General features: G+C 36.2%; 1 non-coding gene across 1 annotated transcript; it reads right to left on the bottom strand.

Annotated features, from left to right (window-relative positions):
• Positions 1–107,118: 107,118 nt before the first annotated feature.
• Positions 107,119–107,195, bottom strand: TRNAA-UGC (transfer RNA alanine (anticodon UGC)). Its single transcript has one exon. It is a non-coding gene; the product is annotated as a tRNA-Ala (tRNA).
• Between the last annotated feature and the right edge of the window lie 36,984 nt (positions 107,196–144,179).

Here is a 144,179-nt window from a genome sequence, read left to right as displayed (position 1 = left end):
AAACTGATAAAAGATAATCCATTAATAAAAACTCAGGTCAGTACAAAAAAATTTTAACCAAACTATTTTTACTATCTGTTTTATCATTTCATTCTTTAAAATTCAAGAAAGTGTACTTTTTTTCTGTTTTCAAATTCTTATCTTTGTATTCTAAGAAGTTTTTCCTTATATTTCCATCCTTTATGTTTTGATTTAAGATCATAATATTTCTATTCAGAACCATAAAGAATGGTCTTCAAGTGAAAAATAAATTTAAACTATGTGTTTGTCAAATAAATAGTACCTATCTACCTAAAAACAGGAAAAACTGTGGTTTTGGTTGGAAATTTTTTTTCAATGAAATATCTTGTGGTTGAATTACAGAGTACCCATGGTGGGGAAAATGCATTAATATTAACAAGAAGCCCAGACTGCATTTTGTTCATGAGATTTAGGTTTGAACTGATTAAAGAGCACTTAATTAATCCACTTGAACAAAGTATGGCACTTGGGGGAGATTTGGAATAGGACTATAATTGTGAATAGTTCACAAGATGCCAATTCATACCAGCGATTATAATAAAAGTAGCCAGAAGTAACAGGACTGGGACGGTGATTCAGGTAAATTTTCCAAGGTAAAACAACACTAAAGCTGTGTTATACACAAAATATTTTCTTTCATGATTCACAGCAACAGAGAGTTACAACAGACTAAGAACCTATAACTCAATGGATGATCGTGTGTTTGCTACTGAAAAACAAAGGAAGTAAGAAACTGAAGCTGGGAGGCTTGCAATCAACTAGATAGGACTGAAGAGCTGTGTGCTTTCATATTCACCAAACAAAATAAAAAGTTTAGACTGTGGGAGGAGACCTCAGAGCTACAGAAAGAGCTATCCTTTTTCCACTTCACTTGCTGGATTATGTAGAACAGAACAGCCTTCTCCTTAAATGATTTGCTGCACATTCATCTATTTTAGGGCAGAATGTGAATATGCTAAATTGAATAAACCCATCCTGTCTCAATAGTATGTCTGATGTAATATTGATAACCTATTATATTAAATATAATTTCTGTATCTGTTGTCCACAATGTACAAGTGTTAGAAAAACCCTGAAACCAAGAGTCTCTTAATTCTCCCATTGGAGTGTTTCTCTATATGTAGAAACCACCTGGGATCCTGTTAAAAATGAAGATTCCCATTCTCCACACTCCCCTATTTGATTCAGTAGATTTGAAGTACCAGAAGTGGCTCCAGAAACCAGTGTTCCACAAGATAAAGCTGTATCCAAGACAATTCAACCTTTTTTGCCCATCCATTTTCTAAAGAGAACAATGAGAAATGCATTTGGAACTTCACTGTTCCTTTTTCCTCCTATTCCCAATCATTCCATTATATAATAAATTAAAAAGAAGACTTATTGGTCAATGCTAAAACAGGTGGCTAAAAGGTAGATAAGGAACAGTGTATTTTCATAATCTGAAAGTACCTCTCCAAGAAATATATATTAATAATGGTACATATTTAATAAGTAAAAAATGATTTAAATTGACCTTGGAGTAACACAATCTGGCAGAGGTCATTTTAGCTCATTGATAAAAGTGAACATCAACAGTTGTGGGACAAATGAACTTCATGTTAAATAGCATATCAAGTTTTTGATATTTCTGCCAAAATTTCATAACCTGAACTGAATCATGAGGGAATATTTCACAAATACGTAATTAAATTAACTGGGCTTTACACTTTAAAAATATTAAGTTGTGAATGCCAAGGAAGTACTGATAAATTGTTCCAAAGCGAAAGAGCTTCAGGAGAGACTTGACAACTCAATCCCATACATGATCCCAGATGGAATGCTGAATCAGAAAAGAAAGAGAAAAAAGGGAGCAGGTCTTGTATGTCTGTTTGATTTTTGATATAAATAACATCGCTAGGATAGCAGAAGAAAATGTGAATGAAGTTTGAGAGTAAGGTGGTTGCGTTGTACCCATGTTAATGTCCTGATTTTGGTGAGTTTACTGTGATTATGTAGGAGAGGATCCTTGTTTTAGAAAAGTATGCATTCAACAATTTAAAGATAATATGGAGTATCGCATCTGAGACTTGTTTTTAAATAGTATAGAAAATATAGGGAAAGCCTGACTAGGTGGTGGTGCAGTGGATAGAGAATTGGACTGGGATGCAGAGATCCCAGGTTCAAAACCCCGAGGTAGACGGCTTGAGCGTGGTCTCATCTGGTTTGAGCACAGCTCACCAACTTGAACCTGAAGTCACTGGCTCCAGCAAGGGGTCACTTGGTCTGCTGTAGCCCCCCTAACCCCCCCCCCCCCCGGTCAAGGCACATATGAGAAAGCAATCAATGAACAACTAAGGTGCTGCAACGAAGAATTGATGCTTCTCATCTCTCTCCCTTCCTGTTTGTCCCTATCTGTCCCTCTCTCTGTCTCTGTCACACACACACACAAAAAAAAAATTTAGGGAAAGCTAGACAGACAAACAGAAACAGAAAGAATGCTAAAGCAAATGGTGGTCAAATGCTACAAGAGTGGAATCTGAGTGAAGGGATGCAGGTGTTGTACTATTCTTGCAAATTTTCTGTGATTTTAAAATGACTTCAAAATAAAAAGTAAAAAGAGAGAGAGCAGTATCAAGTCATCATCATAAAATGGCAACATAAATTCCTCGCATAAGCAATAAACCCCCGGTTTTATATTTATCCTGCCATATGCCATTTACTAGGAATGAATCTAATATATAAAGTCACAGCAATGTTAAAGTCAAAGATATGTCTGGCAAATACTAACCAAAACAAAACTAGGGTAGGTACATTAATAAGAAAGAAAGGAAGTGTTAAATAAAAACCGTTACAAAAAATGAAGGGTGTAATAAAATGTTTGAGTTATCAGTTCAAAATTTATACCTATATACAGTACCTAATTACATAGCACCAAAACATAAGACGTAAAGCAAAACTGATAAAACAGTAAGCAGAAATAGACAATTTCACACTGAAACGAGAGATTTTAACATATCACTGTAAAACCAATAGATCAAGCAGACTAGAGTCAGTAAGCATAGGGAAACTTGTATAACATCAGCAAGCTTGATGTATAAGCTTACATAGAATACTGTACTTTAAACCTGCAGAATACACATGGTTTTAAAGCAAATATGGAATACTTACAAAAATTTCCCAAATATTGCACGACACATATAGAAAATCTCATTACACTCCAGAGAACCGGTGTCTTACAGACTACATTCTCTAACCAAATGTTGAATAACCAAGAAATTAACAACTAAAGATAATAAGATAAATTATATATGCCTGGCACCCCCTGTATATGGGAATTCCAGATCTCTTTTAATAGTTCCCTATTGAGTCAGAACTGAGGCCAAAATGAAGTGGCTATTCATCATTATGCCACTAGTTCTGCTTGTTTGTAAACAGTTTTTCTGGATAACCATGTCACTAAAACAGGACAAGAAGAGACAAGCCAATGGAAATATTTAAAAAAAAATGTGTATATGCAGTGTTCATTATGCAAAGAAAGTGTCAGGAGAGTTTGACTTAATACACTATTACAGTACAAACCATAAGAAGAGATATGATCAGGATACAGAAAAGATGAGTAATGAAGAATTAAGGAACATTAAATAAAGGACTAAAATTTCTAAACTTTTTTAAAGTAAATAAAATAAATATTGCTACAGTGCAATGCCATTATGTATGTAAAACTCTTTTTAATTGATTGATTTTAGAGAGAGAGAGAAAGAGGCAGAGAGAAACAGAGATAGGAACATAGATTTGTTCCTGTATGTTCCCTGATGAGGGATTGAACCGGTAATCTCTGCATTTTGGGAGGATGCTGTAACCCACAGAGCTATCCAGACAAGGCCAAGTTGAAATAATGAATTGCAAAAATATTGTCGTTCAATATATTGTAGACTTATAGGACACAATGCATGAAAAAGTTAAATCTTTTGTGGCACATTTCATTGCAGCTGATGAAAACACAGCTATAAATATCAGCACACAGTTAGCTATATTTATTCATGCTGTCAAAGGGAATTTTGATGTGACCAACAGACTTTCGGGCAGAATGCCCATGATAGGAATAACATCAGGAAATGACTTTTTGTTTATGTTAGGAAAATGTTCATGTTGGATAAGTTCAAAATCAGTACTGTAGTCAGGATGACAGAGAGTAGTGCTATCACAAATTTAATTCAAGTAGTAAGGTGTTCCTAGGTCACAGAACATTGAACCATTTACCAGGAAGATATTCATACTAAAAGTTGAAAATAAAACTCATTGTCAAAGTAGCCATTACCACACAGACTGTTTGAATCTCAGACAATTTAGTACTTGGCTTGAATTAAATACTATATTTCTTGAAAGTGTCTGGTGGGAAGTGATTTGACTTTGGGTGATGGGCACACAACACAATCAACAGTTCAAATGCTATAGAAATGTTTACCTGAAATCTATATATTCTTATTGATCAATTTCACCCCATTACATTTAATCTAAGTAAAATTTAAATAAAAGTATCTGGTTTAGTGATGATATGAAGCTGAGGACACTTTCAAAACATTTCAAAAAAATCTACTTGCTTATTTCATCCAAAAAAAAATTCCCAGGCTAGTTTACCAGTCAGAACTGTATCAGATTTGATCTTTGGGGTTGACATTTCAGTCAATTTAAACTCTATCTCTTTGAATGGGTATTTATATGTATTTACACAAAAAATAGGTCATTCCAATCATGTATTCCTGGAAAAATTGTGGTCTGGTAAGCTCTTGGGCAAGCTCTTGGGTGGGATAATAGCCAGCCCACCCCCCACTCTGAAATTTGTTTCTGGAAATGAAAATATTGCCTCAACTACATTTTCAAAATTGTGGAGTTGAAAACTGAATTCCAAAGAAATATTATTTGACTTTACATTTTATAAAAACAACCTAACATCTTGTAATTTGCCATCCACTGTAAATGAGGAAACAAAAAGAAGGTACAAGAAAAAACTGAAAACTAAATATAACATAAATACATTAGAATTCCACAAGTATCTCAAATAGAATTATGCTAAATAAAAAACAACTGTACTAATTTACTATCCATATTCAGAATTACCTATATTAGTTGCTTTCTAATTATAAAAATGAATAAAACTGAACATTGCCCCTCACTCAAAGGATTATGCTTGAATGTTTATTGTATGTTGAAATTCAGAAAGCAAGACTAACAATAATTATATCTTCATCTTATTTTAAAAAGCAATATGATTTTGGAATACAATCAATGAAATAATAAATTATGGAAGATAATAATTATAATGTATTTTCAATTTAAAAATTCCTCTATACATACATTTTTATGTTTTGAGTTTTCACCCTTTAATCTTATTTATGTTATCTACCAACCCGTTTCACTTTATATGTAGTCTCAGTCTACATTTTTCACTGCTTACTAGCCATCAGTGTTTCTAGGTATCTATGAAACATCAAACTCAACTAAACTTAAAAGACTTAGCTCAAAATTCAGATTCATTAGACAACACCTTTAACCAGCCATTCATAGTAATTTTCAATTTGTGTGTCACCTAAACTATCTCCTTCTCCATTACCCAATGCAGCCAATTTTTTTCATAATAGCGTTCATATCTATCTTCTCTTTTTTGGCCACATTACCTTGGTTTAATTTTTAGTCACTTTCAAGTTGAGTGTTTTCAGGGTTCTCTTTGAAAGAATTCCTGCTTTCAATTTCTCCAACCTCAGTCCATCCTTTATAATATGTCAGAGTAAATACTTTTAATACATTATTAATCAGATTCTCCTTCTGCTCACACACTGTTAATGACCTTGCACTGCTTTTGACCACTCACAGTATAAAGGTTGTGCTCATTAGTCTGGCAAAGAGTTCCTGTGGTCTGCTCCCACATCGATTCTCACTGTTCTCATGCCCATGACTCCCCATCATGCAAATTATCAAGTATTAAATATATGCTATGATTATGTAATTCACTACAATGGTACTTACCTCTCTCCTACATTCATATCTTAGCTCATGATGAGACCGCCCTTCTGCCTCATTTCCAGTAGTTAAAATGTTTGCCTCCATCAAGCTCCACCTCAAAAGCCCTCCTCTGTGAAGCCTACATTGAACTTATCAATGGAAATAGCTACCTTTCTCTTATGGAATCCTATTATAACTTACAACTAGAAAGCCCAGCGGTCATACGAAATGACTGCTGTTCTAGATATTATAAATTGTAATTAAAATGATTTGTGCAAAGGTGTCTGCTAATTACCCAGGGCAGGCGGTGAGGACGCCCCTTTGCTTAGTGCCCCACAGGGTTTCCCCCTTCTACTTGCTTAATTGCTTAAAGTAGAGTGCAATGAAGGAAACCACTGGTGGTACATTTCTTAAGAGCCACTGCTAGCTCAATAAATAAAGGTGATTTAAATATGTTTTAATCTTTTTTGCGTTTCGGTCAGCATTACTCTGTTGTTTTTTTTGCATTTCTCTCCTGCCTTTGTTCAAGGGACTCATTTTGTCAAGACAGGCTTTTTTGTCTTGCATCTGAGGCAAGCCTTGTTTCTCTATGCTCATCAGTCTCATTTTGCCAAGAAAGACGCATTTGCTCTGCGACTGAAGCAAGCCTTGTCTTTCTCTGCTCAGTGGTTCCTTTTTGTCGAGAAAGCCGTTTTTGTGCAGCTTTAGCTCCTTTTCTCTCCTCTTCAGTGCTGTATTTTCTAGGAGGCATTCTTAAAAGAAATTACGTTAAGACGTAGTTTTTATGTAAAACAGATGATTGCCAATGCAAACAAATGTTCACCTTACCCCTGACCCGCTCAATTTGTGTTCAACCGTGGCAACTTCACCCCATTGGCTAGTACAGTTACGCAAGCGACCAATAAGCTATCGGCGACAAACAGACACTTAAGCCGCATATAATAAAGATAACTTTAATGATTACTATCCGCTTAATTATAGTAAATTGTACAAATTTCCTCTTGCCCCTACCAGACCAGATTTTCCTTAGTGGCAGCAACTGTGCCTGACTTGACATTAAATCCTAGTGATTCACCCTTCACAGGTATTTAGTAACTTAGCCCAACTAAGGTTTTATACTAAAAGAGGAGAAAATGGACCTTTAAAAGATCCATAGGCAGTTTTTGGTCTATAAACGCCTGCAAAGGTTTCCGAAATTCTATTGGCACTTTGGCTGTGTAAATAGAGATGGCATTGTCATTATTTGGCTACTCTGCTCCTTCCCCTTCCTACTGGCACCTTAATTCTGCTTGTGGGGATCACCCTCCCCCAATATGTGCAATCTTCATAGGAGGATAATTCAAGATTTTGGCTTCTTTGCTCCTTCTGGCAGTTTCTTAGCAAGAGCAAATGGCTGATACTGCTTCCCACAGTGTCTGTAACAGTCTGCATTCCCACCAACAGTACATGAGGGTTCTCTTTTCTCCACATCCTCACCAACATTTGTTTTTATTGATTTATTGATGATAGTCATTCTGACAAATGTGGTTTTAATTTGCATTAAAATATCTCACTGTGGTTTTAATTTGCATTTCTCTGATGATTAGTGGCATTGAAAATCTTGTCATATGTTTATAGACCATCTGTATATTCTCTTTGGAGAACAAAGTAATATGTTCACCCCATGTTGATTGTAGCATTGTGTTTACAATAGCTTAGATTTGGAAGCAGCCCAAGTGTCCATCAGTAGATGAGTAGATAAAAAACTGTGGTACATTTACATAATAGAATACTACTCTACTAAAAAGAAAGAAATACTAAAAAGAAAGAAATCTTATTTTCTGTGGTGGCATTGATGGACTTGAAGAGCATTATGCTAAGGGAAATAAGTCATCCAGAGAGAGACAAATACCATATGATTTCACTTATATGTGGGATCTAATAAATAAAATGACTAACAAATAGAAACAGATTCATAAATACAGAGAATAGACTGACAGCTGTCAAAAGGGAGTGGAGTTGTGGGGCTAGGTGAAAAAAGAGAAGGGATTAAACAACAACAAAAAACTTATAGACACAGACAACAGTATGGTTATTACCAGAGGGAAAGGAGGATGAGGAAAGGTAGAAGAGGGTGGATAAATAGTGATGAAAGGGGACCTGACTTTGATGGTGAACACACAATACAATATACAGATGATGTATTATAGAATTGTACACTTAAAACCTATATAATTTTATTGACCAATGTCACCCAAATAAATTCAATTAAAGTTAAAAAAATTTACATTTAAAATAAAATTAAAAAGGAACAAATGACCTAATAATAGCCAATTGAACATTTCCTCCTGGGACTTAAATCTTTGATCCAGTGGTGAAAGGGTAGAGAGTCAATTTGAAAGTTTTTCATTTCAGCACTAGCAGCTGAAGCAATAAAGCAGTGTTGGTAATACTGGCATCTTGGCAAGAGCGGATAGCCCCAAAGCTGTTGCTATGCTTTTAACATCCTTCCTGGCTCTCCAGGATCCCCTACTTTCATGTCTGCCTTTTTAACATGCTCATCACTTTCATAATCTTGCCAATATCCTGCCAACAATTCCTTTTTTCTTATTAGTTAAGGTTGATGTCTAAAACTTACAGCTGAGTCTTTTTTAATACACCAGGTATATTTATTTTCTGGAGAGGGTTTTGTAGATATTAATCAGACCCTCAAAAGGATATAGCAGTTCCTCAAATGCATTGTTTCATTCAAGGTCATTTCTTTTCTTTTTCTTTTTCTTTTTTTCTTTTTTTTTTTTTTTTTACAGAGAGAGAGAGTCAGAGAGAGGGATAGATAGGGACAGACAGACAGGAATGGAGAGATGAGAAGCATCGATCTTTAGTTTTTCATTGCAACACCTTAGTTGTTCATTGATTGCTTTCTCATATGTACCTTGATGGGTTGGGGGACTACAGCAGACAGAGTAACCCCTTGCTCAAGCCAGCGACCTTGGGTCCAAGCTGGTGAGCTTTGCTCAAAGCAGATGAGCCTGCGCTTAAGCTGGCGACCTCGGGGTCTCAAATCTGGGTCCTCTGCATCCCAGTCTGATGCTCTATCCACTGCACCACCTCCTGGTCAGGCCAAGGTCATTTCTTTATGATGTTGGTGAGATGCTAGGATCTTAACTCTTGTTTATATCAATTAGCCATGGTAAAATTGGTTTCCTTATTCATATTTTCACTAATAGTTGCAGAACTTATCAAATGACATTGAGGACTCACCTGTATATAATTCCTTTCAAATATTAAGAACTTTTATGTTAAACCTTCAGGCTGTAGAAGAAAAGTTTCTGATGATGTTGTGATTTCATGCACATTACCACTATTCAGTAATTAAAATTTTATCATACCTTAAGTATTCATTAAAGAAGCTTTATGGAAATCTGTCATAACATCCAAGAAAATGAAGAACTTAAATAAAATAATCTTAATTCTTTTATGAACTAATTCTTCCTTTACAAATTAAATAGGAATTGCTGCTAAGTCTATCCAGTGACTGGCACAGCAAAAAATATAAAACCACCAATATCTTTCCCCAATCTGTCCCTTTTTCCTTTGCTGATGGCCATGGAAAGAAAGGGAAGAAATAAGTTTTATAACACAATTTTTTTGTTTTTTCTTTTTCATTTCTATCACTCCCTTCTTATCATATATCATGTCATGTTATACATTGCTTCTTGCTCAAAGAAGTCTAAATTGTTAAGGAGTTAAATTAAAGGTGAATTCTGCAAGGTCTCTATAAACTTAAAGTCCCATTATTTTTAATATATTTTTTATTTAAGGTTTAGAAAATATTACACATGACTCATTTAGGGTTTTTTCATAGAACTTTTTGGCAAGAGAAAAAAATGGTTTTAAAAACAATTTTATGCACAGTTACAAAACATGTTTGACAGATTCTATAAATTTGATTTCTTTTAGGGTTTTGGAGATTTTTTTTTTTTTTTTTGTATTTTTCTGAAGCTGGAAACGGGGAGAGACAGTCAGACAGACTCCCGCATGCGCCCGACTGGGATCCACCCGGCACGCCCACCAGGGGCGACGCTCTGCCCACCAGGGGGCGATGCTCTTCCCCTCCGGGGCGTCGCTCTGCCGCGACCAGAGCCACTCTAGCGCCTGGAGCAGAGGCCAAGGAGCCATTCCCAGCGCCCAGGCCATCTTTGCTCCAATGGAGCCTTGGCTGCGGGAGGGGAAGAGAGAGACAGAGAGGAAGGAGAGGGGGAGGGGTGGAGAAACAAATGGGCACTTCTCCTATGTGCCCTGGCCGGGAATCGAACCCGGGTCCCCCACACGCCAGGCCGATGCTCTACCGCTGAGCCAACTGGCCAGGGCCTTATCACAATGGATATAAAATTTTCATTAACTGTTTTGTCTTTTAGCCCTTCAATATAGAGTCTAATGTTTTTTCCAAAATGTAACACAAGGTGGACACTTATATATAATCAATGCATGATTGACTGATTAATTGATTTATTAACATCTTAATTGTGATATGAAGGTTTTGTGTCTTTGGCTTGAAGAAAGCCTTTTAAAAGACCTGAATGTTTGCTCACAACTATATAAAATGAAAGAGTGTACTTATGAAAGAGTTTTATCTTCCATATTTTCAACCAGGTAAATTTTATGCCCTCTCTTGTATCTAAAACAAGGGATGAAAACCTTTAGGTCTTGGGTAAAACTGGCCTGTCATCTGTTTTTCTGAATACAGTTTTATTGGAACACAACCACACTCACTCACTCATGTATTGTTTATTACTGCTTTTGCACAAAAATGGCAGAGTTGAGTAGTGACAAAGACCATGTGATCCACAATGCCAAAAATATGTATTATTTGGTCCTTCACAGAAAAGCTTTTCTGTACTTTGTCCTGCAACATTGTCTCTCCATCGAAAATTATATATACGAAGGAATATTACTCAGCTTTTAAAAAGAAGGAAATCTTGCCATTTGAGATAACATAGATGATTCCAAAAGATATTATGTTAGGTGAAATATACCAGATACAGCAAGACATACTGCATGATCTCACTTACATATAAAATATAAGAAAATTGAACTCATAGTAACAGAGAGTAGGATGGTGGTAACTAGGGGCTAGGGAGATAGGAAAAATGGAGAAATACTGATCAAAGGCCATAAACTTTTAGTTTTACAATAAGTTCTGGAGATTTAATGTACAGGATATGACTAAAGTAAGTTTACAGTTGTTTGTATGAAAAATAATACAATAATTAATAATAATACGATAAACTCTGTTTTATGTAATAACAACTATAAACCTACTTTTGCCCCACTCTGTACAACATGGTGACTATAGTTAGTAAAAATGTATTATACACTTTGAATTTGCTAAGGTAGTAAATCTTAAGTAGTAATCTCTACACACAAAAAAGGTAACTATGTGGGGTGATGAGTAATGTTAATAAGCTTGATTGTGGTAATTATTTCACAATATCAAACATCACATTACACACCTTAAATATACGACATTTTTATTTTTTAAAAACCAACCAACTAACCAACCAACCAACTAACCAACCAAACAACCAATCAACCAACCAACCAACCAACCAATCAACCAACCAACAAACAAACAATAAGTTCCTCATCATTAGAATACAAACAGGAGATGAATTTTTGTGCCAGTTTTGTTCATTGGTGTATATGCAATATCATGACTATAATAGCCCTCTCAATATTTGTTCAATAATTGAAAAAACCCAACAGAATGATATACAGAATACTTCATAAGCTAGCAAAATGCTTCCTGATAAAAGGGAAAAGACCAATCACTTACTGAACAAACATTAATTGGGTTTCAGAGATGATTCAGGGGCTGTCTTAGGCACTGAGTATATATGGTGGGAAAACAAAAATGCTGACATGATCTTTATCCTCATAGAGTGTATAATCCACTGTGGAATCACTGAACAAACAACCAAATTAAAATTATGTGCGCATGGAGGCAGTGGTCAGCAAGAAGCTGTTCAGTGCACACAGGCATTCCAAGGTAATATCCACAGGCAGCTGACCTTTGTTGGTTTGCAGTGAGTCTCACCATGCTGCCCTGAAGGTGAAAGGGTAAAGAAGGGTGGGACAGACCCAGCCAGCACCAGTTCTGCTTTCGTCTGAATTAAGGTAGTGGGTTGGCAGCAGCTAAGAGACATAGTAAAACAGTTTCCTGGAGAATGGTAGAGTTTAGGTTTGGGCACTAGCAGGAAGGCAGTTTTTCTAAAGCAGTCCCATGGCCGCTTTCAGTTTGGTCCTCATTAGCCTTGATGTAGGTTTCCTTTGATGGTGCCCTTCACCCTGACTTGGAGTGACTGCAGCTTTTAAAGAAGCAGTTCAGTCTCCACTGTGGCTCAGTCCTTGTCCTAATTTAGGTAGTACAATAATTCTCTCCAACTGTGAGAATGATGAGATGATTTTTTTTGTGATTTCTTGTTTGAGAATTGCTGACCAAAGTCTACAAGAATATCACCCAGCCCATGAGTCTTTTGGACTCTGCTGTAGCTAAGCTGATGTCCTGTTGATATAACAGGCTCGTAACAGAGCTAGTCTAGAGTCAAAAAGTTCCAGTCACTCTCATAACTACCTGTTTCAGATAATCACAGACTGTAGAATTTGAAAGTTTTGATAGATTATTGGACTGAATCCAAGCACTTAATTTAGAAAACTGAGACCCTAAAAATTTAAATGGTTCTTATTTGATAATTAGGGGATAATAATACTTGGGATCTCAATGTAACCTAATTCATTAATGGGTAAAACTTGTTTAAAAGTTCAGGATCTTTCTTACTTAAAGTGGGATATATTAAGGTTGGCAGAAGAATACCTCCTGAGATGTGTGTACTCTTTCCTGAATTTAATTCCATGAGTATTATGACAATGCACACCACCTCACAAACATCTTTTTACCCAAAAAAAGAGTTCTTTACACATGGCCCTGGCCCCCTGTTAAGGTTATCTCATTAAAAGGACACAATTGCAAAAACCTTTCCCTACTGAACACCATGAGGAACCAACATTGAAAAAAATTTATCCTGGTATCAACTCTATACTGCCACCTTAACAATGGCACCACTGAAAGCTAACACAGCCAAAATGTTACTTGGTTATTGAACTTTAAAAATGCCTTTTAAAAAGTAATATAATGACAATAGTGTATAATCATTGTTATTTGTTCCTCAACAAATGTTCACAGAAAAAAAATAATGAAAAATAAAGTTTCTGTCATTCAGTCACTGACAGAAATAAAAATTCTTGTATAACATGTTTGTCACTTCTGGCCAATCAGTTTTAAGAGCAGAAATCACACAAGACAGATAGATGATAAATAGATGATAGATGATAGATTGATAGATAGGTAGATAAAAAAAGAGAGAGGGAGAGAAGGAAGGAGGAGATGGCAAACATTTCAGATTTGTTTAGAAATCTTCAATTTGAGAGATATAAATATATCTTATTTAAACTTAAAGAGTCAGCCAATTTTACTCACTATTCTAGATCTCTTTTCTGTTATTCAAAAGACATCTTGGATTTGTTGGTGTCCAAATTTGTTATTAGGGGTAGGTCATGTACAAATAGCTAACTTTAGTGTCCAATACTTATAGAGGTCAAGCAGATACTCTGGCCTAAGGTTTCCACTATATATCAAATTATTAGCGTAGACTCTCTGGCACAGCTTATGGCCGCTGGTAAATAAAGACACTCTTATCAGGCAGGATATTTCAAGGTCTTACGGCTTACTTCTAAGGAGCTGGGGGGAAAAGCCAAATCTTTCTCTGGGTAAGATTAATATTGTACTGCGCAAAATCTCAGCTGTAATGTTCAGATCTAGGAAAATTTCATGTGAAGTCCCACTACACATAGAATTCTTACTATTAGACTTTGGGGAAATGTGAGGGCTTTCAATTTCAGAATGCTTCTTAGCACATTAGGGTAAAAGAGTATTTTGTAGCTACCAAATAATTCTAACTCATATATAAACACTGGTGCAAAAAAAAAAAAATCTTAGAGGAGTTAAAATTCTGATTGGGAGAGAGTAAAGAGTAGAACACAGATGTCCTAATACCAAACTGATGCTTACACTGCTACAGAAAATTTTTATGCTTACTATGTGCCTAACTTTGAACTAGCTGATAAATAGATACAAATGGCAAAAAGAAGTTTTATGCCCTTGGAGTTAATAAACACTAAAAGGATAATGCAAATAGAAAAATATACATTTTAAACAAATATTCAAAAAGAAATTAGGAAAAGGAAATGCCACTAAAGGCAGTGGTTCCTCAGAGAAAGTAACACTTTTATCTGTTCTTTTTTTTTAATTGACCTTATTGGGGTGACAATAGTTCACAAAACCATACAAGTTTCAAGTGTACAAGTTAATAAAACATCATCTGCACACTGCACTGTGCACCCATCACTCCAAGCAAAGTGTCTTTCCATCCCCATTCTTTGCTCACCTCCAGTTACCTATCATCTCCTTTTCTCTCTGCTTATCACTACACTGTTTTCTGTGTCTATGTGTTACATGTTTGTGTGTGTGTGGGGGGGTTGTTTGTTTGTTTGCTTAATCCCTTCACTATTCTTGTTCTTTACATCCTCTGAAAAGGAGAATAACCACAAACTTTTTTTCTCTCCCATTCAAAACTGAAAAAAGCACATAACCTTCAGATGACTAATCTTTTTTCTATTGATTATTTCAATTACACTTACTTCCACAGCATCTCTTTGAAACCTTTTTCTATTATTTTTCTGATCTCACATCTTTTGTGTGTTTCTTATAATTTTATGATATTATTACTAATTACTAACTTTCAATTTTATTTTCTTCAGCTAATATTCCTCATGAAATTCTTTATGAACTTCACTTAGCTCATTTTGTACCCTTTACCTTCTCAACAATATAATTATTTCATCATTCTTATTTAGAAGACTTAACTTGGAACCTCAGCATTCTAAATTAAACAGTTGAGATATAGAGAGAACTTTATAACATATGTTAAGCAACATACCAGGCTGTCAAACAGGAAACAGTATTATTTATCATCAATGATCCATAATCTCTCTGCGGCAAGTTAATATTCATATACTCAATAATATTTACTAAAGGCTCATTAGATTTAAGGCATTACTCTGAATACCAGATATATGGCAAAGCCATCCATGACTAAGGCAGATAATCTTAGCTTTCCTAGAGCTTAGATTTTTCTTTAAAGCAGTCAGAAAATAAACATGCAAAGAAGTAAAGAGGATAATTTCAGATAATAAGTCCTAATAAAGACCATAGACTAATGACTGAGAAATAGGAGAGCTAATAAACATCCGACTTTCAAAGGAACATCTCACTTAGGAGGTGCCATTGAACTTAGCCCTGAATAATGAGAACACAGGCATGCGGAAATCAAATCTGGAACAGAGCAGTTAATGGAAAAGAAGGAGGAGATGCCAGGCCTGTAATGAAAAAGAGTCAGTGAGTCTGAGGAACAAAAAAGGGCCAGTGTGTCTAGAGTGTGTTGAGCACAAAAGAGAAAGTAGGCAATGATCAGCTCACCCAGTACTTTGTAGGCAATGCATGGGAATTTGCATTTTTTCCCAAGTGCACAAGAAAGTCACTGGAAAGTTCTGTTGTTAGATTTCCATTTTAAAATAAAACTGAATCCTCTATGGTGAATATGTTGAGTGAAGAAAAAGTGGAAGCAGATGGTTACTTGAAAGTCTGTAGCATTAATCTAGGTGGCCTAAGCTAGAGTGCTAACAATGAAGATGCAGAAAGGGATTACAAATAATTATTAGGGGCCCTGGCTGGTTGGCTCAATGGTAGAGCACCATCTTGGGGTGTGGATGTCCCAGTTCAATTTCTGCTCTGGACACAAAAGAGAAGGGACCATCTGCTTCTCCATTCCTCCCTCTTCTCTCTTTTTTTTCCCTCTCTTCCCCTATTGCAGCCATGGCGCTATTGGTTCAAACACATCTGTCCTGGTCACTGAGGATGGCTCAGTGGAGCCTCCTTCTCAGGCACTAAAAATAGCTTGGTTGTGAGCATATCCCAAGTTGGGCAGAGCATCAGCCCCAGACATGGGTTGCTGAGTGGATCTCAGTTGTGGCACATTGCGGGAGTCTGCCTCTCTATCTTCCTTCTTCTCTCTTGGAAAAGAAGGAATAAAAAAGAATAATTATTATGGTAGGACAACTAAACTTGGTGATGGATGGCTTTGAGGGGTGAGAGTAAGAGAAGAATTGAGAATGCCTTTTAGATTTAGAGCTTGAACAACTGAGAAGATAGTGATGGCCTTAACTAAGGAAGAGAAGACTTGAGGAATAAATAGTTTGGGCTGGAAGTAAAAGTAGCAGGGTTGTCTTTTGTTTTGATCATTTAATTTGTTTTGATTTGTTGGTCATTATAAATGTGAAATGCTAAAAAGATACCAAATAAAGATATCAACATATATATGAATGAAAATTGGAATCAAGGAAAAGACAAAGATTAGAACATAATCAACATGGAAATTGTACTTAATTCCATAAAATTGATAAAGTTCACTAACCTGTTAATAAACAGAGTAAATTCTATTGAGTAAAACTGTAAGTTGCCTTTATATTAGTTGCAGTGGATTTTGCAACCATATATTCTTACCCTGTTAAGTGTTTATTGAGATAATTGGTTAACAATCGTAAGTTAATTCTCTAGGGTTAAAAGTGTAACTGAGGCCATTTACCAGAACAAAGTGATTGGTGAATATTCCCATCGAACCTGGGATTTCGGTTCCATTAACATTGCCCTCTAGCCAGCTGGCAATGCTAAACTCAGACAAATTATTTGAGAGAAATATTTGTCCTCTTTAGCTTTTTAATATTCAAAACCCAGCAGAAGAACAATTGTAATTACATAGAATTTTCAAATAAGTAGACACAAAAATGTATTGATTTCTGAATTTAAAAAAGGGCTCTGATTTTTAGTAGAGTGACATGGTTTTCAAGAAAGAACCAATAATTTTCAAACCTTGATCATTAAGATCTAGAATAGCTTTTCTCTATTTTAAATCTTGGCTCACTGCTTTAAATTATAGATGACATTTCAGTGAGAAAAAGCAGCAGAACTGGATCCCTGCAGACAAAGCTGAACTAAAAAAGTCTACAAATTTACATTAGTTAAAAATAAAATGTTTTTATTAGTATAACTGCCACATTATGACTCTGACTGCCTTGAATCTGGTCAATGAGGCTTTACTCATTAAAGCAATGTTTGTGTTTCAGAGCAAAATTAAGCTGTGAATTTGTCTTGAGGTTTGAGAGGAACTGTAATAACAGTTTTTTTTTAAAATCTCAAAATTTATAACCAACTGAGAGATAGAAACAAGAATGCGTAGAGAGGTCGGGTGTGTTGTTCTAGAAATTCTATCATATTTAAACATGAGACAAATAGAATGATACTTGCTTTTCTAAATATAAGAAAAGAGTAGCAAATATAGAAATTGTTATAAAAAGAATACAGATAGTCAAGTATGTCTTGAAAAGACCAAAATAGCATTTAGGATTGAAGGCTATGATGTGAAGAAGTACTTATAACATGTGTAGAAAACATAAAAATATGATATAGAGAGTGACCATAACTGGCCAACAAGATGGTGGATTGTGTCCTGTGTACTCCAAGGAGTATAATTCACAAAAAATAGGATGTCAGTGGCACACTTGGAGTTATGAATGTGAATATAGATATAGATATTTCATAACAGTATTCTAATGATATGACACCTTCAAAGAAGGAGTGCCTAATTCTTTCTAGAGGAGTTAAATAAATCTTTATAAAGGAGAAAAAATTCACCGTGATTCTCGAGGACAGATAGTTGTTTTCTAGATTAGAAAAAAAGAAAGAAAGAACAGGCTGAGAGCTCTCAAGAAGAAGGCATGGCATGAACAAAGTGGAGGAGGCATGAGACCACATTAAGTTTAAAGGCAATAAACCATAGATTTCAAAGTAAGAGTTTGGGTGGGTCTAATATATGAATAAAATAAAATAGATTGTAGTTAGAAAGTGAGATTCTAGTTTACAAGGGATCTTGTGTTTGATATACCAAAAATACAAACTTTATCTTGTAGCAGCAAGGAGTCATGGGGAAAGGATTTTTAAATCATGTGAACTGAAGAAATCCACAGTAGGATACCTTAGTTTAAAGTAACCTATTAAACAAAAGAGAAAAAAAATATTTTTAAACATTTAAGCTTGTCTTGGGGCTAAGCCTGCATCACCACAATGCTAAAAAGAACCAAAATCATAGGGTTCATAGAGCCTTTATGTCATCAAGATCAATCCACTCCAACCCCATGCTGAAAATCAAAGCACAGCACACTTGTACTGACTTATATACACAAATGAAAAAAATTAACATGATTTATTTTGAGTTAATTAAGGTTCTTGTTTTTTTTTCCACCTAATTTTCACTTATCTTGGATACATAATTGGACATATGGGAAAGATAGTTGCTAGGCATAAATATGTGCATTTGGTTGTGAGAAAATTCTTTCAACCAACCTGCTCAGTGCAGGCTTCCTGTATGAGCTAGAATTTGTGAAAATTTGTGAATGAGAACAAAAAGGTGGTTTGGACGATTGAGGAATGGAAATAATCCTAGGCCTATCACTTACTGTAGAAAAAAAAATGGAGTAAAAATGCCTTTCTTTAGCACTTTAATGTTTCCAACAGTGATTTGACCTAATAATTTTATTTGACCCTTAAGTTAATTTTATGTAAGTCTTTTCTTTATTCATTATTCAATTCATTCTTTAATGACTATTAATAGAGTGACCAATATGCTCAGAAAATGAGCCAGGCACGCGGAAGGGCACAGCAAGAAGAAAAATATGTTCCTGCCTCAGAGAACATAGATACTGGAGGGAAAGGGGTGTCCAAAATAGATTAAGGGGCCAAGAAATAATTATAGAACAAGCATAGGAACTCCCATGAAAAAAAAAAGAAACTGTTTAGATAGAGAAGAGGACAACAATATGTCAATTAAATTCTGTAATATGGAAGCTGTAAATTAAATGATTGATAGAGAAAAAAAGGAACAATTTTGCTTTTAAGAGGAGAAAAAGGCAAATAGAAGATATAAATAAATGTAGGAAGGTTTGTAGGGTTCCTGGTAGGAAAATACGAACTTGTTTCTTAGGACTACTTTCTTCATAAAATTTGAGGCAAGCTCTTCAGCTGACTATGAGAGTAAGAAATAGGTTTTAAAGTTGTAAACAGATAGATAGACCTTGTGGAGCAGAAAACTGAACCTACTGGAAAAACATAGTTGCATTTGGGGGCTATATTAGGTATCAAAATGAGATGATTAATTAATTTTTTAAAATTGATTTTAGAGAGAGAGGAAGGGAGAGAGAGAGAGAAAGAGAGAGAGATCAATTTGTTGTTCCACTTACTTGTGCACTCATTAGTTGATTCTTGTATATGCCCTGGCTGGGACCGAACCCTCAACTTTGAAATATTGGGAAGAAGCTCTAAACAACTGAGCTACCTAGCCAAGGCTGAGATGATTGATTTATACTGAAATATAATTTAATTATTAGTTATAAAATTATGATTTTATATATGTTATAATATTAAGTACAAAATTAATTTATAGTGAAAATCATGCGATTTCCCCAAGCAATGTTCAACTTGCCCAGGTGTATACATGAAGAAGATACATAATAATGTTCATCCAAGGTGTGAGTTTTTCCTCAAAAAATAAAACAGAAGGGAAAAGACACAAGAGAATTATAATTATCTGCAGGGAAAAGATTCTAATGGCACAGTGGCATTTGATTTGAGCAAGGAGAAACATAAATCCAAAGGAGTATGGGTAGATGGTAAGAAATGGTGTGATCAGAGGATTGGGGAGCTTGCAGATTACAGTGGCAATGGAAGAGGTGATTTGGGAATACAGAGCGGTGAGCATGGGGGAGGTAAAGAATAGCAAGGTGATGAGGGTCAGAATGATAGATTACAGAGGAGTTCTGGGCCTTGGTAGTGACTAACTGGGTAAGCACAGATATGACACTTGACAAGGTTAGTCCTCATTTCTCTTTAAGGAACCCCATAATCACAGATGTCATCAGAGATGGAATGCTTCTTTAGTGATGTAGCAGATAATAAACAACAACTCCCCAAAGCCTGGTGAAGGCCAATAAGACACAAAGACAAATGAGAAAATAAGTCTTGAAGCAGCCCCACGAGTAAGCCAAGATTGTGTGACCAAGTAAATGATAAAACCAGGAGTAATCTGAAAGTTATCTAATCCTCATCTGCTGTTCTTCCCACAATCTTAAACCTTACTGAGTGAAGTGCAGCCAGCCTCAGATAGGAAAGGGAGATAAAGGACGTAAAACGTGTAGGTTTTCTCAATAAGAAAAACAATTCATTTAGACCTTAAGTGGGGAAGAGCCTGTTCACTTTAATGTATCATTTTTTTTTTGAAACTTAATTGTGAACAATTTATTTTGCCAAAAGGGAAACCGAGGCACAGAACATAAAATAATTTGCTCTCCATTGTTCGGCAATTTAATTTTAGAAGCAAGACTAATGATTACTTCTTAGCCCTACATCATAAGTACTTATTCCCAAGTCAAGTGGGCTAAATAAAAGGCAAGGAAAATTAGTTTTGCTCTCTGTACCCTTGCCTGGTAATGAAATATTCAATTAAAAGAAATTATGAGCCTTTAAGAATGATTGCTCTTGCACAAAGTGAACTGGAATGGAAATTCATAACTACGATTCCATATCCATCATATAAGACTATTAATTGGAACAATTTTCATAAAAGCTTAGGTTGAACAATCTCATTAAGAAGGCATACCTTGTGAAGCAATACTCAGCTTTGTGTCCAGACAGTGTTCCAGGGCTTCTGGCCCTTTGAGCCAGAGACCCGAAATTGCTTTAGAGGTGTCATTTTAGCAGTGTTTATGGCTGTGTGCTGTTGAGAGCTTGCCCAGGCCTTGTTAGGTAATATTCCCCTGGTTTTGCCTGATAAACACAACATTTTAAAAAGGTTTCAAAGATGAAAATTAGAAGATGTTTGTGTACTTTATGTGCATATATATTATTTTTCATTAGAACATTATATTTATATATAAGCACCTTATTAGAGAGTCAATAGAAGTCCATGCCTAATTATCTAAATTTTAAGTAAATTTTGAACTTCTGACTCAGAATGACTTCTTAATAGTATATCCATAAAATGTTTTTGAATTAAAGTTTGATAACATAAATGTATGCAGAAATATGTCATAAAATTTTATTCATCACCTCTACTATTTTCTTTTTTTTTAAATTTAGTGAGAGGAGGGGAGACAGAGACAGACTCCTGCATGTGCCCTGACTGGGGTCCACTTGGCTAGCTTACTAGGGGACAATGCTCTGTCCATCTGGAGCCCTTGCCCCTTTGCAACCAGAGCCATTTATTAGCACGTGAGGTAGAGGCCATGGAGCCATCCTCAGTTCCTGGGGCCAAATTGCTCTAATGGAGCCATGGCTGCAGGAGAAGAAGAAGAAGGAGAAGGAGAAGGAGGAGGAGAAGAAGAAGAAAGAGAGAGAGAGAGAGAGAGAGAGAGAGAGAAGTGAGAGGGGGAGGGGTAGATAAGCAGATGGGAGCTTCTGTGTGCCCTAAATGGGAATCAAATCCAGGACATCCACACACTTGGCGGATGCTGTACCCCTGAGACAACCGGCCAGGGTACTATTTTCTTTCAGTTCAGTTAATACTGAATTTCTGCTTTTGTCAAATGAGTTAGAATACTCAGAGTAGGAGGGAGTTCTTAAGCACACTGAATACATACTGACATTTACATTTTTTTCTTTAGTATTTCCCGTGTACCATTTCCACACAGAAAAATTTTTAATAATTAATTATTTATTCAGACCATTATGCATTCTGCCAGGATTTTGATGAACTCTCACACAGCCTGTGCTCACTGAGAACAGAGTATGAATTTGACAGTCTGTGTCTGCAGGGATTGACTCCTGTTGAGAACTATATTTCAGTATTTGCATAATAAAAATAAAAACAAATGATTACAGGGAAGAAAAAAATGCTAATTAATATCCACCTTAGGCATCAATCAGAGAATATGATTGTAGCAGATTACTGTTATGGTTAGTGTTTATTGAACACATTATATTCCAGGCTCTCTTCTTTGCTCATTCTTCCAAACTATTCCATAAAGTTGCAGCGTGTGTGTGTGTGTGTGTGTGTGTGTGTGTGTGTGTGTGAGAGAGAGAGAGAGAGAGAGAGAGAGAGAGGGAAACAGGCAGAAAGGGAGAGAGATGAGAAGCATCAACTTGTAGTTGCGTCACTTTAGTTGTTCTTTGATTGCTTCTCATTTGTGCCTTGATGGGGGGAGGGGGACAGTGGTAAGATTCAGCCAGTTTGTTCCGGTTTGGCAGAACTGATTCCTAATTTTTTGTTAAGTTCAGCGGACTGATTGTTAAAATGGCACTTGTTTTTTTTTTTTGTTTGTTTGTTTGTTTTAAATTTTAAATACTTATTTTTATTTTTATTTTTTTTTATATATAAATTTTTATTAATGTTAATGGGATGACATTAATAATTCAGGGTACATATATTCAAAGAAAACATGTCTAGGTTATTTTGTCATTGAATTATGTTGCATACCCCTCACCCAGAGTCAGATTGTCCTCCGTCACCCTCTGTCCAGTTTTCTCTGTGCCCCTCCCCCTCCCCCTAACTCTCTCCCTCCCTCCCTCCTGCGTCCTCCCTCCCCCCACCCCTGGTAACCACCACACTCTTGTCCATGTCTCTTAGTCTCGTTTTTATATTCCACCAATGTATGGAATCATGTAGTTCTTGTATTTTTCTGATTTACTTATTTCACTCCGTATGATGTTATCAAGATCTCACCATTTTGCTGTAAATGATCTGATGTCATCATTTCTTATGGCTGAGTAGTATTCCATAGTGTATATGTGCCACATCTTCTTTATCCAGTCTTCTATTGAAGGGCTTTTTGGTTGTTTCCATGTCTTGGCCACTGTGAACAGTGCTGCAATGAACATGGGGCTACATGTGTCTTCACGTATCAATGTTTCTGAGGTTTTGGGGTATATACCCAGTAGAGGGATTGCTGGGTCGTAAAGTAGTTCTATTTGCAGTTTTTTGAGGAACCACCATAATTTCCTCCATAATGGTTGTACTACTTTACATTCCCACCAACAGTGTATGAGGGTTCCTTTTTCTCCACAGCCTCTCCAACATTTGCTATTACCCGTCTTGTTGATAATAGCTAATCTAACAGGGGTGAGGTGGTATCTCATTGTAGTTTTGATTTGCATTTCTCTAATAGCTAATGAAGCTGAGCATCTTTTCAAATATCTGTTGGCCATTTGTATTTCTTCCTGGGAGAAGTGTCTGTTCATGTACTCTTCCCATTTTTTTCTTGGATTGTTTGTTTGTTTGTTGTTGAGTTTTATGAGTTCTTTGTAAATTTTGGATATTAGGCCCTTATCTGAGCTGTCGTTTGAAAATATCAGTTCCCATTTAGTTGGCTGTCTGATTATTTTGATATCAGTTTCTCTTGCTGAGCAAAAACTTTTTATTCTGATGTAGTCCCATTCATTTATCTTTGCCTTCACTTCTCTTGCCATTGAAGTCAAGTTCATAAAATGTTCTTTAAAACCCAGGTCCATGAGTTTAGTACCTATGTCTTCTTCTATGTACTTTATTGTTTCAGATCTTATATTTAGGTCTTTGATCCATTTTGAATTAATTTTAGTACACGGGGACAGGCTGTAGTCGAGTTTCATTCTTTTGCATGTGGCTTTCCAGTTTTCCCAACACCATTTGTTGAAGAGGCTTTCTTTTCTCCATTGTGTGTTGTGGGCCCCTTTATCAAAGATTATTTGACCATATATATGTGGTTTTATTTCTGGGCTTTCTATTCTGTTCCATTGGTCTGTGTGTCTATTTTTTTGCCAATACCATACAGTTTTGATTATTGTGGCCCTATAATATAGTTTAAAGTCAGGTATTGTAATGCCCCCAGCTTCATTCTTTTTCCTTAGGGACTGCTTTGGCTATTCGGGGTTTTTTATAGTTCCATATAAATCTTATGATTTTTTTGTTCCATTTCTTTAAAAAATGTCATAGGAATTTTGATGGGAATTGCATTAAATTTATATATTACTTTGGGTAATATGGCCATTTTAATTATATTAATTCTTCCTATCCAAGAACAAGGAATATTTTTCCATCTCATTGTGTCTTTTTCTATTTCTCTTAGCAATGCCTTGTAGTTTTCGTTATATAGGTCCTTTACATTCTTTGTTATGTTTATTCCTAGGTATTTTATTTTTTTTGTTGCAATCGTGAAGGGGATTATTTTTTTGAGTTCGTTTTCTAATATTTCATTGTTGGCATATAGAAAGGCTATGGACTTTTGTATGTTAATTTTGTATCCTGCAACCTTACTGTATTGGTTTATTGTTTCTAGTAATCTTTTTGTGGAGTCCTTTGGGTTTTCGATGTATAGGATCATATCATCCGCAAAAAGTGATACCTTTACTTCTTCTTTTCCAATATGGATGCCTTTTATTTCTTTGTCTTGTCTGATTGTTCTGGCCAGAACTTCTAGCACCACATTAAATAAGAGTGGAGAGAGTGGACAACCCTGTCTTATTCCTGATTTAAGGTGGAAAGTCCTCAGTTTTACGCCATTTAATATGATGTTGGCTGATGGTTTATCATATATGGCCTTTATCATGTTGAGATATTTTCCTTCTATACCCATTTTGTTGAGAGTCTTAAACATAAAATTGTGTTGTATTTTATCAAAAGCCTTTTCTGCGTCTATTGATAAGATCATGTGGTTTTTGTTCTTTGTTTTGTTGATATGGTGTATTACGTTAACCGTTTTGCGTATGTTGAACCATCCTTGAGATTCTGGGATGAATCCCACTTGATCATGATGTATTATTTTTTTAATATGTTGTATTCGATTTGCCAGTATTTTGTTTAGTATTTTAGCATCTGTATTCATTAGAGATATTGGTCTGTAGTTTTCTTTCTTTATGCCATCCTTGCCTGGTTTTGGTATAAGGGTTATGTTGGCCTCATAAAATGTGTTTGGAAGTATTGCTTCTTCTTCAATTTTTTGGAAGACTTTGAGTAGAATAGGAACCAAGTCTTCTTTGAATGTTAGATAGAATTCACTAGTATAACCGTCTGGGCCTGGACTTTTATTTTTGGGGAGGTTTTTAATAGTTTTTTTTATTTCTTCCCTGCTGATTGATATGTTTAGTCTTTTTGCTTCTTCATGACTCAGTTTAGGAAGGTTGTATTGTTCTAGGAATTTATCCATTTCTTCTAGATTGTTGTATTTGGTGGCATATAGTTTTTCATAGTATTCTACAATAATTCTTTGTATTTCTATGATGTCTGTGGTGATTTCTCCTCTTTCATTTTGGATTTTATTTATTTGAGTCTTGTGTCTTTTTTCCTTGGTGAGTCTTGCCAAGGGTTTGTCGATTTTGTTGATCTTTTCAAAGAACCAGCTCCTTGTTTTATTGATATTTTCTATAGTTTTTCTGTTCTCTATTTCATTTATTTCTGCTCTGATTTTTATTATCTTCTTTCTTCGGCTGGTTTTGGGTTGTCTTTATTCTTCTTTTTCTAGCTCCTTAAGGTGTGAAGTTAAGTGGTTTACTTCGGCTCTCTCTTGTTTGTTCATATAGGTCTGAAGTAATATGAACTTTCTTCTTATTACTGCTTTTGCTGCATCCCAGAGATTCTGATATGTCGTATTTTCATTTTCATTCGTCTGTATATATCTTTTGATCTCTGCGCTTATTTCTTCTTTGACCCATTCATTTTTTAGAAGTATGTTGTTTAGTTTTCACAATTTTGTAGGTTTTTCCCCCTCTTTTTTACAGTTGAATTCTAGTTTCAAGGCTTTATGATCAGAGAATATGCTTGGTACAATTTCAATTTTTCTAAATTTGCTGATATTGTCTTTGTGGCCCAACATATGGTCAATTCTTGAGAATGTTCCATGTACACTAGAGAAAAATGTATACTCTGTTGCTTTGGGATGAAGTGTCCTGTAGATGTCTATCATATCCAGGTGTTCTAGTATTTCGTTTAAGGCCACTATATCTTTATTGATTTTCTGTTTGGATGACCGATCTAGAGCCATCAGCGGTGTATTGAGGTTTCCAAGTATGATTGTACTTTTGTCAGTTTTTGTTTTAAGGTCAATAAGTAGCTGTCTTATATATTTTGGTGCTCCTTGGTTTGGTGCATATATATTAAGGATTGTTATGTCTTCTTGATTCAGTGTCCCCTTAATCATTATGAAAGGACCATTTTTGTCCTTGAGTACTTTTTCTGTCTTGTAGTCAGCATTATCAGATATGAGTATTGCTACACCTGCTTTTTTTTTGGGTGTTGTTTGCTTGGAGTATTGTTTTCCAACCTTTCACTTTGAATTTGTTTTTATCCTTGATGCTTAGATGAGTTTCTTGTAGGCAGCATACAGTTGGATTTTCTTTTTTAATCCTAAAATGGTACTTGTAATCAAGGTTCCCTCTAACGTAGGACGCTTGGGCGGCCAACCAATGTGGAAATCACAAATTTACATTCCTTATTCTTTCTAACGTTCATTTGTGCAACAGCATATTCTAAGCACCCATAATAATGTTCATTCTGTCCACATGTGAAAAAAACTGCAAGTGAGGATGCCAGTCAACTAGCAATATGGAGCTGGACCAGGTCATGGTACGTTGGATAGAGTATCAGACTAAAATGCAGAAGGCCCAGGTTCGGACCCTGAGGTAGCTGGCTTGAGTCCGGGCTCACCAGCTTAAGAGTGGGGTCGCTGGCTTAGGCATGGGATCATAGCTGTAACCCCATGCTCACTGGCTTGAGTCCAAAGGTCACAGGCTTGAAGCCCAAGATCTCTCATTTGAGCAAGGGGTCACTTGCTCTGCTGGAGCTCCCCAGTCAAGGCACATATGAGAAAGCAATCAATGAACAACTAAGAAGCTGCAACAAAGAATTGATGCTTCCCATCTCTCTCCCTTCTTGTCTGTCTGTCCCTGTCTCTGTCTCTGTCACACATACACAAAAAAGGAAACAATATGTAAACATCTTAAATAACAATTTTATTGTTTTTTGTCAGGTATTATTTAATATTTTTTCATTAATATTTTAAAACACTCTTTTTTTTTTTAATAAATTTTTATTAATGGTAATGGGATGACATTAATAAATCAGGGTACATATATTCAAAGAAAACATGTCTAGGTTATTTTGTCATCAAATTATGTTGCAAACCCCTCGCCCAAAGTCAGATTGTCCTCCGTCACCCTCTATCTAGTTCTCTGTGCCCCTCCCCCTCCCCCTAACTCTCTCCCTCCCTCCCTCCCTCCCATGTCCTCCCTCCCCCCCACCCTTGGTAACCACCACACTCTTGTCCATGTCTCTTAGTCTCATTTTTATGTTCCACCAATGTATGGAATCATGTAGTTCTTGTTTTTTTCTGATTTGCTTATTTCACTCCTTATAATGTTATCAAGATCCCACCATTTTGCTGTAAATGATCTGATGTCATCATTTCTTATGGCTGAGTAGTATTCCATAGTGTATATGTGCCACATCTTCTTTATCCAGTCTTCTATTGAAGGGCTTTTTGGTTGTTTCCATGTCTTGGCCACTGTGAACAGTGCTGCAATGAACATGGGGCTACATGTGTCTTCACGTATCAATGTTTCTGAGGTTTTGGGGTATATACCCAGTAGAGGGATTGCTGGGTCATAAGGTAGTTCTATTTGCAGTTTTTTGAGGAACCACCATACTTTCCTCCATAATGGTTGTACTACTTTACATTCCCACCAACAGTGAATGAGAGTTCCTTTTGCTCCACAGCCTCTCCAACATTTGCTATTACCCGTCTTGTTGATAATAGCTAATCTAACAGGAGTGAGGTGGTATCTCATTGTAGTTTTGATTTGCATTTCTCTAATAACTAATGAAGCTGAGCATCTTTTCATATATCTGTTGGCCATTTGTATCTCTTCCTGGGAGAAGTGTCTGTTCATGTCCTCTTCCCATTTTTTTCTTGGATTGTTTGTTTGTTTGTTGTTGAGTTTTATGAGTTCTTTGTAAATTTTGGATATTAGGCCCTTATCTGAGCTGTCGTTTGAAAATATCAGTTCCCATATAGTTGGCTGTCTGTTTATTTTGATATCAGTTTCTCTTGCTGAGCAAAAACTTTTAATTCTGATGTAGTCCCATTCATTAATTTTTGCCTTCACTTCTCTTGCCATTGGAGTCAAGTTCATAAAATGTTCTTTAAAACCCAGGTCCATGATTTTAGTACCTATGTCTTCTTCTATGTACTTTATTGTTTCAGGTCTTATATTTAGGTCTTTGATCCATTTTGAATTAATTTTAGTACACGGGGACAGGCTGTAGTCGAGTTTCATTCTTTTGCATGTGGCTTTCCAGTTTTCCCAACACCATTTGTTGAAGAGGCTTTCTTTTCTCCATTGTGTGTTGTGGGCCCCTTTATCAAAGATTATTTGACCATATATATGTGGTTTTATTTCTGGGCTTTCTATTCTGTTCCATTGGTCTGAGTGTCTATTTTTTTGCCAATACCATGCTGTTTTGATTATCGTGGCCCTATAATATAGTTTAAAGTCAGGTATTGTAATGCCCCCAGCTTCATTCTTTTTCCTTAGGATTGTTTTGGCTATTTGGGGTTTTTTATAGTTCCATATAAGTCTGATGATTTTTTGTTCCATTTCTTTAAAAAATCTCATAGGGATTTTGATGGGAATTGCATTAAATTTGTATATTGCTTTGGGTAATATGGCCATTTTGATTATATTTATTCTTCCTATCCAAGAACAAGGAATATTTTTCCATCTCATTGTATCTTTTTCGATTTCCCTTAACAATACTTTGTAATTTTCATTATATAGGTCCTTTACGTTCTTTGTTATGTTTATTCCTAGGTATTTTATTTTTTTTGTTGCAATCGTGAAGGGGATTATTTTTTTGAGTTCGTTTTCTAATATTTCATTGTTGGCATATAGAAAGGCTATGGACTTTTGTATGTTAATTTTGTATCCTGCGACCTTACTGTACTGGTTTATTGTTTCTAATAATCTTTTTGTGGAGTTCTTCGGGTTTTCGATGTATAGGATCATATCATCAGCAAAAAGTGATAGCTTTACTTACTCTTTTCCGATATGGATGCCTTTTATTTCTTTGTCTTGTCTGATTGCTCTGGCCAGAACTTCTAGCACCACGTTGAATAAGAGTGGAGAGAGTGGACAACCCTGTCTTGTTCCTGATTTAAGGTAGAAAGTCCTCAGTTTTATGCCGTTTAATAGGATGTTGGCTGATGGTTTATCATATATGGCCTTTATCATGTTGAGATATTTTCCTTCTATACCCATTTTGTTGAGAGTCTTAAACATAAAATTGTGTTGTATTTTATCAAAAGCCTTTTCTGCATTTATTCATAAGATCATGTGGTTTTTGTTCTTTGTTTTGTTGATATGGTGTATTACGTTAACCGTTTTGCGTATGTTGAACCATCCTTGAGATTCTGGGATGAATCCCACTTGATCATGATGTATTATTTTTTTAATATGTTGTTGTATTCGGTTTGCCAGTATTTTGTTTAGTATTTTAGCATCTGTATTCATTAGAGATATTGGTCTGTAGTTTTCTTTCTTTGTGCCATACTTGCCAGGTTTTGGTATGAGGGTTATGTTGGCCTCATAAAATGTGTTTGGAAGTATTGCTTCTTCTTCAATTTTTTGGAAGACTTTGAGTAGAATAGGAACCAAGTCTTCTTTGAATGTTTGATAGAATTCACTAGTATAACCGTCTGGGCCTGGACTTTTATTTTGGAGGAGATTTTTAATAGTTTTTTCTATTTCCTCCCTGCTGATTAGTCTGTTTAGGCTTTCTGCTTCTTCATGACTCAGTCTAGGAAGGTTGTATTGTTCTAGGAATTTATCCATTTCTTCTAGATTGTTGTATTTGGTGGCATATAATTTTTCATAGTATTCTACAATAATTCTTTGTATTTCTATGATGTCTGTGGTGATCTCTCCTCTTTCATTTTGGATTTTATTTATTTGAGTCCTGTGTCTTTTTTCCTTGGTGAGTCTTGCCAAAGGTTTGTCAATTTTGTTGATTTTTTCAAAGAACCAGCTCCTTGTTTTATTGATTTTTTCTATAGTTTTTCTGTTCTCTATTTCATTTATTTCTGCTCTGATTTTTATTATCTCCTTTCTTCGGCTGGTTTTGGGTTGTCTTTGTTCTTCTTTTTCTAGTTCCTTAAGGTGTGAAGTTAAGTGGTTTACTTCGGCTCTCTCTTGTTTGTTCATATAGGCCTGAAGTGATATGAACTTTCCTCTTATTACTGCTTTTGCTGCATCCCAGAGATTCTGATATGTCGTATTTTCATTTTCATTTGTCTGTATATATCTTTTGATTTCTGCACTTATTTCTTCTTTGACCCATTCATTTTTTAGAAGTATGTTGTTTAGTTTCCACATTTTTGTGGGTTTTTCCCCCTCCTTTTTGCAGTTGAATTCTAGTTTCAAGGCTTTATGATCAGAAAATATGCTTGGTACAATTTCAATTTTTCTAAATTTGCTGATATTGTCTTTGTGGTCCAACATATGGTCAATCCTTGAGAATGTTCCATGTACACTAGAGAAAAATGTATACTCTGTTGCTTTGGGATGAAGTGTCCTGTAGATGTCTATCATATCCAGGTGTTCTAGTATTTCGTTTAAGGCCACTATATCTTTATTGATTCTCTGTTTGGATGACCGATCAAGAGCCGTCAGCGGTGTATTGAGGTTTCCAAGTATGATTGTATTTTTGTTAGTTTTTGTTTTAAGGTCAATAAGTAGCTGTCTTATATATTTTGGTGCTCCTTGGTTTGGTGCATATATATTAAGGATTGTTATGTCTTCTTGATTCAACTTCCCCTTAATCATTATGTAATGACCATTTTTGTCTCTGAGTAGTTTTTCTATCTTCTAGTCAGCATTATTAGATATGAGTATTGCTACGCCTGCTTTTTTTTGGGTGTTGTTTGCTTGGAGTATTGTTTTCCAGCCTTTCACTTTGAATTTGTTTTTATCCTTGTTGCTTAGATGTGTTTCTTGTAGGCAGCATATAGTTGGATTTTCTTTTTTAAGCCATTCTGCTACTCTGTGTCTTTTTATTGGTAAGTTTAATCCATTTACATTTAGTGTAATTATTGACACTTGTGGGTTCCCTACTGCCATTTTATAAATTGCTTTCTGTTAGTTTTGTATCTAGTTTGATTCTTCTCTTTTGTTTTTCTATCATTTGTTTTTGTTTGTTTGTGTTCCATACTTCTTTCCTCTGTTGCTACTTTTTTTAAGTCAAGTGTTTTTGTGGTGGTTTTTTAAGGGTGATTACCATTAAGTAATGAAAAGGGTACCTACCATATTCATTGTAGTACCCTATCTTATAAGTATTTCTGCACTTCATTATCCTTTGCTACTGTTAATCTCCATCCTCTCCCCCCTTTTTTTCCTTTGTTGTCACAGTTTAAGTTTGGTTTTATTGTGTTCTTGGTGGAGCTGTTACTTGTGGTGTTGTTTTCTTTTGTTCTTTGAATCTGGTTGGAAAACCCCCCTTAGTATTTCCTGGAGTGGAGGCTTTCTGTTGATAAATTCTCTCATCTTTTCTGTATTTGTGAATGTTTTCATATCTCCTTCATACTTGAAGGATAGCTTTGATGGGTATAGTATTCTTGGCTGAAAGTTCCTCTCTTTCAGGGCTTTAAATATTGGGGTCCACTCTCTTCTAGCTTGTAGAGTTTCTGCTGAGAAATCTGATGATAATCTAATAGGCCTTCCTTTATATGTTGTACTCTTCTTTTCCCTGGCTGCCTTGAGAATTTTTTCTTTGTCATTGGTTTGTGTCATCTTTATTATGATGTGCCTTGGAGTGGGTTTGTTGGGGTTTAGAAAACTTGGTGTTCTGTTTGCTTCTTGAATTTGAGGCTTTAGTTCCTTCCACAGGCTTGGGAAGTTCTCGTCTATTATTTGTTTGAGTGTATTCTCCATTCCATTTTCTTTCTCTTCTCCCTCCGATATACCTATTATTCTTATGTTATTCTTTCTGATGGAGGCAGACAATTCCTGTAGGGCTTTCTCATTTTTTATTATTTTTGAGTCTCTTTCTTCTTCTCTCTGTTGTGCCTCAAGTTGTTTGTCTTCTATTTCACTAATCCTATCCTCAATCTGGGCTGTTCTGTTAGCTAAGCTTGTTACCTCGTTTTTCAGCTCGTGAATTGAGTTTTTCATTTCTGTTTGATTTGTTTTTATAGTTTCAATTTCCTTGGTAATATATTCTTTGTGTTCATTGAGTTGTTTTCTGATCTCCCTATATTGCCTTTCTGTGTTTTCTTGTATATCTCTGAGTATTTTTAAGATTTCTATTTTAAATTCTCTGTCATTTAGCTCCAAGGTTTCCAATATGTTAAGTCTTTTCTCCATAGATTTTTCCACATCTATTTGTGTTACCTCTCTTTCTTTTGTATCCATAATATTCGATTTCCTCTTTCTTATCGGCATCTGAGGGTGGTCTTATTGATAGCACTAATTAGAATTAATAAAGAGTAAAAAGAAAAAACAAAAAGGGTAAAACACCCCATAATAAAAAACAGTAATAATTTATTATTTCCCCCTTTTTTTCTTTCTTCTCTTTCCCTCCTCAGGGAAATATCGTGCCTATAATGGAGGGCCTGACATGGGGCGAAGATTCCAAGGGGCAAAAAAAAGGGAGTAGGGACCTACTAAATGCAAAAAAAAAAAAAAGGAAGAAAATCTTAGACAAGCACAAGATGATTCGCCCGCAAGTGATGGTCAACCAAGAGATACAATGAGAGGTGTAAGAGGGAACCAGAAAAAAGGACCAAAAAAGAATAATAAAGAAGAAAAAACAAAAATAATAAGTAAAAATCTGTAGCACCAAGTGGAGCGAAGACCAAACACAATGGAGACCTTGGGTTGGGAGGACCCAAAATGCCACAAAAATAAACAAACAAGAGAAAAAAAAATAAAAACAAAAGCAAAAAAGAGAAATAAAGCCAAAAAATAGCCTTGAGTCCCAAATTAACTAATTTGTTCGTGATTGAGGATTATATGGGAGGAAAGTAAAATGAGAAAAGAAAAAACGAATAGAAAGGAAAAAATAAGAAAAAGAGAAAAACGAAAGAAGAAATAAAATAGGAGGAGAAAAAAACAAAATAAAGCAAGACAAAAAAAAAAAACAAAAAAAAAAAACAAAAGAGGAGAGAGTGAGAGTTAAGTGTTTTGGAGTATAACCTTAAAGGAGGGTGAGGATGAAGATGAAAAATAAAATGCAACACTCATGGGTAGTGTAGTTCAAGAAAGGGGAAGCATAAGATGGGCAGAGAATAGAAGGACCGAGGTGGAGGAAATAAAGGCAAAAAGATAGAAGAAACAAACAACAACAACAACAACAACAAAAAAAATTAGTGGATCAAGTTGTAAAGTCTGTGGGTTTTTCTCGATTTTGAGAGGTTAACTTCTTCCTTTTTCTTTTCTCTCCCTCTTCCTGGTCGGTGACTCTGTACCCCAGGCTCTGCCCCTGTGTCACTCTTAGGTAGGGATTTGCAGTTGATGGGATTCTATGGCAATGTCATATAATTGGCTTTAGTCTTGCTGGTAGTCAAGGCTTGTTGGCGTTTGCAGGGTCCAACGATGAGAGAGTTTGCTTTCCTGGATTCTCTCTCCTAGTCCCCCCTTTCTGAATTAGCAGCCTGGTGATCCAGCTATAAGGCTGCAACTGCTTCTGCCTGGGGAGTAAGAGGCTCAAAGAGCTGGGAAATCCCCACTCTATCCCCACTCAGTGCAAGGCTTTGGGAAAGGCTCTGAGAGTCAGGGCCTCCAGTGTAATCAGGCGGGGGTGGGAGTCAATTGTTGTCAAGGTGACTGTTCAGCGCCTATCATTTAGTTGGACCTCTCAACCCAGGCTTTCCACACTTTGTAGCCTGTTTTTGCAGGGAAGAAGAGGCACTAGTCTCTGCTTACGACTAGTGTAGTATAGACCTTATTATCTGCCAAGTCCTTCTTGTTAGCGTTTATCCCTGAATATGGAGGCTCTATCAATCAGAAGTTGCCCCCGCCCCTTTAGCGAGAGGCACTAAAAAATATCACGCCTCTTGTCTTGGATCGCTGAACTGAGAGAGATCTTATCAATTAGAACCGAGGGTGCGCAGATTTTATGGGTTAAGCTAATTTCAGTGATTGGGTCGCAGCTGTGTTTCCGAAGGTATTTTAGGCTGCCTGCGCGCGCCCCTCCCCCAACGCTTGATTGTTAGCTTGAATGGCTGGGTGAGGTGCCCCGCCCACGGAGAGAATCTCCCAAGCCTCTCCCGCTCACCCCGCCGCTGGTGGCTGGACTGCACCAGGCGCAGGATAATGGAGCCCCCTGGGTGTGCAGGCCAGCAGGGCGCCCTGGGCGCGTGGAGTGCCCAAGGCACGTGCGCGAATGGGGCGCTCCGGGCACCGGTGGCCGGCGACCCCCACTCGCAGTGTGCGGGCCGCTGGGAACGTCAGCGGTGCTCAACCGGACCGGGCGCGCACGTGGCGGCCGCTCGCGGTGGCGGTTCCCGGGGGCTCGCGGCAGCTTGCGGGGGCTCGCGGCGGCTTGCGGTTCCCAAGTATATGGGCTGACTCACCGCAGCCGCACTCCCTGGCGGCTTGAATGAGCGTCGCTGCTGTAGCTTCCTCCACACCCTCGTCTCTCAGATTCAAGTGATAACAGTCCTTTTGTTTTCAGTTTGTGTGGAACTCCGGAATGCTCCGAGGATAAATTTTTCTGTTTCTAGTTGATAAATTTGTTGTGATTTAGGGGAGAGCTGTCGGACGCGCTTCTCACGGCGCCATTTCCGTGACATCACTCTTAAAACTCTCTTATAATCTGGTTTTGTGTACCTCTTTTACTATTCTTATTTAAGTATTAAATGTATAAAATAATAAACTTCCTTTTGGTATACCATTTTTTTATGCTTACAATGGTCATTAGAGCAGAGAACCAGTTGTTAAATTATTTGAATCTCACCACTGAAGTGATTCCTGAGAAAGTAACCACATCCAATCCACTTGACCTAGATCTGGGATGGAAAAGCACAGATTGCCAGTCTGAAAACAATAACAGGGAGCAAACACTGTGAAGCTCTCAGACTGGGTAGTGCTTTTCTTCATCTCTAGCAAAATGAAATGGAAGTCCCAGTAAGGGGCCCCAGTGTGAGTGGAAGGATCTTTATAGACTGTGGGGTGAAGAGAATTGTACATGCACATTTTATAAAGCCAAATGGAGAAAATGATCCCTCTGACCACAATGAGAGAGAGAAACTGCTCCCACAGTGGGCACTTGTGGGTTATCACTGAGACCGAGTGCCTCCTAAAGACGGTGGTTTAACATGGGGATGAACCACAGAGAAGTGATGTTGCCAAGTTCTGTGAAATTGAATGACACCACAGTAGAAAAGGCAACATTCAGTTTAGAAATTTGATTTGTCTCAAGCAATTTACAAAATTACTGTAAAAAAAATTCTACCAGGTACTCTTTACTTCTCTGTAGATTTATGATTCAACTTGTGTTTGCTGTAAAGATCATCTTCACCTTAGGCAGTAAGCTATCCCTAAACTTGGAAGGAAGAAGACAACTACAAAAAGTGGTACATCAGCCATGTGAAAGGCACTCAGAGTGAAAACCAAATCGTCAAAAATTATTAATATTAGGGACTTTACAAAGAGAAAAATTTCTCTCAATATCCATGTAATTTTATTGTCTTTTTGAAACTGAGGTTAAAAAATTTTAAGTGATGACATTTGTCCTTTGAAAGAAGACTACAAATGAAATTTTATGATTGTGTTTGGTTAAATATAAAATTTTGTGCTCAAGCATTATTTCAATGGTTTATTTGTATAAGGGCTTTGATGTCTCATCTCCTTAATCAGATGATGGAAGCATGTGATTGAGCAAAAAAGATCTCCCTGAAAATGTTCATAATAAACTCAAGGATTTGGGGGAAAAGGAGTCATATTAAGAAATCAAGTTTTATATATCCTTCTACATCATTTTACTTTTTACAAAAATGTGTTATTTGTGAAAAAATGTTAGAGAGAAATGAGCATGCATACACACATTCAAATATATATGTGTATATAAGTGTTTGTATCAGTATATTGTTTCATGTATTCTTTTCTATGTGATTTTCCAGGTCCATCAGGTCTTGCTAACTATCCATCAAAAAGGAATATTTGAATATAAAATTCCATTGAAGGCCCTGGCTGGTTAGCTCAGTCAGTTATACTGTTGTCCCAAAACACCAAGGTTGAGGGTTCAATCCTCAGTCAGGACACAAATGGAAGTGACCAATGAATGCACAACTAAGTGGAGAACAAACTAATGTTTCTCTCTCTCCCTTTCCTCCTAAAATCAATCAAAAAATAAAAATATACTGCTCACAAAAATTAGGGGATATTTCAAAATGAATATGAAGCGATAATATATTCATTTTGAAATATCCCCTAATTTTTGTGAGCAGTATATTAAAATGTTGTTGAGAGTTTAATCTTCATGAGAATAAAGATATGTTTATTTAATGTGTTCCCTGGCATCTTACACATAGAACTGTGTGATCAAATGACACAGGAATTGGAATTTTATCAATAATTAGAAGATAATGATCATTTTTCTTCAACAACTTGGTTTAGTAAATATCTTCATGTGTCTTTTAAAAATATTTTTCTCTGGACTCCAACTTGCTAAAACTTGAATTTTTTTCTGCCCTCAACTCACCTCCCTCCAAGATTCCCTGACTATATGGTGATTAGTCCTGAGAACCTATAAGACCAGCTCTGTCCAAGGGTTCATTCACTATTGTCCATAGTGTTGCCTCATAGGTTGGTATTGTACCAATGGGTCCTATTGAGTCTAACATCTTCCATGTCCCCTTACTGCAGTATCTGAGGAATGCCTCCCAATCTAGTCCAGGGGCCAAAGGGAAGAAGGGGAGGTCATTTCCACTGTCATCCTTTTATCCAGTTATCCCATGTTGTCATGCCTCGGTTCCCAATGCAACTGGTACCTGCTTCTTCATTGTATCCACTGGAGAGGATTTTAAAAGACCACAAATTGTTTGCTATTTCTCTCATAGAGGTGGATCTAATTTTTTTCTCTTAAATATGACTGGCATTGGTAGAAGTGCTGCTTTGAGATTTTTAATCCAAGGTTATTAAAAGCTTTACAGCTTCCATTTGGGTAGTTCAAATACTTGCTTGCAGGGAAACTAGCAGTCATATATAAAAGCCAACCACCCTGAAGTTATTAATAAAGTCCAAGTAGCTACATGGAGAAGCTATATGGAGAAGGAGGGACGTCCAGCTATCTTAACACAGGTTTCAGATATGAGGGTTAGGAAGCCATCTTGGACATGTCAGTGTCAGCAGGTGTGAAGTACAGAAGACCTGAGACGAGTCTGATGGCCCCACTGAACTGTCTCACCACCTCCAGCTACTTAAATTTCCCCAGATCACTGTGGAGGAGAGATGAGACATCTCCTTTATGAACTCCCCAAATTTCTGACCTATAAATTGAACGTAATAAAAAGGCTGTTGTTTTCCTCCATTAAATTTTGGGAGTGATATGTTTTGCAGCAATAGTAAGTGGGAAAAATATATAAGGTCTACCGGAAAGTTCTGTCCGTTTCTATCACAACACGTTTTGACACATAAGCACATGTTTATTTGGCGCATGTGTGCCTCTCTATTTTTATCACTTAATGTATACATACTGATGTAGCAAATTAACTAAAACAAAGTTGATTCACGTTACTCTTATGTGTGAAGTGATAGTGTACCCATGGCTACTGATAAAGTTCATTTACGCCACTGTAATTTTTACGAATTTCAACAAGGAAGAAATGCTACAGAAGCATGTCTGTCACATCCACCATATTCCCCGGACTTAGCACCCTCCGACTATCAATTGTTTTGTCCTTACAAAATTTTTTGAAGGGCAAAAAATTTAAAAATGAAGAAGATATCAAACAAGCACTGGTTCAATTTTTCACATCAAAAGATAAAACATTTTTCAAAAATGGGATATACAAATTGCCCTCATGCTGGCAAGAAATCATTAATAATGATGGCAATTATATTATTTAATAAAGTTTATTGATGGTAAGAAAAATTTGTATTTTGTTTTATTCCAAAAACGGACAGAACTTTCCGGTAGATCTTATACACACACACACACACACACACACACACACACACCATTTCCTAAGGCATGCCCAAGATTGACATTCAGAATATCCTTTGTTCTTCTATTATTCTCAACATACATTTTCTCCCAAGAAATAGAATGGCATCAGTATACTTTCAGATGTCTACAATTTCATTCAGAACTATTTTTTGGTATATAACTGCTTTTTCATTCCTTTACCCAAAAGGACAGAAAAAGCCTTCCTACAAATGTCAAAAAATGATCAGAATGAATCCCCAACTAATATAAATCCTTCAACAGCAGAAGGGTGAAGGTTGAGATGGAGGTTGTAGCATGGCTGGATTCTACTAGCGGAGAGCTAAATTGAGGGGAAAAAGGAAATCTAAATTCTCCAAAGCCATAACTAAAGTAAATTGTTGGAGCATAATAGGTGGTTTGAGACCTAGCTATTACCTGGGATTTTCTCTGTGCTTAACATAGAGCAAAAAAAAAGCAATCTAATTCTTTGATCTGTTTACTCAGTAAAGTGGGTGTTTCTGACCTAGCAGGTCAAGGCAGTAGCGAAATACCACCAAAGTCACAAGAAGGAAGATGCTCCTCTTTTAAAGCGTAGTCAAAACTGAGATTGCATATTGGAAATTGAAGGCTAATTGTTACATACTCTTTGAATGACTGTTTAAAATCGTCACTGTTTATGTTGTAGGAAAATGTATATGAAACAACAGAAGTACAATAAAATTGGGAGTTTTAAATTGGGTAACATTTACATAGTTCCTCTTTTTTTTTTTTTTTGTCTTTTATAGGGATTTCCTTGTTGATGGTCCTTAACAAGTGGAAAATATTTTACCCAAAAAAATACGTTCTTAAGGAAAGGCGTGCAGCTACCTTAAAATCTACAGCTTGCGATGTCAGCGCAGCATGCTAAGCAATTACTACGTGCATGTAGACTGCAATGAACTTGATTAAGAAATGCTAAACAATGGCTGGGCTGCAATTTTGGCATTTGATTTTGCTTGGCCAATATTTCTGGGCTTTTGCCAAGCTTGGCTAGGAATTACTCACTGCAGTCTTGGGTGATATCTAAATGCAATGTGAGTTTGGATCAGGAGTGCATATATGCTGGCTCAGCACACCCTCTCCGGTCTGGATTTCTGCTGCATTTGTGATCTCTGGATGACAGGATTTCCAGGCTAGGTTTTAGCTAAATTTTGTGCTTTGATCTTTAGCATTCTGGGTGATAGTGTTTAAAAATTCATGGGTTTATAAAAACTGTTCAACTAACTCTGGTTAACTACATTAAATATCTGCTCACATTTTTTTTAAAATATTTGCTTCGGTTAATGTTTCAGTTTATTGCATGTAGATAACTACCACAAAACTTGCAGTAGTTTTATGCATTTTACACAGTGTTTTTATTTTGGGTCATAATTTTGTAGTTCCTGAGTTCAGAAATGACTCAGCTGGAATTCATCTCCATTCCATTGGGAATTAATTGGGCTGACTGGGGCTGGAAGATGCCCTTGAAAGCTAGCTTTTTCACTCACATGTCTGTGGTTTCAGATTTCCTTGGTCACTCTGTCTCCACGTGAAGTCTCATCTTCCTAAGGCCACTCTATCTGGCTCTGGCTTCTCACAGCCTTGTGGTCTCAGGAGAGTGATGCCTCCTCAGAACACCTGGCTTCCAGGATACCAGGGCAGAGCTGTAAGGCTTCTAAAGACACAGTTTCAGAAATCCCAGGATTGCATTCCTGTCATGGTCTATTGTTCAAGCAACTCACTAAAGCCAGCCCATATTCAAGGGGAAGGATATTTGACTCCATTTCTCAAAGGGAAGGAGGAGTAGCAAAGAATTCGCAGTCATCTTGAATCTACCAAAGTTACATTTTATAATCTTTACCCTTTTAGTATTTACAAGAGTGCTAAGTGGAGATAAGGGTATTTTCCCCCAAACCCTCTAAGAAACTGGAATCATGGCAGAAATTTATCTATAGCTTCTTAATATCCACAACAAGTTCCGCTGTCCTTCCTCTGATCTGCACTGCTGACTCATTCCGAAGGGAAACTATTCTGAGGACTCCTCAGGGTATTCTCTGGCTAGTCCTCTTTGCAGCCAATTATGATTCCTGAAAACCTCTATAGAGAAAACGGGTCTAATGTTTCTAAGATATGGGTTTTAGCTTTACAGGATTCCTTTCTTTAAAGGAGCAGAGACCCGAGAGAAAGAAAATAATATTTCATTCCAAAACACAAGGGAAAATATTATGTCCAGGAATAGTTTAGCTCCATAAAATGCAGTTTGTTTTATTTATTTAAAAAAAGGAATTAAATTAGAAATATTCAAATATTCTTTAAGAAGATTTCCAAAGGAGAAATGGAGTGAATAACAGAACATCCTATGACAGAAAGAGTAAGAAATACCACTCTACTAGTGAAGAAAAAAACAAAGAGTAGAATGCAAATCATGGCTCCACAGGAGGGCTTGGGTTCTTCAACTCTTCACCCATTTGAAGAGAAAGTGAGAGCAGAATATTGGCAACTCCACAAGTTACTATTTTCCCGTAGGTTATTTTGCAATGTTCTTTGCATACTTGGAAATGTTACACGTCCTTTGTTGGTAGGCTAGATTTTCTTTTATTTTTGTAGACTGATATTTTATGCTATTGTGTTTGCTGGAAGTTAGGTGGAAACAAACACCAGTTGAATCAATCCTGAGACAATTGCAAGGTTTATTATTGTAGGGCAAATGAGTTTGTAAAATTTGTGTTTTTTGAGTTTGCTCACTCTTATTGTTAAAAATGGTGCTGGGCAGTGCCAGGTATGTGATCTGTGAAATTGTAAATTACTTTCCAGCTTGAGATGGGCCATTGTCTTACTAATATGTGCTGGAGCAGAGATTTTCATACCAGAAAAATTTTAAAAGGGAGAGGAGAAGGAAAAAGAAGCCAAGATATCAAGGAAAGAGAAAAAAGTCAGTTTTGCAGAGTAAGAAGCCATGTTGCCAGATGGTTCACATATAAATGAAACCATATGGTACTTGTCTTTCTCTGACTTGCTTATTTCACACAGCATACTGCTCTCCAGGTTGATTCATACTGTCACAAAGGGTGAAATTTCCTTCTTTTGTATGGCTGAGTAGTAATCCATTGTATAAATGTACTGCTTTTTTATCTACTCATCTACTGATGGGCACTTGATAAATGTTCTACTGCCAGCTGAATAGAATGTACATGTTATATAATTTTATGTAATAAATATATTAAATTTACTTCTTATTATTATTAATATTATTGACATCTAATTTTTATTAACTTTTTATTTAATTTATCTAAATTTGAGAGCACTATGTTAAAGTCTCCTTTTATGATGATGGCCTTGTCAATTTCCTTTTGATTACTTACATATTTACTAAACTTTTCTTGCATGTTTAGGTCTTTCTTCCCATTTTAATATGCCATTTATATTCAATTATGTCCACCTGTCTGGTGTTTTTCTTTTCCTAACTCTACCTAGGCCATTGCTATTCTCACAATAGGTGCTGGTAGGTAGTATTCATGGATTGATTTTATCATATTTCCTGAGAAATATTCTGGACAAGAATGAGTTGAACAAATTTCAAGTTTATATATCAACCATTATAGAATTATTTATATGATCTATGACTCAACGTATTTTGACTAATAATTGCAATAAGACATCTCTTACTTTCCCTTCAACAAGCCTTTGTTACTAATTAATTAAAATACTCTAAAGGAAAAAGCACTAACCAAGGTGGTGCTTAATAAATTATTTTTATTTTTTTGTTTGTACTTGGATTCTGCAAAAGTTCTTCTGTGGCAGGTATTTCTTTAGGTCCTCTGAAAAGAGAGGAAAACCAATAATGCTGAGAGAATTTAACCTCAGTTTTATTCATTTAGCTAATATTTGCCCTTCCTTCAGCATTTGTATTCTTTCCCAGAAACTGTACGTAGCAAAAGCTAGTGTGAATAATAAGTTCTTGAGTGGAGCTTAAAATAACTCCCAGTTAACTGTTAATAAGCATTAGTGTGGCAGAAGCCCAATGCTATAGTGACCTAATTCAGAAAGAATCAAAGAGAGCTGTGTTAAAGTGCATAGGGCCTTAGAATCTTCCCCCACTTCTTCCCTCTTGTGTCTTAATCAGGAATTATGTAGTTTAAAGAGTTGTCCCTTCTCTGAGGCTGAGTTGCTTTATGTGCATTACTATTTTTTTCTCATTTTACTCGTCAAAATCTTTGACTTGATGATGGTGGCTATTACCTCAGATTCTATATTTGTTTAGATCACCAAGAGAAAAAATCTTCATGAACTAAAGTTTTGATTGTGACTGGTTAAAAGTACTGTGATAGATAAGGGAAAGGGAAAGGGTGCTTGTTTATTTGTTATAAAAAACAGTCTATGTAATTCAGGAATTTTTGTGTGTATGCTCACCGGTAGAAGGACAATGAAAGAACTCAGAATTTTATCTGATAAAAAAAATGATAAGTTGTCTAACTGGTAGTGATATAGGTCCTGAGGTATATTTATAAGATGGTCACCAGTCTCAAGATAGAAGGGGAAATGATATTGAAGAACATATTATATATTAGGTAAGGTGGTTTTAGGAATTGCCTCAAATTAAGAGTGACTATTAGTGATTTCTAACTGAAATCAGATAGAAGTCTTTGAACCCCCAGGAGAACTGGCCGTGGCCAGTGGTATTCACATGCCCTTTTATTCTCTAGTAAATGCAATACCCAAATGACACGTGGATATATTACAAACACTACTTTTCTAACCTGCAGATGGAAGAGACCCATGAAAAGGCCTCATGCTGTAACTGCTTTTTCTTCCTTGGTGATTGGGAATGAAAGAGAAGAGAGATATGCTGATCTGCAGAGCTCTGAATTGCTGGGCAGAGACAGAGAAATGATAAAATCTATTGCCATCTTCCCAAGCTTAACCTTGTTATAATTGGAAGGTAAAGGTGAGGACCCTTGCCAGACAATCTTCCTAAATCTTAAACAAAGCAACATGTTTTTGCCACCATAGGTTCAGGAGATATACAATTAAAGGTATAGGCAGCAGGACTTTTAAGTAAAAGCATAGGATTTTCATACGCTGTTCGTTCTTGTACAAATAGGGAGCTCTCTTTGCAAGAAAGGGCATAGTTACCTCTGACATAACAAACTTGGGAACAATGATTCTTCATTATCAAACGAGGGACAAAGCTGACATGGCTGACACCAGAAGAATTTTATGCCTTAGGGAGAATTTTCCAGAAGATTTCCCAAGCCGATCTCACATAAAAATTCTGTATGAATGTTGGCTTTTCTGAGTGAAGAACTGAGACAGGGAATACTTTATTCCAACATGAGGTTTATACAAATCTACATTCTGTAACTTTTGGTTGCTTAAAGCTCATGTCCAGATGAAAAAGATTGGACCAGTTAAAGAAATACGTAGAGTGAATAGTAATTTTGAAACCCATTGATTTGATATGCATAGTTCATAGGTAGCACCAGCATAATAAATGCCACTACAAAAGATGAATGCCATATTGTAAGAGGAAAAGTGTAATACAAATCCAGAAACTTATTGGGTATCAAGAAGACCAAAATTTTAGAGGAAAAAATAAAATTTCACATATTAGCTGATTGATTACCTAAAGCTAGTAGAACTTTGTATTAATTTTTTTGCATATTATATTTTTATTATTATTTAGTGTCTCAAAAATGATTATTCAAAATTTAGGTAGCACCAAAAAAGTGTGAAATAGATGCTCAACCTCACCCATAATCACTCAACTAACAGGCAATTGTGATGAACATTTGATATTTTTTTCCCACTATGTTTTTCTACATAGTACATTAATAAATTCAGGTGATTTTTTACCTTCCATAAAATTATAGCATGGGCATTTTCCCTTGAAAGTACTAACCATTTGTGAAAATGATTTTGCATTTTCAATATTAACATAGAGTCTTTTAAACAAAGAACTCTCAAAAAGCATCATAATGCAATTGAGAGTAAAGACCTCGTTGCCTAATGCAAAGTAGGTCCCTAGGAAATGTGAATCTTATCCACTCTCACTTCCATACCTCTCAGTAGAGTGCCAAGCCTGCAGAAGACAGTCAATAAATGACTGTTAGATTTAAAGTAGGTAGGGAGAGCAGAACAAGACTGACTTTTTGAAATAGTATAAGATAGATGACAGACCTTTAAAAAATAACAAATGGCCTGGCTTAGCAGTTAAACGTGGTGTAATTCTCTTAAAACAGTCATATCTGGTATTTATGCCTTTGTATCAACCCAAAAGTATCAGAACAGAATTTTATGTGTTAGGAGACACGATTTGACTGGTAGTATTTCTTTCTAAACTGTGTTACAACAGGTTTATCTCTGGGAATATCAACTCATCTTTGAAATCCAGACGGTGTTCTTGGGAAGTAGAACAACACTACTCCATTTTACTCAGTTTATATACTCTTTGTGGTTTAATGAGATGATTCTCTCTGAAGGTCTCCCTCTTTGTTGCCGGGTGCACACTCCTGGAGAGGATGTGCTCCACTAGTGGATGAAACCTTTTAGATGATTTAGTCACCTAGGAATTTTATTAACAATGCAAATTCTAGGACTGGCCCCATTCACAGTGAATCTGATTTAGTCACTTTTGGAAGGGTTCGTCTCTTGTAGGTGTAACCAGCACTCTAGGGGAGGGTTGCGATGTGCATCATCAGGAACATGTCTTTTATTTGTGCTAAATTTTGTATGTTAATGAGAATATCTCTTATTGTAAGTTAGTGAAAGATTAGAAGCCAAAGATTTTTCTATGGGATTCTTATTGAATTTTTCACTTTATTTCCTTGTAGGTTGGTAGAGATATTATTTTTTAAATTGATATGTATATATATGTGTGTGTGCATATGCATATTTATATATGCAGTTGGCCATTGAACAACATAGGGGTTAGGGAGGCCTACTCTCTTTACAATAAAAAATCTACATATAACTTTTGACTCCCCTAAAAGCTTAACTATTAATAGTCTAGGGTTGGACAGAATCCTTATTGATAAACAGATTAACACATATTTTGCATATTATATGTATTACTTATTGTATTCTTATAATAAAGTAAGCTATTGAAAAAAATGTTATTAAGAAATCCAAGAAAGAGAAAATACATTTACACAATTTATTTAGAAAAACCATGTATAAATAAACCCATTCACTTCAAATCCATGATGTTCAAGTGTAAAGTGTATGTGTTGTGTGTGTAGATAATTTATACATAAATGACTTCAGCTCTGCCTCATTGTTAGAAGCTTCTACAAAACAGCTCTAATTATCCATTTACTTATATGCCTTTTTCAGTTGATGAAAATGATCCAAGAAGCAGTAGCTTTCAAAGGGTTTAGGGCATTCTATTATGTCATTAGATCATAGTGAGAAAAGAGGAAGGCAGGTGGAGGAGGTCTATGAATCATCACATTTTTTTCCCTTTAGAACAGTGTGATTTATCAGCCTTCCTAGTTAAGCTATATTATGAATATCAGGTTGCATGATCCTACAAATGCTTAAAAATTACTATTTTAGATGTTGAAAATAATTCTCTTGAAGTTTCTTTTTTTTTTCATTGAAAAAGTGATACATGAATATATTTTTTATTATAAATTTTTCAATCAAAATATTTATGCAATGTGTTAAGAGAAGCTCTTATTTCCTTTGGGTGATTGTATATTTGTATTGTATTTTTCAAACCAGAATATTTTCATGAGTCAAAAGGTGGCTGTTAGTAAGTAATTACACTGGCATAAACTGAGACTCTTCTGGGCAAATAAGGACCTGTGGTGATCTTTAGTTTCTTTGCCAAACTCATTCATTTCCTCTTCTTTCCCCAGATGTCACCACCAATTATGCCTTGCTATCTATTCTTTCATAGCTAGGATGTGGTAATATATATTTTACCACTCATTTTATACTTTACTTTTTTCCCATTTATAAGTATTATAATGATGCAATGCACCCCTCTCTTTCGGCACATGAGTATGGAACTGCTGCTGGTTGTATGTTTAATTTTAATCATTTATATTCAAGACTTTCTAAAATGTATTACCATCATAAAACAGAAGCTATTGAATATTTGAACTTTACTTGATGACCTGATATCATGATTATAGATAATGATTTTTGCACTGTGGGAACAAACATTTAGACTCTCAGACTATTTACTCTAACAAAAATATCCTCCTCGAGTTATTGTACTCGATTCTATTATCAATAAATTAGTATAATTAAAAAATTGTACAGGACCTAAGAAATTATCAAACATAATTCCTTTCCCTTCTAAATTAAAACACTGACCCTTGTAAAACTAAACTCACCTGTGCATGGAGACCCAGCAAAGCCATGACTCCAAACAAGGTCTCCTGGGTGCCAGGCTAGTTCTGTGTTTTTCTTCTCTTTGTTAGCTAAGGTCTCAATTAAGTTTTATGCTCCTGTCTGTAACTTTCCCTAAGCTAGAGGGATCATTCTTTTTCTATTTGCTCTGCTCTATGTATGTGACAATGCCATGATTAAGAAATGTTTGATTTCAAAGGCAGAAACCTCCCCCCCCACTATTGACTTAAAAAAGAAAATATATATATGATATATTGATCCGTACAATGGAAATGTCCAATAGTAGATTTAGGGGTTGCAGGTTGAAGGGGCTCCCAGTGCAGTCTGCTGGGATGCTCCAGCCCTGCCCTCCTTCTCTTTTCCTTCTCTTTGCAGGGTTGCCCTCAGGATGACTCAGGGAAGTAACCTCGCTGAAGCTTTCCCAGAACTCCCATTGTCTCTCCATACTGTCTGGAGGATCTAATCACAAAGGCTCCCACAGGAGCCAGGAGAAACTCTTTTCCTCTAAAGGCCCCATCAAAACTCTTCTACTGTATCACTGATGGGAATTGTGACTCATGCCCTCCTGAAGCAGTCACTGTGGTCAAGGAGAACAGATAATACACTTAAGTCAATTAGAGTTCATTTAGAGACTGGGATAAATCTCACTGATACTCTGTGGCTGAGAATTTGGAATGGAGGTTTCTAAAAACAAACAAACAAACAAAAAACTGGTTATGATTGTTAAAAGAATTGGGTTATAAATGGTGAGAAGGCAACCCATAAATAAGCATGCTATCTAGGAATTCAAAACAACATTTGTTACAACTGGGAAGAAAAGAGAAATGGAAGGTAAAGGTATGACTGTTTCTTCCGTGATTAAATTTAGTGTTGATACTTTGTGTGATCCAATCTGCTTATCAGAGAACTATTTTAAGGCTTTACAAAAATTATTATTCTACAAAGCTTAGATTTATGGATAAATGAAATTTAACAGTACAGCCTCCAAAACAATTTGAAGAGAGAGTACCAGCTTACCTTGGGGAAAGGAAAACTCCAAGGGTGAACAGGAATTATAGGAATTGTATAAAAACCTTAGAGGTTTTTTTGTTGCTGTAGATGTTTGGTCCATTGAGTTAATTTGGATTGAAACTTTTTATTCAGAGGTTTCTGGCTTGTGATTCCCACTGGGTTCCCTGTTTGTTTTTAATTTCTTTTATTTAATATTATTCCATCTCAATTTGAGGTTTTTATTAAATGACTCTCTGAGAGCTAAAGACTCCAGAATGCCAGAACAGACACCAAAAACAAGAATCTCAGAGATGCCATCATTAATTCTCTTTGTCATCTTGAGAAAAACTGGGAGTCATGCCCTTCTGGTTAGGTATGGCCATGTGACCTGCTATAGCCAATGAAATATGAGTAGAAGTGACGTGTTATTTCCAAGGGAAGCTTTACGAGACATTATGATCCAACATATTTGCTTTTACTGCCTTGGTAATTTGGGAGCATTGTCAAGACTGACAATTCAGTAACTTGGTGACTTTGAGTGACCTGCTGATTTGTGATGAAGATTTAGAATAAATGAGGAAAAAGAAATACATTTATTCTTGTGAACCAGAGATTTGAAAACTATAAAAAATAATTCAACCTGTGTTAAACCACTGAGATTTGGAGTTACTAGAGCATAACATAGTCTGTTCTGACCAATAAAAAATTAAGAATATTTTCCCTGAAAGTGTTAAGATGTGAAAAAATGACAACAAAAAAACTCAAAATAATTTCTCATGTGACTTGTAGTAAGAAGAAAATATTGAACATTTAATATATTTAAACATCTTTGTGTGATAAATACTGCCTTAGGCAAAGGTCACTAGGGTGTACGAGAGTTGAATTTTCAAAGGTAATATGCAAAATAATATTTTACATTTTTTTTCTTGACCAATCTATTACCCTTAAAATAAAATCAAAAAAATAAAATTAAAAAATTACTCTTAATGTATTTTTTCTTTTTTCATTTTTATTATTATTTTTTATTAATTTTAATGGGATGACATTGATAAATCAGGGTACATATGTTCAGAGAAAACATCTCCAGATTATTTTGACACTTGCTTATGTTGCATACCCCTCACCCAAAGTCAAATTGTCTCTGTCACCTTCTATCTGGTTTTCTTTGTGCCCCTCCCCTCCCCCACCCCATCCCTCTCCTTCCTCCCCCACTCTTTTTTTATTCTTAATGTGTACATTTTTCTAAAGATTATGACTAAAATCACATGCTTTTCTTTTTTTATATAATTTTATTTTTTTAATGGGGTGACATCAATAAATCAGGATACATATATTCAAAGATAACAAGTCCAGGTTATCTTGTCATTCAATTATGTTGCATACCCACCACCCAAAGTCAGATTGTCCTCTGTCACCTTCTATCTTGTTTTCTTTGTGCCCCTCCCCACCCCCTATCCCTCTCCCATTCCCCCCTGCCCCCCGTAACCCCCCACTCTTATCAACGTCTCTTGGTTTCACTTTTATGTCCCACCTACGTATGGAATAATGCAGTTCCTGGTTTTTTCTGATTTACTTATTTCGCTTCGTATCATGTTATCTAGATCCCACCATTTTGCTGTAAATGTTCCGATGTCATCATTTCTTATGGCTGAGTAGTATTCCATAGTGTATATGTGCCACATCTTCTTTATCCAGTCATCTATTGACGGGCTTTTTGGTTGTTTCCATGTCCTGGCCACTGTGAACAATGCTGCAATAAACATGGGGCTGCATGTGTCTTTACATATCAATGTTTCTGAGGTTTTGGGGTATATACCCAGTAGAGGGATTGCTGGGTCATAAGGTAGTTCTATTTTCAGTTTTTTGAGGAACCACCATGCTTTCTTCCATAATGGTTGTACTACTTTACATTCCCACCAACAGTGTATGAGGGTTCCTTTTTCTCCACAGCCTCTCCAACATTTGCTATTACCTGTCTTGCTAATAACAGCTAATCGAACAGGTGTGAGGTGGTATCTCATTGCTGTTTTGATTTGCATTTCTCTAATAGCTAAAGAAGATGAGCATCTTTTCATATATCTGTTGGCCATTTGTATTTCTTCCTGGGAGAAGTGTCTGTTCATATCCTCTTCCCATTTTTTTATGGGATTGTTTGTTTGTTTGTTGTTGAGTTTTATGAGTTCTTTGTATATTTTGGATATTAGGCCCTTATCTGAGCTGTTGTTTGAAAATATCATTTCCCATTTAGTTGGCTTTCTGTTTATTTTGTTATCAGTTTCTCTTGCTGAGCAAAAACTTCTTAGTCTGATGTAGTCCCATTCATTAATTTTTGCCTTCACTTCTCTTGCCATTGGAGTCAAATTCATAAAATGCTCTTTAAAACCCAGGTCCATGAGTTGAGTACCAATGTCTTCTTCTATGTACTTAATTGTTTCAGGTCTTATGTTTAGATCTTTGATCCATTTTAAGTTAATTTTAGTACAGGGGGACAAACTGTAGTCCAGTTTCATTCTTTTGCATGTGGCTTTCCAGTTTTCCCAGCACCATTTATTGAAGAGGCTTTCTTTTCTCCATTGTGTGTTGTTGGCCCCTTTATCAAAAATTATTTGACTATATATATGTGGTTTTATTTCTGGACTTTCTATTCTGTTCCATTGGTCTGAGTGTCTATTTTTCTGCCAATACCATGCTGTTTTGATTGTCGTGGCCCTATAATAGAGTTTGAAGTCAGGTATTGTAATGCCACCAGCTTCATTCTTTTTCTTTAGGATTGCTTTGGCTATTCGGGGTTTTTTATAGTTCCATATAAATCTGATGATTTTTTGCTCTATTTCTTTAAAAAACGTCATTGGAAGTTTGATGGGAATTGCATTGAATTTGTATATTGCTTTGGGTAATATAGCCATCTTGATCATATTTATTCTTCCTAGCCAAGAACAAGGTATATTCTTCCATCTCATTATATCTTTTTCGATTTCCCTTAACAATGGTTTATAGTTTTCATTATATAAGTCCTTTACATTCTTTGTTATGTGTATTCCTAAGTATTTTATTTTTTTTGTTGCAATCGTGAAGGGGATTATTCTTTTGAGTTCCTTCTCAGTTGTTTCATTGTTGGTATATAGAAAGGCTATTGACTTCTGAATGTTAATTTTGTATCCTGCGACCTTACTGTATTGGCTTATTGTTTCTAGTAGTCTTTTTGTGGATTCTTTGGGGTTTTCGATGTATAGGATCATATCATCTGCAGAAAGTGATACCTTTACTTCTTCTTTTCCGATATGGATGCCTTTTATTTCTTTGTCTTGTCTGATTGCTGTGGCGAGAACCTCTAGTACCACATTAAATAAGAGTGGAGAGAGTGGACAACCCTGTCTTGTTCCTGATTTAAGGGGGAAAGCCTTCAGTTCAGTGCCATTTAATATGATGTTAGCTGATGGTTTATCATATATGGCCTTTATCATGTTGAGACATTTTCCTTCTATACCCATTTTGTTGAGAGTCTTATACATAAAATTGTGTTGTATTTTATCAAAAGCCCTTTCTGCATCTATGGATAAGATCATGTGGTTTTTGTTCTTTGTTTTGTTGATATGGTGTATTACGTTAACCGTTTTACGTATGTTGAACCATCCTTGAGATTCTGGGATGAATCCCACTTGATCATGTTGTATTATTTTTTTAATATGTTGTTGTATTCTATTTGCTAGTATTTTGTTTAGTATTTTAGCATCTGTATTCATTAGAGATATTGGTCTGTAGTTTTCTTTTTTTGTGCCATCCTTGCCTGGTTTTGGTATGAGGGTTATGTTGGCCTCATAAAATGTGTTTGGAAGTATTGCTTCTTCTTCAATTTTTTGGAAGACTTTGAGTAGAATAGGAACCAAGTCTTCTTTGAATGTTTGATAAAATTCGCTGGTATAGCCGTCAGGGCCTGGACTTTTATTTTTGGGGAGGTTTTTAATGGTTTTTTCTATTTCTTCTGTACTGATAGGTCTGTTTAGGCTTTCTGCTTCTTCTTGACTCAGTCTAGGAAGGTTGTATTTTTCTAGGAATTTATCCATTTCTTCTAGGTTGTTGAATTTAGTGGCATAAAGTTTTTCATAGTATTCTACAATAATTCTGTGTATATCTACGGTGTCCGTGGTGATTTCTCCTCTTTCATTTTGGATTTTGTTTATATGAGTTCTTTCTCTTTTTTCCTTGGTAAGTCTTGCCAAGGGTTTGTCAATTTTGTTGATCTTTTCAAAGAACCAGCTCCTTGTTCTATTAATTTCTTCTATAGTTTTTCTCTTCTCTAATTCATTTATTTCTGCTCTGATTTTTATTATCTCCTTTCTTCGGCTGCTTTTGGGTTGTCTTTGTTCTTCTTTTTCTAGTTCCTTAAGGTGGGAAGTTAAGTGGTTCACTTGGGCTCTCTCTTGTTTGTTCATATATGCCTGAAGTGATATGAACTTCCCTCTTATCACTGCTTTTGCTGCATCCCATAGATTCTGATATGTCGTATTGTCATTTTCATTAGTCTGTATAAATCTTTTGATCTCTGCACTTATTTCTTCTTTGACCCATTCATTTTTTAAAAGTATGTTGTTTAGTTTCCACATTTTTGTGGGATTTTTTTCCTCTTTTTTGCAGTTGAATTCTAGTTTCAAGGCTTTATGATCAGAAAATATGCTTGGTACAACTTCAATTTTTCTGAATTTGCTGATGTTGTTTTTGTGGCCCAACATATGGTCAATTCTTGAGAATGATCCATGTACACTGGAGAAAAATGTATACTCAGTCACTTTGGGATGAAATGTCCTGTAGATGTCTATCATATCCAGGTGCTCTAGTGTTTTGTTTCAGGCCACTATGTCTTTGTTGATTCTCTGTTTGGATGACCGATCTAGAGCCGTCAGCGGTGTATTGAGGTCTCCAAGTATGATTGTATTTTTGTCAGTTTTTGTTTTAAGATCAATAAGTAGCTGTCTTATATATTTTGGTGCTCCTTGGTTTGGTGCATATATATTAAGAATTGTTATGTCTTCTTGATTCAGTGTCCCCTTAGCCATTATGAAATGGCCATTTTTGTCTCTGAGTACTTTTTTTGTCTTGTAGTCAGCATTATCCGATATGAGTATTGCTACACCTGCTTTTTTTCGATGTTATTTGCTTGGAGTATTGTTTTCCAGCCTTTCACTTTGAATTTGTTTTTATCCTTGTTACTTAGATGAGTTTCCTGTAGGCAGCATACAGTTGGATTTTCTTTTTTTTTTTTTTTTTTTTTATTAAATAATTTTATTTTTTTAATGGGGTGACATCAATAAATCAGGATACATATATTCAAAGATAACAAGACCAGGTTATCTTGTCATTCATTTATGATGCATACCCGTCACCCAAAGTCAGATTGTCCTCTGTCACCTTCTATCTTGTTTTCTTTGTGCCCCTCCCCCTCCCCCTTTCCCTCTCCCATTACCCCCTTCCCCCCCCGTAACCACCACACTCTTATCAATGTCTCTTAGTTTCACTTTTATGTCCCACCTACGTATGGAATAATGCAGTTCCTGGTTTTTTCTCATTTACTTATTTCGCTTCGTATCATGTTATCTAGATCCCACCATTTTGCTGTAAATGTTCCGATGTCATCATTTCTTATGGCTGAGTAGTATTCCATAGTGTATATGTGCCACATCTTCTTTATCCAGTCATCTATTGACGGGCTTTTTGGTTGTTTCCATGTCCTGGCCACTGTGAACAATGCTGCAATAAACATGGGGCTGCATGTGTCTTTACGTATCAATGTTTCTGAGGTTTTGGGGTATATACCCAGTAGAGGGATTGCTGGGTCATAAGGTAGTTCTATTTTCAGTTTTTTGAGGAACCACCATACTTTCTTCCATAATGGTTGTACTACTTTACATTCCCACCAACAGTGTATGAGGGTTCCTTTTTCTCCACAGCCTCTCCAACATTTGTTATTACCTGTCTTGCTAATAACAGCTAATCGAACAGGTGTGAGGTGGTATCTCATTGCTGTTTTGATTTGCATTTCTCTAATAGCTAAAGAAGATGAGCATCTTTTCATATATCTGTTGGCCATTTGTATTTCTTCCTGGGAGAAGTGTCTGTTCATATCCTCTTCCCATTTTTTTATGGGATTGTTTGTTTGTTTGTTGTTGAGTTTTATGAGTTCTTTGTATATTTTGGATATTAGGCCCTTATCTGAGCTGTTGTTTGAAAATATCATTTCCCATTTAGTTGGCTTTCTGTTTATTTTGTTATCAGTTTCTCTTGCTGAGCAAAAACTTCTTAGTCTGATGTAGTCCCATTCATTAATTTTTGCCTTCACTTCTCTTGCCATTGGAGTCAAATTCATAAAATGCTCTTTAAAACCCAGGTCCATGAGTTCAGTACCTATGTCTTCTTCTATGTACTTAATTGTTTCAGGTCTTATGTTTAGATCTTTGATCCATTTTGAGTTAATTTTAGTACAGGGGGACAAACTGTAGTCCAGTTTCATTCTTTTGCATGTGGCTTTCCAGTTTTCCCAGCACCATTTATTGAAGAGGCTTTCTTTTCTCCATTGTGTGTTGTTGGCCCCTTTATCAAAAATTATTTGACTATATATATGTGGTTTTATTTCTGGACTTTCTATTCTGTTCCATTGGTCTGAGTGTCTATTTTTCTGCCAATACCATGCTGTTTTGATTGTCGTGGCCCTATAATAGAGTTTGAAGTCAGGTATTGTAATGCCACCAGCTTCATTCTTTTTCTTTAGGATTGCTTTGGCTATTCAGGATTTTTTATAGTTCCATATAAATCTGATGATTTTTTGCTCTAATTCTTTAAAAAACGTCATTGGAAGTTTGATGGGAATTGCATTGAATTTGTATATTGCTTTGGGTAATATAGCCATCTTGATTATATTTATTCTTCCTAGCCAAGAACAAGGTATATTCTTCCATCTCATTATATCTTTTTCGATTTCCCTTAACAATGGTTTATAGTTTTCATTATATAAGTCCTTTACATTCTTTGTTATGTGTATTCCTAAGTATTTTATTTTTTTTGTTGCAATCGTGAAGGGGATTATTCTTTTGAGTTCCTTCTCAGTTGTTTCATTGTTGGTATATAGAAATGCTATTGACTTCTGAATGTTAATTTTGTATCCTGCGACCTTACTGTATTGGCTTATTGTTTCTAGTAGTCTTTTTGTGGATTCTTTGGGGTTTTTGATGTATAGGATCATATCATCTGCAGAAAGTGATACCTTTACTTCTTCTTTTCCGATATGGATGCCTTTTATTTCTTTGTCTTGTCTGATTGCTGTGGCGAGAACCTCTAGTACCACATTAAATAAGAGTGGAGAGAGTGGACAACCCTGTCTTGTTCCTGATTTAAGGGGGAAAGCCTTCAGTTTAGTGCCATTTAATATGATGTTAGCTGATGGTTTATCATATATGGCCTTTATCATGTTGAGATATTTTCCTTCTATACCCATTTTGTTGAGAGTCTTAAACATAAAATTGTGTTGTATTTTATTGAAAGCCTTTTCTGCATCTATGGATAAGATCATGTGGTTTTTGTTCTTTGTTTTGTTGATATGGTGTATTACGTTAACCGTTTTACGTATGTTGAACCATCCTTGAGATTCTTGGATGAATCCCACTTGATCATGATGTATTATTTTTTTAATATGTTGTTGTATTCTATTTGCTAGTATTTTGTTTAGTATTTTACCATCTGTATTCATTAGAGATATTGGTCTGTAGTTTTCTTTTTTTGTGCCATCCTTGCCTGGTTTTGGTATGAGGGTTATGTTGGCCTCATAAAATGTGTTTGGAAGTATTGCTTCTTCTTCAATTTTTTGGAAGACTTTGAGTAGAATAGGAACCAAGTCTTCTTTGAATGTTTGATAAAATTCGCTGGTATAGCCGTCAGGGCCTGGACTTTTATTTTTGGGGAGGTTTTTAATGGTTTTTTCTATTTCTTCTCTACTGATAGGTCTGTTTAGGCTTTCTGCTTCTTCTTGACTCAGTCTAGGAAGGTTGTATTTTTCTAGGAATTTATCCATTTCTTCTAGATTTTTGAATTTATTGGCATAAAGTTTTTCATAGTATTCTACAATAATTCTTTGTATATCTACGGTGTCCGTGGTGATTTCTCCTCTTTCATTTTGGATTTTGTTTATATGAGTTCTTTCTCTTTTTTCCTTGGTAAGTCTTGCCAAGGGTTTGTCAATTTTATTGATCTTTTCAAAGAACCAGCTCCTTGTTCTATTAATTTTTTCTATAGTTTTTCTGTTCTCTAATTCATTTATTTCTGCTCTGATTTTTATTATCTCCTTTCTTCGGCTGGTTTTGGGTTGTCTTTGTTCTTCTTTTTCTAGTTCCTTAAGGTGGGAAGTTAAGTGGTTCACTTGGGCTCTCTCTTGTTTGTTCATATATGCCTGAAGTGATATGAACTTCCCTCTTATCACTGCTTTTGCTGCATCCCATAGATTCTGATATGTCGTATTGTCATTTTCATTAGTCTGTATAAATCTTTTGATCTCTGCACTTATTTCTTCTTTGACCCATTCATTTTTTAAAAGTATGTTGTTTAGTTTCCACATTTTTGTGGGATTTTTTTCCTCTTTTTTGCAGTTGAATTCTAGTTTCAAGGCTTTATGATCAGAAAATATGCTTGGTACAACTTCAATTTTTCTGAATTTGCTGATGTTGTTTTTGTGGCCCAACATATGGTCAATTCTTGAGAATGATCCATGTACACTGGAGAAAAATGTATACTCAGTCACTTTGGGATGAAATGTCTTGTAGATGTCTATCATATCCAGGTGCTCTAGTGTTTTGTTTCAGGCCACTATGTCTTTGTTGATTCTCTGTTTGGATGACCGATCTAGGGCCGTCAGCGGTGTATTGAGGTCTCCAAGTATGATTGTTTTTTTGTCAGTTTTTGTTTTAAGATCAATAAGTAGCTGTCTTATATATTTTGGTGCTCCTTGGTTTGGTGCATATATATTAAGAATTGTTATGTCTTCTTGATTCAGTTTCCCCTCTGCCATTATGAAATGGCCATTTTTACTTTTCCTGTCTTGTAGTCAGCATTATCCGATATGAGTATTGCTACACCTGCTTTTTTTTGGATGTTATTTGCTTGGAGTATTGTTTTCCAGCCTTTCACTTTGAATTTGTTTTTATCCTTGTTACTTAGATGAGTTTCCTGTAGGCAGCATACAGTTGGATTTTTTTTTTAATCCATTCTGCTACTCTGTGCCTTTTTATTGATGAGTTTAATCCGTTTACATTTAGTGTAATTATTGATACTTGTGAGTTCCCTATTGCCATTTTATATCTTGCTTTCTGTTAGTTTTGTGTCTTGTTTGATCCTTCTCTTTCGTTTTTCTATCTTTTGTTTTTATTTGGTTGTATTCCATACATCTTTCCTCTGTTGCTATCTTTTTTATCTCATGTGCTTCTGTGGTGGTTTTTCAATGGTGGTTACCTTTGAGTAATGAAAAGGGTCCCTACCCAGTTCACTGTTGCAAACTGTTTTGTGAGTACTTTTGCACTCCATCGTCCTTTGCTACTGTTAATCTCCATCTTCTCCCCCTCTTTTTTTTTGTTGTTGTCACAGTTTAAATTTGGTTTTATTGTGTTCTTCTTGGGGCTTTTACTTGTGGCTCTGTTTTTTTTTTTTTGTTCTTTGTATCTGATTGGAGAACCCACTTTAGTAATTCCTGGAGTGGGGGTTTTCTGATGATAAATTCCCTCATCTTTTCTGTATCTGTGAATGTTTTTATTTCTCCTTCATATTTGAAGGATAGCTTTGATGGGTTTAGTATTCATGGCTGAAAGTTTCTCTCTTTCAGGACTTCAAATATTGGGGTCCACTCTCTTCTAGCTTGTAGAGTTTCTGCTGAGAAATCTGATGATAATCTAATGGGCCTTCCTTTATATGTTGTATTCTTCTTTTCCCTGGCTGCCTTGAGAATTTTTTCTTTGCTGTTGGTTTGTGTCAATTTCATTATGATATGCCTTGGAGTAGGTTTGTTGGGGTTAAGAAAACTCGGTGTTCTTTTTGCTTCTTGAATTTGAGGCTTTAGTTCTTTCCACAGGCTTGGGAAGTTCTCATCTATTATTTGTTTGAGTATGTTCTCCTTTCCATTTTCTCTCTCTTCTCCCTCTGATATACCTATTATTCTTATGTTATTCTTTTTGATGGAGTCAGATAATTCTTGTAGGGCTATCTCATTTTTTTTAATTTTTGAGTCTCTTTCTTCTTCTCCCTGTTGTGCCTCAAGTTGCTTGTCTTCTCTTTCACTAATTCTGTCTTCTATCTGACCTGTTGTATTAGCTAAGCTTGTTACTTCGTTTTTCAGCTCGTGAATTGAGTTTTTCATCTCTGTTTGATTTGTTTTTATAGTGTCAGTTTCTTTGGACATATATTCTTTGAGTTCATTGAGTTGTTTTCTGAGCTCCCTAAATTGCCTTTCTGTGTTTTCTTGTATATCTCGGAGGATTTTTAGGATTTTTATCTTGAATTCTCTGTCATTTAGCTCCAAGGTTTCCAATATATTAAATTTTTTCTCCATAGATTTTTCCTCATCTATCTGTGTTACCTCTCTTTTGTATCCATGATATTTGATTTTCTCTTCCTTAATGGCATCTGAGGGTGGTTTTTTTGATAGTATTAATGAGATTTAATAAAGAATAATAAGTTAAAAAAAATAAAAAATCAAAGAGTTGTTTTTTTTTAAAAATTAATAATGAAATAAAGAAAAATAAAATAATAATTTTTAAAAAATGGAAATTATTCCCCCCCCTTATTTCCTCTCCTCTCCACTTTTTCTTGAGAAAATCTTGTGGTGAACTGTGAATTATAACAAACAATGCCTGTGATGGAGGTCCTGAATTGGGGAAAAGTAAGAAAGTGGCAAAAAAAAAAAAAGAAAAAAAAAGGAAAAAAAAAAGGGGGGGCGGTATGGACCCACAAAAAGCAAATAAGGAAAAAATTTGGGTCAAGAATAAAATGACTTGCTTTTAGGTTTTGGTGTTGTCTAAGAGTTATGATGAGAGGAATAAGAGAACAGAAAAATGGGGGGACAAATTAAAAAAATACTATTGTATTTAGTGGAACAAGAACTAGATAAAATGGAGAGCCAGGGATGGGAACACTGCTAGTGAGTAAAAAGGTGAAGTAAAAACCCCCCAAAATGCCACAAACATAAGTTTGAGTCCCAGAATAGATAATTTGTTTGTTATTGAGGTTTGAATGAGAGGAGATGTAAAGGAGAAAGGAAGAAACTAATATAGAGGGAGATAAGAAAGAGAGAGAGAGAAAAAAAGAGGGAACCAGTAAAAGAAGAAAAAAGAAAAAAGAGGGAGAGAGTTAAGGGTTTTGGAGTGCAACCCTCATAGAGAGAAAGGAAGAGAAGAGAAAAGATAATGGGAGATGTAACACTTATGGGTAGTGTAGTTCAAGGAGAGGAGAGAGTAAGACCGGCAGAGAGTTAATCGGCCAAATTGGAGGAGGAAAAAAAGTATCAAGAATGAAGATAAGAGAAACAAATGAACAAATATAATAAAATGGGATAGGTTATAAAGTCTGCAGATTATTCTTGATTTTGAGAGGTTATCTTCTTGTTTTTTCTTTTCTCTCCCTCTTCCTGGTCGGTGACTCTGTACCCCAGGTTCTGCCCCTTTGGCACGCTCAGGTACAGGTTTGCAGTTGATAAGTCTCTATGGCAATTTCATGTATTGTGCTTTAGTCTCGTTGGGAGTCAAGGCTCATTAGCTTTCATAGGCTCTGACAGTGAGAGAGTCCGTGTTCCTGGATCCTTTCTCCTAGTCTTTCCTTCCTCAATTTGTAGCCTGATAATCCAGCTATGGGGTTGTTGCTGCCTCTGCCTGGATAGTAAGAGGTTCAAAGAGCTGGCAACTCCCCACTCTATTTCCACTCAGCACAGGGTTCTGGGTAAGGCTCAGTCAGTCAGAGCTGCTAGCATAATCAGGCGGGCTTTCCGCCCACTCAAAGACCTCTGGCTCTGCCACTCTGTCCGGTAACACAGGCGGGCACCCACTTCCGGGGTACTTGGAGGAAACTCTCATTCACTATCTGTGCGCGCAGACCAGGATATCCGGCCAGTAGTCTCACGCTCTGAGTGAAACCCCCAACCGCATGGAAATTTGCAGCGCTGGAATTCGCTCTCGCTCCGTCCCCGTGCGCGGCTTTTGCAAGGTGCTGGGGTGGCCCGAGATTCCGCTTTTGCCCACACAAAGGCCCCTGACTCTGACCCTCTGTGCGATAACACGGGCGCGCCCTGCCGAGGCACTCAGAGGAATCACTCACTACCTATCTGTACGCGCACACCATGATATGAGGCCGGCCGCGTTTCCCTGAGTGAAACCCTCACCAGCACGGAAAATTTCCACCATTGGAATTAGTTCTCGCTCCCTCCCGTACACGGCTTTCCCAGGATGCTGGGGCTGCCCAGAGATTCTGCTTTCGGCCTACAGAAAGGCCTCTAACCCTGTCTCTCTGTGGGGCAACACGGACACCCACTTCTGGGGCTTAGGAAGAGATCTCTCGCCCACTAACTGCGCACCAACCAGGAGAACGGGTAAAATGGCTGCCCCGCTTGTCTTTCTTTGTTTGGGTTTGGCGAGAGTGTTAGCTTGTATTGCCCGGCTTGCCACAGGAACAGTTTTTCCTCCGCTAGGATTTTTGTGCCACAGCCTGGTTTGGCCTTTTGTGCGCGGCCTGAATGTATTCACCCCCTTTGCCCACCTCAGTTTCTATATTCACAGTTACCTGAGAAAGCCGCCCTGTTTAGGTTAGTGAGGAAGGCGGAGCATTTCTTACTCCCTATTTTTTTCAGGATTTGGTTATATATTTAGCCAATTTTTCACTCGACCATACCTTCGGGTGTATTGTGAAGCATCTGGAGGCTCCAAGTATAGGTTTTTCTGTTTCTGGTTGAAGATCTTGTTGAGTTTTGGGGGAGATTTATCGGTATCGCTTCCTACTCCGCCATTACTCTGACTTCATCCTGGATTTTCTTTTTTAATCCATTCTGCTACTCTGTGCCTTTTTATTGGTGAGTTTAATCCATTTACATTTAGTGTAATTATTGATACTTGTGAGTTCCCTATTGCCATTTTATATCTTGCTTTCTGTTATTTTTGAGTCTTGTTTGATCCTTCTCTTTCGTTTTTTTATCTTTTGTTTTTATTTGGTTGTATTCCATACATCTTTCCTCTGTTGCTATCTTTTTTATCTCATGTGCTTCTGTGGTGGTTTTTTCAATGGTGGTTACCTTTGAGTGATGGAAAGGGTCCCTACCCTGTTCATTGTAGCGAACTATTTTGTGAGTACTTTTCCACTCCATCGTCCTTTGCTACTGTTAATCTCCATCTTCTCCCCCTCTTTCTTTTTGTTGTTGTCACAGTTTAAATTTGGTTTTATTGTTTTCTTCTTGGAGCTTTTACTTGTGGCTCTGTTTTTTTTTTTGTTCTTTGTATCTGATTGGAGAACCCCCTCTAGTAATTTTTGGAGTGGGTGTTTTCTGATGATAAATTCCCTCATCTTTTCTGTATCTGTGAATGTTTTTATTTCTCCTTTGTATTTGAAGGATAGCTTTGATGGGTATAGTATTCGTGGCTGAAAGTTCCTCTCTTTCAGGAATTTAAATATTGGGGTCCACTCTCTTCTAGCTTGAAGAGTTTCTGCTGAGAAATCTGATGATAATCTAATGGGCCTTCCTTTATATGTTGTATTCTTCTTTTCCCTGGCTGCCTTGAGAATTTTTTCTTTGCTGTTGGTTTGTGTCAATTTCATTATGATATGCCTTGGAGTAGGTTTGTTGGGGTTAAGAAAACACAGGGAGATGACGTCAGAGTAATGGCGGAGTAGGAATCGATACCGATAAATCTCCCCCAAAACTCAACAAGATCTTCAACCAGAAACAGAAAAACCTATACTTGGAGCCTCCAGATGCTTTGCAATACACCCGAAGGTATGGTCGAGTGAAAAATTGGCTAAATATATAACCAAATCCTGAAGGAAATAGGGAGTAAGAAATGCTCCGCCTTCCTCACTATCCTAAACAGGGCGGCTTTCTCTGGTAACTGTGAATATAGAAACTGAGGTGGGCAAAGGGGGTGAATGCATGCAGGCCGCGCACAAAAGGCCGAACCAGGCTGTAGCACGAAGATCCTAGCGGAGGAAAAACTGTTCCTGTGGCAAGCCGGGTAATACAAGCTAACACTCTCGCCAAACCCAAACAAAGAAAGACAAGCGGGGCAGCCATTTTACCCGTTCTCCTGGTTGGTGCGCAGTTAGTGGGCGAGAGATCTCTTCCTAAGCCCCAGAAGTGGGTGTCCATGTTGCCCCACAGAGAGACAGGGTTAGAGGCCTTTCTGTGGGCCGAAAGCAGAATCTCTGGGCAGCCCCAGCATCCTGGGAAAGCCGTGCACGGGAGGGAGCGAGAACTAATTCCAATGGTGGAAATTTTCCGTGCTGGTGAGGGTTTCACTCAGGGAAACGTGGCCGGCCTCATATCATGGTGTGCACGCACAGATAGGTAGTGAGTGATTCCTCCGAGTGCCTCGGCAGGGCGCGCCCGTGTTATCGCACAGAGGGGCAGAGTCAGGGGCCTTTGTGTGGGCAAAAGCGGAATCTCGGGCCACCCCAGCACCTTGCAAAAGCCGCGCACGGGGTCGGAGCGAGAGCGAATTCCAGCGCTGCAAATTTCCATGCGGTTGGGGGTTTCACTCAGAGCGTGAGACTACTGGCCGGATATCCTGGTCTGCGCGCGCAGATAGTGAATGAGAGTTTCCTCCAAGCACCCCGGAAGTGGGTGCCCGCCTGTGTTACCGGACAGAGTGGCAGAGCCAGAGGTCTTTGAGTGGGCGGAAAGCCCGCCTGATTATGCTAGCAGCTCTGACTGACTGAGCCTTACCCAGAACCCTGAGCTGAGTGGAAATAGAGTGGGGAGTTGCCAGCTCTTTGAACCTCTTACTATCCAGGCAGAGGCAGCAACAACCCCATAGCTGGATTATCAGGCTACTAATTGAGGAAGGAAAGACTAAAAGAAAGGCTCCAGGAACTAGGACTCTCTCACTGTCGGAGCCTATGAAAGCTAATGAGCCTTGACTCCCAACGAGACTAAAGCACAATACATGACATTGCCATAGAGACTTATCAACTGCAAACCTCTACCTGAGCGTGCCAAAGGGGCAGAACCCGGGGTACAGAGTCACCGACCAGGAACAGGGAGAGAAAAGAAAAAGCAAGAAGATAACCTCTCAAAATCAAGAATAATCTGCAGACTTTATAACCTATCCCATTTTATTATATTTGTTCATTTGTTTCTCTTATCTTCATTCTTGATACTTTTTTTCCTCCTCCAATTTGGCCGATTAACTCTCTGCCGGTCTTACTCTCTCCTCTCCTTGAACTACACTACCCATAAGTGTTACATCTCCCATTATCTTTTTTCTCCTCTTCCTTTCTCTCTATGAGGGTTGCACTCCAAAACCCTTAACTCTCTCCCTCTTTTTTCTTTTTTCTTCTTTTACTGGTTCCCTCTTTTTTTCTCTCTCTCTCTTTCTTTTCTCCCTCTATATTAGTTTCTTCCTTTCTCCTTTACATCTCCTCTCATTCAAACCTCAATAACAAACAAATTATCTATTCTGGGACTCAAACTTATGTTTGTGGCATTTTGGGGGGTTTTTACTTCACCTTTTTACTCACTAGCAGTGCTCCCATCCCTGGCTCTCCATTTAATCTAGTTCTTGTTCCACTAAATACAATAGTATTTTTTTAATTTGTCCCCCCATTTTTCTGTTCTCTTATTCCTCTCATCATAACTCTTAGACAACACCAAAACCTAAAAGCAAATCATTTTATTCTTGACCCAAATTTTTTCCTTATTTGCTTTTTGTGGGTCCATACCGCCCCCCATTTTTTTTTTCCTTTTTTTTTTCTTTTTTTTTTTTTGCCACTTTCTTACTTTTCCACAATTCAGGACCTCCATCACAGGCATTGTTTGTTATAATTCACAGTTCACCACAAGATTTTCTCAAGAAAAAGTGGAGAGGAGAGGAAAAAAGGTGGGGGGAATAATTTCCATTTTTTAAAAATTATTATTTTATTTTTCTTTATTTCATTATTAATTTTTTAAAAAAAACAACTCTTTTTGATTTTTTATTTTTTTAACTTATTATTCTTTATTAAATCTCATTAATACTATCAACAAAACCACCCTCAGATGCCATTAAGGAAGAGAAAATCGAATATCATGGATACAAAAGAGAGGTAACACAGATAGATGAGGAAAAATCTATGGAGAAAAAATTTAATATATTGGAAACCTTGGAGCTAAATGACAGAGAATTCAAGATAGAAATCCTAAAAATCCTCCGAGATATACAAGAAAACACAGAAAGGCAATTTAGGGAGCTCAGAAAACAACTCAATGAACACAAAGAATATATGCCCAAAGAAATTGACACTATAAAAACAAATCAAACAGAGATGAAAAACTCAATTCACGAGCTGAAAAACGAAGTAACAAGCTTAGCTAATACAACAGGTCAGACAGAAGACAGAATTAGTGAAATAGAAGACAAGCAACTTGAGGCACAACAGAGAGAAGAAGAAAGAGACTCAAAAATTAAAAAAATTGAGATAGCCCTACAAGAATTATCTGACTCCATCAAAAAGAATAACATAAGAATAATAGGTATATCAGAGGGAGAAGAGAGAGAAAATGAAATGGAGAACATACTCAAACAAATAATAGATGAGAACTTCCCAAGCCTGTGGAAAGAACTAAAGCCTCAAATTCAAGAAGCAAACAGAACACCGAGTTTTCTTAACCCCAACAAACCTACTCCAAGGCATATCATAATGAAATTGACACAAACCAACAGCAAAGAAAAAATTCTCAAGGCAGCCAGGGAAAAGAAGAATACAACATATAAAGGAAGGCCCATTAGATTATCATCAGATTTCTCAGCAGAAACTCTACAAGCTAGAAGAGAGTGGACCCCAATATTTGAAGTCCTGAAAGAGAGAAACTTTCAGCCATGAATACTAAACCCATCAAAGCTATCCTTCAAATATGAAGGAGAAATAAAAACATTCACAGATACAGAAAAGATGAGGGAATTTATCATCAGAAAACCCCCACTCCAGGAATTACTAAAGGGGGTTCTCCAATCAGATACAAAGAACAAAAAAAAAAAAACAGAGCCACAAGTAAAAGCCCCAAGAAGAACACAATAAAACCAAATTTAAACTGTGACAACAACAAAAAAAAAGAGGGGGAGAAGATGGAGATTAACAGTAGCAAAGGACGATGGAGTGCAAAAGTACTCACAAAATTGTTTGCTACAGTGAACAGGGTAGGAACACTTTCCATTACTCAAAGGTAACCACCATTGAAAAAACGACCACAGAAGCACATGAGATAAAAAAGATAGCAACAGAGGAAAGATGTATGGAATACAACCAAATAAAAACAAAAGATAAAAAAACGAAAGAGAAGGATCAAACAAGACACAAAACTAACAGAAAGCAAGATATAAAATGGCAATAGGGAACTCACAAGTATCAATAATTACACTAAATGTAAACGGATTAAACTCACCAATAAAAAGGCACAGAGTAGCAGAATGGATTAAAAAAGAAAATCCAACTGTATGCTGCCTACAGGAAACTCATCTAAGTAACAAGGATAAAAACAAATTCAAAGTGAAAGGCTGGAAAACAATACTCCAAGCAAATAACATCCAAAAAAAAGCAGGTGTAGCAATACTCATATCGGATAATGCTGACTACAAGACAGGAAAAGTACTCAGAGATAAAAATGGCCATTTCATAATGGCAGAAGGGACACTGAATCAAGAAGACATAACAATTCTTAATGTATATGCACCAAACCAAGGAGCACCAAAATATATAAGACAGCTACTTATTGATCTTAAAACAAAAACTGACAAAAATACAATCATACTTGGAGACCTCAATACACCGCTGACGGCTCTAGATCGGTCATCCAAACAGAGAATCAACAAAGACATAGTGGCCTTAAACAAAACACTAGAGCACCTGGATATGATAGACATCTACAAGACATTTCATCCCAAAGTGACTGAGTATACATTTTTCTCCAGTGTACATGGATCATTCTCAAGAATTGACCATATGTTGGGCCACAAAAACAACATCAGCAAATTCAGAAAAATTGAAGTTGTACCAAGCATATTTTCTGATCATAAAGCCTTGAAACTAGAATTCAACTGCAAAAAAGAGGAAAAAAATCCCACAAAAATGTGGAAACTAAACAACATACTTTTAAAAAATGAATGGGTCAAAGAAGAAATAAGTGCAGAGATCAAAAGATTTATACAGACTAATGAAAATGACAATACGACATATCAGAATCTATGGAATGCAGCAAAAGCAGTGATAAGAGGGAAGTTCATATCACTTCAGGCATATATGAACAAACAAGAGAGAGCCCAAGTGAACCACTTAACTTCCCACCTTAAGGAACTAGAAAAAGAAGAACAAAGACAACCCAAAAGCAGCCGAAGAAAGGAGATAATAAAAATCAGAGCAGAAATAAATGAATTAGAGAAGAGAAAAACTATAGAAAAAATTAATAGAACAAGGAGCTGGTTCTTTGAAAAGATCAACAAAATTGACAAACCCTTGACAAGACTTACCAAGGAAAAAAGAGAAAGAACTCATATAAACAAAATCCAAAATGAAAGAGGAGAAATCACCACAGACACCATAGATATACAAAGAATTATTGTAGAATACTATGAAAAACTTCATGCCACTAAATTCAACAATCTAGAAGAAATGGATAAATTTTTAGAACAATACAACCTTCCTAGACTGAGTCAAGAAGAAGCAGAAAGCCTAAACAGACCTATCAGTAGAGAAGAAATAGAAAAAACCATTAAAAACCTCCCCAAAAATAAAAGTCCAGGCCCTGACGGCTATACCAGCGAATTTTATCAAACATTCAAAGAAGACTTGGTTCCTATTCTACTCAAAGTCTTCCAAAAAATTGAAGAAGAAGCAATACTTCCAAACACATTTTATGAGGCCAACATAACCCTCATACCAAAACCAGGCAAGGATGGCACAAAAAAAGAAAACTACAGACCAATATCTCTAATGAATACAGATGCTAAAATACTAAACAAAATACTAGCAAATAGAATACAACAACATATTAAAAAAATAATACAACATGATCAAGTGGGATTCATCCCAGAATCTCAAGGATGGTTCAACATACGTAAAACGGTTAACGTAATACACCATATCAACAAAACAAAGAACAAAAACCACATGATCTTATCCATAGATGCAGAAAAGGCTTTCGATAAAATACAACACAATTTTATGTTTAAGACTCTCAACAAAATGGGTATAGAAGGAAAATGTCTCAACATGATAAAGGCCATATATGATAAACCATCAGCTAACATCATATTAAATGGCACTGAACTGAAGGCTTTCCCCCTTAAATCAGGAACAAGACAGGGTTGTCCACTCTCTCCACTCTTATTTAATGTGGTACTAGAGGTTCTCGCCACAGCAATCAGACAAGACAAAGAAATAAAAGGCATCCATATCGGAAAAGAAGAAGTAAAGGTATCACTTTTTGCAGATGTTATGATCCTATACATCGAAAACCCCAAAGAATCCACAAAAAGACTACTAGAAACAATAAGCCAATACAGTAAGGTCGCAGGATACAAAATTAACATTCAGAAGTCAATAGCCTTTCTATATGCCAACAATGAAACAACTGAGAAGGAACTCAAAAGAATAATCCCCTTCACGATTGCAACAAAAAAAATAAAATACTTAGGAATAAACATAACAAAGAATGTAAAGGACTTATATAATGAAAACTATAAACCATTGTTAAGGGAAATTGAAAAAGATATAATGAGATGGAAGAATATACCTTGTTCTTGGCTAGGAAGAATAAATATAATCAAGATGGCTATATTACCCAAAGCAATATACAAATTTAATGCAATTCCCATCAAACTTCCAATGACGTTTTTTAAAGAATTAGAGCAAAAAATCATCAGATTTATATGGAACTATAAAAAACCCCGAATAGCCAAAGCAATCCTAAAGAAAAAGAATGAAGCTGGGAGCATTACAATACCTGACTTCAAACTCTATTATACGGCCACGACAATCAAAACAGCATGGTATTGGCAGAAAAATAGACACTCAGACCAATGGAACAGAATAGAAAGTCCAGAAATAAAACCACATATATATAGTCAAATAATTTTTGATAAAGGGGCCAACAACACACAATGGAGAAAAGAAAGCCTCTTCAATAAATGGTGCTGGGAAAACTGGAAAGCCACATGCAAAAGAATGAAACTGGACTACAGTTTGTTCCCCTGTACTAAAATCAACTCAAAATGGATCAAAGATCTAAACATAAGACCTGAAACAATTAAGTACATAGAAGAAGACAGGTACTCAACTCATGGACCTGGGTTTTAAAGAGCATTTTATGAATTTGACTCCAATGGCAAGAGAAGTGAAGGCAAAAATTAATGAATGGGACTACATCAGACTAAGAAGTTTTTGCTCAGCAAGAGAAACTGATAACAAAATAAACAGAAAGCCAACTAAATGGGAAATGATATTTTCAAACAACAGCTCAGATAAGGGCCTAATATCCAAAATATACAAAGAACTCATAAAACTCAACAACAAACAAACAAACAATCCCATAAAAAAATGGGAAGAGGATATGAACAGACACTTCTCCCGGGAAGAAATACAAATGGCCAACAGATATATGAAAAGATGCTCATCTTCTTTAGCTATTAGAGAAATGCAAATCAAAACAGCAATGAGATACCACCTCACACATGTTCGATTAGCTATTATTAGCAAGACAGGTAATAGCAAATGTTGGAGAGGCTGTGGAGAAAAAGGAACCCTCATACACTGTTGGTGGGAATGTAAAGTAGTACAACCATTATGGAAGAAAGTATGGTGGTTCCTCAAAAAACTGAAAATACAACTACCTTATGACCTAGCAATCCCTCTACTGGGTATATACCCCAAAACCTCAGAAACATTGATACGTAAAGACACATGCAGCCCCATGTTTATTGCAGCATTGTTCACAGTCGCCAGGACATGGAAACAACCAAAAAGCCCGTCAATAGATGACTAGATAAAGAAGATGTGGCACATATACACTATGGAATACTACTCAGCCATAAGAAATGATGACATCGGAACATTTACAGCAAAATGGTGGGATCTAGATAACATGATACGAAACGAAATAAGTAAATGAGAAAAAACCAGGAACTGCATTATTCCATACGTAGGTGGGACATAAAAGTGAAACTAAGAGACATTGATAAGAGTGTGGTGGTTACGGGGGGGAGGGGGTAATGGGAGAGGGAAAGGGGGAGGGGGAGGGGCACAAAGAAAACAAGATAGAAGGTGACAGAGGACAATCTGACTTTGGGTGACGGGTATGCATCATAGTTGAACGACAAGATACCCTGGTCTTGTTATCTTTGAATATATGTATCCTGATTTATTGATGTCACCCCATTAAAAAAATAAAATTATTTAAAAAAAAAAAAAAACAAACTTGGAGTTCTGTTTGCTTCTTGAACTTGAGGCTTCAGTTCTTTCCACAAGCTTGGGAAGTTCTCATCTATTATTTGTTTGAGTATGTTCTCCATTCCATTTTCTCTCTCTTCTCCCCCTGATATACCTATTATTCTTATGTTATTCTTTTTGATGGAGTCAGATAATTTTTGTAGGGCTATCTCATTTTTTTTAATTTTGGAGTCTCTTTCTTCTTCTCTCTGTTGTGCCTCAAGTTGCTTGTCTTCTATTTCACTAATCCTCTCTTCTATCTGACCTGTTCTATTAGCTAAGCTTGTTACTTCGTTTTTCAGCTCGTGAATTGAGTTTTTCATCTCTGTTTGATTTGTTTTTATAGTTTCAATTTCCTTGGACATATATTCTTTGTGTTCATTGAGTTGTTTTCTGAGCTCCCTAAATTGCCTTTCTGTGTTTTCTTGTATATCTTGGAGGATTTTTAGGATTTCTATCTTGAATTCTCTGTCATTTAGCTCTAAGGTTTCCAATATATTAAATTTTTTCTCCATAGATTTTTCCTCATCTAACTGTGTTACCTCTCTTTCTTTTGTATCCATGATATTCGATTTTCTCTTCCTTAACGGCATCTGAGGGTGGTTTTGTTGATAGTATTAATGAGATTTAATAAAGAATAAAAAGTTAAAAAAAATAAAAAAATTAAAAATCGAAAAGAGTTGTTTTTTTTAAAAAAAAATTAATAATGAAATAAAGAAAAATAAAATAAAATAAAAATTTTTAAAAAAGGAAATTATTCCCCCCCTCTTTTTTTTCTCTCCTCTCCTCTCCCCTCTTTCTTGAGAAAATCTTGTGGTGGACTGTGAATTATAACAAACAATGCCTGTGATGGAGGGCCTGAATTGGGGAAAAGTAATAAAGGGGCAAAAAAGAAAAAAAATGGAAAAAAAAAAAAGAAAAAAGAAAAAAAAAGAGCGTATGGACCGACAAAAAGCAAATAAGGAAAAAATTTGGGTCAAGAATAAAATGATTTGCTTTTAGGTGTTAGTTGTCTAAGAGTTATGATGAGAGGAATAAGAGAACAGAAAAATGGGGGGACAAATTAAAAAAATACTATTGTATTTAGTGGAACAAGAACTAGATAATATGGAGAGCCAGGGATGGGATCACTGCTAGTGAGTTAAAAAGGTGAAGTAAAAACCCCCCAAAATGCCACAAACATAGGTTTGAGTCCCAGATAAGATAATTTGTTTGTTATTGAGGTTTGAATGAGAGGAGATGTAAAGGAGAAAGGAAGAAACTAATATAGAGGGAGAAAAGAAAGAGAGAGAGAGAAAAAAAGAGGGAACCACTAAAAGAAGAAAAAAGAAAGGAGAGAGAGAGAGTTAAGGGTTTTGGAGTGCAACCCTCATAGAGAGAAAGGAAGAGAAGAGAAAAGATAATGGGAGATGTAACACTTATGGGTAGTTTAGTTCAAGGAAAGGAGAGAGTAAGACCGGTAGAGAGTTTATCGGCCAAATTGGAGGAGGAAAAAAAAGTATCAAGAATGAAGATAAGAGAAACAAACAAACAAATATAATCAAATGGGATAGGTTATAAAGTCTGCAGATTATTCTTGATTTTGAGAGGTTATCTTCTTGCTTTTTCTTTTCTCTCCCTGTTCCTGGTCGGTGACTCTGTACCCCGGGTTCTGCCCCTTTGGCACACTCAGGTAGAGGTTTGCAGTTGATAAGTCTCTATGGCAATGTCATGTATTGTGCTTTAGTCTCATTGGCAGTCGAAGCTCATTAGCATTATAGGCTCCGACAGTGAGAGAGTCCATGTTCCTGGAGCCTTTCTCCTAGTCTTTCCTTCCTCAGTTAGTAGCCTGATAATCCAGCTATGGGGTTGCTGCTGCCTCTGCCTGGATAGTAAGAGGTTCAAAGAGCTGGCAACTCCCCACTCTATTTCCACTCAGCACAGAGCTCTTGGTAAGGCTCAGTCAGTCAGAGCTGCTAGCATAATCAGGCGGGCTTTCCGCCCACTCAAAGACCTCTGGCTCTGCCACTCTGTCCGGTAACACAAGCGGGTGCCCACTTCCGGGGCGCTTGGAGGAAACTCTCACTCACTGTCTGTGACCAGGATATCCGGCCAGCAGTCTCACACTCTGAGTGAACCCCAACCGCAGGGAAAAGTTGCAGCGTTGGAATTGAGTCTCGCTCCGTCCCCGTGCGCGGCTTTTGCAAGGGCCTGGGGCGGCTCGAGATTCCGCTTTGGCCCACACAAAGGCCCCTGACTCTGCCCCTCTGTGCGATAACACGGGCGCCCACTGCCAAGGCACTCGGAGGAATTGCTCACTCCTTATCTGCGCGCGCAAACCAGGATATGAGGCCGGCCGCGTTTCCCTCTGAGTGAAATACCCTCCAGCACGGAAAATCTCCACCGTTGGAATTAGTTGTCACTCCCTCCCGTGCGTGGCTTTCCCAGGGCGCTGGGGCTGCCCAGAGACTCTGCCCTCGGCCCACAGAAAGGCCTCTGACCCTGCCTCTCCGTGGGGCAACACGGGCACCCACTCTCGGGGCCTAGGAAGAAATTCTCGCCCACTAACTGCGCGCACGCCGACCAGGAGACTGGGTAAAATGGCCGCTCCGCTTGTCTTTCTTTTTTTGGGTTTGGCGCGACTGTTAGCTTGTATTGCCCGGGTTGCCACAGGATCAGATTTTCCTCGGCTTGGATCTCCGTACCACAGCCTGGTTCGGCCGTTTGTGCCGCGGTGGCCTGGATCTATTCACCCCCTTTGCCCGCCTCAGTTTCTATATTCACAGTTACCAGAGAAAGCTGCCCTGTTTAGGTTAGTGTGGAAGGCGGAGCATTTCTTCCTCCCTATTTCCTTCGGAGTTTGGTTATATATTTAGCCAATTTTTCACTCAATCATACCTTTGGGTGTATTGCGAAGCATCTGGAAGCTCCAAGTATAGGTTTTTCTGTTTCTGGTTGAAGATCTTGTTGAGTTTTGGGGGAGATTTATCGGTATCGCTTCCTACCCCGCCATTACTCTGACGTCATCCACATGCTTTTCATTTTCACTGCTTTTCTAACTTTTCTAAAGGCCTTTAAATTGTGCTAACTATAAAAAAACACCAAAAAGTGCCAATCATATTGCCTTTTCCAAAAAAAAGATGTAACTTTCAAATTAAAATCAATAAAACCCTCGCATCTCTTATTCACACTTTTGCAGGTGACAAAACAAGATTGATAAAGATAAAAGAGATAGAAATTTAAGAAGATTTTTGGCTTAGTGCTCCAAGCTACCTACTTGAGAATATTTACTCATTCTCTCATTCATTTCGTTAGAGATTTAAAATTTGCACAGTTTTCCAATGTTGGGCTGATTTAGGTTTATTAAATCATTAAACTAAGATCCTACTCATTTTAGGGACAAAGGAGCTAAGATACAGATGTGTGATTTGGATGGCCAAGCTCACATAAGTGAGTCATTGAGAGAACCAGATGCTAAACCTATGTGTTATTTCACTAGATTGTGATGTGCCAATCTACCCCTGCTTTAGTATTTTAAATACTATAGCCAGATAAAAAAAATATAAATATCATATAATCTGACTACATTTGTCATTCTTCCCCTTATCCTCATGTCCTATTGTTCTACCTCCTGCTTACTTTGATCGAGCCATACTGGTTCTCTTTTGTTCTTGATACCACTGTAGGATATTTGGACTGGCTCTTCCTTCTCCCTGAAGCACTCTTTCCCAGATTTCTGAATATATGCATGGCTCAATCCTTTAACTTCTTTCACAAGAGGCCAAACTCTATCTCTGTATTTAAAATAAAAAGATTCAGCTCTGTCTCTATGCACTCCAAATAGCCTGTCATCTGTGATGGCTTCATTTGCATAGCATTTGTTAGTTTCTCCCAATCTTATTATGTTTATTATTATTTCTCTCCTAGAATGTAGCCTTCATGAGTTCAGGGAATTGTCTGTTTTATTCACTGATGAATATCACATGCCTAGAGTAGACCTGACACACAGTAGGTATTCAAAATATTTGTTGAGAGAATGGTTGTACAAAGAGATGAGAGAAAATAAATCCATATGTGATTAAAAGAGAAGCTTATTTAATTCAAAGACTTATTAAAAGGGACATAACTATGTGTTTAAAACTGCATGTGCCTGGCTTTTCTGAATTTTTCTCTTTATAGGAGACATTTGTGGAATACTCAAGTTACAGGCATGGGCCTAGGAGCTTTACACACAATATCTGTTTTGATTTTGCATAAACAGCAGTCATTGAACCTTCGAGATAGAGCAATCACTCCGTTTATAAGTGAGAAACCTCACCTAGAGGTTTAATATGTTAGAAAAACTACACTGTGATATGTGGATTTGAATTCATGTCAATTTGCTCCTTGTTCTTTCCACTTTATTATAGGTAAGGAAATAAGGTAGAGAATGGATAAAAATTTTTAACATTTTTACATAGACTTCCATATTTTGGACAGATACCATAAACTCTTATGTTATCCTACTCTACAGAAAAAAATAACTAACATTTCTATATCCTCAGAAAAGCCTTAGTCATTGTATATAACCCTGCTCATTATTCTAATTCATTCTACATCAGAACTTTACTTAACTTTACAATATAGTCATTTACATTCAATTCTTAGCAATTCATTAATATCATTAGCATATGTGTTTGACCTATGACCCCAAATGAGGAGCTAATATCTCCCAAGTATGAGAAATTTCAAATGTTAGTCAATGTAAACCTGGAGACAAAAAAAGGAAATAAAGTATTTTTCTTGGTATTTTTCCTTGAGCAATTTTTGCTGCATAAGAAGAAAATTCTTTTTGTCTGTGGGTAGATATGCACAAAGACCTTCGTCTGGCAATGTATTTAATTACAGTCTGAAAAAATAGGAACTAACAGACTGGATGACAGTTGCACTGTTCCAGGTGTCACTCAGGGCTGAGCACTCTTGCTGTTTCCATGAAGACAGTGAAGGTTACCCCCTGGCAAGGAAAGCCCTGCCCACTGCAGTCAGAGCAGACAAGCCTGATTTTGTAGGAAATAACCTGAACGAGGATTCTGAAAAGTGGGTTCTGTGTCAGTCTTGCTGTTCTGGGTTTAATTCTGTGTCTAAATTGTACAAATATTTTTTTTCCTATTTCTCAGTTTCCTCACTTGCAGAATTAGTGCATTGGGCCATATGATCTGAAAGCAACCTTTCAAGTCCAAAGTGCTAGAGTTTTCCATAAACTTATTTGCTAGGAAATTATAGGCAAAGAACACTAAACTCATATCTAATATGATTATTTTAGACCCAACTAAAGAAACATCTTTGAAATTGGTTGGATGCTTCTGCAGTTTTCCCTCTGGCATATGCTACAGATAGCTATCAGATAAAGAATAGAAAGTCATTTTCTTTTTTCTGGGAAAAAAATTAATGGCTTTTAAACTATTTTACAACAGCCATCTTTAAAAGTTGATTAAAGTGACCTTTAAACTTATCAGTGCTTTCTATAGCCTTACTATATATGAAAACGGGCACCAAAACTTTTATGAAACTTCTCATTTTTGCTTAACTTCTAGGAATCTTTAATTTATAACTTTCAACATCTACTCAGGCAGAGCAACTGCAACTAATCTATAGATTGTGAATTAAAAGACATTGTGGAGGTGAGTGTTACATCTTGTGGGGCACAGTCTTGTACCCTCCCACCACTCAGCCCCCAAATAAAAGTGGCCCATTCAAAGGAGCAGGGACAGAAGCAGAGGAGATCTATTCACAGTTAATACGAGGAATTAAGTGTTGGTTAAAAAATTTTTTTCTATGAGTTCCCATTGTCAGGGATTTAGGAAACGAAAACCCCTTACAGAGTTTGACTGGACCAAGGTCTGTTCAAAATTATGAATTACATTTAAAGTGAAGCACATCAAATTCCCAGTCATTGGTGACCTGAGAAAGATATTGAAATAATCCCAGTGCTTTTGCAGGCAGGAAGACAGGCAATTTATTGGATATAGCTTTGCTTTATTTGAAGAGAGTAAGTAGAAATGTCCCCATGTGTATGAGAAAAAGCATCACAGAACAGAGGAAAGGGAAGAGCATCCAGAAGCCTGATGAAAGAGTAATATTTGTAATTGATCTATTGAAAAATCTAGATGTCCTTTTTTGGCAAATGCTTAGCATCTTGAGAGCAAACAGAAGTATTTTTCTATGAAAGAGAAGCAGATATTCATCAGGAGAAAAGAAAGGATGATGAAAAAGCAATAGAATGAGAGGAAAGGGTGATGATAAACCAAGACTGGCAAGTACCACATGATTTCTCTTGTATGTGTAAAGTAACTAACAAAATAAAGTAACAAACAAAATAGAAACAGGCTTATAAAAACAGATAACAGACTGACAAGTGTCAGAAAGGAGGGGTTTGGAGGATGGAGGAAAAAGATGAAGGGATTAAGCAGAAAAAAACAATCCTTCTAGACACAGATAACAGTATTTTGACTACCAGAAAGAAAGGGGGTTGGAAGAGGATAAAGGAAGGAGACTTGAGTTGGGATGGTGAACACATAATACAATATATAGAAAGTGTATATAGAATTATACACCTGAAACCTACATAATGTTATTATCCAATAATAAATTCAAAAAAGGAATTTAAAGAGAAGAAGATAAAGAGGAAATATGCCATTAGATAGTGAATTATACCCTTGAGGAGAAAGAGTAGAATGTGGCCTGTGAAAACATGAAAGGAAGGAATGACGTGATTAGGAGAAAATGAAGATTCAGTGACAGGTGCTTGATGAAATAAAATTATATAAAATACTTGAGAATCCAGGGTTTGACTTGAGAATAATGGATTAAAAGGAAGTTTTGATCAGAGAAAAATATATTGGCCATTGACTGCCTTCTCAAAGATGGATAATCAGGTCCAAAGAGTAGAAATAATCAGGTCCAAAGAGTAGACATGAGAGTTGGAGGAAAACATGAGCCAAAAAGAGAGATGAGAAGAGAAGAAATGGTATTGAGACTATCCAAAGGCCATTCAAGTCACCAAATACTGTAGTGGGGCTTGGTGAGAAGGGAAGGGATGTGAGATGAGAGACCCAAGTAATGAAGGGAATAACATGGTTATTGAACTAGAGCAGTGATGAGTTTATGACTCTGAATGGTATAAACTTCAAGAACAGAGGAATTTTGTACATGGGTAGGAATAAGGGAGCCCAAAAAGCAGATTTCAAAATCAAAGAGAAATTACACACCAGATATAACTTCAAGATATTTAAGGCTGATAGAAACAAGAAATAGAGAAAATATTATAAGAATAGATTAAGTATTTAGAGGATTTTATTTGCTATGAAAAAAATCATTCTAGAAAGTACAGAGGGTCTGGGAGGGCAATATAAAATTAATGAAGAAATGAAAATAAATTCAATCTTACTTAGTCAAAAAAATCCAATCAAGGTAAGACATAACATTTTCATCTGAAAACTGGCACAAGTGTTAATAACATTGTTGTGGTTAAATTATCCTACACATTCTCTGTAACAATTTAAATGGTGCAATCTTTCTGAAAGGCATTTTGGCAACATACACTAATGCATTAAAATTGTATATACTTTTGAAGCTGTCATCTCCTCTTCATGTCTAAGGTTTCAGTTTAGATATTATATATTATAGATAGCATTTCCTAATTTTCAAAACTATGCTGTATGCCTTTACTTTGTGCTACATAAGACCCTATACACTCTGTCATGGCATTTATCACAATCTATTATACTTATTTGTTGACTTCTATTTGTTTGTGGCCTGACTTTAATCTCCACCTTTTTCTTTGGTCTATCCTGACCCTCACAATACCTTTGTTTATATACAATACAATAGTTTCTAGGACTTAAGATGTGCTCACTGACTGTAAAAGGGAACAAACAGATAAATATAAGAATAGAGGAAGAGATGAAGAAAGATAGGATGTACCTATGTTTGTAAAAATATATTAGAAGGGAGTGAGTGAGTGAGAGTGCAAGGACCAGTGAGAGAGATTTTAGGTGATGCAAGTTTAGGAACATACTAGAGATTGACTTTATCCCAGTTTTAATTATCATTATTTTACTTGTTTAAATATGAAAAAATTCTTCAATTTTTATGATTAAATAACAAAACTAATTTGAAAATACAATAGCTATCAAGTCAATATCTAATTTTTTTTTTTTATTCATTTTTAGAGAGACAGGAGAGAGAGAGAAGGGGGAGGAGCAGGAAGCATCAACTTCCATATGTGCCTTGACCAGGCAAGCCGGGTTTCTTTTTTTTTTTTTTTTTTTTTTGTATTTTTCTGAAGCTGGAAACGGGTAGAGACAGTCAGACAGACTCCCGCATGTGCCCAACCGGGATCCACCCGGCACGCCCACCAGGGACGACGCTCTGCCCCTCCGGGGCGTCGCTCTGCGGCGACCAGAGCCACTCTAGCACCTGGGGCACAGGCCAAGGAGCCATCCCCAGCGCCCGGGCCATCTTTGCTCCAATGGAGCCTTGGCTGTGGAAGGGGAAAAGAGAGACAGAGAGGAAGGAGGGGGTGGGGGTGGAGAAGCAAATGGGCGCTTCTCCTATGTGCCCTGGCCGGGAATCGAACCCGGGTCCCCCACACGCCAGGCCGACGCTCTACCACTGAGCCAGCCGGCCAGGGCCATATCAAGTCAATATCATGCTGCATGTTTAACGCAAGGGCCAAATAGTAATAATAATAATAATAAATAATCTGCTGTATCTTCATTCATGGGATAAATATTATAAATAAGAGAAATTGGCCTGACCAGGCAGTGGCACAGTGGATAGAGTGTCGGACTGGGATGTGGAGGACCCAGATTCGAGATCCCCAGGTCACCAGCTTAAACGCAGGCTCATCTGGTTTGAGCAAAGCTCACCAGCTTGGACCCAAGGTCGCTGCCTCGAGCAAGGGGTTACTCAGTCTGCTGTAGCCCCACAGTCAAGTCACATGTGAGAAAGCAATCAATGAACAACTAAGGTGTCACAAAAAACTAATGATTGATGCTTCTCATCTCTCTCCATTTCTGTCTGTCTGTCCCTGTCTATCACTCTCTCTATCTCTGTAAAAAAAAAAAAAAAAAAAAAAAAAGAGAAAAATTGATCTTGTATAAAATATTAGAAAATGAGCAGCACTGTGGTAAAGTGGAGGATAAAAACCCAAAGAAATGACTTAGCTTTAAAATTTTTTAAATTGGGCATGCTTAATAGGACATTTATGAGCGGCTTTTAACCTTCAGATCTCAAGAAGGCAAACCTGGCTGAAATGCAGGAGGAAAGCAAGGTTGTGCCTGTCATCATTACTATCAACTATTGCTTGGAAGGCTTTGTCTAATACAAATATGGGGTAAGGTGTTCTAACTATTTGAAATGAAAAAACATTATTTTTGTTTGTAGTTGGTATGATTATTTCTCAAAAACATCCAGAGTAATCAGGTGACAAACTTACCATAATTGTAAGTAGCAAGGTTGCAGTAACTAAATAATACCAAACGTTTTACAACTTTACTACCTGTCCCAAATTGGCAGTTAGAAAGTAACTAAGGTAGCATTGAGCACACTTATCACTTTCTTCCTTACAAAGAAGCTATTAAAAAAGGGTAATGCCATGATAGTGGTTAATAATACAATGTACTAATTGGTTTTGAGAAATACTTTTGAGAAAATTTTAATAAAACACAGAATTTGATTTGATTGATGGTGAAAAAAAAATCCAGCAGAAGCAGTTGCATGCAAAAAAAAAAAAAAAAAGAAAAAGTAAAGTAGTAAGAGAAGTAAATTATCAGTGTAATTGTTTAAGGAACTGATTAAAGTGTTTTCTGTCTTTAGACATTCTCAGGGTTTGATAACAGATTCATTTATCTCTAGCTTGAAACTCCTAAGGCTCTATTCTAAACTAAGTAAATGCTTGCCTATGGGCTCTAGCTTTAAGAATTCTCCTTTATTTTAATGTAAATAGTGGTTCTTAATAGGAAGGTAGGATTTTTGGTTGTTAAAATGACTAGAGAATTCTGCTGGCATTCAAATGCTAGGAATATTAAATATCTTGCTGAACCCAGGACACCCATGTATCCAAATGATCTAGACCAGTACTCTCCCCCCCAAAATGCAATGCATGCCATATATATAATTTTAATTTTTCTAGCTACATTTTAAAAATAAAAAATAAGTGAAAATATTTTATATTTTATATACTCAAATATTTCCAAAATATTATTTCAGCAGATACTCAATATAAAATTATTCAAAAGTTATTATTTTGTTTGTACTAAAATTTTGAAATTCAATGTTTATTTTACAGTTCAAGCCTGCATCTCAACTTGGATACTGAATTTTTATTGTAATGACTATCTACATTCAAAATTTATAAATTCATAGTTGAAAAAGTAGACTCACCACAACATAGTTTTTTCATACTTAATTTTTTCTAAACAGCTTTTTAATTTTTCTTTGCTGCAGCAAATTCAAGTTGCCATTTCTTATGACATTTGTGATGTACCTTTTTCTATCCTTTTTTTTTCATTACCATTTTGATTTTAGTACTAGCTTTTGTATCTCCATTTGGTTCTGAACCAATATTATGCTAAAAATATTTTAGTGTACAACAATATTGGTTTTATTTATTTTTAAAACTAGAAACATAATTAACTGTATTATAATTTGCCAGTTATATTTTATATAGATAACCACTGTAATCATGCAGTCTGCTTAAAATAGTCAAATAGATTCAAACAATTACATCAATGTATAAAGAAGATTATTTAAAGTGAATAATTTGTTGACACTGGAATGCTGGTGTGTTTGTGTGTAATACATAACAATGTATGCTCTTGACATGCATACTGCAATACAACACTGTCTTACACAATGTGATAGCCATAGTGAAATGTAGTCCCAAAAAGTATTTGTGTTTAAACTAAAAAGCTTCTGCACAGCTAAAGACAATAAGAACAGAATAAAAAGACAAACTACACATTGGGAGGATATATTTGACAATACATCTGATAAGGGGTTAATAACCAAAATTTATAAAGAACTTGTAAAACTCAATACCAGGAAGACTAACAATCCAACCAAAAAATGGGCAAAAGAAATGAATAGACACTTCTCCAAAGAGGGCATATAGATGACCAATAGGCATATGAAAAAATGGTCATCACTCATCATTAGAGAAATGCAAATTAAAACCACAATGAAATATCATCTCACACCAGTCAGAATGGCACTCATCAACAATCAACACAGGATAACTGCTAGCGAGGATGTGGAGAAAAGAGAACCCTCCTGCACTGCTGGTGGGAATGCAGACTGGTGCAGCCACTGTGGAAAACAGCATGGAGATTCCTAAAAAAAAGTTAAAAATCGAACTGCCTTTTGACCCAGCTATACCACTGTTAGGAATATACCCCAAGAACACCATAGCACTGTTTGAAAAGAAAAAATGCACCCTCATGTTTATGGCAGCATTGTTCACAATAGCGAAGATCTGGAAACAGCCCAAGTGTCTGTCAGAGGACAAGTGGATCAAAAAGCTTTGGTACATATATACTATGGAATACTACTCAGCCATAAGAAATGATGACATCGGATCACTTACAACAACATGGACGGACCTTGATAACATTATACTAAGCAAAATAAGTAAATCAGAAAAAACTAAGAACTATACGATTCCATACATAGGTGGGACATAAAAATGAGACTAAGAGACATGGACAAGAATGTGGGTGTTACAGGTCGGGGGGGAAGAGAAGGAGGGAGTTTGGGGAAGGGAGGAGCACAAAGAAAACCAGTTAGAAGGTGATGGAAGACAATTGACTTTGGGTGATGGGAATGAAACATAATCAAATGTCAAAATAACCTAGAGATGTTTTCTCTGAACATATGTACCCTGATTTATCAATGTCACCCTATTAAAATTATTTTAAAAAAATTTACAGTGCTTTACTTCTTAAATACAAATTCAAATTCATTAAAAGTCCTTACCATTTCAGCATCTTGAATGGGTTTGACTTCAGCTCCTATCACTATCTGTTGACTGTTTTTCTCTAGACTGGTCACTGCCATTGTTTGGTCATGCTAGGTCTGCTCCTATCTCTGAAATTTTGCATCTATTTCCTCTGCTTGAAAGGTTCTCCCCAGATAGTTGCACTTTGCTTTCTTTGAGAATGTTATTGAAATTTGATCTCCTCTTCACTCCCTATATTTCCTGTTTTAATTTATTTCATAACATGTATCATATCTAACATACTATGTAACTTATGTATCTCTATAGCCTTTATCAAGCTTAGTAGACTATAAATGCATAAGGATAAGAATTTTGTCAGTTTTGCTCACTGGTGCCCCTAAAAGCAGAAAAATTGTTTGGCGATAGTTGAAGCCCAATATATATTTCTTAAGTAAATAAACATATAAGGTTAATGAGAAAAGAATATATTGACAATATAATTTTAAAACATGGAGAAGGAAAAATGAAACAAAAAATAATTTAACCAAGAGCAAAAAGTAAATGGAAAAGAATTTATTAAAACATAAAATAAGGTAAAAATCAACCCAATCAAATCAATAATTATAATCATAGTGAATAAATTAAATTTCAATCAATAATAAAAAAATTTCAAACCCCTAAAACCTGAGATACCATAGTACCATAATTAGTTATTAGGCCCTAAAGAAATCATATAAATTTTTGGAGGGAAAACTTACACAGTGTATAATTTATTTACCTGTTGACCTTACTATTTTACATTCCCAATTCTCTACTACAGAAACACAGATGAAGAGAAAAAAAATGTGTCTGGGCATGTTAATTATGGCATCTTTTTAATAGAAAAAAAATTAAAAGTAGTTTTTTGTTTTTTAATTTTTTTGTATTTTTCTGAAGTGAGAAGTAGGGAGGCAGAGAAACAGACTCCTACATGTGCCCAACCAGGATCCACTCAGCATGCCCACTAGGGGGCGATGCTCTGCCCATCTGGGGCATTGCTCTGTTGCAACCTGAGCCATTCTAGCACCTGAGGCAGAGGCCATGGAGCCATCCTCAGTGCCCCACGGCCAGCTTCAATGGAGCCTTTGCTGTGGGAGGGTAAGAGACAGATAGAGAGAAAGGAGAGGGAGAAGAGTGGAGAAGCAGAGGGATGCTTCTGTGTGCCCTGGCCGGGAATGGAACTCTGGGCTTCCACACACCAGGCCGATGTTCTACCACTGAGCCAACTGGCCTGGACAAAAGTAGTTTTTAGTTTACCAATGATAGAATGATTAAGTAAAAGTTAATCCATATTATGACACAGTATATAGCAATAAAAAATATGCTCAAAGTTTCTGAAATAGATTGCTTAGCAGAAATCTCACAGAATAGGCATATTTTACCTTCCAATTTATTTATCAATACATATGAACATGAAAGAGAATAGTTCTAGAATAGACTAAAGTTTTTTTTTTTAAGCAATTAACAGTTAATTCTGTGGAGAGAAATCCGAAAGGGTAGTAGTATATTGGGAAACTTTTCACTTTTATGTACATTTTGTAGAATTTAATATAAGATAATTTTAATTTCTTCATTAGACTTCTACTTTCAACATTTTAATAATATATTTTCTAAAATTCAGAGAAAAATAAATTGAACAAGCTTTAAATATTTAAAAAAAATTTTAGCAATGTAAAAGAAATCTAAATATAATTCCAAGAAGAGCAAATCACTCAAAAACTACATTTATAGAATGTCTCAAATAAAGAAGGTAATGAACAGTATAATGAGCAGTCATTTGGACAGTACAACAACATTTTACATAATGAAAGTCAAAGTCATTACAAATTGTTAAGGTACTCTTTAAAAACCTTGTGAACATTTCTTAAATGATTGTGTAATGTTTGATGGGAGCTCATGGTTCAGAAAATTTCCCATTTTAGATCAATTGATAATTCAGATGCATTCTACTTAATTTTTACATCACTTTAAACATACTTCAGAATGGTAAAGGAGTTTTACTGGAAAGTATAACAGTGAGGAATAAAACTTAGGATAGACTTTGTGTGTTTTTATCAACAATTATATTTCTTTGGATGCATTTCTGTTAAGTAAATGAACAAAGACATATTGTTTCTTCACTCTCTACTCCTTACAAAACACAGCTTTTTCTCCACAGTTAATTTACTTTTTCTATCAGTCTATTATGGGTTACTGTAGATACTTTGTTCTTCAACTCATCATGAACAAGTTGTTTAGTACTCAACTAATGTGATTGTAAAAATATATTCTTACTAGACACACAAGAAAATATTTACTTCTGGAATTTACCAGAGAGATGCAGTGTTCTTTCACTACAGAATAGATCTAATGAAGACAGAAGGAAGAATGGCTTAAGACATGTTAGTATGTACGAGCTTGCAGAAACACACACCCAAACTCAGAACTATAGAAAAAAAGCTAAGTGAAGGGTGGCAGAGCAAAGGGGAATCTAGATATTTGGATTGAAATAGTACTATGAAACAAAGACAGGTCACCATAAGAGTTCAACTTGGTCATTTTTTGAGGAAAAATAAATCCATTACAAAATTTTTTATATCGTCAGCCTGTGGAAGACTTGCTTGTGTGCTTAGAAGCCTCATGTTTCTTGTGCAATGGGCTGTTAACTTCAGTATGTATATTATGCATATTTGCCAGAGCAAGTCAAGGCAGCTTCTGTTTATCAGTAATGTAAGTTAATGTAATATATCAAATTTTAAATTATATAAAGTTTTACTTGAATAATAATATCAGGGCAATGAAGCTTTTTGGTATCACCCAAATAAAAGACATAAAAATAAAGATCACACAATACTGCCACCTGAGCATTAAGGACAACATTTAAGAGTCCTATAGATTTTAAATAGTAATCTGGTGTCTCTTTATTTTAAAGATCTAGTTTTTATTTTAAAAAATTCTCAACTTATTTTTTACTTTTTTCCATGATATCTTCCAATTATTATTAGATAAATATTTAAAAGTAACTAGTTAAAAGTTTGATAATTCACTAAAAGCCATTGATGAAACATTAAGAGATGCAAGAAATTATAAAATTATGTTTCAAAATGTAGAAAATACGTAATTTCTTATTATATTGTCTATATCATAAAATGAATAAAAACTAAATATCTTCTATTTCTTCCTCCATTGTATATCACCTTTATAGCTAAACTTCTTGATAGAGTTGTTTATATTACCTATTTGTTTTCCCAATTTTCTTCTCAACTTTCCCCAATCTAGGTTTTGTAATATTTTTCTTTTGAATTGGCTTGTTTTGATTATCAGTGTCTTCAAGTCATTAAATCCACAAGAATTTAAATTAATTCATACCTAACTTTTGTTCTCACCAGTATTTAACTGAGTTGACTAGTACCACTCATTAACAAAAAAATTTGGTGTGCATCTGTGAACAAAAGTGCCTCTGTGGGAGCTATGGGATCCAATACTATATGCCGGGGAACCTGGAAGAGATCTCACCCCCCTGTGCATCCGGTAATAGGCAGACAAACCATAGTCCCAGCTGTGTGCCCTGCAATTTCCTACAAACTGTTTCAGCTTTTCTCAGCAATTGTCTGGGAGCATTTAGAGAACACTTAGTTGGGTAGTCAACCATGGATGACAGATCCTTTGTGGATGCCCAACCTTCCAGAGAAGAAATTCCAGCACCTCACTGGAGGAACAAAAAAGCTAACAAACAGACAAACAACTCAAGAACAAGCTTGAATGCATTGGAATGGGTAAGAAGAACAGTTTGACTTTGTCCAAAACACTCCTTTTCCAGAGGTAAGACAGCTTAGCACCAAGACAGATCTTCTCTGCCAGTGATATCTCCTCCAGGGGAAAGGAGAGGAAGTGAGTAAGTGCCTGGCTTCCCCAGGACACTGCCAGAGAGACTCATTTCTCTCTCTCTCATTTTTGTCTTGCAATACCCAGAGTACTAAAAGAAGAGTTCCATGCTTAGGAGGTATAAGGAGATTGGCAAGGTGGCATACCAGATTCTCAGAGGACATTAAAAAGACATGGTTTCTAATGATTGAGTTGTGTACTCCATCAGAAGGCCTACTTACAGTCCCTGGTTGGTGGCTAAGTGGATAGAGCGTCTGCCCGTGTGGATATCCCTAGTTCAATCCCTGGTCAGGGCACACAGGAAAGGCAAACCATCTGCTTCTCCCTCCTTCCCTATCCCCTTTTCTCTCTCTTTCCCTATCATGGTTAGTGGTTCAGTTGGTTCCAGTGTGGCTCTAGGCAGTGAGGATAGCTCTGCTGGAGGGCATCAGCCTCAGGCCCTAAAAAATACCTTGGTTGATTCGAGCTATCTGCCCCAGATGGGGTTGCCGGGTGGATTCTGGTTGGGGCACATGTAGGAGTCTGCTTCACAATCTCCCCTCCTCTCACCTTAAAAAAAAAATAAGGCCTACTCATGAGTTACCAGAAAAGCCTTGCCTGCTCTTCCTCCACCTGTTCTGCAGGCACCAAAAGTGTCCTGATACTTCTTACACAAGTCCCCCACTCTATGATCAGCTCCCTGTGAATGCTCTAAAAGTCAGCAGCAAGAGTGAGCTTTAATAGGGTGATAGTGCAGAAAGCAAGCTGATGTCTGCATGACAGAAAGAGATAAAAAAAAAAGTGCTGAACTCTATCACAACCTTTGAGAAAACAAGAGAGAGGCTTTCATAGCTAGCTTGAAAGAGAAGAGGACATTTAAGTTTAAAAATTCTGCCATAAGACGGAGCAAGAAGTATGGAGCAGGTATATCCATGCAATGTCTGAGAAAACTTCAAATCTTTAGCATAGGATTGATGGAAGATATAGCTTCCCTGAAACAGATTAGTAAATATTGTAAGAAGTAACTGATAATTTAGATGTAAAGACAAGAATGCAAATATCCAAGTAACATAAAAATAAGAAAATGTGACATTGCCAGAGAATAATATTAACCTCCCAGTAACCAAATGCAAAGACATGAAAAATTACTATTTCTATAATAAAGAATACAAAGTAGGTGTTTTAAAGAAACTCAATGAGCTATGAGAAAACAGAAAAAGATAATTTAATGAAATCAGGAAAACAATATATGAACAAAAATGAGAAATTTAACAAAATAAAGAAATATTATTTGAAATACCAAAATAGATATTCTGGAGCTGAAAAATTCAAAGAATAAAATTTTAAGAATGCCATAAAGACTATCAGGAGCATAACAGACCAAGAAAAAAAAGAACCTGTGAGTTTGAATATCAGAACTTTGAAATTATTCAGTCTAGGTATAACAAAGATAGAAAAATGAAAAAGAATGAAGAAAGCCTATGTGATCTATAAGGCACCATCAGAAGAACCAATAAGTGAATTATTGTAGTTCCAGAAGGAGAGAAAGCTTATTAAGGGAAATAATGGTAAATCTGGGGAGGTCATGGGACCAAAGAATAAAATTAAAGAAGTCTTCTCTAAGACACATAATAATAAAACTGTCAAAATTAAAAAATAAAGAGTGAATCTTAAAAGACGAGAAAGGAGATTATAATAAACAAGGGAATCCACACCAAATAATCAGTGGAGTTCTCAACAAAAACCTACACATTTCTGAAAAACCAATGGGTCAAAAAATAAATCAAAAGGAATATCAAAACATCTTGAGCAAATAAAAATGGAAACACAACATAAAATCTATGAGATGCTGCAAAAGCTAGTGTAAGAGGGAAGTTTATAGTGATACATGCTTATATTAAGAAAAAATCTCTAATAATTAAAGATGCATAATTCAATGTCAACATAGAGATATCAATTGAGTTTCTGTTCACTAAAACAAAATATCTGAAGAAGAAATAAAGAGAACAATCTTATTTACAATGGCATCCAAAACAATAAACTCTTGGGAATCAATGTAAACAAGGAGGTTAACTGTACGCTAAATATTCAATGCTTTAAGACATTGATGGGAGAAATTTAAGAAGACACAAACAAGTGGAAAGATATCCCATGTTCATAGAACTGAAGAATTAATATTGTTAAAGTTGCACAACACCCAAAGCCATCTATAAAGTCAATGCAATCTTTTTCAAAATTTCAGTATCTTTTTTATCTGAATAGCCAAAGCAATCTCGAGGAAGATCAAAGCTAGAGGCCATGCGTGCGCGCGCACACACACACACACACACACACACACACACACACTGATTATTACTGAACCAAGCTTGTCTTTATTACTGAACCAAGCTTGTCTTTTATGACAACATGGATGGACTTTGAGGACATCAAGTTAACTGAAATAAGTCAGACAGAGAGACAAATACTCTATGATAACCCTTTTATGTGGAAATTTTAAAAAGGTCAAATTTGGGGAAACAGTAAAACTGTAGTAATCAGATGTTTGGGGAAACTGGGAGACTGATTAAAGGGAAAAAGCTTCTAGTTAGAAGATGAGTAAGTTCTGGGGTCTAACACACAGCATAGTGATTATAGTTTACATTTTATGATATATTTGAAACTCACTAAGAGAATAGATCTTAAATGTTGTCACTACAAAAAGAAATGATAATTATATAGCATCATTTAGCTAACCTTATGGGGCAATAATTTTGCAGTATTTAAGGATATGAAATCAACACATTGTACATCTTAACTTACTCAATGTTATGTATCAATTATATGTCAACAAAGCTGGTAAGAAAAAATGTTCCGAATGCTATTTTTACTTTTGTAATGCTGAAAAAGAGAATACAACACAAAACTCTGAAACACAACAGCCCATTAAATTTGAAGAACAGACATCTAAAAGATTCTTCAGTATGGTACAATATTAGGAGGGTTTGTTAGAGTAAACTTTGGATGGTTTTGATAGTGATTGTGAGAGCTCTCAGGAAATCTCCAATTCTGACCAATCACTCTTTCTAAATGTGAAGTTCCCAAGGGTGCTGCTACACACAAAGGAACAAAAGGGTTAATTTAAATAATTTTTAATCAGTCACCTAGAACTATGCCAGGCTTTCAAAAGTGATGTAAAGGAAAAAAAAATTACTTCTAAAAAGAACTTGGACTTTAGATTCCCATGCAGTCTTAACGCTGAGCTAAGTTGGACCACATGGAAAGAAAAGACACATTCTCCAAGTGTCAGATGAGTTTGGAAGCTAAAGAGAGACAAGCTATGTTCCCGCCTTTGCCCCACTCCTTCACCATGGGCGCATTTCCAGTATATCAATTCATTTATTTTAATCACACTTTCTTAACTTAATGAAAATGTAACAAAGATAAAGCACATCAAAGGAAAAAAATCTTGTCCTCCAAGGTATGGTGCAGAGTGTGTCAAAACTGCTTATTCTAAATTTCCTGCTATGTGGATTCATAAGAAGTAGCTTCCTAAGAGGGATGCAGCCTCAGGCTGATGTTGAGGAAGATGTGGCTCTAGAGAAGAGAGAGTAAGGGAAGGGGAATGTCCAAACCGCCCACCCACACGAAAACCTTGTTGAACGACTTCGCCAATAGAGTAACAAAGGTTTGCTTTAGTGAGGAAGGAGGAGTGAGAGAAAAGGAATCTTGAATTTACCTAGATAATTGCTACACTAACAAATAAAATATGAATAAATGTTTAGCTATTAACATGTAAGATTAAAATAGGATCCAAATCAAAACCTGAAGCAAAACCCTAACACAACTACTTTATAAAATCTAAAACTAGAAAATCAAAGACTTTTTAAAAATTGAGGGGAAAAAAATGAACCCACTAGAAAGAAGAAAGTTTCAAATTCTTAGTAGACAAAATGAAATCAAGGCATAGAAAGCATCAAAAATTTCCTGACCAGGCAGTGGCGCAGTGGATGGAGCATTGGTCTGGAACACAAAGGACCCATGTTCGAAACCCTGAGATTGCCAGCTTGAGTGCAGGCTCATCCAACTTGAGCCCAAGGTCACTGGCTTGAGCAAGGGGTCATTCAATCTGCTGTGGCGCCTGCCCCCTCGTCAAGGCACCTATGAGAAAGCAATCAATGAGCAAATAAGAAGTTGCAATGAAGAACTGATGCTTCTCATCTCTTTTCCTTTCTGTCTGTCTGTCCTTCTCTCTGTGTCTCTGTCACTGCCACCAAAAAAAAAAAAGCATTAAAAACTATGGAAAGTCTTTCTTTTTCTCTTTTGCTAAAGAGAAGTTGTAACACAGAAACAAAAATACTCTGAATTAGTTTATACACTTAGATCATGAAGTAAAGAGAAAAACAGTAATAGGGCATTTTAAAGGATGTCCTTTAATCTTTGAAAAATCAGATAGAAGAAAGAAACATGGAAGATATCAGTGATACAATTTAAAGGCTCATTAATTTAATGTATTTCAAACTTTGTATACTAAGGAAATGACATCTTTTCCCCCTTCTGACCACATGGAACACTTGCACAAATTTATTTTCCTCTAGAAAAAATGATCCATGATTTCAAATAATAGAAAGGCCTTTTTAGATCATAACATTAATATCAGAGTAAAGGAAAAAATCACAATGTAACAAATTGAAACCAGAAAGATCTGAAGGAAATGAGAAAGTGTTTGGGTATTAATTTTCTCATATTTTGTTCTAAGAAGTCAACAGATAACTTGTAAAGATAAGAACTCAAGAAATAGTGGCTTAGACATATTACTAAAAGTTTCAAAGTAACCATCAGAATAACACAACATGTGCAATAAGCCTTCCAAGTTATCAGGAAGAAACTCCTGAATTACACAAAAAATAAAGAAAATAGGAACCAAATATCAAGATACAGAAAACAAAGGGAGCTGTAAAACAAAACATAACATAAACAATGAAGCAAGACTGTATCAATGCCTATGAAAGTGACAAATTCTTCTTTAAAGGAAAATTTTTCTTAAAAGATTCAGTATAGGCATTTCCAACTTATTTATTTATTTAATTTTTGGTGACAGAGACAGAGAGAGAGAGACAGAGAGGAACAGACAGACAAGAAGGGAGAGAGATGAGAAGCATTAATTCTTTGTTGTGGCACCTTAGTTGTTCATTGATTGCTTTCTCATATGTGCATTGACCAGGGTCTACAGCAGACCGAGTGTCCCCTTGCTCAAGCCAGCGACCTTGGGCTCAAGCTGGTGAGCTCTGCTCAAAACAGATGAGCTTGTGCGCCAAAGCAGTGACCTCGGGGTTTCGAACCTGAGTCTTCTGCGACCCAGTCGGGCACTCTATCCATGGTAACACTGCCTGGTCAGGCTTCAACTGTTTTTTGATAAAGCATTAGATTAGACACAGTTTCCTGCTTCATTGGGCATATATTCTAATGGAAGGAGGAAAAGTACTTGTAATTTCATGAAATTTAAAGGAAAGTAGGCTAGAGGTTTCTGGGGATGGGGAGGTAGCTACTTTAGCTAATTAGAGAAGGTGTCTTTGGAGAGGTTGTATTTAAATTTAAACAATGACAGTAGTGCAAGAACCTGCAGAGTGTGTGAGGTGTCAGGAAGAGCAGGTGCAACATGCAAGAGCCTGGAATGAGTGTGGGCTGGTAAGAGCAACAGAAGGTGATATGCTTGGAATTTTGGTGATAGCAAATTAGTCTTCTTAGCCTGAGAGTAGCTTACTTAGAATGTATTGCCAAGGACTAAGTTTGAGGACTGGGGAGTGATATAAGAAAGGAGGAAGAGCCAATACAAGAGCACTTTATGAGATTGGCCACTTGTAGGCCTACTTATTTTGAAATACATATCAAGACCATCTGTCCCAGGAAGAAACGGGATGCATTATTCATGACTTCTGGTCCACATTGTTTAAGGATTACTTCATTGGGTTTTAACTTCCCTGAACTTCCAGGTCACACAATTGTTGGACCCCCAGGAGTGTCTGTGGCATCAGAGAAGACTTGGAGTAGGAAGTGGGAGACACAGTTCTAAGTACTGTCATGATGCAGTTGTAGGAAACTGATGTAAGCCGGACTGAACCTGATCACTGCATCTGGGGTTGGAATGAGAGAATTTGAAGTGATGTGTGGGATAGGTCTGATGGGTAAAGATAGATGGAACTAGAAAAGAACATACAATTAGATAGTGTATTTCCAAAATGCTCATAAAGCAATGTACTTCAGACATATTACAAGTATATTACAAGCAATGATATATATGTGTGTAATGACACACAATAAGAAAGAAATGAATCAAAACATTAATATCACAGTGAGTTAAATTCAAGCCAGATGTATTTTTCAATGATAAATAAGGTCTTTATATAATAGCAAAACTTGGAGTTTATTACAAGGTTTTACTATGAATCTTTTTGCCCCAAACTATATAGAGTAAAATTTATAATTTATACATAAGAGTATAAATATATGTACTCATATGAAAATATATCCTTAAAATGGAGTATATATCTTTTTTGTTTGTTTTTGTGACAAGGACAAAGAGAGACAGAGAGAGGGACAGATAGAAACAGACAGAAAGGGAGAGAGAAGAGAAGCATCAATTCTTCGTTGTGGCTTCTTAGTTATTCAATGATTGCTTTCTCATATGTGTCTTGATGGGGGGAGGGCTACAGCAGATAGGGTGACCCCTTGCTCAAGCCAGTGACTTTGGGCTCAAGCTGGTGAGCCCATGTCCACGCTCAAACCAGATGAGTCCGCGCTCAAGCCGGTGTCCTCTAGGTTTGGAACCTGGGTCCTCCACATCCTAGTCCAACCCTCTATTCATTGTACCACTGCCTGGTCAAGCAGAGTTTATATCTTTTTAAAGTACCTATAATATATTTTCAAAAGTTAAAATTGATTATATATTAAACTACAAAAAAAAACCTTTAAAAATTGCAAAAATACAGATAAAAGAGAGCATATTATCTCTTTCTATGAATAATAGAGAGCAATTCTATAAAACTGAACTAAAATAATTAAAATAACAACCACTTGGATGGGCAATAACTTTATATTAAACAAAACTGTATTTTCAGAATATCTAGAAGATAATGACAATGGAAACATGTATCAGTACCTATGGGATATTGTTAAAGCAAAGCCAGATAAAATTCATAATCTTAAACACTTAAATTATTAAGAAATGAAAATGAACAAATAAAGTACTGTGGTAAAAATGTTAAAGAATCAACAAAACAGAATAAAGAATCAATAATTAAAAAAAACAAACAAACCTACTTGAGTCCTTAAAAAGTTTCTGGAAGTGTTTTGTGCTTTTGGAAGACAAGGAAGAGGTCTAGGCAACTACTCAAGTAAAAAATTAAGTGGAGCAGAATTTTAAAACTTCAGTGTACATAAGAATGAACTTCAGGTTTTGTAAATACACAGATGATTGGGAGCTACCCTCAGGATTTCTGATTTAGCAGGTGTGGGGTGGGACTCAAGCAAAACATTATACATTTCTTATGATTATCTAGTTGAAGTCGGTATAGCTGTGTCAGCAAATGCATTTAGAGAAATTCTGAGACTGAGAAATCACTAGCTAGTATAAATTAAGGTAACAAAAAGTCCACTCAAAATTAAAACAATCAAATTAGGTAAATAACCATGCAAACAAAGGAAATGGAGATGTTAATCCAGTGGTTTTCAACCATGACTGCTCACTGGAATAATTTGGGAACTTTCACAAAAACCTAATATCCAAGCCTATTATGGTTGAATTGAATAATAATTTTAGAGGTTGGGGTCTAGGCACTGGAACTCTTTAAAAGCTCCTGAAGTGATTTTGATACGTAGTATAATTTGAGAAGCATCAGAATAAAGGATTAGCTGTATTTCACTAAGCAATTTGTAAACTGGAATTTTAATTGAAAAATTCTCATGTTTCTACATAGTGGGACATCTAGGTCAGGGGTCCCCAAACTTTTTACACAGGGGGCCAGTTCACTGTCCCTCAAGACTGTTGGAGGGCCAGACTATAAAAAAAAAAAACTATGAACAAATCCCTATGCACACTGCATATTTCTTATTTTAAAGTAAAAAAACAAAACGGGACAAATACAATATTTAAAATAAAGAACAAGTAAATTTAAATCAACAAACTGACCAGTATTTTAATGGAAACTACGGGCCTGCTTTTGGCTAATGAGATGGTCAATGTCCGGTTCCATATTTGTCACTGCTAGCCGTAACAAGTGATATGACGCACTTCCGGAGCCGGGACGCATGCATCTCGCGTCACAGGAAGTAGTACTGTACGTGAGCGACGCTGCTACATACAGTACTCCAGGAGCACAGGATATGGATGCTGACCACCAATGAAAGAGATGCCCCTTCCAGAAGTGTGGCAGGGGCCGGATAAATGACCTCAGGGGGCCGCAGGGGCCCACGGGCCATAGTGGGGACCCCTGATCTAGGTTTTAGGTGGAGGGATATATTTCACTGTCTCTTCGTTCTTGTACTCAAACCTTCTGAACTCTTTTGAACTGGAGGTTTAGGAGACAAAATTGAGAATTCTATGTCTATCTAGTCCCATGCACTTTTCTGTTTCTTCTGCCACTTGCAGATGGGGTGCTTTCTGATCAGTCTTGATTCTAGGCAGTGAATGTTCCACCCGTGAGGGAGACACACAATCTTTCAGTTATGTTGGGTCAGAAAAGTAATTAAAAAAAACAACACAACAATTATATCACAATAGATATAAATAACATACCGCAAAATTCACACCTTTAAAATTCAGTAGATTTTAGTAAATTTGTTAATTTTAGAATATTTTTATCACCCCGCCCAAAAAAGCCCCAAAAAACCTAGTGCTCTTCAGCTATGTCCCTCTGTTCTCCTCAGCCCTGAGCAGTCACTAATTTACTCTCAGTTTTTATGAATTCTACTTTTTTAAATATTGAAAGATTAATTTGATGTCATGTGAATTATTACAAAGTTTATTATGCCCTCAAACCACAGACATGACTGATCGAGTTTTTACCCAAGAAAAATCTGATAATTTGATGTCCATCTAGAGTTCAATTCAATTAAGAAGGTATACTCATGTTTCTTTATCACTGAGTGAAATAAATTATTTCTTAGAAAAAAGTGTTACCCTAAATGCCTCTGAAAGTGATGGAAGTATTGAAATAGCCACCACAAAGCTGACAAGAGCTTCCCTGATGCTAAAAGAGAAAATATCCAGAGCATGCCTAATTTATTAGGTTATTGTAAAGATGAGAACTTTATATATCAAACATCATCATAAAACAGATTATATTACATATACAATGGGCATACACAGTAAAAACTTTGTTTATAAAGAGTTTTAAAAACCACTAGGAAAAAAGATACCACCATAGGAAACAAAGGACAAAAGATATGCAATTCTAATTCAAAATGAGGAAATTAAAAAAAATTAAAAGTGCTCATCATTATTGAAATTGAAAAGATAAATTTAAACAATGGAGTACTTTCTGCATATAATAAAATGTTAAAATATTAATATATTAAGTTTTGGTAATGAGGGAAAATGGAAATATGTTTTTGATGCGAGTCGGGGTTTCTAAAAGGCAATTTGGTTTACATAAAATAATTAACACAATTATGGCAAATCCATAGTTTGTATTTTAAGCTCAAAAATAAACAAACTCATAGAATGTGTTTCTTTTTTAAAGAATTTTATTTAGAAAATTGATCAATAAGAGTATATAGTTTTCAGGTAAACATTTCTATGGCATTTGAACTGTTGATTGTGTTGTGTACCCATCACCAAAGTAAAATAATTTTCTGTCATCATATATTTGTCCCTCTTTACTCCTCTCCTCTGACTCCCCTCACCCACAACCCCCTCTCTCTGGTAACCACTTTACTTTTGTCTATGTCTATGAGTCTCAGTTTTATATCCCACTTATGTATGAAATGATATGGCTTTTAGCTTTTTCTGATTTACTCATTTTACTCAGTATAATGTTCTCAAGCTCCACCCTTGTTGTGATTAATGGCAATATGTTATCATTTTTTATGACTAATATTCCATTGTATATATGCACCACACCACACCACTCTTTCTATAGATTTTTTAAAAAGGCAAGGAGGAAATATATTTTAAAAATCAAGATTAAGGGTGATTTTTAATGACCACTTTATGTTTTTTTAGTTGTCAAATTTTTTACCAGCTTGTCTTTTTATAATCAGAATTGAATTTGATATTAAAGAGAAAAATAAGTAGACCCAAAATCATGTATCCTCTAGAGACCAGCTTGAAAATTTCACAGGAGTTATGGAATTTGTTTTATTGAGTGATTATCTGCTTCTCTGGAGTAAACATTGGATAGGAGGATAAATATATGACTTAATAAGTAGAATCAAGCATGTTTATATGAATATTTATTTCTCTTGTGTTCTGACTTTTACTATATAGAGTTGTCATGTGTTTTGACTTTTGCATTATGTAGTTGCTAGACACACACTCTGTGACTAAAATAGTGACAATACTGTATTTGAAGCTGTGACTCTGACCTTGTTGCTGAAATTTCCTTGCATTATAGGTCTTTGGGTGTAAAACTGATCAACATTAGAATCATTACAGACAGATGCTCAATCTTGCATTCAAAAATTCTGTTTCAACATGTTTGTGGTGGAGCCTAGATATGTGCATTTTTAAAAGATGATGCTGAAAGTGTTGCCTGTCATCTACTATTATGGGCTCAGTTCCCTATGAGCATAGATGCTTCCTCAGTCTATTACAGGATTTTGAATTAAATAAGAGGGAGGAAAGGAGGCAGAGAAAGAGGAAATGTAAGAGAGAGAGAGAGAGAGAGAGACTGACTTTGAACTATTAATTGTAGTAAATTGGGTGACTTTGATCTTTTGTAATGTGATTCAGGTTACTGAGAAAGAAACCAGAAAGAAAAATATGTGCAGCAAATATGCAAAACTCTTCAAGTGTATTCATGGGAAAGAAAAACTTCTTTTAAATATATAGTAGACAAGAATAAAAACAGCTGATAAGAAAAAGCATGAATAACTTATTATCGGCCCTGGCCGGTTGGCTCAGTGGTAGAGCGTCAGCCTGGCGTGTGGGGATCCCGGGTTCGATTCCCAGCCAGGGCACCCAGGAGAGGCGCCCATCTGCTTCTCCACCCCTCCCCCTCTCCTTCCTCTCTGTCTCTCTCTTCCCCTTCCGCAGCCAAGGCTCCATTGGAGCAAAGATGGCCCGGGCGTTTGGGATGGCTCCTTGGCCTCTGGCCCAGGCACTAGAGTGGCTCTGGTTGCGATAGAGCGACGCCCCGGATGGGCAGAGCATCACCCCCTGGTGAGCGTGCGGGGTGGATCCTGGTCGGGCACATGCGGGAGTCTGTCTGACTGCCTCCCCGTTTCCAGCTTCAGAAAAATACAAAAAAACAAAAAACAAAACAAAAAAACCCAACTTATTATCAATTCAGCTCATATATTCAGCATGCATGATTTTTCATTATTTTTATTGGTGAAAAATTTTTAATTTTTATGGAATTTTTTATCATTATTGTATTAATGATTTTCTTGTAATTCCGTTGAGGTTTTGAATATATAAAAATGTGTGCTGTGGTAGAATTTGGGCAATTTGCTCACCTATCCTTTCTTTCTTTACACTTTTCTAATCAGTGATCAATTTTTTCAAACTGACTAAGTAACTCTTCAGCTAAAGAGCCAGATAAATACATTCATTAAAAGCATAATCAGGAAAGTCCTACAAGAGAGTGTCCAAGGCTTATATCAGGGATTACAAAGTCCAAAGCATTATGTGGCCAGAGAGACAATAGGCATGGTGATAAAGGCGGTGGAGACTGAAGCAAGATGACCTTCTTAAAGGTGAGAACTACCAATCAAACCCTTCTTTCTTTTGCCATGCTCAATGTGTTTGGTTCTTCTATATTTGAAGAGCAGCCAGACACTATGATGTCTATGTAGATTCCTTAACTTTTATATTTTAGGAACAACTTAAATATTAAATAAATCACAGTGTGGGCCAAGAGAACACATCCACTATCTCCCTCAGATAGACACTTCTGGTTTAGATCAGAACAAATATAAAAGACATCCCTCTTACTTTTTAATTTCTTCTCTTGAAAGTTTATGGAGAATACTACTAATTATTGCAAACAGGCTCTAATTTGGCAGCTTCTGAGAAAGATCAACGTTTCCTTGGGCAAGTTATTAAGAGATTTATGGGTTAGAGGACATTAGTATGCTTTACTTGGAGGAATGGGAGCAAAGAAGAAGAATGAATGAGAACCAAAGATGTGGATATGTAGTCTCTATTTGGAAAATGTTGATTGGCCTCTGAGATCCTTCTTTTTTCTCTATGCTAATTGCTACTCCTCCCCCAACTCCCTGCAACTGTGCCAGGCCCTCTGCAATATGCAATATGTTTTTTTCCACATCATTTGATGAACATATCCTGATAGTATTTGAAAAACTGCACCCTGCTAAGATGCTATATCATATCATTTGAACTGATGAATAAAACGCGAATTCATTATCTTCAAGGCATTGAAGTGCTGCCGGGATTATTCAGACTTGCTTCACTTTAAGAAGGAGTTTGCAGCATAATCTGCCTTTCAAATGTAAGATTTCTTTAGAGAATGATAGAATGATAAACAATATGCATGGTTTCATGTGTGTAAATCAGTCAAAAGTAAGCAAACTGCAATATCTGAAGAACTTCATAGATTTGTCAAAAGTGAGAAATGAATGTATTGGGGAGATTGCTGTGCATTACACTTATTTCCTTTTTTATTACTCTAGACTTAATCCAGTTCTAAATTTGTAGGCATGTGGCAATGGATAATTAGAATGCTAGCTAAATTGTGGAAGTTGAAATTAACTTATATGTCTCTGTAATGACAAACATGAAATAATACAAAGATGAAGACTAAAATCAAATATGTTTCTGTGTAAAATAGCACCCATCAACATGCTCTCTTTTCTGTGTTCTATTTGAGAAAGATGCTGATTTATACCTGAGGACTAAAAGGAACAAGGTGAAATTTTCAGAGTAAAATGAATACATATACTTCTGAATATTACACAGGGAATATGGAACATAAGTGTTGGCTGCTTGTTTTTATTACTAGGGATAAAAGGTGACATTCATCAAAATAATCACAATAATTTTAGTTTAAATTTATTAATACCAACTTGGGAAAATACACTGTTAAATCCCATAAACTAAATGTTAAAAGTAGAGAAATGACAAACTTTGCTCCACTTAAAATTTTTTTTTGCTATATTATTTTATTTTTCAATTACTGTTTGCCTGACCAGGTGGTGACCAGAGTATCAACCTTGGACGCTGAGGACCCAGGATAAAACCCTGAAGTCACTAGCTTGAGCATGGGATCATAAACATGACCACATGGTCAATGGCTTGAAGCCCAACATTGCTGGCTTGAGCAAGGGGCCATGGGCTAGGCTGGTGCCCATGGTCAAGGCAATCAAGGCAGATATGAGAAGAAATCAATGAACAACTAGTGACACAACTATGAGTTGATGCTTCTCATCCCTCTCCCTTCCTCTCTCTTTCTCTTAAAATTTTTTTTTCAAAAAAAATTTACTGTAAAGGTAACACATTTTAATAATAAAAATGTAAAGACCAGGTGAGCCAAAAAAAAATTTAAATCCTTTGACAGCTGATCATTCAGAATAACCACCATTAATTTTTGAATTGTTATTAAGTTCTGAATAGGATTACAATACTATATACTGATTTATAACACAATGCTTTTTTATATTCTTTAATAAATTTTTATAGAACATTTAAAACCATTACATTTTATTCTATTACTAAAAAGGGGACTGGGCCTAGAGCAGGACTGCCTTGGGTCGGCCAGTAGCGTGTGGGTTCTTGACTTCATGCAGGAAAGATTTCACACCACAAATCTAGAAGATTTTGAAAGTACGTGTATTAAGCTGGGGACAGTACAACAAGGAAGGCCCAAGGAAAGAAGAAGCTATAGGACAGAGATTGGATGGGGTTGCTTTGGCTCCAGAGAAGCCTATGGGAAAGAAATGAGCCAGGACAGGGCTAGTACACCAGAAGTCAAAGAAAAATGGACCTTGGAGGCAGGTCCTCAGAGGCTAGCTCAGGACGAGCTGCCACTGTCCATTGTTTCTCTCATTATAAGACTCACGGGGACCCTTAGAGTTTAGAAAAAGAAAATTCACTCAAAAAGGTGAGTGGGAGTCTCCCAAGGAGGGCACATTGGCTTTTTGTCTTGAGAGGTTTTATCAGCTTTCCAAAGGAAAAGGCTTAAGGGAAGGTCTCAAAGATGGATCTCAATAGAAAATTCATCAGCTTTTCCAGGTTATCCTTTTAGCATCATAATCTCCACTGATTGGTCAGCACCAGGGCAGGGGGTCATTAGTCATCACAGCTGGTTTTGCTGCTTTTCAGGGCTTGAGCTAAAATACAACCTAGGCCTAGATGTTATTGCTAGGGAGGAAAGGTCAAGGGATCTAAACCACATGACCAGCGATATGCCAGGGGAGGAAAGGTCACCCTGGTCACAGGGTCAGCACCAGTTTTGCCCCTTGCTAGGCACCCAGAGCTTTGCCCTAGTGACTTTGTACATCTGTCTGTAAGTTGCTCAGCCAGTTTGTTGAGCTGTTTCCCCATCCACTTGCCAAGGAATTTTCCTAGCTTCTTACTATCCTGCCTTAAGTCCATTATGTGAAAGCATTAGAAGCTATGCTCACAACGGAGCTATTTTTAACACCTGAGATGGAGGCTCCACAGAGTCATCCTCAGTGCTGGATGCTGATGAGCTGGAATCAATTGAGCTTTGGCTATGGGAGGGGGAGGGGAGGAGAGAAAAGAGAGAGAGAGAGGTGGAGAAGCAGATGGTCACTTCTCTTGTGTGCCCTGACAGGAAATTGATTGAGCTAGAACATCCACATGCCCGGCCAACACTCCTCCACTGAGCCAATGGGCCAGGGCCTGAATGTTTTTTCCATTTTTTTTCTGTTCACTAGTTATTTCTTATCTATTTATAACATTTGTTCATTTTCTAATGCTATTTTATTTCTTTTTTTAATTGTGCAAAAAAAAACCCTAAACCAACATAATAACTACACAAATAAATTAAAATTAAGTATGCAGTACAGTATTATTAATTATATGTACAATGTTATAAACAGATCTGAAGAAAGTTTTCTTCTTGCATGGCTACACTGTATACCCACTGCACAGCAATTTTCCACCTTCTTTTCCTCCAGCCCCTGGAAGCCATCCTTTGACTTTCTGTGTTTTGCGAGTTTGGCTACATTAGAGGTCATATGTAAGTGGAATCATGCAGTACTTATTTTTGTATGTCTGGTTTATTTTACTTCCTTTCAAGATTCATCCAGGTTGTCACATTTAACAGGATTTCCTTCATTTTTAAGGGTGAATTATATTTCATTATATGTATATAGCACATTCTTTATCCATTCACCTATCAATGGATATTTAAGGTGTTTTCATCCTTGAATATTGTGAATAATGTGTAATGAATATGGGTGTGTAAATATCTCTTTATGATTCTGGTTATTTAATATTTATTTTGTATAAATATCTAGAAATGAGGATCTACTGAATCCTCATTGCATTACTATGCTCCCATCAATAGCATACAAAGTTTCTAATTTCTCCACATTCTTGACAACACTTATATTTTTATTTTTATGATGTCATCCTAAGAGATGTGGAGTGACCTCATTGTGGTTTTGAGTTTTGATTTCTAGATGATTAATGATGTTCAGCATCTTTTTATGTACCTGTTTGCCATTTATATTTCTTTGAAAAAAATGTCTATTCAAACGCTTTGTTCATTTTTTAGTTACATTGTTTGTTTTGTTGATGTTGAGTTGTAGGAGACCACAACTTTTTCTACTAGCTCCATTGTGGCTGGTTTTATGATCACATGGGATGCAGTAGACTCTTAACTGGTTTTTGGATTTCTTAGAAAGGGAATTAGTGTGTGTATTGTTGAATTGATGTCTCCATGGGGGAAGAAGAGTTTGTACTTCCTATTCTTCCATCTCAATAATGTCACTCCCTGATTTTAATTTTTAAAAATGTGTTGAGTTTTGAGCTTCTAACACTTCATACATGGGATAGTCTTTCCCCATCTTATCTGTATTTTAATTTTGGTTCATACAGAGTGCATGTCACATATAATTTTCATGCAGAAATATATTGATCTTTTCATTTGCAATGTCTTCTGGTGTCATGCATATAATGACTTCCTCCATTATATTTAACCTATATTTTAAAGTTGACAGTTTTATTTTTATTTAAAATTTTATTTGATCTGAAATTTATTTACATGTAAGGAAAACAATAAACATAAACCTTTGCTTTTAATCCATTTGTTGTATATTTAGTAAATCATATATACCATGTCCTAAATAATAACATTGGCTTGGTATAATTTCAATCCTAAAATTTGCTGAGACTTGTTTTTCCACCTAACATTTGATTGGTCCTACAGACTACTCCATGTGTGCTTGAAAGAATGTATATTCTGTTGGTTTTAGATGTAACATTCTGTACATGTCTATTAGGTTGATCTGGTTTAACATGTGCATTGCTTTCAATGTTTCTTTATTGATTTTCTCTCTGGATCCGTTGTTGAGGGGGGATACTGAAGTGCCTTGCTTAGTATTGCACTGCTGTCTATTTTTTCCTTGCAATCTGTTCATACTTCCTTTGTACATTTAGGTGCCCCAATGCTGAGTCCATAAATATTTATAAATTTTATATCCTCTTGATAGATTGACCTCTTTACCATCTCATAAGAACCTTTTTTGTCTTTTGTTATGGTCTTTGGCTTAAAGTCTATATAACTACCCCTGCTTTCTTTGGCTTTGATTTACATGAAATATTATTTCCATCCTTTCACCTTTAGTCTGTGTATATCTTTAAAGGTAAAGTGAGTCACTTGTGGGTGGCATAAATTTGGGTCTTTTACTTTTTTAAAAAATTCATTCAGCCACTCTAAATCTTTTAATTGGAGATTTTAGTTCATTTAGTTTAAAGTAATCATTGATGGATATGGACTTAATATTGCCATTTTGTTAGTTGATTTCTAGCTGAATTACAATTCTGTTTTGTGTTGGTCTAGCCTATTGATAATGACGCCATGGTCTAGGAAGGCCTGGAGCACTCATTTGAGCCCATACTACTTGTGGCAAACTTCTACAGACATTTCCTCAACTGGAGCCAATATTGTGACTGGATCAGCCCTTACAGTTCTTATTATAATTGCACAATACACCTCAACAACAACTGTCAGGCAATTTGAAAAAGCAAAATTTATTGCTCCTGGCTTTAAAGGGTACATGGTATGTCTGAGACCACACAGCAAGGTCACAGGTAGAGAGAGGGCACAGACCTGAAGCTTTGCTTTTATTGGGGTTCAAGGTGGAGCATCTAGTGTATCATGGGTTCACTCTTTATTGGTGAATTTAAAATTATAGTTATATACATATGTATATAGGTATATATATGTGTATGTTTTCAAATTGATTGTATTTTTATAAACAAAAAATAAAATAATCTATTACCTATAGTCTCTGTAAACACTATCAACACTTTGATACAAACACTACCATATTTTAGTCTATATATATATGTTTATACATGTATGTACATATATACATTATTTTCTAAAGAAAAATGAATTATTTTATTTTTTTTGGAGTTGTCTGTTATGACAATTTACATTTTATTCAATTGATATTGACAGAGACATGGTAATAGATTTCTTGATAAATAGTTGTCTTTTTGCCATCCTAATGAAATCAATATTTTATTACAGAAGAGCAAGGGATCATGGATCCTGTCAATTAACAGTCTGTGCTATTTTTATCTACTATTAAATATTTTTTACAACCACGCATTTGTTGGCTATATATTTATGCAGTTCTATGGACACTATCATTTAACCAACTCTTTTGTGTTAGACATGAGTTACGTCTAAGCCTTCACACCTATGAAGAGAGCTGTGATAAACATTCTCATAGCTGTATGTTGTACATTTAAGATTATGGCCTTAGAATAAATTTCCAGGTATGAAATTGCTGACTGAAAGAATATGCATCATTTTAAGGCTTTTTGATTGGAATTGCCAAAAATCAGGCTTTTGATCTTTGTGTGTTTATCATTTCCTGACTTGCAATTTTACACAAAACCTCATGATTTAGGATGGTGTTTCTCCAGTTTTGTCTACTGCATCTATTTCCACTTGCTATTAAAACAAAGCTCTTGTCAAAGTTAATGGAAAAACCAGCACAGTCTGTGATGAAATTCCATTGAGGCAGTGTCTAGTTTTGATTAAACATTATGAGTAAATTATTAAATCCGACAAAGAAAAGACATCTGCTTTGCCATGTACATTAGCTTGAAACATAAACAAGGCTGCAGATAAGCTGGGGAATTGTTAGTGATCCATGGAACTCACTCAATCACCACTGTAGGAAAGAGATTATTTTTTAGAACCACTAAAATAAATTTCTTATAAATGTTAAGAGCTCATTCTATGATATGCTGGGATTTATTTTAAAAGCATAAACATAAACGCTTAGCTTTTACACAAAACAGATGCACATGCAAGTGCACATGCAGACATATGTACCCCTAAAACTGCGGGTGCAGTTTTGTACCCCTAAAATATTCCTAGAGGAACATTTTGAAGATATGAAATATAAGGCTATACAGAAAATTTTATCCCACCAAGATGTGACTCTGATATGAAATTCTATTAAGATGAAGTCCAAAGAGAAGAATTCTTATTTTACTGTTCTTTGAAATTAATTTTGGTTAGGCATCCATAGCAAGAGAGAGCATTGTTCCTCTTGGTGGGTGGAGATTTGGATATGCCACCGGTAGTGAATACAAGTGAAAACAAATGTCACAATCAGGAATCATCCAGAAAGATGAAGATTACATGTAAATTTAATTAAGACAACAAATGCTTAATTTTGGAGCAAATTGAGGAAGCAAAACAATAATCAGACAAATAATGACTGTACTCACATGCACCGTATTATATCCTCAACAAAAGATAAACAAATAAATACATCAGCTAGATAGATTAAAATTTAGTAGGAGCATTGTTAAATCCCTCTCACTCTTCTTTATCACTCCTGGCCTGTTTCTTTACATCTCCCCTGTTATTATATTTATTTGGCTCAAAAGTCCAAACATACATTCATTAAGTCTGATTAGTTTAATCTTATAAAGAGCCTTTCTATACACAAGTGGCACTTTTAAATCTTATGAACATTATTTAAATTTTTGTGTTACATTACTGCATTGTTTTTTTGTTATATATCTTTAAGAAATTCCCAATAAATGTCAATTTAATAAGATTAAATATTCTTCTGTTGAACAAACATATGGAACTGAAGTTTACCTAAACTGAAAAAGAAGAAAATGTAGACTAACCATTTAAAGCAATATTTAGTTTTATGTAGGATTCAGATGTAAGCCTTTAATGATATCTGCTTTGTTTCCAGTTTTGTTTACATTGCCTTCTTACCTCTTTCTCCTTCCACTACCTGAGGTCAAGCCTTACACCATCTCAGTTCCAAGGATGTCAGGAGCATGTAGTAGTGTTTTAATGAAATATCTCCAAACATAAACCAAAGAAGTTGGAGGCGACTCTACAAGGTTGTACAGTATACAACTTTGTATGGAAGACTGAATGAAATCAGACATTGCATAACCTATCTTTTCTTTTGGCTTTATTAGAAAATATTTACCACTTACTTACAAGGAGGTATAATGAATAAAGCAGAAAATACCTGTATACACCCACACTGTTTGGCAAGTAAAACCTTACCAATACAGTTGAAGGCTCTTATAGTGTATTTGTATAATGAAATGGTAAGCAACAATAAAAATAAATGAATCATAGCATACATATTAATAAGAGTATATTTAAAAAACATAATATTAAATTTTTAAAAGTCAAGTTGCAGAAGAATAGTACAGTAGGATATCAGATATGTATAGCATCCTACTGTAATATATATTACATACTATATACTATATGCTATATAAAATGTACTATATAATATAATATAAAGTATGCACATTATATGCATACAATTCATACAAATTTATTATACTGCAATGATATATATATTACATACTTACACAGTGATACCTAGGTTTTTGTCGATAATCAGTTCGAAAACAATCAGCAAAATTCAAAACCAATAAAAACCGAGGCAATTATTTCCATGTGAATCAATGTAAACCCAATTAATTCATTCTAGACACTTCAAAATACCTACCAAAACACATTTTATAGAGAATTAATGTAGTGTTTAATACTAAAAACAATAAGAAATTAATATAAAATGAATATAAAAGGCTAATGTAAAAAATAAATGAACATTTAACATGGCATTTACCATTCTGAAGACTTTTCTTGGTGTATGGAAGACAGCGAGGAGGGAAGAGAAAGATGCAGATATTATTGTTTGGAAGAGGAATTCCCCTCCATAAGGACCTTAGATATCAAAACACTATCTGGGGTCACTTCCCTTTTTGGTTTATTGACACTAGGACAAGCTTCAGAGTCAGTGGACCCATGTGGCACAAAAAAAGCTATCCAAAGAGTTCTGTTTCTGCCGCCTCTTTAAGATTTGCCTAAAATGGAGCAAGACATTATCATTAAACAAGTTGCAGACACAGCCTGCAACAGCTTTGTCTGGGTTATTTTCCCCCACAAATCCCTGTACTTTACTCCACATGGAGAAGATGTCCTTACTCTCTGAAGAAGGCACATTCCCCCCTGTCTCTTCCTCCTCATCTGAAGCAACTTCTTCACCTGCCGTTTGTTGCACTTCTCGGTGAGGGTCTTGCAGCTCTTCAATGGTGAGTTCTTCACTATGGTCATCCACCAACTCTTCCACATCCTCACCACTCACCTCCAAACCCACGGACTTCCCCAAATCAACAATGAACTGCACCACATGTGTAGGGTCATCAGGGGAAGGCTCAAATCCTTCAAAATCTCTCATGCACACATCCTGGCCATAATTTCTTCCAGGCAGAGTTCATCATCCTGGATGTCACTCCCTGCCAAGCTTATCTATGAGGCTAATGCAGTTGAGAATGTTGAAATGTTCTTTCCAGAACACTCTTAAAGACAATTCTGTATCTGATGTCACCTCAAAGCACCTTTGAAACATTGCTTTTGTGTACAGTTTCTTGAAATTTGAAATGACATCCTAGTCCATGGGCTGGAAGGGTGGTGTGGTATTAGGGGCAAGAACTTCATTGTGATAAAACTGAATGCCTCCAACAATGTGTCTTTCTAACCTGGAGGATGTGCAGGAGCATTGGCCATTACCAGGAGGCAGTTAAGGGGCAACTGATTATCCTGGAGGTACTTTTTCCACACTCAGGCCAAACACTTCATTAATCCACTCAATGAAAATTGTCCTCATGACCCATGCTTTCTTGTTTGTCCTCCATATCACATACAATTTACTTTTTTTTTTCTTTTTTGTATTTCTCTGAAGTTGGAAACGGGTAGGCAGTCAGACAGACTCCCGCATGCACCCGACCGGGATCCACCCAGCATGCCCACTAGGGGGCAATGCTCTGCTCATCTTGGGGCATTGCTCTGCCACAACAGAGTCATTCTAGCCCCTGAGGCAGAGGCCAAAGAGCCATCCTCAGCACCTGGGCAAATGCTGCTCCAATGGAGTCTTGGCTGCAGGAGGGGAAGAGAAAGACAGAGAGGAAAGAGAAGGGGAGGGGTGGAGAAGCAGATTGGCGCTTCTCCTTTGTGCCCTGGCTGGGAATCGAACCCGGGACTCCCACACGCAAGGCCGACGCTCTACCACTGAGCCAACCGGGCCAGGGCCCACAATTTACTTTTAATCACATTGTTTTTGCTAAACACTCTAGGAGTTTCTGAATGGTACTCCAGTAGGGCTTCACTTTACAATTACCACTAGCATTACCACACAATAGAGTTAGCCTGTCTTTCATAGGCTTATGTCCTGGTGGTGCCTTTTCCTCCTATGTAATGAACGTCCTCTTTGGCATTTTTCTCCCAAAAGAGACCAGTTTCATCACAGTTGAAGATTTGTTGGGAGATGAATCCTTCAGCCTCTACATAATCTTTGAATTCGGACACAAATTTTTTGGCCCCAGACTTGTCCAAACTCGCACCTTTACCGTGCCTAGTAACACTGCATACGCCAGTGTGCCTCTTGAATTTTTTGAACTGGCTTCTGTTGGCCTTAAAATCACTATGTACAATAGTACTCATCCCAGGAATTTTCTTAATGAGATAGGCACACAACAGTCTTGCCTTTTCACATACGATGGCCTCCAAAACAGCATCACCATCTAACTGTTTTTGATTGATTCAAATTAATAACTGTCATCTTCAATTGTTTGCAATCTCTGTTTTATTAGTACATTCACACCTTTCTGTACATTAACCTCCTTTATTGCTTGCTTTTCACCACTTATCCTGGAAAGCGACTTCCTGTACATGCGGCTGATTTCAGCAATCTTGAAGCTGCTCTCATACAATATTTTTCATTGATTTCCTTCTTCAACTCGATCATGTTCCTGGCCTTCTTCTTCGAAGGGCTGCGGGCTCTGGAAACTTTTGTTGGTCCAATGATGGAGCTAAAAGGAAAGGATTAACTTATTAGCAAGGGAAACATTTAACAGGGACAATGAGATTTGAGCATATGTGATTTTATATTACTTGTGTTACATACACGTTGAAACCGAAAAATGCAAAATAAACATATTACACCAAATACTGTATATGCAGTAATCACTTACATGTAATTTTACTATTAACGCTCGCAATCAATAAAAAAAGCACAAAAACATTGGAAAGCAATGGAATTGTTTGGCTAAACACATGAGGTGATGCTCACACAACGAGAAACAACGCCACACTGAGCAGGAGAACATGTGGGTTGCCCTTTGTTTTTGCAAAATGAGCAGTGAGGTCATTTGGGCACACTGATGAAATCTGATGTAACCAACAAAAACCGAGACACATTTTTCATGGAAAAAAATTGATGAAAACCAAAACCAACTATAACCAAAGTCAACAAAAACTGAGATATTACTGTAGTTTAAACATAAGAAGCCAAGTACCATATATTGCATAAGGGACACACATCAGTAGATAAATACAGCTTGAACAACATAGGTTTCAACTGTGCGAACCCACGTATAGGCAGATATTCTCAATAAATATACAGTTGGCCTCCATACTCCTAAGTTTCATATCAGTGGATTTAACCAACTGCAGATCAAAAACAGTATTTTCAATTCACATTTGGGAAACCACTGTCTATCACTGTATTTACTGATAGACATTTGGGTTGTTTCTACCTTTAGGTTATTGTGAATAGCATTGCTCTGCACCTCAGTTTTAACATCAATAAAACATGTGTATTGGACTAAGTGGTCTCTGTCATCACTTCTGTTTCTAATAATGATTATGTAGTTCAGGCCTGAAAACTTTTTACTTGTTGATACCAAATAGCGTAGACCTCAGAACTCACACTGATCTTTCTTTTTCTCAATCTTTACTCAGTTTTCTTTTCAGTATGAAATAATTATTTTATTTAAAAAATATTTATCAAAAACCTGCCCAATATTTAAGATTAAGGCCAAATTTTACCTTTCACAATCAGACTTTCTTGTCCTAGTTATATGTGACCTCTCCTCCATACTCAAAATAAATTTTTGATTTTTAGTAAGTTCCTCTAATATAATCTTTTATCTAGTCCCCATTTAAACACTCATATTTGTTGCTAGAATATTTTCATAGCTTTATTTTGAAAACCAGTGTTAATTAAAATTTAAGCATTCCATTTGTATTTTATATTGTTTTAGATTTTACCACCTTTTAAGAAATGATGAGTTTTTTCTTAAAATAGAGGTGACATAAATATTTTATTAGTTTCAGGTTTAAAACAGTGATTTGACATTTTTATATCTTATGGTGTGATCACCAAGATAAGTCTAGTATCATCTGTCAACATGCAAAGTATTATGGTATTATTTACTTATTCCCTGAGCTATATACTGCATCTATAAGATTTATTTATTTTATTACTCAAAGTTTTTACCTCTATGCCTCTTCACATTTTTCACCCATCCCACCAACCTCAACCACCATCCTCTGGCAACCATTGGTTGTTCTATGAGTCTTTTGCTTTAGTTTAGTTAGTCTTGTTTTATTAGATTCCACATATAAATAAAATCATATGATGTTTGTATTTCTCAAACTTATTTCACTTAGTATGATATTCCCTAGGTCGATTCATATTGTTGCAAATGGCAAGATTTCATTCTTTTTTATGGCTAGGTAATATGTATATTTATATCACATCTTTTAATCCATGCCTCCATCAGTGGATACCTCAGCTGCTTCCATATCTTGACAATTGTACATAGGGATGCAAATATCTATCTATCTATTTATTTATTTATTTGTATTTTTCTGAAGTTAGAAACGGGGAAGCAGTCAGACAGACTCCTGCATGCACCTGAATGGGATCCATTTGGCATGCCCACCAGGGGGCGATGCTTTGCCCATCTGGGGCGTTGCTATGTTGCAACCAGGACCATTCTAGTGCCTGAGGCAGAGGTCATAGAGCCATCCTCAGCACCCAGGCCAACTTTGCTCCAATGGAGCCTTGGCTGTGAGAAGGGAAGAGAGAGACAGAGAGGAAGGAGAGGGGGAGGGGTGGAGAAGCAGATGGGTGCTTCTCCTGTGTGCCCTGGCCAGGAATCGAACCCGGGACTCCTGCACACCAGGCTGATGCTCTATCACTGAGCCAACCAGCCAGGACCGCAAATATCTCTTTAAATAAGTGCTTTTGTTTTCTTCAGATACATACCCAGAAGGAGGATTGCTGAGTTGTATGATAGTTCTATTTTTAATTCTTTAAGGAATCTTCATATTATTTTGCATAGTGGCTGCACCAATTTATAATTTTCTAATAATACATGAGGGTTTCCCTTTCTCCTCACCCTTTCCAATAATTATTATTTTTGAATTTTTTGATAATAGTAATTTTGATAGGTGGGGTGGTATCTCATTTTGGTTTTAATTTATATTTCCCTGATATTAATGATACTGAGCGTCTTTTCATGTGTCTATTGGCCTTCAGCATGTCTTTGGGGAAATGTCTATTTAAGTCCTCTGACCATGTTTTAATCTGATTATTTTTTTATACCGAGTTGTATAAGTTTCTTATATATTTTAGATATTAACCCCTTATCAGAAATATTATTTGCAAATATCTTCTCTTATTCAGTAGGTTGTTTTCATTTCATGTTGACATTTAAAAATTTTATTTTAAATTATTGGATATACATAGACTCTAGTGTTCCCACAAATACCTCCCCACTCCACTATGTTCCCCACCATATCCCCCTTGCCCTCCTCCCTGCAATGCACTCCGTCCAGTTTTGCATTTCTGCTCTCATTCCATCCTATCATCCCTTTTCCCTCTGTCCGCTTTCCATCTGGACCCTTTGATCCACCTCTGTCTCTATTCTGTTCCTCAGTTCATATTGTTCATTGAATTCCTCAAACGAGTGAAGTCATATGGTATTATTACTTTTCTGCCTGGCTTATTTCACTTAGCACAATAGTTTCCAGGTTCATCCACGTTGTTGCAAAAACTAAGGTTTCCTTCTTTTTCATGGCCCCATAGTATTCCATTGTGTATATGTACCACTGCTTTTTAATCCAGTCATCCACTGACAGACACTTGGGCTGTTCCCAGATCTTGGCTATTGTAAACAATTCTGCCATAAACATGGGGGTGCATTTTTCCTTTTGAATCATTGATGTGATGTTTGTGGGATATATTCCTAAAAGTGGGATGGCTGGGTCAAAACGTAGTTCAATTTTTAATTTTTTTGAGGAATCTCCATACTTTTTTCACAGTGGCTGCACCAGTCTGCATTCCCACCAGCAGCACAGGAGGATTCCCTTTTCTCCATATCATCACCAGCACTTATTCTGTGTTGTTTTGTTGATGAGCGCCATTCTGACTGGTGTGAGGTGATATCTCATTTTGGTTTTAATTCACATTTCTCTAATGGTTAGTGATATTGAATATTTTTTCATATGCCTGTTGGCCATCAGTACGTCCTCTTTGGAGAAGTGGCTATTCATTTCTTTTGCCAATTTTTTGATTGGATTGTTTATCTTCCTGGTGTTGAGTTTTACAAGTTCTTTTTAAATTTTGGTTATTAACCCCTTTTCAGACATATTATCAAATATATTCTCCCATTGTGTGGTTTGCCTTTTTATTTTGTTCATACTGTCTTTGGCTGTGCAAAAGCTTTTTAGTTTGATATAGTCCCATTTGTTTATCCTATCCTTTATTTCCCTTGCCCGTGGAGATAAATCAGCAAATATATTGTTGCGAGTGATGTCGAAGATCTTATTGCCTATGTTTTCCTCTAGGATGCTTATGGTTTCACGACTTATATTTAAGTCTTTAATACATTTTGAGTTTATTTTTGTGAATGGTGTAAGTTGGTGGTCTAGTTTCATTTTTTTGCAGGTAGCTGTCCAATTTTCCCAACACCATTTGTTAAAGAGATTGTCTTTACTCTATTGTATGCTATTACCAACTATCTAAAATATCAATTGTCCATAAAGGTGTTGGTTTATTTCTGGGTTCTCTGTTCTATTCCATTGTTTTGTATGCCTATTCTTATGCCAGTACCAGGCTGTTTTGAGTACAATGGCCTTGTAGTATAACTTGATATCAAGAACTGTGATACACCCACTTTATTCTTCTTTTTCAAGATTGCTAAGGCTATTCGTGTTCTCTTTTGGTTCCATATGAATTTTTGGAATATTTGTTCTATATCTTTGAAGTATGTCATTGGTATTTTAATAGGAATTGCCTTGAATTTATAAATTGTTTTGGGTAATATAGACATTTTAATGATGTTTATTCTTCCTAACCATGAATACGGTATATGCTTTCATTTGTTTGTATCTTTCTTGATTTATTTTATCAATGTTTTACAATTTTCTGAGTACAAGTCTTTAACCTCCTTTGTTAAATTTACTCCTAGGTTTTTTTTTGTTGTTGCTTGTTTGTTTTTGCAATAATGAAGGGGATTGGTTTTTTTAATTTCTCTTTCAGACAGGTAATTGTTGTTGTATAAAAATGTCTCTAATTTCTGAGTATGAATTTTATATCCTGCCACTTTGCTGAATTCATTTATCAGGTCCAGTAGTTTTTTGACTGCAACTTTAGGGTTTTCTATGTACAGTATCATATCATCAGCAAATAATGATAGTTTTACTTCTTATTTTCCAATTTGGATGCCTTTTATTTCTTCTTCTTGTCTGATTGCTAGGACTTCCAAAACTATATTGAATAAGATTGGTTAAAGGAGGCACCCCTGCCTTCTACCTGATTGTAAGGGGATTGTTTTTAACTTTTGCCCATTGATTATGATGTTAGCTGTGAGTCTGTCATAGATGGCCTTTATCATGTTGAGGTATGTTCCCTGTTTTTCCACTTTGCTGAGACTTTGATTTTCAGCAAATACTTTTATCAAATACTTTTTCTGCATCTATTGATATTATCATGTGTTTTTTCTCCTTCCTTTTGTTTGTATGATGAATAATATTGATTGGTTTATGAATGTTGTACCAGTCTTGCCTCCCAGGAATAAATGCCACTTGATCATGATATATGATTTTTTTCATGTACTACTGTATTTGGTATGCTAATATTTTGTTCAGAATTTTAGCATCTAAATTCTTCAGGGATATTGGCCTATAGCTTTCTTTCTCTGTGTTGTCTTTGCCTGGTTTTGGAATCAGAATTATGCTCACCTCATAAAAGGAATTTGGAAGTTTTCCTTCCTCTTGATTTTTTGAAATAGCTTGAGAAGGATAGGAATTAGTTCTTTTTTGAATGTTTGGTAGAATTTGCCTGTGAGCCATCTGACCCAGGGCCTTTGTTTGTTGGGAGTTTTCTGATAACTGTTTTGATCTGATTTGTTGTAATTGGTCTATTTAGGTTTTCTGATTCTTCCAGATTGATTTTTGAAAGATTATATCTTTCAAGGAATGTCCCTTTCGCCTAGGTTGTCTGGTTTTTTTTTGGCATACAGCTATTCATATTATTTTTACAATCCTTTGTATTTCCGCTGTGTCCATTGTTACGTCTTCATCTCCATTTCTAGTTTTATTTATTTGAGTCCTCTCTCTTTTTATCTTGTTAGTCTGGCTAAGGGTTCATCAATTTTGTTTACCTTTTCAGAGAATCAGCTCTTGGTTTCATTGATCCTCTGTATTGTTTTTTTTTTGTTGTTTGTTTGTTTGTTTTTGTCTCTATGTCATTTATTTCCACTCTGATTTTATTATTTCCTTCCTTCTACTACCTCTGGGCTCTATTTGCTGTTCTTTTTCTAGTTCTTTTTCTTGCAGAGTTAAGCTGTTTATTTGAGCTTTTTCTAGCTTCTTAAGGTATGCCATTAATGCTATGAACTTCCCTCTCAGGCCTGCTTTTGCTGTGTCCCATAGATTTTGAATTGTTGTATGCTCATTGTCATTTGTTTCAAGAAAATTTTTTATTTCTTTCTTGATCTAATTGTTGACCCATTTATTATTTAATAATATACTGTTTAGTTTCCAAGTGATTGTTTTTTAGTTTTTCTATTGCAGTTGATTTTTAGTTTCATGCCATGAGGTCAGAGAAGATGCTTGATATGATTTAAATCTTTTTAAATTTGTTGAGACTCATTTTGTGCTCTAATATGTGGTCTATCTTAGAGAATGTACCATGAGCATTTGAAAAAAATGTATATTCTGCTGCTTTAAGGTGAAAAGTTCTGAAGATATCCATTATATCCAGTGATCTAGTGTGTCCCTTAATTTTACTGTTTCTTTGTTAAGTTTCTTTCTTGAGGATCTATCCAGTGATGTTAGTGGAGTATTGAAATCCCTTACTATTTTAGTATTGCTGTTGATCTCTCCCTTTATGTCCATCAAAGTCTGCTTTATATATTTAGGTGCTCCTATATTAGGTGCATTGATATTAATAATGATTATCTCTTCCTGTTGGATTGCTCTCTCTGTCATTATGTAGTGACCTTCTTTATCCCTTACTATAATCTTTGTTTTAAAGTCTATTTTGTCAGATATAAGTATTGCTGTCCAAGCTTCTTTTTAATTTCCATTTGCATAAAATATTTTTTTCCATCCTTTTAGTTTCAGTCTATATGTGTCTTTTGTTTTGAGGTGGGTCTCTTGTAGACAGCATATGTATGGGTCCTGTTTTCTTAACCATTTAGCTATCCTGTGTCTTTTTTTATTGGAGCATTTAATCCATTTACATTTAAGGTTATTATTGATATGTTGTTGTTTATTGCCATTATTTTTTAAAAATCTACATTCCTCTTTTACTTGATTTTTTTTCTGCTTTGTTCTGTCTACAACAGGTGCCTTCACATTTCTTGCTGCATTGGTTTGGTTGTGATAAATTCCTTGTTTGTTTTTTGTCTTGGAAGCTTTTTATTTTTCCTTCAATCTTAAATGGTAGCCTTGCTGAATATAGAAGTCTTAGTTGTAGGTTCTTGTTCTGCATTACTTTGAATATTTCTTGCCATTCCCTTCTGACCTCAAGTATTTTTGTTGAAAAGTCGAATGTCATCCTTTTATTGGTTCCTTTTTAGTTTACTGAGTGTTTTACTCTTGCAGCTTTTAGTATTTTTTGTTTATCTCTTAGCTTTGGTATTTTTATTATGATGTGTCTTGGTGTGGGTGGGTCTCTGGGTTCTTTTTTAATGAGGTTCTCTCTGCTTATTGAACCTGTGTGACTCTTTCCTTCATCAATTTAGGGAAATTTTCAGCTATGAGTTCTTCAATCAGGTTCTCTATCCCTTGTTCTTTTTTTTTTTCCTTCAGGAATACCTATTATGTGGATATTGTTTCTCTTCATGTTGTTGCAGAGCTGTCTTAGAGTTTCTTCAGACTTTTTGATTTATTTTCTTTTTGTTGTGCTGCTTCTGTGCTTTCACTTAATTTGTCCTTTAAGTCTCTAATTCAATCCTCTGCTTTATCCAGCCTGCTTTTAATTCCTTCTAGTGTAGTCTTCATTTTTGATATTGTGTTTCTCATTTCTGTCTGGTTCTTTTTTATGATTTCAATGTCCTTTTTGATGCTTGCTAACTCTTTATTTTATTTAGGTGTTCATTATGTTCATCCATTGTTGCTCTAAGACCTTTGAGCATTCCAACAATCATTATTTTAAACTCTGCATCCAGTAATTTGGTTATTTCCATCACACTCAGTTTTTTTTTCTGGGGATTTCTTTTGTTGATTTATTTGGATTGCATTTCTTTGTCTTCCCATTTTGTCTGTGTATACATTCTTCCTTTGGGTGTGTTGTTTGTGTAGCTAGCTGAGTCTGGGGTTGGTATTGTCTGCCTCCAGTTTTCAATTGTTTTGTTTCTAGTTCCTCTTTGGTTGGCATCAGCTGTTGTTTGTAATCTGCTGTGGACTACTTATCTGCTATCACTATTCTTTTTGCTATTTGTGTCAGTGTTTTCTATGTCTTAGCTCAGTCTGGTGTGATGAGCCCTTCCTTAAGCTACCACTCTAAAAAGGGTTGTTAGGTTCTGAACTGATGCTCTCTGCTGGACCCAAGTGCTGTTGTAAATATCAGTTGCATTCCTAGGATAGGTTTTATTTACTCTTGACCTGGGGAAAGTTTCTTTTAAAAGTTCACATATCCCCTGAGATCCACTTTCTGCTGCCTCTTATTGCTGGCTACTTGTTGGATTCAGTACTGTAATTCAGTGATTAGGTACAGTATTGGGTGTGGCTTGCCCTTTAGCTTCAATGTCTTTCTATCCAGACTTTTTATTTATTTTTTTAATTTTGTTTTTGTTTTTTTCTTTTTCAGCACTCAGAAGGGTTGAATCTCAGGGGTCTAGTGGGTTTAGCCTCTGTGCTCCCAATGTGTGGTCTGTCCACTGCCCCCTGATGCTGCTGTTGCTGCCTCAGGCATTTGGGCTTGGGTGCTGCTGGTGCCAGCCCACCTTTGTGGCCATGGCTTCCATGGCTTCTGCTGTCCCTGGTTGGCCTGCACGTGCATCTGCTCGGACAGCCCCAAGGTTGCCCAGACCCCAGCCGCTGCCAAGGGTGGGCTCATGCCACAGGCTGGATTGCATGTGAGCTTGGACCTCTGCAGCGGCCAGCTGCAGCTTCTGCCTCTGCAGGTGGCCTATGCATGTACATTTGGTCTACTTCCGATGTTGCCTGGGCCTCAGGCAATGTTAAGGGTGGGCCCACATCACATGCGTGATTGCACGTGAGCTCAAACATCCACAGCTGCCACCACAGCCTCTGCCTTCGTAGGTGGGCCCATATGAACCCACTTGGTTCTTCTCTGCAGTCGCCTGGGCTCATGCCCCAGGTAGGCTTGCATTCTTACTCTGACCTTTGCAGTGACTACTGTGGCTTTTATCTTCGCTGGCCAGCCCACGCATGCTTGGTCTGACTGCCCTGGGTCCTGCAGCTGCACCCCGCTGTTGCTGGCCCACCTGCCCCTGGGTGGGGTAATTTCTTCCCTTTGCTGGTGTTGTTGCTCTGAGGAAAAATGTTCACTTTAGTTTTGGGGTGTGTCAGCCAAGGGTTAGGGTGTTCTTCCCTCAAAGTGTCTCCCCCTGTGCCTCTGAGACTACATCTCCCCTGGCAACTCCAGTCCACTCAGTGCAACCTGCTCCCGGAGCCCCAGGTAGGTGGCTGTAAGAAAGGTTCTTCATGTGGTCCCTTTAATACAGAGCCTGGGTCTGAGAGTTCTGTTTACTTCTCTCAAACAGTATCTAGGCTCCTTTCTCAGCCAAATACAGTTTGTTCATCCCTTCCAGGCTCCAGGGCTCTAGTCTGGGACTCCAGTTCTGAGGCTGAGGACCCACAACCCACACCTCGCCTGGCACTCCTCCCTACCGTGAGAGTCCCTTTGGGCTGCTGATTGCTCCTGGGAGCGAGGCAGCCCTTTGTGTGTCTCTGCATTTCCTACCAGTCTCAGTGTGGGTTCTTTGGTGGTCCTTGGCTTTAGAATTCTCTTAGTTTAATCCAAAGTTGGTCTTTCAAGATGACTATTCTCAAAATTAAGTTGTAATCCACTTTGGTTCTGGGATGTGGGAGTTGGAACATCTGCCTACTCCATGGCCATCGTGTCTCTTCATGTTGACTTTTTTATGAAGCCAGGCCAATTTTCTCATAAGATGTCTCACATTTTGTATTTGCTCAAATTATTTTTCTTTGTGAAGTCTGCCTGAAATTTAGAGGCTTGCTTATATTTAAGTTAAATATTTTAGCCAGGAATATTTTATAGGTGATGCAAACGTCATATTGTATTACATCAGGAGTCAATGTAATGTCAGGTTGTCCCATTATTAATGATGCCAAGTGTTATCATTTAGTTAGAGAAATGGACACTAGATTTCCCTGTCACATTAGATCATTACTTGCTTTGTAATTAGTGACTAATTGGTGGGACAAAATACTGGCAGAATGCAGATGGCCAGTTACTAAGTAACCTTTAGTAGTGGCAGTAGGATCAATTGATGATATCTCCCTGAGTCAATACTTGCTTTTGTTCTCCCCATGAGAAAGGTCACCAGATGCCTAAAAGATGCATAAAATGTAAGAGGAAACAGAGACCTTCCAGATGAAAATGTCATCAGGCCAACACTCTCCTTTTCAATTTCTCCTACTCTCCTGATAAAATAACTAAAGAAAGAAGAAAATAAATATTATCAATATTATAGCAAAAAATATTCAAACCAACAACCAAATTGTCAGTATGTGAGAAAAAATTTTAATTTTACAATGAATGAAACTCAACTGAGTAAAATCCATATAAGTATATAAGACAAGACTTAATCATTGTAAGTGACAGGAACCAGGCTTAGAATAACATAAGACAATAAAAAAAAGGTCCACGATGACTAGTGTAACTAGCCATGACTCACTTCTCTTGTGTTTCCTTGGATACATTTGCATACCCTTTCTAAAATAACAGGTGTTTGGTCTCAGTTTGAGCAGGATTCATATGATTACAATTAAGCACTGGCAGAGGAAAATAAACTTCTATCTCTAATCTACTCAAAAACCCACAGGTCTCATTACCTTCTCTGGGGCACATGATTGCTCTTGAACCAATCATTTTCCTAGTGTGCTGAAGTACTATGATTGGTCCATGTCAATCCCCCAGGAAAAGGTGGAGAAACACACCATACTTGACTGTTACACAGGAAACAACCTGAAATAAAAGGAAAATTAGAGTTGCTAGATGGACAAAGTCAACAGTTATTTACTGCTCTGAGCTTCAGCTCCTGCTGCATCCTAGAATCAGGTGCTACTTATCACTAAAGGCTTTGATTACTGAGCTGTGTGTCACCCACCCTCTTCTTTGCTATCTTACCACTATTAGAACTAGAATCTACCTGAAAATACTTCTAAAGTACAGAGGGTTAAAGAGATAAAGACAATTTTATTCTTACTTCAGATGACATCAGGATAGTTAAATAGAGGACACACAAGATGATTTTTCACTTAAGGGAAAGATAGTTAACCCATAAAGAGAGTAGCTTTTAAATAAGAGAGCCACTGTGCTTTCCTAAACTCAGGAAGAGCTCATCCACCTCATTTTAATTTTTAAAATAAACACTGGACAATATTCTACACACAATATAAGCATCTCTGGGTACTCCTAGTACTCCCTGGTTTGTGATTAGCACTGAAGTTTTGTAGTATTGACTTTTTTGAGGTTGTATTTTTACTGGATGCTTAAAAAGTTTTATGTAGATATATTTAGGTATTTCTGCTGTGTCTTTCTTTAGTTATTTTTAGTATAAAAGACCTGGTTTAATTCCTGGTTTGCATTGTAGCTCATATTTTTATTTCCCCATAAGGGAAATATTTGAGGCCCATAAATTAAAATTTTTAATAATTCATACACTTGAAATTACATTCAAAAATTTAAGATTTTAAGTGCTGTAGTCTTTCCTGGGAAAAGGTCTATGCTTTTCATTAAATTCTAAAATGGGGACTTTATTCTATTCATATGCATGATGGGAAAAGTTCTGATTCTTCTTCCAAATAGCAGAAACATCTTTCAGTACTATTGCTAGTACTTTTGATAGTAGCATTTTTACCTTATTTAAAACATTTTATATGTCAACCATCTTACTTTTTTTATTCCTGGCTACAATACATCAAACTCTCTTTCATCTCAGTTTGCTTTCTTATCTCATTTGTCATCTTTTATTTTATATTTTAAATTTTATTGAGAACAAAGGCAAAACTAGATCCTATTCAAAGTTTACTTTTGTTTCTGAAGTCAATGTTCTGCTTCCTTTTAACTCTTCCTTATCTTTTTAAACACCATATAAATGATGCCTTTTTATTCCCCTATAATTTCCAGAACTTTACTGTTGATTTTTATCTGCTTCTCATGTGTTTGGGTTTAATTTTAGTGCAATGTAATTTGTGCAATTTCCTAAAATCCCTTTATTTTTTACCTGGACATAACTAGATTACTTCTTTTTGGTTTTAAGCAGGGTTATGTCATGTTTGACTTCCTTTAGTTATTCAGAAGAGTAGTATGAGCCTATGACTGAGGGAAATCACAATATGAGTGTTTAAATTTTTATAAATTCTCCATTTGAGAATTTATAGGCAGAATAATACCCCCTCAATGTGTTCACTTTCTGGCACTGTCTGGTTGGCTCAGCAGTAGAGCATCGGCCCAGTGTGTGGAAGTCCTGGGTTCAATTCCTGTCCAGGGCACACAGGAAAAGCTCCCATCTGCTCCTCCACCCTCCTCCCTCTCCTTTCTCTCTGTGTCTTTCTTCCTTTCCTGCAGTCAAGGCTCCATTGGAGTAAAGTTGGCCCCGGGCTCTGAGGATAACTCTGTGGCTTCTGCCTCAGGTGCTAGAATGGCTCTTGTTGCAGTGGAGCAACACCTCAGATGGGCCAAGCATCGCCCCCTGGTGGGCATGTTGGGTGGATCCCGGTTTGGCACATGTGGGAGTCTGTCTGCCTCCCTCCTTCTTATTTTGGAAATATACAAAAAACAGAAAACAGAAAACAAACAAACAAAAACAAACAAAAATAATGTTCACTTCCTAACACTTGAATATGTTTGGTTACCTTGCAAAATGTATTTACAGAATTATGATTGTAGATGGAAGTAAGGTTGCTAATTAACTGACTGTAAAATAGGCAGCTTGTCCTGGATTATTTACTTAGACCCATTGCTGACTTTGAAGATAGAGGAAAGGGCCCTAACAAACAAAAGCCCAGGCTTCAGAAGTGAATTCTAGTAAACATTAAAAGAAGAATTATCATCCACCCTTCTCAAACTATTCTAAAAAATTGAGGAGGAAGAAATGCTTTCAAACTTATTCTATGAGGCTGACATTACTCTGAATCAAAAGCAGACAAAGACACTATAAAAAAAAGAGTATTACTCGCCAATAACCCCAACATTAAAATGATTATACACCATAATCAGGTGGGTTTTGTACCAGAGATGCTTGGATAGTTCAACATCTGTAAAACAGTATGACTTACCACATTAGCAAAACCAGGGATAAAAAGCATATGATTATCTGAATAGATGAAGAAAAAACATTTGACAGAATTTGACATCCATTTACAATAAATATTCACAACAAAATGGGCATAGAAAGAATTTATCTTAATTTGGTAAAAGATGTAAATAACAAGTCCACAGCTAACATTATACTCAATAGTGAAAAGCTGAAAGTTTTTTTCCTGTGATCAGGAACAAGACAGGATACCTACTCTCACTATACAATATGGTATTAGAAGTTCTAGCCACAACAATAAGACAAGAAAAAGAAATAAAAAGCACCCAAATTAAAAAGGAAAAAAGTAAAACTCTCACTATATTCAGATAATGTGATAAATCTCTAAGGAAGCCACCAAAATTAATAGAATCAATAAAGAATTCAGTATATTAATTAAAAATTAATATACAGAAAACCATTGTGTTCCTATATACTAATAAGAAACAATCAGAAGGAGAAATTAAGAAAACAATGCCATTTATAACTGTATATAAAAAAAAACTAAGGGTACATTTAACCAAGAAGGAAAAATACCTATATTCTAAAAACTGAAGATGACACAAATAAATTGAAGAGCATACCCTGCTAATGGATTGGGAGGATTAATATCATTAAAATAATAATACTACCTAAAGCAATCTAAAGATTTAATGATATATCAAAATACCAATGACACTCTTTTCAAAACTAAAACAAATAATCTTAATATATATATATATATATATATATGGAATTATTAAACACCAAAAATACCCAAAAGCAATCTTGAGAAAGAAGAACAAAGTTAGAAGTACCATGCTCCCTGACTTTAAGCTGTTCTACAAAGGTATAATAATCAAAACAGTATAGTACTAGCAAAACAAACAGACTAAAACAGACATATAAATAAATGGAACAAAATAGTCCAGAAACAAACCTTTGCTTATATGGTAACTAATTTATGGAAATGGAGGTAAAAATATACCATAGAGAATTGACAGTCTCTTCAACAAGTGATGGTGGGTGACCTGGACAAATACATCCAAATAAATAAATAAATAAAAAAGAAAGAAAGAAAGAAAGAAACTGAATTATTCTCTTATTCCTTATACATAAATGAACTCAAAATGGGTTAAAGACTTATATGTAAGCCTGAAACCATAAAAATCCTAGAAGAAAACATAAGTAGTAAACTAGTTTACATCAGTCTAAGTAATATCTTTTAGGATATGTTCTTGCAAGCAGAGAAAGAAAAGCAAAATAAACAAATGGGCTTTTATCAAATGAAAAAGCTTCCACACAGTAAATAAAATCATCAATAAAATCATTTAAGGGCAGGCCTTGGCCGGTTGGCTCAGCGGTAGAGCGTCGGCCTGGCATGCGGGGGACCCGGGTTTGATTCCTGGCCAGGGCACATAGGAGAAGTGCCCATTTGCTTCATCACCCCCTCCCCTCCTTCCTCTCTGTCTCTCTCTTCCCCTCCCGCAGCCAAGGCTCCATTGGAGCAAAGGATGGCCCGGGCACTGGGGATGGCTCCTCGGCCTCTGCCCCAGGTGCTAGAGTGGTTCTGGTCTCAGCAGAGCGACACCCCGGAGGGGCAGAGCATTGCCCCCTGGTGGGCAGAGCGTTGCCCCTGGTGGGCGTGCCGGGTGGATCCCGGTCGGGCGCATGCGGGAGTCTGTCTGACTGTCTCTCCCCGTTTCCAGCCTCAGAAAAATACAAAAAAAAAATCATTTAAGGGCAACCTACTAAATGGGAGAATATATTTACAAATGATATATCCAATAAAGGGTTGGATACAGAATAAATAAGAAACTCATAAAGCTCAATAACAAAAAATAAAAAATCCAATCTAAAAATAGAAAGAGGACTTGAATAGACATTTTTTCAAAGAAGACCTAAGATGGCTGACAGATGAAAAGATTCTCAACAGTACTAATCATCAGAGAAATGCAAATCAAAACCAGAGTGAGATACCTTCTCATATCTGTCAAAATTTATTATCAAACAGTCAATAAATAACATGTGGGAAAGGATGCAGAGTAAAGGAAACCCTTGTGCACTGTTGGTAGAACTGCAAATTTGGGTAGCTACTATGTAAAGCACTATAGAAATTTCTCAAAAAACTAAAAATTGATACACTAAAAACACAGCAATTTTAATTCTGGGTATTTATCTGAAAAAAAAAATGAAAGTCCTAATTTGAAAAGATATATGCACCCCCATGTTCATTGCAGCATTATTTACAATAACCAAGATATGGAAGAAACTTAGGTATTCATCAATAGATTAGTGGATAAAGAAGATACATATGGTCAGATGAGAGATGACATCAGAGTAATGGTGGGGTAGGAAGCGATACCGATAAATCTCCCCCAAAACTCAACAAGATCTTCAACCAGAAATAGAAAAACCTATCCTTGGAGCCTCCAGATGTTTCGCAATACACCCGAAGGTATGGTCGAGCGAAAAATTGGCTAAATATATAACCAAACCCCGAAGGAAATAGGGAGTAAGAAATGCTCCGCCTTCCCCACTAACCTAAACAGGGCGGCTTTCACTGGGAACTGAGAATATAGAAACTGCGGCGGGCAAAGGGGGTGAATAGATCCATGCCGCGGCACAAACGGCCGAACCAGGCTGTGGCATAGAGATCCAAGCCGAGGAAAAACTATTCCTGTGGCAACTCGGGCAATACAAGCTAACACTCGCGCCAAACCCAGACAAAGAAAGACAAGTGGGGCAGCCATTTTCCCCAATCCCCTGGTCGGTGTGTGCAGATAGTTGGCGAGAGATTCCTTCCAAAGCCCTGGGAGTGGGAGCCCGTGTTATCCCACAGAAAGGCAGAATCAGAGGCCTTTGTGTGGGCCAAAAGCAGAATCTCCGGGCCGCCCCAGTGCCCTGGGAAAGCCACGCGTGGGGACAGAGCAAAAACTAATTCCAATGCTGGAACTTTTCCGTGCGGGTGGGGGTTTTACTCAGAGGGTGAGGCGGCTGGCCTGATATCCTGGTCTGCACGCAGATAGTGAGTCAGAGATTCCTCCGAGTGACTCGAAAGTGCGCGCCCGTTTTTTCCTACAGAGGGGCAGAGTCAGGGGCCTTTGTGTGGGCCAAAAGCGGAATCTCAGGCCGCCCCAGCGCCTTGCAAAAGCTGCACACAGGGACGGAGTGAGAGCCAATTCCAATGCTGAAACTTTACCATGCGGGTGGGAGTTTCACTCAGAGTGTGAGACTGCCGGCCTGATATCCTGGTCTGCGCGCACAGATAGAGAGTGAGAGTTTCCTCCAAGCGCCCCGGGAGTGGGCGCCTGCCTGTGTTACCGGATAGAGTGGCAGAGCCAGAGGTTTTTGAGTGGGTGGAAGACCCGCCTGATTATGCTAGCAGCTCTGACTGACTGAGCCTTACCCAGAGCCCTATGCCGAATGGAAATAGAGTGGGGAGTTGCCAGCACTTTGAGCCTATTACTATCCAGGCAGAGGCAGCAGCAACCCCATAGCTGGATTATCAGGCTACTAATTGAGGAAGGAAAGACTAGGAGAAATGCTCCAGGAACACGGACTCTCTCACTGTCGGAGCCTATAAATGCTAATGAGCCTTGACTGCCAGTGAAAGTAAAGCACAATACATGACATTGCCATAGAGACTTATCAACTGCAAACCTCTACCTGAGCATGCCAAAGGGGCAGAACCCGGGTACAGAGTCACCAACCAGGAAGAGGGAGAAAAAAGAAAAAGCAAGAAGATAACCTCTCAAAATCAAGAATAATCTGCAGACTTTATAACCTATCCCATTTGATTATATTTGTTCATTTGTTTCTCTTATCTTCATTCTTCATTTTTTTTTCCTCCTCCAATTTGGTCGATTAACTCTCTGCCTATCTTACTCTCTCCTCTCCTTGAACTACACTACCTATAAGTGTTACATCTCCCATTATCTTTTCTTTCCTCTTCCTTTCTCTCTATGAGGGATGCACTCCAAAACCCTTAACTCTATCTCTCTCTCTCTCTCCTCTTTTTTCTTTTTTCTTCTTTTAGTGGTTCCCTCTTTTTTTTCTCTCTCTCTCTCTTTTTTTTCTCCCTCTATAATAGTTTCCTCCTTTCTTCTTTACATCTCCTCTCATTCAAACATCAATAACAAACAAATTATCTTATCTGGGACTCAAACTTATGTTTGTGGCATTTTGGGGGTTTTTACTTCACCTTTTTAACTCACTAGCAGTGCTCCCATCCCTGGCTCTCCATTTTATCTAGTTCTTGTTCCACAAAATACAATAGTAATTTTTTAATTTGTCCCCCCATTTTCCTGTTTCCCTCTTATTCCTCTCATCATAACTCTTAGTCAACCAACACCTAAAAGCAAATCATTTTATTCTTGACCCAAATTTTTTCCTTATTTGCTTTTTGTGGGTCATTACCCCCTTCTTTTTTCTTTCTTTTTTTTTTTTTGCCCCTTTAATACTTTTCCCCAATTCAGGCCCTCCATGACAGGCATTTTTTGTTATAATTCACAGTTCACCACAAGATTTTCTCAAGAAAGAGGGGAGAGGAGAGGAGACAAAAAAAGGAGGGGGGGGAATTTCCTTTTTTTAAAATTTTTACTTTATATATTTTTCTTTATTTCATTATTATTTTTTTTAAAAAAACAACTCTTATTGATTTTTAATTTTTTTAACTTTTTATTCTTTATTAAATCTCATTAATACTATCAACAAAACCACCCTCAGATGCCATTAAGGAAGAGAAAATCAAATATCATAGATACAAAAGAAAGAGGTAACACAGCTAGATGAGGAAAAATCTATGGAGAAAAAATTTAATAAATAAGAAACCTTGGAGCTAAATGACAGAGAATTCAAGATAGAAATCCTAAAAATCCTTTGAGATATACAAGAAAACACAGAAAGGCAATTTAGGGAGCTCAGAAAACAACTCAATGAACACAAAGAATATATTACCAAGGAAATTGAAACTATAAAAACAAATCAAACAGATATAAAAAACTCAATTCACGAGCTGAAAAATGAGGCTTAGCGAATAGAACAGGCCAGATAGAAGAGAGGATTAGTGAAATAGAAGAAAAGCAACTTGAGGCACAACAGAGAGAAGAAGAAAAAGATTCAAAAATTAAAAAAAATGAGATAGACCTACAAGAGTTATCTGACTCCATCAAAAAGAATAACATAAGAATAATAGGTATATCAGAGGGAGAAGAGAGAGAAAATGGAATGGAGAACATACTCAAACAAATAATAGATGAGAACTTCCCAAGCCTGTGGAAAGAACTAAAGCCTCAAATTCAAGAAGCAAACAGAACTCCAAGTTTTCTTAACTCCAACAAACCTACTCCAAGGCACATCATAATAAAATTGGAACAAACCAACGGCAAAAAAAAATTCTCAAGGCAGCCAGGGAAAAGAAGAATATAACATAAAGGAAGGCCCATTAGATTATCCTCAGATTTCTCAGCAGAAACTCTACAAGCTAGAAGAGAGTGGACCCCAATATTTAAAGTCCTGAAAGAGAGGAACTTTCAGCCACGAATACTATACCCATCAAAGCTATCCTTCAAATATGAAGGAGAAATAAAAACATTCACAGATACAAAAAGGATGAGGGAATTTATCATCAGAAAACCCCCACTCCAAGAATTACTAAAGGGGGTTTTCCAATCAGATACAAAGAACAAAACAAACAAACAAACAAAAAAAAAACAAAGCCATAAGTAAAAGCTCCAAGAAGAACACAATAAAACCAAATTTACACTGTGACAACAACAAAAAGAGAGGGGGGGAGAGGATGGAGATTAACAGTAGCAGAGGACAATGGAGTGCAAAAGTACTAACAAAATAGTGCACTACAATGAACAGGGTGGGAACCCTTTGCATTACTTAAAGGTAACCACCATTGAAAAAACCACCACGAAAGCACATGAGATAAAAAAGATAGCAACAGAGGAAAGATGTATGGAATACAACCAAATAAAAACAAAAGATAGAAAAACGAAAGAGAAGGATCAAACAAGACACAAAACTAACAAAAAGCAATACATAAAATGGCAATAGGGGACCCACAAGTGTTAATAATTACACTAAATGTAAATGGATTAAACTCACCAATAAAAAGGCACAGAGTAGCAGCATGTATTAAAAAAGAAAATCCAACTGTATGCTGCCTACAGGAAACTCATCTAAGTAACAAGGATAAAAACAAATTCAAAGTGAAAGGCTGGAAAAAAATACTCCAAGCAAATAACATCCAAAAAAAAGCAGGTGTAGCAATACTCATATCTAATAATGCTGACTACAAGACAGCAAAAGTAATCAGAGACAAAAATGGCCATTTCATAATGGCTAAGGGGACACTGAATCAAGAAGACATAACAATTCTTAATATATATGCACCAAACCAAGGAGCACCAAAATATATAAGACAGCTACTTATTGACCTTAAAACAAAAACTGACAGAAATACAATCATACTTGAAGACCTCAATACACCGCTGACGGCTCTAGATCAGTCATCCAAACAGAGAATCAACAAAGATATTGTGGCCTTAAACCAAACACTAGAGCACCTGGATATGATAGACATCTACAGGACATTTCATCCCAAAGTGACTGAGTATACATTTTTCTCCAGTGTACATGGATCATTCTCAAGAACTGACCATATGTTGGGCCACAAAAACAACATCAGCAAATTCAGAAAAATTGAAGTTGTACCAAGCATATTTTCTGATCATAAAGCCTTGAAACTAGAATTCAACTACAAAAAAGAGGAAAAAAATCCCACAAAAATGTGAAAACTAAACAACATACTTTTAAAAAATGAATGAGTCAAAGAAGAAATAAGTGCAGAGATCGAAAGATATATACAGACAAATGAAAATGACAATACGACATATCAGAATCTATGGGATGCAGCAAAAGCAGTGATAAGAGGGAAGTTCATATCACTTCAGGCATATATGAACAAACAAGAGAGAACCCAAGTGAACCACTTAACTTCATACCTTAAGGAACTAGAAAAAAGAAGAACAAAGACAACCCAAAACCAGACGAAGAAAGGAAATAATAAAAATCAGAGCAGAAATAATTGAAATAGAGAACAAAAAAACTATAGAAAAAATTAATAGAACAGGAGCTGGTTCTTGAAAAGATATACAAAATTGACAATCCCTTGGCAAGACTTACTAGGGAAAAAAGAGAAAGAACTCCTATAAACAAAATCCAAAATGAAATAGGAGAAATCACCACAGACACCATAGATATACAAAGAATTATTGTAGAATACTATGAAAAACTTTATTCCACTAAATTCAACAATCTAGAAGAAATGGATAAATTCCTAGAATAATACAACCTTCCTAAACTGAGTCAAGAAGAAGCAGAAAGCCTAAATAGACCTATTAGTAGAGAAGAAATAGAAAAAACCATTAAAAACCTCCCCAAAAATAAAAGTCCAGGCCCTGATGGCTATACCAGCGAATTTTATCAAACATTCAAAGAAGACTTGGTTCCTATTCTACTCAAAGTCTTCCCAAAAATTGAAGAAGATGCAATACTTCCAAACACATTTTATGAGGCCAACATAACCCTCATACCAATACCAGGCAAGGATGGCACAAAAAAGAAAACTACAGACCAATATCTCTAATGAATACAGATGCTAAAATACTAAACAAAATAATAGCAAATCGAATACAACAACATATTAAAAAATAATACATCATGATCAAGTGGGATTCATCCCAGAATCTCAAGTATGGTTCAACATACGTAAAACGGTTAACGTAATACACCATATCAACAAAACAAAGAACAAAAACCACATGATCTTATCAATAGACGCAGAAAAGGCTTTCGATAAAATACAACACAATTTTATGTTTAAGACTCTCAACAAAATGGGTATAGAAGGAAAATATCTCAACATGATAAAGGCCATATATGATAAACCATCAGCTAACATCATATTAAATGGCACTAAACTGAAGGCTTTCCCCCTTAAATCAGGAACAAGACAGGGTTGTCCACTCTCTCCACTCTTATTTAATGTGGTACTAGAGGTTCTAGCCAGAGCAATCAGACAAGACAAAGAAATAAAAGGCATCCATATCGGAAAAGAAGAAGTAAAGGTATCACTTTTTGCAGATAATATGATCCTATACATTGAAAACCCCCAAAGAATCCACAAAAAGACTACTAGAAACAATAAGCCAATACAGTAAGGTTGCAGGATACAAAATTAACATACAGAAGTCAATAGCCTTTCTATATGCCAACAATGAAACAATTGAGAATGAACTCAAAAGAATAATCCCCTTCACGATTGCAAAAAAAAAATACTTAGGAATAAACATAACAAATAATGTAAAGGTTTTATATAATGAAAACTATAAACCATTGTTAAGGGAAATCGAAAAAGATATAATGAGATGGAAGAATATACCTTGTTCTTGGTTAGGAAGAATACATATTATCAAGATGGCCATATTACCCAAAGCAATATACAAATTTAATGCAATTCCCATCAAACTTCCAATGACATTTTTTAAAGAAATAGAGCAAAAAATCATCAGATTTATATGGAACTATAAAAAAACCCGAATAGCCAAAGCAATCCTAAAGAAAAAGAATGAAGCTGGGGACATTATAATACCTGACTTTAAACTATATTATAGGGCCATGACAATCAAAACAGCATGGTATTGGCAGAAAAATAGGCACTCAGACCAATGGAACAGAATAGAAAGTCCAGAAATAAAACCACATATATATAGTCAAATAGTTTTTGATAAAGGGGCCAACAACACACAATGGAGAAACGAAAGCCTCTTCAATAAATAGTGCTGGGAAAACTGGAAAGCCACGTGCAAAAGAATGAAGCTGGACTACAGTTTTTCCCCCTGTACTAAAATTATCTCAAAATAGATCAAAGATCTAAACATAAGACCTGAAACAATTAAGTACATAGAAGAAGACATGGGTACTCCACTCATGGACCTGGGTTTTAAAGAGCATTTTATGAATTTGACTCCAAAGGCAAGAGAAGTGAAGGCAAAAATTAATGAATGGGACTACATTAGACTAAGAAGTTTTTGCTCAGCAAGAGAAACTGATAACAAAATAAACAGAAAGCCAACTAAATGAGAAATGATATTTTCAAACGACAGCTCAGATAAGGGTCCTAATATCCAAAATATACAAAGAACTCATAAAACTCAACAGCAAACAAACAAACAATCCAATAAAAAATTGGAAGTGGACATGAACAGACACTTCTCCCAGGAAGAAATACAAATGGCCAACAGACATATGAAAAAATGCTCATCTTCTTTAGCTATTAGGGAAATGGAAATCAAAACTGCAACGAGATACCACCTCACACCTGTTAGATTAGCTATTATTAACAAGACAGGTAATAGCAAATGTTGGAGAGGCTGTGGAGAAAAAGGAACCCTCACACACTGTTGGTGGGAATGTAAAGTAGTCCAACCATTATGGAAGAAAGTATGGTGGTTCCTCAAAAAACTGAAAATAGAACTACCTTATGACCCAGCAATCCCTCTACTGGGTTTATTCCCCCAAAACTCAGAAACATTGATACATAAAGACACATGCAGCCCCATGTGCACTGCAGCATTGTTCACAGTGGCCAGGACATGGAAACAACCAAAAGCCCATCAATAGATGACTGGATAAAGAAGATGTGGCACATACACACTATGGAATACTACTCAGCCATAAGAAATGATGACATTGGATCATTTACAGCAAAATGGTGGGATCTTGATAACATGATACGAAGTGAAATAAGTAAATCAGAAAAAACCAGGAACTGCATTATTCCATGCATAGGTGGGACATGAAAGTGAAACTAAGAGACATTGATAAGAGTGTGGTGATTACGGGGGGAGGGAGGAAAGGGAGAGGGAAAGGGCGAGGGGTAGGAGCACAAAGAAAACTAGATAGAAGGTGACTGAGGACAATCTGACTTTGGGTGATGGGTATGCAACATAATTGAAAGACAAGATAACCTGGACTTGTTATCTTTGAATATATGTATCCTGATTTATTGATGTCGCCCCATTATAAAAATAAAATTATTTATTTAAAAAAAAAGATACATTTGTACACAATGGAATATTACTCAGCAATAAAAAACAATGAAATTTTACTATTTGCAGCAACATAGATAGGTCTAGAGAGTATCATACTAAGTGAAATAACTCAGGCAGAGAAAGACAAATACCACTTATGTGTGGAATACTTTAAAAATACAGAACAAAACAAACAAAACAAAATAGAAACAGACAGAAAAAAACAGAGACCAAAGAGATGGTTACTAGAAAGGAGGGTTTGGAGGATGGTTAGAAAGATAATGAGAAATATAGTTAATATTGTGATAAGTTTGCATGGTGACAGATCAGTAGAATTAGTGGCATCACCACATTGTAAGGTATGAAAATATTGAATTACTATATTGTATACCTGAAACTATTGTAACTAACATTATATTATATATCAAATATGCTTAAATTTAAAAAATTAAATAAAATTTAAAATTTAAAAGCAGAAAAGAAGAAAGGGAAAGAAAGAAGAGAGATATAGGGCCATGACATAAAAAATGCAGGTGGCTTCTATCAGCTGGGAAAATCAAGGATACATATTTTCCCCTTGAGCCTCCACAAGGGAAGATAGCATTGCCAGCACCTTGGTTATAGCCCAAAGAGATCTGTGTCAGACTTTTCAGGTATGGAACTGAAAGATGATAAATTGGTGTTGAATTAAGCCACTACTGTGACGCAGTTTGATGTAGCAGCAATAAGAAATGAACACAACCCTGAGCCTGGGACCAAAAATCTTGATTCTCTCTTTATTTTGGACTGGCCTTCACTGTAGGTATACTTTGTGGCTGTGTCCAAACTCTTTGCCAGTGCGACAGCTGTCACACAGAAGAAGTCTTTCCTCAGTAAGGTAAAAAATCATCTTGCCTTTTGACTTGAAATGGTTACAAGAATAACTGATCCTCCAGCACAATTGCTTCCGAATAGTGTTATACAGCAAAGAAAGGAAATTCACCTGTTATAACTGTTGTATTCTCATTGTCCCACAGGCCAGCTTTGTTTTTCAGGTTCCCTCTAGTAGAAGGTGATTATGACTTTTGTTAGCATCTCTTCTCTGGATTTCCCTTGACACGCTTTTTTTCATGTGGAGTTGATAATTGACCTTGTGTGCTTTTCTTCATGTCTCTACTTGCTCTGTGCTAGAATTCCTCTATGTTTTGAGGAAGGAAATGACTCTAGTTATTTCTTTTCTTCTCCCTTATTTGATCCTGTCAATTATAATAATTAAATGAGGGATTAGACATTTCTGCTTAAGAATTTATTTTACTTAGACTTTTTATAGAATAGAAACTTATAAGTAATGATATCAATTTATCTATAAGGTTTTATTATAAGGTCTTACCTGCACGGCAATTCTGTTTCTCAGAAGGTCATATTAATAGAAATTAGTGTGCTTATATAAAGGAATTTTGGGACCACTATGGACTGAACTGTACCTCTCAGTTCTATATTGAAATTGTACCCCCCAATATACCTAAGTTTGTAGATAGGGTCATTAGAATGTAATTAAAATTAAATGAATTTTTAACAGTGAAGCCCTAATTTGATAGGATTTGTAGCATTACAAAAACAAAAAGAGATTTCTCTCTCTGCATGTACAAAGAAGACCTCTTTTAAGCACACAAAAGAGGCCTCAGAGAGGGACATATAGGAACACACAGGAAGAGAGAGAGATGAGAAGCATCAATTCTTTTTTGTGACATCTTAGTTGTTCATTGTTTGCTTTCTCATATGTATCTTGAACAGGGGTGGGGGCTATAGCAGACCTAGTGACCCCTTGCTCAAGCCAGTGACCTTGGGTTCAAGCTGGTGAGCTGTACTCAAACCAGATGAGCCTGAACTCAAGCCAGCAACCTCGGGGTTTTGAACCTGGGTCCTTTGCATCCCAGTTTGACACTCCATCCACTGAGCATCTGCCTGGTCAGGCAGAACAAAACCTTCCTTTTGGTGTCTTGATCTTGAACTTCTCAGCTTCCAGAATCATAAGAAATAAATTTCTGTTGCCTAAGCCACCCAGTTTACGGTATTTTGTTATGGTAATATGAACCACCAATGTGGGATTTTTCTAAGTTCTCCAGCTGTAGTGTCTGCCAAGTAAGGCTATGGGTATATACTGAATGTTTAGGCAAGAAAAAGATGATTTCAAGAGACCTTTCTCTAGAGACCCAAGAGGTCTCTGCATGGAAGAGTCTTTAGTTCCTTAAACTTTGGGTGACCCATACATTTCCCAGGGGTGAGCTTCTCAAAGATTAACGTCATTCAGAATTTCTTACTTACAGCACATTTGCTATCATAATTCAATTTTCTGTAAGTTTGGGATTCTGAGGGTGCTCCTGATCATAACTTTTGGAATTTTTTTGTGTTTCTGATGATTCATGCTAGCTTTCATAGATAATGTTAAGAAAGGAAGAATTCATCTCCAGACTACTTTTTGTCACTGCCTTCGCTGTGTAATGGGATAGTTGAGAGCAGGCCCTGGAAGAACGTAGAACTTGGCTGCAGTCCAGCTTCCTTGCCTGCTAGTTTTCAAAATTTATAAAGTTATTTAACTTTTCTGACCTTTAGATTTATCAGCTATAAAAACGAGAATAACTGTTGGCCAGTGTGAAGTATAAAAGAGGTAATGCATTTAAATCATTTAGCATATGTTTAGGACTCAATAAATGGCAAACAGATTATTTTATGTAAATGAAGCAGTTAGACTGTGTTTCGACCTCCCCACTCCTCCCTACCACCTACCTCCATATATGTTCCTTTTTGGTAAATTCTCTTTCCCCTCATCTTAGATTCATAAACAGTCCCTTCTTTTTAAATACTTAATCTGGCCAGGTTTAGTTCTCTCTCACATTCTCTGTCTTTTAGACAAATATCAATTTTGAGGAAATAAAAAACTAAAGAAAGTTGTAAAAATAATAAGAAATATATATAATGGTCTCTGCCCCCAGTTACTGACACAGAGCTCCTACAACCCTTGTAAAGTCCTAAGTAGTAAAAGCACTAGGAGAATGGTTTGTTCTAATGAGCTGATTCTGGGTGGACCTCCTGCATGAGGGTTGCTCACCAGGAAGACCAAGCCATAATTATAAGGTTGTGATTGTTAGTCCCATTCCCTGTTCTCCAGGGATGGGAGAGGGGTTAGAAATATGGTTAATTATTGATCATGCTTATGTGAGGGAGCTTCCATAAAAGTCTAGTAGTATGGTGTTCGGAGAGCTTTCAGGTGGGTAAACACAGCCGTATACCAGGAGGGTGATGACCTCAGTTCCATGGGGACAAAACTCCTGTGCTAAGTAACCTCCGTGTGTTTGCTTTACATATCGCTTCATCTAGCTCAGAGGTAGTCAATCTTTTTATATCTACTTTCCAATTTTGTATCTCTGTTAGTAGTAAAATTTTCTAACCACCCACCAGTTCCACATTAATGGTGATTTATAAAGTATGGAAGTATCTTTACTTTATAAAATTTATAAAGCAGTTACAGCAAGTTAAAGCATATAATAATAATTACTTACCAAGTACTTTGTTGGATTTTTGCTAAGTTTGGCAGAGTAAATCTTTATAAAACAACTTACTATAGTTAAATCTATCTTTCTATTGATATTAATACTTTGGTTGCTCCACTACCACCCACCATGAAACTGGAACACCCACTAGTGGGTGGTAGGGACCAGGTTGACTACTACTGAGTTTGTCTGTATCCTTGATCATTTCCTTTAATAAACCAGTGAGCATAAGGGTTTTCCTGAGTCCTGTGAGCTTTTCTAGCAAATAATCAAATCCAAGGTGAAGTCATGAGAACCTCTGATTTGTAGCCAAGGTGGACAGGGTTGTCAGTAAGCTGGGGACCTACTACTTGGGTGAGACTGACTCCTTAACCTGTGGGATCTGACGCTAAGTAGAAAGCATCAGAATTGAATTAAGTTGTAGGACAACAGCTGGCGCAGAAAATTGCTTTCCATGGGGAAAAACGCTGTCACATATGCTGTCAGAGGGGTTGTGAGTGTGGAGTAGTGTGAGAATAAAAGAGAAACACAAGAGGAACAACTGGGTTTTTCCCTTTCCAAAAGCAAAGCAGAAACAACAGTAATGTATCAGTGTTTTCTTTTTGCCTGGAGCAGACTCTGTGCCATCGTCAAGGTTTCACTTTTTAAAAAGAGACTTTTTTTGATTTGTACTTTTCTTAGCTCTCTATTTGCACTTCTTAATTTAAAAAAAACCTCCATCTTGAGATCATTTATAAATTGTCTTAATTATCTATTTGCTAATGTGATTAAAACTAACACTAATTTTTTTTGTATTTTTTTTAAACTAACACTAATTTGATATTGGCCATGACAATTGATTTTGGAGGATATATGTAAAACATATTTATTTAATTTTCCATTACATTATTTATCTAACATAATTAGGAGTTCAAATATTTTTTGTATTTCATAAACATATATTGCCAAATACTCATAGAGCTCTCTCTTTATGTTTCAAGTTATTTTTCAGTTATTTTTGGCGAAATATTTCTAAAGCTTAATTTACACTATGCTGTCCTTTTAAATAGAATGCATTTTATAGAATTTAGTACTTTCTACATGGCTCTTGTTCTTTGTTATAAAATTAAATATCTTAGTGATGTAAGGTCTTCATGGTTACTTCAGAGGTCAGTACTCTTTTTAAAATGTAAATTTTTTGACTTTTAGAGAGAGAGAGGAAGGAATAAAGAGAGAGAAAGAGAAATATTAATTAGTCATTCTACCCATTCATCCGCCATTGGCTGATTCTTGTATGTGCCCTGACCAGGGATGGAACTCACTACCTCAGCATGGCATGTCAGGACAATGTTCCAACCAACTGAGCTACCAGCCAGAGCTGAGGGTAGTATTCTTTATTCACTGAAACATTTATATTTTCTTTTGTTATTTACTCAAATGAATCAGATTTATTTGAGATCACTGATATATGCAACGTGAAGTGGTTGAGAGATTTTGGGAAAGAAGTTTTTCTATTCTTAAGAGAAATCCAAAGAAAGAGAGACTGTTGGTTTTTTGTTGTTGTTGTTGTTGTTTGTTTTGTTTTATTTTTTATCCTTTAGCAGCCAGTAAATGCGGATCATTAGGCAAGTATGTCTGAGTCAGATCCCGGAAACTGCTCAGAAATGAAACCAGAGCTAAAACCTGCCCTGCTTGTATAAGTTTACTTGTTGCCTTGATTATTAACAAATTGATTAAAAGTTCACTTTTTCTTGATCTAATCCATTGCTCAATTTTGAAAAATTGCCTGTTTTGTAAGTGCTGTGTTGCCAAAGTATATATAATATTTCTTCCTATTATTTAATTTTGTATATCCAGATCTTCTTTGGAATTTCAAATATCTTCCATGCATGTTAATAACCACCAATAGGTAAACATTGGGTCATGTGGTGACTTACCAATACTGCTATCTACCTATTGATATTTATATGAAAATAACATTTTCTATTATTTTTCTTTTTTATTTATCACCATTTTTCAAATTTTATTTATTTAAAAATTTAATTTTAACGGAGTGACATTAAACAATAAGTGTACATAGATTTTAGACAAACATTCTATCATTTGATTAGTCAATTATGTTGTATATCCATCACCTAATGTCAAATCATTTTACATCACCTTATATTTGTCATTTTTTACACCCTTGCCTACCCCCACCTCCCTCCCCTACATCATTTTCCCCCTGGTAACCATTGCACTTTTATCTGTGTCCATGAGTCTCAGCTTTGTATCTCACTCATGTGTGAAATCATACAGTTTTTAGCTTTTTCTGATTTACTTATTTCACTCAGTATAATGTTCTCAAGATCCTGTTGTTGTGAATGACCCTATGTTGTCATTTCTTGTGGCTAATTAGTATTCCATTGTATATATACCACATCTTCTTTATCCAATCCTCTATCAAGGAGCACTTTGGTTGTTTCCATGTCTTGGCCACTGTGAACAATGCTGCAATGAACGTGGGAGTGCATGTGTCTTTATGTACCAATGTTTTTGAATTTTTGGAGTAGATACCTAGTAGAGTAATTGCTGGGTCATAAGGTAGTTCTATTCTTAATTTTCTGAGAAACCATCATACTTTCTTCCATAATGGTTGTACTAATTTGCATTCCCACCGATAGTGAATGGGGTTCCTTTTCCTCCACAGCCTCTCCAACACTGTCTTGTTAATAATGGCCAATCTAATAGGTGTGAGATGATATCTCATGGTAGTTTTAATTTGCATTTCTCAAACAGCTACTGAAGATAAGCATTTTTTCATGTGTCTGTTGGCCATTTGTATTTCTTCTTGTGAGAAGTGTCTGCTCATGTCTTGTCCTCACTTCTTAATTGGATAGCTTGTTTGTTTGTTGCTGAGCTTTGTGAATCTTTGTATATTAACCCTTTATCAGAGCTGTTGTGTGCAAATATCATCTCCTATTTTGTTGGCTGTCTATTTGTTTTGTTGTCAGTTTCTTTTGCTCTGCAGAAGGTTTTTAGTTTGACATAGTTCCATTCATTTGTTTTTGCCTTTACTTCCTTAGCCTTCGAGGTCAAACTCATAAATTATTCTCTATGGTCCAGGTCCATGAGTTTAGTGCCTATGTTTTCTTTTATGTAATTTATTGTTTCAGATCTTATGTTTAAGTCTTTGATTCATTTTGAATTGATTTTTGTGTGTGCAGAAGGACAAACTGTAGTAAAGTTTCATTTTTTGCATGTGGCTTTCCCATTTTCCCAGCACCATTTATTGAAGAGGCTTTCTTTCCTACATTGTGTGTTTTTGGCTCCTTTTTCAAAGACAATTTGACTATATATATATATATATATATATATATATATATATATAATATTATTTCTGTGTCTCTATTCTCTTCCATTAGTCTCTTTGTCTATTTTTCTGCCAATACCATGCAGTTTTGATTATTGTGACTCTGTAGTATAATTTAAAGTTAGGTATTATAATACCTCCAGCTTTGTGTTTTTTTTTCCCTCAGGTGTGCTTTGGCTATATGAGTTTTTTAAGGTTCCAAACAAACCTTGTGAATTTTTGTTCCATTTCTTTAAAAAATGATATTAGAATTTTGTTGAGATTGCATTAAATTTGTATATTGCTTTGGATAATATGGACATGTTAACTATGTAGATTCTTCCAACCCATGAACAAGAAATATTTTTCCATTTCATTGTGTCTTTTCTAATTTCCTTTAATAATGCTTTGCAGTTTTTAGTATACAGATCCTTTACATTCTTTGCTAAGTTTATCCCCAGATATTTTATGTTTTGTTGTTGCAACTGTAAAAGGGATTATTTTTGTGAGTTTATTTTCCAAAGTTTCATTGTTGGCATATATGAAAGAAATAGATTTCTGTATATTGATTTTGTACCCTGTGACCTCACTGTATTGGTTTATTGTTTCTATTAGTCTTTCTGTGGAATCTTTGGGGTTTTCTATATACAGGGTCATGTCATCTGCAAAAAATGAAACCTTTGCTTTTTGTTTTTTGATCTGAATGCATTTTATTTCTCTTGTCTGATTGCTTTAGCTAGAACTTCTAGCACTATTTTGAATAGGAATGGAGATAGTGGGCAGCCTTGTCTCGTTCCTGATTTTAGAGGAAAAGTTATCACCATTTTGTGTGATATTAGCTGATGGTTTGTCATATATGGCCTTTATTATGTTGAGGTATTTTCCTTCTTTACTCATTTTATTGAGTGTTTAGAACATAAAGGGATGTATCTTATCAAATGCCTTTTTTGTGTCTATTGATAGAATCATATAATTTTTGTTCTTTGTTTTGTTCATATGGTGTATAATGTTAATTGATTTCCATATGTTGAACCATCCTTGTGCTCCTGGAATGAATCCCACTTGATCATATGTATTATTTTTTCAATGTGTTGTTTTATTCAATTTACTAATATTTTATTTATGATTTTTGTATCTGTATTTATTAGAGATATTGGTCTGTAATTTTCCTTTTTTGTGTTGTCCTTGCCAGGTTATGGTATGAGGGTTATGTTGGCCTCATAAAATGTGTTAGGGGGTATTACTTCTTTTTCTAATTTTTGGAAGGCTTTGAGAAGAATAGGAATCAACTCTTCTATGAATGTTTCGTAAAATTCACTAATGTAGTCGTCTTGCCCCGGACTTTTATTTTTTGGGAGGTTTTTGATAATTGTTTCTATTTCCTCCCTGCTTATGGGTCTATTTAAGCTTTACACTTCTTAGTGACTCAGTCTAGGAAGATTGTATAGTTCTAGGAATTTACCCATTTCTTCTAGATTGTTGAATTTAGTACCATATAATTTTTCATAGTATTCTACAATGATCCTCTGTGTATCTATGATCTCTGTGGTAATTTCTCCTCTTTCATCTCCTGTTTATATAAGTCCTCTTTTTTCCTTTGTTTTTAGTTCCTTAAGATGTGATGTTAAGCGGTTTATTTGGAATACTTCTTGTTCCTTGATATGAGCCTGTAATAATGTAAACTTTCCTCTTACTACTGCTTTTGCTGCATCCCAGAAATTTTAATGTTTTATTGTCATTTTTGTTAGCCTGTAAATATCTTTTGATCTCTGCTTTTATTTCTTCTTTGACCCAGTCATTTTTTAGAAGTGTGTTGTTTAATTTCCACATTTTTATGGGCTTTTTTTACTTCTTCTTTGCAGATTAATATTAATTTCAGAGACTTATCATCAGAGAATATGCTTGGTTTAATTTCAATCTTCCTGTATTTGTTGATGTTAGTTTTGTGACCCAACATATGGTTTGTTCTAGAGAATGTTTCATGTACACTAGAGAAAAAAGGGTAGTCTGAAGTCCTGGGAAGAAATGTCTTGTAAATGTCTATTATGTCCATTTGGTCTAGTGTATCATTTAGGTTGATATTTCTTTATTGATTTTCTGTTTGGATGATCAATCTAAAGCCATCAATGGTGTATTAAGATCTCTAAGTATAAATATGTTTTTGTTTGTTTCTATTTTTAGGTAAGTTAATAGATAAGTTAATAGTTATTTATTTTGGTGCTCCCTAATCTGGTGCATATCTATTAAGAACTTTTATGTCTTCTTGATACAATGTCCCTTTTATCATTATGAAATGACCATCTTTGTCTCTGGTTACCTTTATTGTCTTTAAGTCAGCACTGTCAGATATGAGTATGACTACACTGCTTTTCTTTTGATATTATTTGCTTGGAGAATTGTTTTCCAACCTTTCACTGTGAGCCTACTTTTGTTCTTGCAACTTACTTGTGTCTCTTGAATGCAGCATATGGTCCAATCTGCTACTCTGTATCTCTTTATTGGTGAGTTCAAGCCATTTAATTTAAGGTAACTATTGACAGTTGAGAGTTTCTTATAGCCATTTTATGTATTGTTTTCTGTTAGCTCTGTATTTCATTTGATTCTTTTGTTTTGTTTTTCTGTCAATTGTTTTTGTTTTGTGGCATCCCATACTTTTCCCCCGTTTCTTCTATTTTTAAGCTACATGTTTCAGGACTGGCATTTTTGTGAGTGGTTACCTTTAGGTTATTGAGAAAAAAAATTGTCATATTTATAAGAGTCCATTATCAGATGAGTGCTTCTGCACTTCATCCTTCTTTGCAACTGCTGGTCTTTATCCTCTCCCTTTTTATGTTATTGTTGTTGCAGATTATCCTCGTTTTTATTGTGATATTGTTGGAGCTTTTATTTGTAGTTTTGGATTATTTTGGTCTTTGTATTTGGTCAAATAACCCCCTATAGTATTTTCTGCAAAGGATGGGGGTCCTGGTGATAAATTCTGTCAGCTTCTGTTTGTCAGTAAAAGTTTATATTTCTCCTTTATATTTGAAGGGTAGCTTTGATGGATATAGTATTTTTGGCTGGTAATTCCTCTCTTTTAGCACTTTCACTCTTTTGGCCCATTCTTTTCTGGCTTGTTGGATTTCTTCTCAGAATTCTGATGATAACCTAATGGGCTTTCTCTTATCTGTTATATTCTTTTTTTCCCCCCTAGCTGCCTTGAGAATTCTCTCTTTGCCATTGATTTGTGACAATTTTATTATGATGTGCCTTGGAATAGGTCTGTTTGGGTTGAGGCAACTTGGTATTCTGTTTGCTTCTTGGATTTGAGGTTCTAACTCTTTCTACAGGCTTGGGAAGTTCTCATTGATTATTCATTTAAATAGGTTTTCCATTCCCCTTTCCCACCCTTCTTCTTCTTCTGATATACCCAGTATTGTTATATTGCTCTTTCTGATGGAATTAGACAGTTCTTGTACAGCTTTCTCATTTTTTTTTAATTCATGTGTCTCTCTCTTCTTCTTTCTATAGTATCTCTAGTTGCCTATCTTTGATGTTACTCATTCTCTCCTCTATCTGGCCTGTTTTATTAGCTACACTTGTTATCTAATTTTTCAGTTTATGCATTGAGTTCTTCATCTCTGGTTCTTTTTTAAACTTTCAATTTCCTTGATAAAGTACTCTTTTTTTCCATTACTTTGTTTTTTGAGCTTATTAAATTGCCTGTCAGTGTTTTCTTGCAACTCATTGAGTTCTTTTAGAACTTCAATTTGGATGATGGATTAAAAAGTCGTGGTACACATACACAATGAAATACTATGCAGCCATGAAAAAGAAGGAAATCTTACCCTTTGCTACGGCATGGATGGACCTGAAGACTATTATGCTAAGTGATATAAGCTAGGCAGAGAAAGACAAATATTATATGATCTCACTTATATATTAAATCTAAGGAACAAAGTGAACTGAGGAACAAAATTGAGGCAGAGACAGGGTCATAGGTACCAGAGAGATAGCTGTCAAAGGGAAGGGGCTAAAAAGATGAGATCAGAAAAGGTGAAGGGATTAGTGAAATCATATATACATAACACAGAGATACAGATAACAGGACAGCAAATCCCAGAGGGAAAGGGGACAGGAAGTTAGGGGGAGGGGAGCAAAAGGGGTGTAAATAGGGACATGTGGTGGGGGATGAGGGTGCTATATTCAGTGGGACACTTGAATCCATGTTAACACAATAGATTAAAATTAATAAAATAAAAAATAGCCAAAACAAAACAAAAAACTTGAGCCAATGTAGAGTCTCCCTTGGATACCCTTGGACACCTTTGGATATAGTTGTGCTTGGGATAATGGAGTACAAGATTTGCTCACTGAGCACATCACATTGAAACTGAATATGCTTGGCTCAGCAAAACGAAAGATTAGGTGTCATTATTAACAATTTTGTCAGTTTAAATGCTTAAAAATTATTTAGAGTTCTCTATCTACCTCCCTGTAGCATGCATTTAGTCTACTTGCATTTAGGCTACTGCCTTCTCTGTATCACTGATGGATATCTCGTAACTCGTTCTGAATGTACTTTTGTTCTCTCAAATCTGTTCTCAATCCTGAAGCTAGAGTGATATTTTTAAAATGTAAATCTTATTGGGCCTGTAAACTATCTGCTGAATTGAAACATTTCAATGAAATCTCATTGCTCTTAAAAATGAAGAAAAAGATCTTTAATATTGCCTTTAAAATTGCTACAATCTGATGCTAATGTACCTCTGTAGCTTCATCTTACTCCTTGTCCATTCTTGCTTTCTGCATTTCAGTCACATGAAATTTTCCATTTCCCATATCTGCCATATTTACTTCTATGTCAGTATATTTGCACATGCAGTTTTCTTTTCCCAATACACCAATTATTCCTTCTTCCTTCTGTCTCATAGTTTATTCCTCACATTCTTTAGCTATCATCCAAATGTCATTTAGTTTCCTTGATCCCCAGGCTATATCAGATGATTTGCTAATGTCCTTTCAAAATACTCAGTCACTTTTCTACAGAATCTACTGCACTTTGAACTTATATATCTGTGATATTATTTGATTATTCTCTTTTTCTGCAGTAAGACTGTAAGCTCCATGAAAAGGGAGAACAGTTTTTGTTCGTTCATTACAACATCTTTGTGTCTCAGAAATGCTCGTTATATAGGAGATGTTCAGTAAACATATGAGAAGTGATTGATACAAGACTTCAGAAAATCTGCTTCTAAAGCAAAGAACAACCAGAGTGATATGTAATCAAAACCTTTGAGACAAAGCTGTAGCTGTTTGTTGCTTAGAAGAACAAAATAAGTTAGAAGTACTGGTAAATTGGTGGTTCTCAAACAGGAATGACTGTTCCCCAGGGAACATCTGGCAATTTTTAGACATTTTTGATTGTCACAGTTGGGTAGAGCTACTGGCACTGAGTAGATATAGGCCAGTATGCTACTTAAACATTCTCTAATGTACTGGAAAGCCAATGTTAGAAAACTTTGCTGTAAGTGAACTTCTTTGCAAGGTAGAGTTCACCCAGAACAGTTAGAGAAGACTTTAATGAGTTGATCTTCTTGTTAGAGTCTTAGTTCTGTTAACTTAGTTTGTATGATTCTCAGCATTGAGACATTTATAGAAATATTCAGGGGTGATAATCAAATTACTTAATAACAAGTATAGCAAGGACAGTGACTAATGAGAATAGATATTAGTGTTCAGAAAAGCAAATCAAAACAAGATGGCAGTACTAGCTGAATATCAGCTCTACTTAATATTATTTCTTATATTGTAAATTTTTAACGTTAAAAAAGTTCAGGTACTTATGTGCAAAATAAAAATAAACTACTATGTTAATATCAGCTCACATATTAGTCAAAATTAGATGGCAACAACCATTTTACTATATTTTTTCATACCTTCTTGAATCAGGTTTATCTCATTGTGATTTAACAAGTTGTTCAAATTTACCCTCCCTTTAAGCAATATTTTTATTGTTTGAGGTAGAGATAAATACATATTTATGTGAATAAGACCTTTCTTGAGCCCTGGCCGGTTGGCTCAGCGGTAGAGCGTCGGCCTAGCATGCAGAGGACCCGGGTTCGATTTCCGGCCAGGGCACACAGGAGAAGCACCCATTTGCTTCTCCACCCCTCTGCCGCACTTTCCTCTCTGTCTCTCTCTTCCCCTCCCGCAGCCAAGGCTCCATTGGAGCAAACATGGCCCGGGCGCTGGGGATGGCTCTGTGGCCTCTGCCTCAGGCACTAGAGTGGCTCTGGTTGCAA

This window comes from Saccopteryx bilineata, chromosome 3 (genome assembly GCF_036850765.1).
Source record: "Saccopteryx bilineata isolate mSacBil1 chromosome 3, mSacBil1_pri_phased_curated, whole genome shotgun sequence".
NCBI classification, from domain to species: domain Eukaryota; kingdom Metazoa; phylum Chordata; class Mammalia; order Chiroptera; family Emballonuridae; genus Saccopteryx; species Saccopteryx bilineata.
Note: the sequence above shows the minus strand (reverse complement) of the source record. Positions and strands in the feature narration are given on the sequence as shown.